At 43.2% G+C, this 115,261-nt stretch overlaps 1 protein-coding gene across 1 annotated transcript; it reads right to left on the reverse strand.

Moving 5' to 3' along the window:
• Positions 1 to 2,115: 2,115 nt before the first annotated feature.
• Positions 2,116 to 72,185, reverse strand: SLC27A2 (solute carrier family 27 member 2). The gene is made up of 10 exons (XM_029575078.1): positions 71,625 to 72,185; positions 51,387 to 51,596; positions 49,295 to 49,453; positions 43,826 to 43,950; positions 37,712 to 37,906; positions 32,427 to 32,517; positions 31,663 to 31,861; positions 22,791 to 22,888; positions 6,860 to 6,990; positions 2,116 to 2,463 (listed from the first exon to the last, which is right to left on the reverse strand). Exons 1-10 carry the CDS (start codon positions 72,100 to 72,102, stop codon positions 2,287 to 2,289), a joined length of 1,863 nt encoding a protein of 620 aa, XP_029430938.1. The 5' UTR covers positions 72,103 to 72,185; the 3' UTR covers positions 2,116 to 2,286.
• Between the last annotated feature and the right edge of the window lie 43,076 nt (positions 72,186 to 115,261).

The raw sequence follows: 115,261 nt of genomic DNA on the forward strand, positions 1-115,261 counted from the left end.
ATACCTGAAGACTGGAGGGTGGCCAATGTAACCCCAATATTTAAAAAGGGCTGCAGGTGTGATCCGGGAAACTATAGACCAGTGAACCTGACTTCAGTGCTGGGAAAATAGTGGAAACAATTCTAAAGATCAAAATCATGGAGCATATAGAAAGACATGGTTTATTGGAACACAGTCAGGGAAGTCTTGCCTCACAAATCAGCTTCATTTTTTTGAAGGGGGTTAATAAACGTGGATAAAGGTGGACTGGTAGATGTAGTGTATTTGGATTTTTAGAAGGCATTTGACAAAGTCCCTCATGAGAGGCTTTTAAGAAAACTAAAAAGTAATGGGATAGGAGGCGATGTCCTTTCGTGGATTACAAACTGGTTAAAAGACAGGAAACAGAGAGAAGGATTAAATTGTCAATTTTCTCAGTGGAAAGGGTAAACAGTGGAGTGCCTCAAGGATCTGTACTTGGACCTGTGCTTTTCAATATATTTATAAATAATCTGGAAAGGAATACAACAAGTGAATTAATCAAATTTGCAGATGATACAAAAGTATTCAGAGTAGTTAAATCATAAAAGGATTGTTATAAATTGCAGAACTGCCTCTCTCCACCTCATGAACACTCCATACTCATGTACACTCACTGGCTCTCTTCCCCCTCATACATGCACACACTCACTGGCTCTCTTTTCATATACATACACACACATCTTTCTCTCACTTGCTCTTCCCCCCTCATACACATGCACACAATCACTGGCTCTCACGTACTCATATGCACACACACTCACTGGCTCTCTTCTTCTCATATACATACACACACACTCTCTCACTTGCTCTCTCCCCCTCATTATACACACTCATTCACTGGCTCTCTCACAAACCAGGCCCCCCTCTTCTGCTGCAAGTGCAAGGGGATGTGCTGGGGCCTTTGTATTCAGCAACTGCTGGGAGGGGAGTGCCAGCACAGTAGGGCCTCTCTTTCAACTGCTGGCCTACCGGAGCCAGGAGCAAATGGGAGCAACAGTGCTGGTGGCCTTGTAGGCCCTTTGTAGTTAGCATTCTGTTGATGGGGTGTCCGGGCCCCATCCCGCTAAGCCTCCTCTTCAGTCCCAGGTGAGAAGGTTGTTGGAGGCGGCCCTATTGAATTTCTTCTTTGGTCACAGGCAAGAGGGGAAGTGTTGGCGACCGCACTTGGCCTTCTCTTAGGCCACGGGTGGGAGGGTTGGTGCCTACGGTCTTTCTGGACCTCCTCTTCTATTCCTATTTTGCAGCTGCAGGGGCCGGGGACACTTTCTGCCGGCGTTGCCTTACAAACACGGGGATTCTAACAATTAGGCAGGGGCCGGGCATGGTGCAAAATTGTAAGGCAGCGCCGGCAGAAAGCGACCTTGGCTCCTGCAGCCCGTAATCTCCTGTGCCTTTATTTTTTAGTTCGTTTAATGGGGGGTTTTTTTTCTTCTTTGGTTCATTTGCCAAATAAAAAAACCCAAAACATTAAATATGAAAAAAAAAAAAGCAAAAAATACCTGAACCAATTAAAATAAAGATAGGCTGGGCCTCCCTGGACTCCTCACTCCTGGGCCAAAAATCTGAGCCAGCTCGGCACAGGGACTCCACTGTTTAAAAGTGCTCGGGGTCCTTACTTATCTCTTCCCCTGTCCTCAATGAAAACGGGCAGGAGGGATGCCTGCTCTCTCCCACCCAGATCCCCCTGCACGTTGAGGCTCAGGTGATGTTACTTTAGCACCTTCCCCTGGTGTGGCCGTCGCCATGTGGATGTGCGGCCACAAGGGATGTTTCCTAGAAGGCAATTTTCAGTTTGAGCCATTCAGAATGAACCGAAAATGCCCTCCTTCATTGCATTTTTTGGCATTTGTTTGAAATGAATGCACATCCCCCAACATTTAACACCTCATCTTGTTCAAGCAGGACCCTACTAGGAGTATAATATGCAGTCTTTTATCCTCGCTGTCAAATCACACCTCTTTATAGGCACAACCACACCTGCTTCTGGGTTTTGTTCTGCTATCCCAGCCACCTCAGGCCAAAAGCATTGTACGGGCCGGTACCTGCATAGAGGCCCTGCCCAGTAGGTTACAGCAGATTAAGTACACAAAACAATTCTTCACTGGGCTGGTTAGGCCTTCTTCTTTAATTCAAAATAAAATTATCTTTGAAAGTGGAATTACAAATACAAATAATTACTGGCATTTACACAAGCTGACTTTGCAGGTACGTTCCTTGAAGATAATGGAATAGCTGGCAGCACTAAAACAGTGATCACAGAAGCTGTCACAGTTTTATATTTTTGTCTTGTATGGCGTTGTAAATGCTCTGAGTCATAGGCACATAAAGCTTTGCTGCTTCATCCAGAAAGTACAGTGCATCTCTGATCACAGCTGGGTCAAACCCCTCCTTCACTAGGGTTATTTTACGCTGCTTGAAAGTAGTAGTAACCTCAATCTCATCCTAAAAAAAAAATCCCAAACAAACACAAGGTTAACACAAATAGGAACACACTGAAATAATACGACATTTAATTGAAGGCTACGCAATTTCAAGCTTAAAATGACCACGAATGTAAACCGCCGATGCAGTAGAAAACTCAGTTGGAGATATAACGTTTTTACAAAAAAAATACCTCAACAACAAAATATCCAAGGACCTATTCCTAAAATGACATATTTTTAATGTTTTTTTTTGCCTTGCTCTGAAGCAGTGTTCAGTTATACAGCATTTAATAGCCAAACACATTCCACTGACAAAATAATGTATGCACTGAGAAGTATTTCCTGGCCAGGGCGTCATTTGTCGAGGTCTGAAGATTTCTACAAGCTAAATTCCAGGGGTTAGGCGGGAGAATGGATGAGAGACTCTGGGCGCTATGAACCATCCTAGGGAAACTGGAGGAGGCTGTCATTAGCATCCCTCAAAGTCCAGCACACACTGGGGGGACACAACCAGTGATGCCTTCTGGCTCCATTTTTTTCTGGCAAAGCTGAGCCAGCCCTTGATTTTGTCCCCTTGTGGGCTTGGAGATGGAGTTCTGATTTCTTCAAGGGCTGATGTTCCATGCTACCATGGGCTGAGCCAGCTATAGTTTTATCCCGCCTGTAAAAATGGAGTCAGCTGGTGGCCCTGCCAGAACTTTCTTCTCACGTAATATATTTGTCAAATTGCTGGGAGCAGACTTTTCCCACTTGCTAATACGGAGTCCTGGAAACATCCCCTGGGCTCCCTTTTAGAATGCAGCACAGGTTAATAAAAGCGCTGTTTCTATTGCTAGGCCCGGCAGCCTGTTTCACTCTGCCCTCATGAGATGGTTTACGCTGTTTATAGAGCAGGGAGGAGCCAGCCCTCGGCTACTGAGGGAGAAAAGAGTGCAGTCTGCCCTACGTGGATATAGCACAGTTCAGGTGGTACAAAACTGAAGGCAACAGAAAACACAATGTGCAGCGAACTAAAAAACTTAAAGGGAATCAACTTAATGAAACAGTAAAACACATACTGTTTGATATGTAATTCTTCTGTGCTTGGCGATAAAGGGGTTAAAAATATTAAGTTGAGATTTGTAATAAAATGTGTTTTACTGTTTCGTTAAATTGATTCCCTTTAATTTTTTTGGTTGGTACAACACAGGTCAACCAGTTAGGTCAGGGTTACACTTTTGTCTTTTATTTCCAACACCTGTTTCCAATCGCTCTTCTAGTCCATTCCAGACTCATCATTACGCGTATTAACACTGGAGGAGTTACACATTATCCTGGAGTAACTGCTCAGGAAGGTGGTTTCACTTATTTATATGCATCTGATATTCTGCTATATACCAGGAATGGCCTCAAGGTGGATTAAAATCAAGATTAAATCAGACGGAAACAGTGACATTGGTTGAAGGTCACTTACAATCACAATTTTCCTTCTTACCTGACCAAAGAATTAGAAGGAAGGGCAGTTGTACAGATAGGGTTAAATAAGGGGATTGTGTGTAGTAGAAGGGTTGAAGGGGTATAACAGTTTGGGGAGGGGAAGACTGTGAGTCGTCTTCCGGGATTTAGTAGTGCCTGTAGTAGGATCAAAGATCTAGAACAATAACGGGTACAAGAGAAGAGAAGCATTAACAGTAAGGCAGGGGCGCGTGGTGCACACACCTGGGAACTCTTCGGATTTGGCCCCCAAATTGCTGGGTCTCTAGGCCAACACTGGAAACCTCCGGGTACAGCAGGGCAGTGCCCGCGTGAGCCTCAGAAGAGGAAACCACCTGGGCCGGTGCAGGCAAGAGAGGTGGTGGGCGGGAAGAAGGAAGAAGAGTTTCATTAGCCCGCGCAGCTGGACGGAGTAGAGGCAGCATGGCCAAAGGAAGAGGAATCCTATCAGCTGTGTGAGGAAACTTCTGTCTTTGGTGGGTTCGGGGCAGGAGAAGGAATGAGCGAGCATGTGTGAGAATGTGTGTTTCAGGAAGAAGGAGAGAGGTAAATGTGAGAGTGCATGCGAGTGTCCATGTGTGTATGGGATCATGAGGAGTGAGTGCGTGTGAGAGAGAGAATGAGCATGTACGTGTGGGAGAGACTGTGAGAGTGAAAATAGGTGTGTATACAAGAGGAGAAAGTCTGTCCATATATTGCCTGCCCTTTTCCCCTGCTAATAGATGAAAATCTCAGGGTGACTTGACATCAAAAGTTCCCAGGTATGCTGGTGCAAACTTAACGAGTACAGAGGGTTTTTTAAAAAATTTTATTTTATAATTCGTTTTATTAGCAGTTGAAAACTATAACAGGAAATTAGCCATCATCATCAGAAAACAAACCATGAATCACAAATTCCCAGATATATATCTTCTTCCTAACACAGGGAATATCACCCGCTTTTGTAATTATTCCCTCCCCCAGCAGCTTCTGCTTGCAACATATAATATACAACAGCAACTAAGTGATCCCACCGCCCCCAGTACTTAACCACCCTCAATACAGAGTTTCGGTTTTTTTTAATTACTTGCTCCAAAGTTCTGGGAATCAAGTCGTTATGACTAAAAGTCTCTGCCGAGGAATTTAGGGGCAGGTCTGGTGGAACCACTATGCCTTAGCCTGGGTTTTTTTTTTAAAGTTAGGTAATCTGGCTCACGGCATAGGGGGTAGCTAGGGGTACGTTGTTCCAAAGTTTGGTTACATAGCAAAGTAAAAGCACAGAGTCTTGTACAAATTAATCAGGCAGAATCCGGAGGAGAGGAGGCAGAAGGGCCAGTTGGGAGGAGCAGAGTCCTTTTGTGGGAGCGTAGGAGAACAGAAGCTGGGGGAGCCGCTCGAGGCCTGTTTGTTTATGCATCCAAAGATGAAGCCAGGGAGGGTTTGAATTTTGTCCTGCTTTCGACTGGGAACCAATGCAGTTGATGGAGGATTGGACTGATGTGCTCAGTTGCTTTGGCCCCTACTAAAATTCTAGCGGCTGCAATTCTGTAAGAGTTGGAGGTGTTTCCGACTGTAAGAAGGGGAGCTGCCCAGGTTGCATAGCCCCTTGGGGACAGAAGAATGACCGAAATATAAGTGTGGGCTGGCAGTGGATGAAAAGCCAGCAGCGCAGCTCTTCTCTTACCATCAGGATTGTTGGGAAAGAGTGGACGGGGTGAAGGAAGAGAGGCGTGTGGGAGCTCAAATACGCCTGCCTGCCCGGGCTCTAAAATACCTGGTTAATGGCTCTGTTTTCACTCCTGGGTTAGATGCTTCATACTTGGAAACTTTTAAACTTCTGCTCACCCTGAGAGAGGCAAGCTTTGGGAGAGAGGAGGGGTATATACGCACACAGGTTCTCTTCTACCCTCTGCACTCCCTCCGATGACTCAGACTGGTGTTGATTAGCAGTGGGGGATGAGGAGGAGATGACGTTTGCCTCCCCCTTCATGCTCCCCCAGCATTCACTTCCCCTTCTTCATGGTCTCCCCAGCATTTATCCCCCTCCTTACCTTCCCAGCATTCACCCTCTTTTGTACCACTCCCCCCCCCCCCCCATTCACTCCTTCTCAGCTCCCCTTATCATTAATCTCCTCTTACACCATACTCTCCCCCAATCGATCACTGCCGCCTGCCCTCTCCCAACATTCATTTCCTCCTGCAGCACCAGCATTCACCCCTCTTCACTTCACCCTCCTTCCAAGCAATTTACCTTCTCTCGCCATTCACAAATTACTTACAGCTTCCCTGACCTGTGCTCTGGGGTATTTCCTTCTGCCTCAGATCGTGGGATCACGGCTCTAGCACCCCTCCTGCCCCCTCCTCCCCAACATCCCAATATGCCGCCTGTTGACACAGAGCCAGGAAGGAAGGGGGGTGAGGATGAAGAGGGCACAGGAGAGCAGAAAACAGTCGCTCTGCTCCCCTCTCTAGCCACCCCCACTCCTCATACCCCGCATGCTGCCTAGAAGCGGGGGCTGTTTTCGGCTGCCTAAGACTTGGAGTTCTGGCCAACGGAGTCAGTACATGAGCTCAGTGTGCCCTGATGCGTCCCCCAGAAACCAGAAGTTTATGCAAATTCCCAGAGTCCCCAAGTATGGTTATTTCAAGAGTAACTAACAGCAGATTGAAAGTATGGGAGTGGAGTTTTGGAAACAGATTCCCATTTAATTCTTGCATAGTATGAGCAAAAGAATTTGTATGTGAAACCTGTATTCATGAAATCAGAACCGCCCTGAAAGCTGGAAGTTTTAGTGTGGGAATGTTAATATGAAAACAAAGAGAAGAATGATCAGCCAGTGACAGGAGTAGCACACAGATCAGAAAACATGTGAAACCTTTTCCATGTCACGCCAGGCCCAGGACGGTAAAAGGTCAGCAGTTCTCTGTTCTGGCAGAAGGGGGAGCTCTGAGAGATTCCTTACCTGGATTCGTATAAAGCGAGGTCTGGCATAATTTGGCAGGAAATTTACAACGTGTTTGTACAGCTTTTCCCCATCAAATTCTTTTCCCTCATTTAGTCGGATGGCTGCCATGCCTATCCTACCTTCATGATCTACAAGAACAATTCATAGGGAAAACAGTAAAATAGCGAAATATATTTTTGCTGAAAAAAAACCAAATGCATTTAATTGTTTAAATAAAATTTCCGGCTTCTGGGTGCCATATTCAGGACAGTATTCACGTCAGCCACCTTTAAAATCTCAATAAAGTCTCTGCCCATTGCAACCCCAGCATCCCGTTTTCTGTTACACCCACAGAAGTCTCCGCATTCTGACATTTTCCCCCTTTCTATTCAGACATAACCTGTCAGCTCAATGTCTTAACTCTCCTTCCAGCGCCCCCCTCCCCCCACTCAACCCTTTTATGGGGCTCTTTGTGAGCCTTTTGGCTTCTGATGTGGAGTAAATCGAGGTGCTGTCTCCTCTGCTTTCTGCCAAATGGTTATGGACCGCTCCAACACCATCAGAATGACCCAAAATGTTCCTCTTCTAATATCACGTTCTCCCCCCCCTGCAATGACTTCAGGAATGTCACGGTAGAAATTCCCGTGCCACCCAGCACTTATGGCAACCCTTCCCTGTGAACAAAGGATTCTGTGCCAGACTTGCCACTAAGACACATTATCCAAAGAACATGGCTCGCACTATTGACCAGAGGCAGAGAAGCACAAAGACCAAGCTACTCCGATCTTCCCTTTTGTGTCACAGTGGAAAGAAGAGGGGGCCATGCGCTTTGAGAGGAGAAGGGCTGGGCAGAGGGTGAAGAATAATGAAGCAATTAATATAACACACAAGAAAGCCCTTCTCCCATACTGCATCTCCTAGGAAAACCTTTAATAAATTAGGCCCACAGAGTGCTACAAAAACAAGTCTGGTAGCTAATAAATGATGCAAGCATTCATCAAGCTTTTTCTTGTTGTACTGCTGCATGCCTGTATTACCTGATTCTCTTTACAGCTTCAGTCTCAAAAGACTAACCCGTCACTACCTGACTCCTAGTGGTCACTACCAGGATATTCTCATTATTTAATGAACAAACACGAGATTGTCACACACAAAGCTCTCACATCCTCTCCAACCCATCAAGAATAAATACAATAATTTTAAAAACGTTAGGATATTGTTTAGCCCGCTTTTCAAATGATGCTCAAGGCAAGCCTGCAAATGGCGTAAGATCTTAAGTATATTTACCCCATTATTCACTCTCATCTTATTGGTTAGAACTGAAAAAAGTTACCTCCTGATGCAGTGAGCTAATGAATTAGGATTAAAAAAAAAAAAGCACACTAACCCAAAAATGTTCACACGAAAATATGCTCTGCGCACATGAAACATGAGTTGTGTGCACAAAATATGTTTAATGCACTGAAAAATCGATTTGTTCCTGAGTACAAGACCCCTGCACCCAGAGGACTATCACTCACATCCTTGAAATAAATGACTGCTCCAGGACCTGACGGGGGTGGGATGGATATTTTAGACCTAATCCTTACTGGAATGCAGGATTTGGTGAAAGAGGTCACTTGGCAATAGTGATCATAACATGATTAAATCTGACCTAATAACTGGAGGGAAGACATTAAGGAAAACTACTGCTCCAGCATTTAACTTTCAAAAGGGAGACTATGATAAAATGAGGAAAATGGTTAGAAAAAGACTAAAAGGAGCAGCTGCAAAGGTTAAGAGTTTACATCAGGCATGGACATTGTTTAAAAATGCCATCTTGGAAGCCCAGACCAGATGTATTCCATGCATTAGAAAGGTGGAAGGAAGGCCAAACAACTGTCGGTATGGTTAAAAGGTGAGGTGAAAGAGGCTAATATAGCCAAAAGAATATCTTTCAAAAAAGGAAAAAGGATCCAAATGAAGAAAATTTAAAAAGCATAAGTACTGGCAAGTTAGATGCAAATTTTTGATAAGGAAGGCAAAACAATTTGTAAAGAAACTTGCCATACAGGCAAAAGCTCATAATAAAAACTTTTTCAAATACATTAGAAGCAGGAAGCCTGTGATGGATTTGGTTGAATCATTAGTATTTGAAGAGTATATTCGGCATATAGCCAATTAAGTTTAGTTACATTCAAGGGGATGGGTAAAGTTATCTGGATAACTTCAGGCAAGTATATTCATTGGGATAACTTGTCCTGCTGAATATTCATGACAAGTTATCCAACTAACTTTAGTCGGATAACTTGTCTGCTTGCCAAACTCATACTTTTGCATCAGCCAATAAAATTATTGTAAAGGTCCTTGGATCATGTTGCCATATAAATAAGAAATCAAAACAAAACAAAACATGAAATACAGAACCAGTTCAAAACAAATTTAAATCAATCAATAATCAATTCTGAAAGAACCAATTTATAGGATTATTATGACAGTACAGCTCCAGTAAATTAGCGATTCTCAGGAAAGCCTTAATTAATAAGGTAACGGAGATTCAGTCTAGATTTTACATACAGTCCTCCCGTTGGGTTACTCTTTATCTTAGCTAAAATTCATAGGGAACTATGTCGTTCTTTCCTACTAAAAGCAGAGAATGCACCAATTAGAGAAAAGCTCATTTACCCTCCTACTGTCCCTTCTATGAGCAGCCCCTTGTACCATGAGGCTGCACCTTCCTCCTTGCCATGTGATCATCCCAGCTGCCTCCCAGTTCTTTGTTAACTCCATGCCACTGGCCCCTGAAGTGAGGAGCAATTTAATTGGTTTAACAGGAAATGTTCTCCTTTACAGCAGGTCCGGTGCCTCCCAGACTACTGAAGCAATTATTCAAAACCAATCTAATGTTACCTCGCTGGTATACAGCCAAGACAGTTCTTGTGGTTTAAACCACCGATTCCGTTTTCCTTGTGCACCAGTGCAGAATTAATACTTCTTTTCTTCTCCTCCCCATTTTCTATTATTTGAGCACATGCACGTGGTGAACGAGTGAAAAACGATAGCAGCTTATACAAAAACTGAGATGTCCCCAGCCCAGGCACTGGCCAGTAACCAGCTACACGGGAGTGTGGATGAATTAGAACAGGTGTCCCCTTGTACTGTTCTCTTGCTTTCGCACTGCCATCCAAAAGAGAACATGTTTTTATAATATGTAGGATCACAATGGGACTTACTCAAGAAGGACTATTCCTTATTCTATGCTTACACACAATATCTTTATTGAACACCTGGGTCTGTTCATGTATCTGAAACGGCACACGCTACTGAGCCTTGTGCCTTCTCCGGTATCTGTGCACCTTCATCACACAGCCTTTAGTGCAAATAAAGTGCAAACATATAACGAATAATGTTTAAACTTGATAAAGAAATGAGACCAACGAATAAGACCAAAAAAGGAAGCAACATATAAGCTCTTGAAGTCCCTAACACTGCAGCCAAGGCATAACCCTTTCAGTCCAATTGGTTTTATATCTGAAAGACTCTTCCTTCCATGTATGTTACGTCCTGAAACAGCTGGCAGGCTTCTTACCCTTTTCTGGATTATAAGCACAAGTTTTGAAATGGAGCTGTTTCTACCCAGCTGAATGACTTTTGGGAATCCACCTCCTGACAACTGTGTTTATCATTAACTTAAAGAGACAAAAACAAGGAGCTCTTAAAGGGATATGCACCTTTAATTTTGGTATCATTTTTCAGGGATTTTAACAAGGGGGTATTTAACACCATTTTACAGTAAGTCAGTTTCCCCAGGCAAACAGAGTAGCACCTGGAGACCGAACAAAAGGGATTCCTACTGAATTGGGCTGTAAGAAAAGGTGTCCAGTATCAGCAACTCTCAGTAAGCTGTTTGGCCAAGCCGTCCCCTGAACGCTGTATTTTCATCCATCTGATTGCTAAGTACCCTCCCTTAACTAGGAAAACATTATTTATTTAATAGAACATTTCTATTTTGCAATATACAATAAAATCGTGCAATGCAGACAGCATTCTACTTTTAGGTGCCAGGTTTGTCGATCTTCTTGCTAGGAATCTTCCTTATACTGTGAAATCAGTGTATACTGTGAATCGCTACCCACTAAGGGTGTGCAGGGCCAAATATTCTTTCTTTCATTTCGTATTCTTGGGGGGGGGGGGGGGGGTTGCCCAAATTTTGTTTCATTGGAGGGGTTTTTTTGTTGTTTTCTTGTCATTTTTTTAATTTCAGGCAATAGTGCACCCTGTTCAAATAATTCACCCTATTGCAAAAAAAAACCAAAACTGCCTACTAAAAATGAAGGAAAAAAAAAAAAATTCATGTTCTTTTCTATCTTTTTTTAAATGACATGAAAAGATATAGACAGTGTCTGCGTCATTTCAGACAAAAGCACATGCTACTACCCACACAGGTTTGCAGAATATAATAAAAAAAATTAACGCTCTAGACTCAGCTGGGAAAAATAACACCCTGTGTATAAATACAGCCCTGGGTCAGCAGAGAAGTAACCAGAGAGGTCTTTGGTCATTTTGCCTTATGACCCAATGTCCTAGACTAGATCTGATACTGTTCTTATAGAAGAGGTAATATACAGTCTGAGGGCAATATTCCAAGGGATTCAGGTGCCTAATCAGAGTCAGGAGCCTAGCTTCCATGTCTGCATGTACATGCATACCAAAGTATCTGTGCACTTTGCCACTGTGCGGCTTATTGAAATTTGCCTCCTCTGTTTTTCCATCTTGTTAGCTTTTTTCCACAGGGTTGTGAATGACTACATGGACAAACAATATGACCTGGTCTCCTGTGCATTCATTAACCTCCGCTATTTATAAGGCGATTCTCAGATCTTCCATCCAAATTGCTCACTGCTACATATCATATTAGGGATGGGCAATTCCTGTCCTGTGAACAGCTCTGGCTTTCAGCATATCCACAATGAACCTTTCAGGCCGGCGCGATAAACCGCGCGTAAAAAACATGTGTCCAAACTGGGTGCCCGTTTTTCAACGTGGGCACAACCACCTCTCCTGGGCACCCAGTGCAACATGCAAATGAGCTACTGCGCTAAAACGGATACGCTAGGGATAAATTGTGCGCTCCTAGCACGTGCTTGGCATTGGGCGCCCAGGAGACGTGGCTGTGTGCGGGTTAGCAAAACAGACGCCCAATTTACGAGCTTCCATTTTATCCCGTGGCAGTGTTATGTTTTGTAGGGTTTGGGTGGACCCTTGGACAATGTGGCAGCTGACCACGCTCACGGGGGGGGGGGGGGAGTCCCGTGAGGGGCCACAGGTCAGGCTCAGCTCCGGCCACACAAACACAGATTATATCTTTTATTAGACAGTTTATGAAGCCACCAGAGGTGGCGGTAGTGAGTAGAAGATGGAGCCCGGCTGGGCTAGTATTCATCAGGGCGCTGGAACAGCGGCTTCTCCGGTAGCATTGCTGTAGGAAGAAGAACTGAGAAAATGAGTACACTGAGATATTCACAGAGTCCCCAGTATGGAGAAGCCCCGAGATAGGGAGAGCTGGCCCTCGAGGAGCGAGTACCAGATCCCTGGGCACAGAGACTCGTTGGCAAGTACTCACGCAGCAGTTCTCCGTGGAAGATGGCACTGGTGCTGGAACGGAGGCAGGCTCTCGAGGAGCGAGTACCTGGTTCCAGGGAAACAGCTCTGAGGAGTAGATGGTAGCAGTACTCACAGATGGTGTGAGTACTACTACCATTTCTGTAGCGAATTCTTCCAAGTAGAAGAGGAGATGGACTCAGGCAGCGAGTCAGGGAACATGGGCCCTTGAGAAGCGAGTACCGGTTCCTGATATTGACCTGAAAGAAGCAGAGAGGCCCCCGAGGAGCGGGTACCTCGTTAACAGCAAAGAGTCCAAATAGAAGTTGGAGGCAGAGTAGCTGGGTACGGAGAGTGAATCCCATCCATAGGAAATCCCTTGCTAACTCAAAGGCTAGCAATAAACAACAGGCTTAAATATCCGGGCAGCGTGATGTCATCATAGGGGGATGTCCCTGAGGTTTGCGCCATAGAGGAAATAAGAATGAGGGCAGCGAGGCACGTGCGCCCAAAGGTACCTGAGAAGCATGGTGGGAGGCAGCGCCCAAGCCGATCTGGGGATGTCAGAGAGGACGGCAGGCAGACGCCGTGGCAGCCAGACATCCACAGGGAGCAGGAGGAGTCGAAGAAAAAGAAAGGTAGGTGGAGAGAAGCTGTCGGGCAGCGACGGTTGCAACAGTACCCCCTTCAAAGGGCAGTCTCCTCTGCGGGTACCAGGTTTTGGTTTCCAAAGATATGAGAGATGGAACTGATGGATCATCTCTTTGTCAAGGATATTTGCCAGAGGCTCCCAAGAATTTTTTTCGGGGCCGAAACCTTCTCATGAATGAAGATATTCCCAAGTCTTGCCTCGTCTTCGGACATCAAGAATGGCTTCTACCTTGTATTCTAGGTCATCTTCTGCATTGATGGGAGATGGTTCCTGAGACTTGGAAGAGAACTCACTGAGAATGAGTGGTTTCAGAAGTGAAACATGAAATGCGTTGTGGATGTTTAATCCAGGTGGTAGCTTCAGACTGTAAGTGATGTTGCCCAGACGTCGGAGGAATGGAAATGGTCCAACGTAGCGGGCAGCAAATCGAGTGGAGGGTAACTTCAGTCTAAGGTGCTTAGTAGAAAGCCAGACTTTGTCTCCAGGTTCAAAGATAGGCGCTTTGGAATGGTGAGCGTCGTAACATCTTTTAGCTCGATCACTCGCTTTGAGTAGCATTTCTTTCATCTGAGTCCATAATTGATGGATATCATCAGCAATGGATTGAGCTGCTGGGGACGTCGCTGAGAGCTTCGGTGGAAGTGGCGGTGGTGGTAAACGTCCATATACCACTTCAAAAGGTGTGGATCCAGTGGATGTTGCTGGATGAGAATTAATGGTGAATTCAGCCCATGGTAACAGTTCGGCCCAGTTATTCTGACGGCAACTCACAGAGGCCCGAATGAACTGTTTCAGGGTCCTATTCATCCGTTTAGTTTGGCCATTTGATTGAGGATGATACACTGATGTATAGTCTAGAGAGATGTCGAAGAGTTTGCACAAGGTCTTCCAGAATTTTGCCGTGAATTGTGATCCTCGGTCCGATACTATGTGCTTCGGTAGGCCGTGAAGGCGAAAGATGTGGGTTATGAAGAGCTTCGCAAGCTCCAAGGCTGAAGGTAAGCTAGGCAGCACCACAAAGTGGGCCATCTTGCTGAAACGGTCGACTGTGACCCAGATGGTATTCATACCTCCAGAGGGGGGAAGATCAACTACAAAGTCAGTAGCGATATGCGTCCAGGGCTGCTCTAGAGCTGGAAGCGGTTGCAGCAATCCCCACGGTTGGCCAGAAGTAGGTTTGTGCTTGGCACAGTTGGCACAAGATGCCACATAGCAGACTGTATCTTCCTTGATAGTTGGCCACCAATAATACTTCTGGAGCTTCAGCAGGGTACAGCGTTGATCAGGATGGCCAGCCAGCTTGGAATCATGAGCCCAATAGAGCACTTTCTTCCTGAGATGTTTAGGCACGATGGTTTTACCAGCGCGTACAGAATGGGTAGCACTCAAGATGACTTTCTTCGGGTCGATTATGTGCTGAGGTTCTTCGGGAACATCCTCCAAGAGAACGTAGCATGACAGGGCATCAGCTCTGGTATTCTTGTCTCTGGGGCGATATTTGAGCACAAAGTCAAAACGGTTAAAAACTAAGGACCATCTGGCTTGTCTATGGTTAAGACGTTGCACATGGCGGAGATACTCTAGATTCTTATGATCCATAAACACGGTAATTTGATGTTGAGTGCCTTCGAGCCAAGGCCGTCATTCCTCGAATGCCAATTTAATAGCCAGGAGCTCTTTATCTTCAATCCCAAAGTTCTTCTCTGCTGGAGAGAAACATCGCGAGAAGAAAGAGCAGGGACGTAATGCTTTGGAGTCTCCGGTTTGGCTCAATACAGTCCCTACACCGACATCAGAGGCGTCGACCTCTATGATGAACGGCTTGTTGGGGTTTGGATGACACAGGCAGGGTTCAGTAGAAAAGGCAATCTTTAAATTCTCGAACGCGGAAATGGCCTCCACAGACCATTTAGAAGCATTGGCCCCCTTCTGGGTCATGGCAGTCAAGGGCACAGTTAAAGAAGAATAATTCTTTATAAAGCTTCTATAATAATTGGTGAACCCCAAAAATCGTCTCAGGGCCTTCAGGCTGGTAGGTTGGGACCAATTTCTAATACTCTCGAGTTTTTGGGGATCCATCTGGAAGCCATCTTTAGACACAATGTAGCCAAGAAAAGGCACGGAGTCTTTATGGAATTCGCACTTGGATAGCTTGGCGTAGAGCCGATGTTCTCGTAGTGTTCATAGTACTTGTTTGATGTCCTCTAGATGGTAGACAAGTCCATGAAAATATCAGGATATCATCTAGGAATACCACAACACTCTTGTACAAAAGGGGCCCGCAAGATGTCGTTCATCATGTTCTGGAACATTGTGGATGCATTGCACAGGCCGAAAGGCATTACTAAGTACTCAAAATGACCATCTCGAGTGTTGAAGGCTGTTTTCCATTCATCGCCCCTGTGAATGCGAATTAAGTTGTAGGCCCCTTCAGGTCAAGTTTCGAAAATATTTTGGCACCTTGAAGCCAGTCGAACAGCTCTGAGATTAAAGGCAGGAGATATCAGTCTTTGATCGTGATCTCATTCAGACCTTGATAGTCGATACAAGGACGCAAGGTACCGTCCTTCTTCCCAACGAAGAAGAAACCTGCGCCGGCTGGAGACTTTGATGGTTGAATGAATCCCTTCTGTAAGTTCTCCTTGATGTATTCAGACATAGCCTTGTTCTCTAAGGCAGAGAGAGGATAGACACATCCTTTAGGAGGTTCAGTGTTAGGTTTCAGCCTTATGGCACAGTCATACGATCTGTGTGGAGGAAGGATGTCAGCAGCTTCTTTGGAGAATATATCACTGAATGATGCTTATTGAGGCGGCAGTCCTGGCATCACTGGAGTCGTAGGCATGCAGAGGACAGGAGACACCTCCTTAAGGCACTTGCCATGACAACCTGGGCCCCAGCGGGAGAGTTCCAAGGTGGCCCAGTCGAATTGAGGCTGGTGCGACTGCAACCAGGGTAACCCTAGAACGATAGGATGCATAGCCTTCTCCAACACAAAGAAGGAAATAGATTCTCTATGGAGGGCTCCGGTGTGAAGGGTTTCCGGTTTGGTACACCAGGTTATGTCACCCGGCAAAGGATCTCCATGGATGGAGGATAAGAGCAGTGGAACTTCCAAGGTCACGAGGGGGATCCTCAAGTGTTCCACTAGGCGTCGAACTATAAAGTTACTTCCTGCCCCTGAATCCACCAGGGCAAGAGTTTGAACTTCGAATGGTCCGCAGATCAGAGTGACTGGGAGAGAGAGCAGAGGAGACGTCATGGTAAGGTCTAAGAACAGTCGTCCCACAGGACTTAGGCCCATCCGTTTTTCGGATGAATTGGGCATGTTGGGACATCGTGACCAGTCTGTCCACAGTACATACACAGGCCATGCCTCTTCCGAAGTCTTCTCTCTTTTGCAGTCAGATGACTGCGACCAAGTTGCATCGGTTCTTCTCCACTGGCAACTGGTATTGCCGGGATTGTCTGGAGTGCAGGTTTAGCACGAACCTCCTTCTGAACTGGTCTGGTGGTAGGCTTGAGCTCTTTTACCTTATCATGGAGCCGGTGGTCAAGTCTAGTAGCCAAAGCCACTAGTTCATCCAGTGAGTCAGGTGTCTCCCGAGCGTCCAGCTCGTCTTTCAAGCGAGTATCCAGACCTCTGAAGAAGAGGGTTTTCAAGCATTTGGAATCCCAGCATAGTTCCACAGCAAGAGTCTTGAACTCTATTGCAAAATCAGCCAGTGGTCGTTTGCCTTGCTTCAGGTCCACCAGGGTAGAACCAGCAACAGTCACTCAAACAGGATCGTCAAAGACGGACTTAAACAAATCCAGAAATCTGTCAATATCCTGCAAAATAGGATTCTTACGTTCCCACAGCGTAGAAGCCCAAGACAAGGCCCATCCATCAAGATAAGATAGAATGTATGTAGTCTTGGCGTAAGCCGTGGGGAAATGAGAAGGCTGTAATGTGAAATGCATGCAGCACTGATTTAGAAAACCTATAGTCCTTTGGATCTCTCCAGAGAAACGAACTGGAGCAGCCAGAGGTACAGTTGTCTTTAAAGTTACTTCAGGTAACTGACTTTCACTCCTGGACGTAGCGCCTTGATCTTTCTGTGAGTGTAGCTGATGATACGCAGAAGTGAGTTTCTCCAATGCGTCCTGTTGTACAGCAATAAGCAGGGCCAGGCCCGGTACGGCCTGCAGGGCATTGAACTGTGCTGGATCCATGGAATTAGCAATCTGTTATGTTTTGTAGGGTCCGGACACACAAACACAGATTATATCTTTTATTAGACAGTTTATGAAGCCACCAGAGATGGCGGTAGTACGTAGAAGATGGAGCCCGGATGGGCTAGTATTCCTCAGGATGTTGGAACAGCGGCTTCTCCGGTAGCAGTGCTGAAGGAAGAAGAACTGAGAAAATGAATACACTGAGATATTCACAGTCCCCAGTATGGAGAAGCCCCGAGATAGGGAGAGCTGACCTTCGAGGAGCGAGTACCAAATCCCTGGGCACAGAGACTCGTTGGCAAGTACTCAGCAGCAGTTCTCCGTGAAAGATGGCACTGGTGCTGGAACGGAGGCAGGCCCTCGAGGAGCGAGTACCTGGTTCCAGGGAAACAGCTCTGAGGAGTAGATGGTAGTAGTACTCACAGATGGTGTCTGTAGCGAATTCTTCCAAGTAGAAGAGGAGATGGACACAGACAGCGAGTCAGGGAACATGGGCCCCCGAGGAGCAGGTACCTCGTTAACAGCAAAGAGTCCAAATAGAAGTTGGAGGCAGAGTAGCTGGATACGGAGAGTGAATTCTATCCGTAGGAAATCCCTTGCTAACTCAAAGGCTAGCAATAAACAACAGGCTTAAATATCCGGGCAGTGTGACATCATCACAGGGGGACGCCTCTGAGGTTCGCACATAGTGGAAATAAGAATGAGGGCCGCGCGGCGTGCGCGCTCTAAGATAACTGAGGAGCATGGCGGGAGGCAGCGCCCAAGCTGGTCCGGGTACGCCGGAGAGGACGGCGGGCAGATGCCGTGGCAGCCAGACGTCCACAGGGAGCAGAAGAAGTTGCAGAAAAAGAAAGGTAGGCGGAGTGAAGCCGTCGGGCAGCAACGGTTGCAACAGGCAGTGAATTTACCATCACACAATAGAACACGGCCTGAAGCCATTTTTTTTTTCAGGATGCTGCTTCCTGTGATTTCTCCTACTTGTATCGCGATGATCCTAGGTAGGAAGTACCAGGGAAAAGCAGTAATCTTTTTGTTTTTAAGTAGACCCCCTTGGCGCGCTGCAAGACTTTATGCCTGCTCTGGGGCATGGGTTAAAATTTTTTTGCATCGCGGGGTAATAGCGAATTGCCTCCTCTACGTGGCATTTACATGTGATGAGCGCTATTAGCTACGCCTTTGCTTGGACGTGCGTATTGCATCGGGGGTTATGGACGTGCGTCCAACCACTCGTTAACCCGCGTGCTAGGCTGGGCGAACTTTATTACATCGCTCTCTTTATTTGAAGTGAATCTGATTTAAAGAAAATAAAAAGAGTTAATCAGCATATTCTGATTGCCTTAATACTGGTCCCGTTTGTACCCACTCTGGACCCAGAGGTGTCCATTTCTACACTGCGAGTTTACAGTACCTAGTTAATCAGCTAATTTAAAGTCACATCCAAATATAGACCCATCTTTTGTTAATTTGTGCTGCATGCTGCGCTCCTGGGCTACCCTTTAACCTTCGCTGCTTAATCTTAGTCTTTAAATTACTCCAAAAGGATTTTGTATTCTCTCTTACTTTCCCCATTACATAATGTGATGATAAATGAACTCTGGCTAAAAGATACAGAAACTGTGAAGAAAAGAGCAGAAGTCCCAGGGATTGGGGTTTGTTCCCCCCCCCCCCCCCCCCCGCTAGCTGGCTGCAGCTGTGTATCAAGGGCTCCCAACAGACCCGAGGGTGGAAGTGAAGGTACGAACACTTCACGTCTCACTCAGCCCAGCTTTGAAAGCTTCCTGGCACTGTATGATAACATTAGACATCAGCAAAGCATTTCAACAAAGCCAGCGTTACTACAATGCTGCTTTGATTCTCATAATGAAACAAAACTGAATCCGAAAATGCAGATTCAGTGCTACCACCAATGCTGTATAAACTTATATACACTGTGAAATTTCGTATCAACTATGCATGTGTGTGAGCCTGTGTGAGGGGACCCCCAGATGTGCCCCGTACTAGAAGAGCTGTCTCAACTCATTACGGCCACAGTGGTCTGGTATGCCACCAACGCAGAGCCATGTGGTCTCAAAAGACCCCTTCCCAGTTAGTGAGGTCAGGGTTTTGACAAAACTCCTGCCTCCAGTGATGCAGGAGGAGTCCGGAGATGTCTGGGTATAGAGAAGCCAGTCTGCAATCTGGGACCTGCGCCCTCCGCAGGGAAGGTCTTTAACGGACGAACTATACCTCCAGAGGGGGGGGGGGGAAGATCAACTACAAAGTCAGTAGCGATATGCGTCCAGGGCTGCTCCAGAGGGGATGCCCAGGTCTTAACTGGATAAAAAGGAGCCTTGGGATGAATACGGCGTAAATGCCCTGGGAGTGTGTGTGTGTGTGTGTGATCAGGAAAAAGACGGGAGGAGAGGTCAAGGGGAGGATACCTCATCAATTGCTGACGAGGTTCTTGCAGAGAAGCATTCTAGAGAGGACTGACCCTCAGTGGGCGTTCTTGGAAAAGGAAAACTGCCCATGGAGGAAAAGACCAGTGAAATTTCTTGTTTAACATAGGGGTGCAGCCCGAAGCTCATCAGATTGCGAAAAGCTGTTGAAAGAAAGGAGGATAGCTGCCCTACAGATCGAATATTGGGGAAGGCCCGGGGAAGGGAGAGCAGACCTGTCTCAGCGAGGGTTAATGCTGGCGAAGGAGAATGAATGTATTGGTTCTATTGTTTAGGGATTTGTTTGTGTGGTGCACTGTTCACTGGTGCATCATTAATTTGGACTTTGTGTTATCCCATCCTCAGTGCCAGCAAAGGAACATTTATTATTCTGAACAATAATCTTGGGATCTGAGTGGTGTTCTCCAGGGTGTGGCTGGACTGATGTGCTGAAGAACCCAGTAAGAAGAAATCCTTAGGGCCTTGAAGTGTTTGATCTTCTCCCACCCTGGGGAGGAATCCTGGGAGGTCGTGGAGTCTGTGCCAGGCCATGAAGCTCCCCATAAGCCCCTGGGCCCAGGATGGGACTGGGGCTGATGCTACATATGTATCAACAGGTGAATTTTCAAAGGAGTTACACATGTAAATGTAGGATACTGTCATCGCATTTTTCAAAATCCATTTACTCATGTTAACACAGACATGTCGGCAGAAAAGGACCAAATGATCCCCCCCCAGTCTGCCCAGCAAGCTTATGCCAGTATCTGCTGCACTGTGCAGGTTCCCCCCATGCTTATCAATTTCCCAGATCATAAAAGCAAGGGCCCTCGGATGCTGTCCGAATCCAATTTTCCCTAACCCTGCCGTGGAAGCAGAGAGCAATGATGGAGCCGCAACAAAATATCAGGCTTAGTGATTAAGAGCAGTAAAAGCCACATCAGCAAGTTACCCCCATGTTTATTTGTTCCCCAAACTGTAAAAGTCGGGACCTTCGTTGGTTGCTGTCTGAATCCAATTCCTCTTTTCCCACTGCCGTGTATTTAACGCGGGTAAAACTTATGGACAACTCAATGACATATATTGTAATAATTTTCAAAAGCCTACTTCATAGCTAAAGTACATTATTTATACACATAAAACCCAGTTTTAAGTGTGTAAATGATTTTGAAAATCAGGTCCATATTGAATTAAATTTCTAAAAAATACACAAACTATGCATCTGGCTTATAAAAGTTGAATCCTATTTTGTGCCTTTCATAAAAATCCTTTCTAAATGACGTCCACTGTGTTTTTACAGAAAAGGGAGAAAGGGAGAGCAGAAGCACAAAGTTATTGCTACACCTGCACGAGGAAGAGCAGTTTCAGGAACAAGTTTATCTATCTCCCTGGAAAGGCTCTCTTTTCAGATTTTGAAGTGCAGACAGCTGCGGAAACCTGCCCCCTCCCTGCTGCACGTTTCATCTGGAGGACAGGCCTAGTGCTTTAACCACCGAGCCACGAGACAGGAGTGGTCCTGGAGTTTAAGACTAAGAGTCGCTGCGAGCCAGCCACTTTCTCTAAGTGACTCCCGGACCCAACCAGACGGGGGCCCAGCAATTTCCTTTTGCTCTTTTGAGCTTCCAGCTCAGTCCAAACCAAGGCTGGGATCAGGTCCATGAACTTGCATTCACAACTACCCAGTCATCCTTCCCCTATTTTATATCCCCTCCCGACTTGGTTTAGTTCAGCCATTGTAGCGATAGTGCTCAACCGGGGGACCATGCGGCAGGGTTTCTTCCTGAACCCTGCAGTCTGGGTCCCTAAAGCCAGCCACTGGGGGTTGTTATGACTGGGATTCCCTCCCTCCGGGCGTTGGAAGCACTTCCTCCACAGAATCCCCAGCCCCTCGGGCTGGACCAGGAAGCAGAATCCTAAAGGCAATGAGGCAGAGGGCTACTAGGCATTTGTCTTAGTTTGACCTTCCGATTAATAAACGTAGGAAAAGTCTCTTTCTCCCTTTCTGGACATAAAAATATACACAAAGACAGACAGGCTAACCTGATCGGAAACGATGCACTCAAACTTTACTGGCCAGTACAGACCCAGAACACAGCCGTGACGGAGGAAATTCTGTCACTGCCCACACTGATGCAAGCGTTGCAGGTAGGTTTTACCCCCAGGCTTTTCACTAATTTTCCAAGCGAAGGTATACATGCAAGTTCACTTTAAAAATGATCCCAGGAAAACTACCTTCGTGCATTTACCCTTACGTCTGCAAATGATTTTCACGAAAAAATTTAATATGTACGCAAACCCTTACTAATCCCTACCCCTGGCATTGCCTCCTCTCAGGCCAAACCAATGTACCTGCACACCGGCACTACACGTGCACGTTTGCTCGTACACAGGGCAGTTTGAACTTTGATCTCCATTTTATTGGCAACCAATGGAGATTATTCAACAATGACAAAACATGATGATCACGAAGGCTACCACCACTGGTTATCAGCTTGCAGCAGCATGCTGAATCAATTGCAATGCATGACACAAATTATTAGGAAGACCTATCAACGGACTACTACAGCAGTCCAGTTGCCCTGCCACCAATGTCTGTAAAACACTTCTAAACATATCTTCCGAAAGGAGTGCTTTCAACGGTTTAAGCATTTTTAGTTTATAAAACGACACCTTTGCCAGATGTCTTATGTGAGCCTTTAGCGTCATTCCTGAATAGACAATAACCCCCAGGTTTCTAACTTCATTTTGAATAGGCAGTAACCCAACACCATAAGATATTTTCATCACCCCCATCCTTTGGGGGCCGCTTACCCACCCATAAAATCTTAGTCTTTCGCAGGTTCAACACAAGGCCATTATTTGCCATCCAGTTGGGAATTTTAGTCAAGCAACTCCAAAAATGGGCAGCTGGTAAGTTTTGCCCCACCCCCCATCACTTGGCAACAAACATTAAACAAAACTGGTGATATGACAATCCTTTTGGCACCCTCCCTAAGGTCATATGTAACTCTGAATTTGATCCTACGGATTTTAACAAGCTCATCTTATTCCCTAGTTTCCAGACTTTATAATGCTTTACTCATACTTGGTACAAGAACGCCATACACATTAACTTCTTGGACAAAATCCATCAATCCCAGAACATCTGCAACTTCTGTCGTAGCTACGTTTTCTCCTTTCCATCTGAAAAACAAAACCCAAGAAAAGGTAGTAAGGCGAGGGGACACAAACTTCTCATTCTGAAATATATCAGCTTTCCAACCATTTTTTGCTTAATCTTAAACGTTTAGTACCGTAACGCAGGTTTATTCCATCAATTTCCATCCCACATATCTACAGGCAAAACAAATGAATGGCCGATGTTTGCAGAACGACTGTCAGGAATTGATATCATTCTGAAGAAGCATTTTCAGTATCATGGCCTTAACTCTTCTGTGTTATACTGGACTGGACCTCTTACACAGAAGGCTCTTGCATAAATGATGACCTGATACTTAGCAAGATTTTTTTGTGCAAATGAGAAAGAGAACTTCTGAGAGATGACACCGACTGCTGCCTGGATTTTAAAACCTGGGGTTTTCAATTTGAGAAACAAATCAGGATAACATGTAAGCTTACTGATGGGGAGGAACTGGGAGGGTTTCATCTCAATGTACAAGGATCTTAATTTCAGCTTCTTATTTTCATTTTTTTTGTGCCAGGAATTTATCAGTGTTTATTGCAACAAAAGCAGTAGAAAATCTCTGGAAAAAAGATTCTTCATATTTCTGGTTAAATTTCAGAATTTATTTTGGCAGACAGAAGTATGAAATGATGCACAGCTTCTGTTAAGTACTGGAGGGAAACGAGGGCTGGGGGTCGTACTGACGTCTAAGGGTGGACGACTTGGTACTGATGGAGAGCAGCCTGGGCCAGTCATCAATTCAGCAAGTATAAGATCAGAATATATTTGTACAGAGACAAAAATTATCAAACCAATAATATAATAATAATAATATCCCCTATATCTGCAGAGTACCAACTGGCAGTGTTGATGCCACGAACTAAAATATAAAACGTATCTCCATTTGTGCATGGATATGTGCGTGTATGGGTGCATGCGTGCTCATTTTAAAATTAATCTGTCAGACTTGGCTGAACTGAGTTTTAATTTGTTTTCCATCAACTCAGCTAGAAATTGCATTTAGACATTTATTCAAATTCCCTACTGAATCTATAGGGTTTTTCTCACAACGGAAAATAAATCTAGATGTCAACTGCATACAGATGAAATTTCAACCCAAAATTTCTGATGATATCTCCCAGAGAAATAACTATTAAATAATATTGGCAAAAGGGTTGAACCCTGCAATACTCCACAAGCTAATGGCCAGGGTTTTGACATACAACCACATATTCTCCCCAATAGGAATGACTCAAACTATTTGATAGCTGTTCCTCCAATACCTCAGTCACTCATTCTCTCCAACAAAATTTTTTTTTTTAAATATAATCAAATACCAAACCAAGATCTAGGACAATTAGTAAGGATGAGCACTTCTGATCTAAATTACATAGTAGGTATTTCATCAGGTCTACCAACATAGTTTCAATGCTATGACTAACTAGAAGCCTAACTCAGGGGTACTCAAACCAGTCCTACGGACACCCCCCATCCCCCCAGCAGTAGGGTTTTCAGGATATCCCTAATGATTATGCATGAGATTTGTTTGCATGTACTACCTCCTGTGTATGCAAATATTTCTCATTCATATTCATTAGGGATATCCTGAAAACTCAACTGCTGGGGGGGGGCATAGGACTGGTTTGAGCACCCTTGGCCTAAATGACAGAGATCCAGGCTGTTGTAATAGACTAAACAATGTTTGTAATTGACTATGCACTATTTGTTTAACCATTTTAACTAAAAATGGAATGTTGAAAAGTGGTCTGTCATTTTCAAATAACTCCTGGTTCAGAAGACTTTTTAAAAAATGGGGCAGATTTCTAAGTACTCCCAGGCTTAAGGCTGGCTGGAATAACGTCTTCACTCCAGGAAGCATTCATAATCTGGGTTTCCCACCCTATCAAATTCTGATTTGGCTTTTTACCAGCTAAGATGGGCATGGATCCAAAGGGATCACAGTACTTTACACTTCATCCTCTCATACTAACTGGAAGCTGTCCATAGTCTTGGAATAAATAACCTTAGTGGATCCAAGTGAATTATTATTCTTTCCTTCCATTTCCATTCAGCCACTATCTGTTCTAGTTATCACATTACAAAGCTTCATTCTTGTGGCAAGAACCTACTTTGGATTTATACTTAGAAAAACTAAGTCTGCTGCCCTTCATAATTTCATCTGTTTGCTGCCCTCTTCAGGGCTGAAAACACTATATCACTGACTCAGTCTGTCTCTCCGGTAGGGCACGATAATCACCCATAAAAGATACCTGATCGACTTTAAATCTGGAGCCAAGGCAGACAATGGTCCTGCAACTTACACTATTGCAGATGGGCAGTATCGGATTAGCGGTACCAACCAGGGGCGGATTGGCCTATTGGGGGATTGGGCATCCCCCGGTGGGCCGGTTGCACTAGTCATGTGGTCTGCCGAGCGCGGCCGTGACAGAGCCGCGCTCGGCAGACCACGTGGTATCTCCTGGGCCGGCCTGGGCGGCAAATCCCCGGGCCGGTCTTCATCAGGAATCTGCCGCTGGTACCAAGGTAATAAAATAAAATGTTAGCATGCTGAAAATTAATGAGTGGGCAGGATTTTCATACACTGTTACTCCTACAACCTTGCCTGTTAAATATTATATAATAATGTTGGTATCTGCCGTATCCCTGTTCCAAAGACTGCCATTGGGCACGGTTATAATGGTTACCTGTCAGATGTGGATCTGAACATATTCCTTGCCAAAAAAAAAAAAAAAAAAGAGTCCTATAATTCATTGTTACTATCAGGACATAAAAACACATTTTATTAAAGAATTTCTCTACATACATGACTTTCTTGTACTGAGAAGCAAAACAAGGCTAAAACATACACAGATGTGCTTTAGAAGCTGGGAAAAAGCTTGCTCTTGTATGGACATGCAAGTTCAAATTTATTATTAAACTGATGAATATTGAATTATTTTATTTATTTTGAATTTACCTACCTTTCCATAAAGCTCAAGGTGGTGTACAGTATCAGACAGAAAATATCAAATAAAACATAATACCAGCAGACCTAACATAAAACATTTATAACTACTAAGCTTGTTCCACAATATACAAAACATCAAATAAATAAAATAAAATCAAACAACCAAATAGATTCTCCTAGGATGCTGAGCTGTGAGATAATAAGCCCCAAACCATAAATGGAATAATATTTAAAAGATGTAAAGCTATGTAAAAATAAAAATGTAACTAAACTGCATCAAAATAGACCTTCATTTCACAAAACCCATCCCGAAATAATCTAGGTACAACTAATAAAAAGCAGGTAATGCTAAAATCCGACAGCTGTTAATCTACCAAAATCAGACAGCAAGCCACTGTAAGTCTCATAGCATTGGGTTTATGTGCTCTTGAAATTCACAATCACTTATTATTTAGGCCGCAATATTTTGTGCTGTTTGTAACTTTTGTAAACTTTATATCAGAAGGCCAATAAATATCGTATTGCAATAATCCAGTTGGCTCAAAACCAGAGCATGCATGCACCTGACAGGTAAGACTTTAACTGACTGGCTAGTCTAACTTTCCGAATTGCCGTTTTAGTTAACACAGGAATATGATCCTCCGTGTTGAGCGCTGCACCTAAATCCACACCCAGATTTTTCACTTATGATTTTAGGGGAATGACAGCACCATCCAGGCATGGTTTAATGCTAAACCTCCGAGCTTCTGATCTGCTAACACACACAATAACAACAATTCTGTATCTATAGCAGCGGCGACAGTTTGGTAGCCACAGAAGCAAAAGGGGTGTACTCATTTTGTTTTTCATCGCTCTCTCTCCTGAGCACCCTTTAAATCATGTTGGAGCCTCTCCCGGGACTGATTTTCAGGCCAGTGATTCTATTCAATGCACTAACAAATCCCATCACGTCAGATCCAGTGGTTTTACCCCTGGCTTTCTGTTTCTAAAGAGCAATGTTTTTTTCATGAAACATGAAGCCAAAATCCCTGGTTTCAACAACACAGATCACTTTCTGCTACTAACAGGTGAACTAAAATAATAGCTGGAAAATACTACAATTTACTTGGGATTCAGTTCATCATGGGAAAATCTGAAAAGCAGCTGTTACAAACACAGGTATTCAGGAATTGTTCAGCAGTTAAAGAAAACATCTAGCATGGGTAGAAAAGTGATATGCTATGCTGCTGAACATCCCCATATCTGGAGTTATTTAGCTAACTTAGTTATAACTTAGTTATATCTAACTAAGTTAGACCTGTTCTATGGCTCTGACTTATCTGATTAACTTAACCAGATAAGTACAAATATCACTACTTATCCTGCTAAATTAGCCGGATAAGGCTCGCTGCCCCAATCTACCCAGTGGATATCCGGCTAACTACTTAGCTGGATAAGTGGCTTATCCTGTGTGGCCAGATATTCAGTGGCTGCCACTTAGCCAGATAACTAGCACTGAATATTGGCTCTATTAAATACAGTACCTACAGAGAAAGGCAGAAAGCAGCAGACAATAGGAAGTCTTCCAGACAACAAACAGTAACATAAATCAGAACATCTGATTGCTAATAACACTTTGGGCATTCTTATTGTTCTAAGAGTTGAATGCCAATATCCACTCTCACTAACAGTAACACACAGCAAATAGAACAGAGCTGACACATGAGGGCGCAATACCAGACCGGGTGCTTACAGATGGGAGAGTGTTTCTGATGTCTTATTGGGGGATCACCTGGCATCAGTGATCACTGGATGGTGTGTTTCAGTAATAGAGTGCAGTAAATAAAAAGGTAAAAGGAAACCGAGGCCACTGTGGTTTTCTGAAGAGGTGGCTGAAAAGGTAAGGGGAAAAAGCTTAGCAATCTCAATAATATCCGGAGAGCTAAGAGAAGCCTGGAAAGGAGTTAGGAGAGTGAAGAGGCAAATGGAAGAAAAAATAGCTAATATGGTAAAATAGGGAGAGAAGACTTTCTTTAGATGTTAACGACAGGAGGAAATGCAAAAAGGGATCGTAAGAGTCAAAGATGAAGGGCGCGGGAAAATGTACAATGAGATGAGGAAAAAGTGGAATTGTTGAACCAATATTTCTGTTCAGTGTTCACAGAGGATGGGCTTGCAGTAAGATTTACAGAAATTGCCACAAATAGGAATGGAAGTGGGATAGGCCTCACACAATTGTCACGCGATATCTCTGATGAGCGGCGGTATATAAAAAACTTTAAATAAATAAATTGTCAGAAGACAAACTAAAAGTAGATAAAGCAATGGGGCCAGACAGGAGACATCTGAGGGTATTAAGGGATCTTAGGGAAATTCTGGAAACTCTAGCCATCTGAGTTTTTCAACATTACTTTGGAGTAAGGAGTGGTTACAAAAGACAGGAGACATGCAGAGGTCATTCCTCGTCACAAAAGCAGAAGAGAGTCTGACCTCAGTAGTGAGTGACGTAATGGAATCGCTGCTGAAACAGCGGATAGCACTGTTTTTGGAATACAGTGGGTTACAGAATCTAAGGCAGCATGGCCTTACTAGAAGGGTAGGTCTTTTAATTTCTTCAATTTCTTTGACTGGGTGAGCAGAGAGTTAGATCAGGACAGAGCACTAGATGTAGAGTCCTTGGATTTCAACAAACCCTTTGACACCATTCCACATAGGTGACTTATTAACAAACCGTGTGTCCTAAGTGACTGAATGGATTACAAAGTGGTTGAGTGGGAGGGGTCAAAGGGTACCGGTGACTGGAGTTCACACTAAGACATGACGACGTGCCGCAGGGATCAGTCTTTGGTCTGCTTCTGTTTAACATGTTTGTCAGTGATACTGCAGAAGAGCTATTGGGAAAGGATTATCTTTTTGCAGATATCATCAAAATCTGCAACAGGGCAGATGCACTGGAAAGTGTGGAAACATAAGGCAGGATCCAGTGAAGCTTGAGGAATGACCAGGCAACTAAGATTTAATGCTTGAAACTGTTGCGTTAGAGGTGGATTCTTGGGCTGAGGCGCAATCTGTGGCAAGGGCCCACGGGTCCCCACCATCAGCAGGTGGAGTGGGCTGAAGCTAGAGGACACTGGAGCTTCACCTATACCAGCCCGCGTTCCCCTCGGGTTGAGCCTTTGGGTGCCAGGGCCAGCAGGACTTAGGTGAGCCTTGAGATAGAACAATGCTAGGAGATAGTTTAGCAGCCAGCAGATGGCATAGCTCTATCCAGGACGGGTTGCCCATTAGTGCGCACTAAGCCAAAAAATGATTTTTCACGAAAATTCGGGGGAAATGCGATCGTTTATTGATTTTACCGATATATGACAAATTAAGAAATATCGTACGATATTTTAATTCGTCATAAAAACAATGCACATACCTAATGAGGACAGACTTAGATCTAAGCAAGTACACACTGGAGGAAAGGAGGGAAAGGGGAGATATGATAGAGGCATTTAAAATAGCTCAAGGTTTTCATGCATAGGAGGTGGGCTTCTTTCTAGGGAAAGGAGGCTCTAGAACGAGAAGTCATGGCTCTTTTGGATTACCGCATCCCAGATGTGTCTCTGCACTTCTTGATGTTGAATCCCAGCCGCCAAGTCTTAGACCACTCTTCAAACTTTCTTAAATCACTTTTCATTCTCTCTACTGCTTCAGGCGTGTCCACTGTGTTGCAGATCTTAGTATCATCCACAAATAGGCAAACTTCACCTTCATTCCTTTCTGCAATGTCGCTCACAAAGACAATGAACCAGAACTGGTCCCAATATCGATCCCTCTGGCACTCCACTTAACACTGTTCACTCTTCTGAGTAGGTTCCATTTACCATTTTATGCTATCTCTTGTCAGTCAACCAGATTGTAATCCACTCCACCACCTTGGCACCAACTCCCAAGCTTCTCATTTTATTCACGAGCCTTCTATATGGGACTGTATCAAAAGCTTTGCTGAAATCCATAAATAGTATTAATTTATTTACCGCGGTGTATGCAAGTTTACTATGCATGAGTGGGCTATGTTATTGCAAACGGGCCCTGTGTGCCTTAAAGAGCAGAAAATCCAGAAATGCTGATGGATCAGTTCTGTATGTTTCAAAGAGTTTTGCTTGTTTTTGCATGCATAGGCCTCTGTCTGCAAAAACATTTTCAGCTTAGCACATCTACTTCACGATACATTAAGCTTTTCTGAAAGCCGTAGTCCTAGCACAAATTGTTCAATATATATTTGAGGAGATAGAAGGGAAACCGTCTGTGGATGACACTAAGATCTGCAAAAGAGTTGACACAACTGAGGGAGCAGACAGTATGAGAAGCAATTTCCAGAAAGCCTAAGGAGTGGTGAATTGTGTGGCAGCTACGTTTCAATATAAAGAAATGAAAAGGTTACGAATCTGGGGTGCAGAAACCTGAGAGCGGAAAACAATGGGGAAAGATACTGATGGCCACTCAACAGGAACGAGTCCTCTTGGGTGATTACATCAGATGATTAAAGGATAGCAAAACAGTGCAAAAAGACGATTTCTAAAGCTGGAGGGATGCAAAGTTACACAGGGAAAAAGAAAGCAAGTGCTTAGCACCTGCAGGATAGTGTCCAGTTCTGGAGGCCAGACCTCCAGAAGATCATAGAATAGAGGTGGTCCAGAGAAGGGCGATCAAAGTGGCACTGGGTCAGCACCAAAAGTCCTGTATTATATATTACTATCGGTCCTTCATCAGGGCAGAAAAACATGTGTTCACATGAAAGAAGGCAATATCACGCTCATCGAGTTACATCGCAAATGGGTTAGGACAGTGATTCTCAAACCTGTCCTATTAATCTCTCAGTCAGTTCCGCTTTCAGGATATCCACAATGAAAATGCATTAGATCCAGTATATGCAAATGTATCTCATACATATTCATTGAGGACATCCTGAAAACAGGACTGGCTGTTGGGTCAATAGGTCAGGTTAAGGAACGGGCACAGGAAGAGTCACACTCTGCTGATAATCTACTATCTGACAAGTCATGGAGGCAGAAAGTTCCCAGCTAGTGATGTGCAAGGAAATACATTTTTATTTTTATTATATTTCAAGTTTTGGTTCTTTTAATATTTTCTTTTCTTTTGCTGAGCCAAAATAAAGCCAAAGGAAATGGTCCCTCCTCCCTGCCAACCACGCTTACCACTTCCATGGGTCTCGGGGAAAGAAAGGTCAGGAGTGAACCTCGATTGCTCCTGCCTCGCCAGCTGTGCCAATTTTGTTATATGGCCGTATGCTGTAGAGTTGGAAAACAAAATGGCACTGGTGCCAGTTTCAACCTGGAGGGGCAGGGCAGCAGCGACCTGGGGGTCAAGTTGGCCCCTTTCTTCATCGGAGACCCCAGCTGAAGGGCACGTGCGGTAGCATTTTGCATCTTTGCATTTTTTTTTTTCCATTGACTTTCTCACAAAAGTCAACCGAAAACACGAATTTCAGGGGTTTTTGTTTTTTAAACAAAACAAGATGCAGGCGTTTCATCTCATTTTTTTTTTCATTTTGTTTAAAACAAATGCACAGCCGCATTCTCAGGTTTTTACCGCTGCCACCCTGACTCGCAAACCGGCGTCCAAATCAAGGCAGAATATCACTCAAGTCTCTGCTGCAATACTGATGTGAAAAGGTGACGCAGGATAATGGCCCAGACCAGCCCCATTTTCCCAGCATCTTTCCTCGTTGCGTCACTGAGTAAAGCTTTCGGTAAAGGGGGCTCTCTGGGTGCTGCTTTCATTAAAAACAAGAGCTAGAGGAACTGCGGAGGATGTGCATAAGCGTGCTACTCAACCAACCGGAAGGTGTCGCCGACTCTATCATGAAAGTAAAGGAAATTGTTGTGGTCAAGCGTTAAGAGATCACCGCTGTTGAAGTACAGATCTCCTTTCTGGAAGACATCTCTCAGCTTCTTCCTTTCGGTCTGTTTCTGGTCCCCCGCATAACCGCTGAATGGAGACAAGTCAGATATTTTGACAACCAACAGTCCTGCTTCACCTACAAAGAAAAACAACTCTCTCTCCATCACTTGCGGTAACAAAGAATACATAAATGTATTTATTTATTTAACTCTTTTCTATACCGATCTTCATGGTTAGAACCATATCAGATCGGTTTACACAGATTTTAAAGATCATATGAATCAGGTTCCATTTCCTGGAGCTGGATTATAATTCCTGATTTACTTAATTTATTTCCATTTTATTTTCATTTTACGTTTTGAGAAACAGAAATGTGAAAGTAAAAACCAAATGGAATAGTTTAAATGAAAATAAATAAGCCAGACTGCTAAACTATCACTTAAATTAAATATTTTTATACAAGAAAACAGTAAATAATAAACAAAGATAAATAAGAGATGCTAGCAAACACCCAACAAGACCATGTTTCAGCAAATTTCTTGTTACTCAATTTTGGCCTGAAGAAGAGAGCATTAGCGCTCAAAAGCTAAGTCAAGAAATGTATCATTGGTCCAATAAAAAGTCATCAACTTATATACTTTTGTTTTTATTTCTGTGCATATCAGTCAGCATATTAGGCCAGGAAAGTGAAATTACAGTACCTTTCTTAACTTTTATGCAGCGTCCATTTGCATCTCGAGCTGGTTCATCTTTCTCTGTATCATATTTAATAAGATGGTACGGTATCATTTTCTGGGGAAAACACAAGTTGTCAGTTAATGGACAATTTTAGAAGTATGAAAGTTTACACAATTCATGAAGGCCATCATTAACAGTTCACTACCAATTTGCTAATAGGAATTTGCCAAACCTGCTTTTAAAGCTACTTATCAACTTTATAGTAACTGCTTCGTCAAGTAGCCCATTCCAAATGCCAACCGCCGTCTTGTGTGAAAATGTCTTCACAAGCCAATATTTTCAACAGTTTCCCTCAAAATCAGTATGCATGCAAGCCCATTAAATCAATTATATCACTGTACGACTGGTCTGAAAGGTTATCTTTTCATAGATTTCATGTGTGTATGTAAATCCTGTCTCTAAAAAGATGGGCTCCTTCCTACAGTGCATACAAGTGAAGTAGGTATTCTTATAATGAAAGGAAACTTGTATTTCCATGAATGTTTTCTTCATTGTTTTCAATTTTCCAATGAATTTTTAATTTACTCAGAGAGGGCTCTTTGTTAAATTATTTTGATAAAATAAACTATTGCTTCTAGTACACCTTGCCACTCAATCTATCCTCAGGCTGTAGCTGCCTTAGTGATGAGTTGCCATAGTACCATGGAGTATTTGGTACTGAAGCAAGAAAAATAAATACTAGTTGTAGCCGAGTTCAGGATAATTATGGGATAACACTGAAACACAACAAAGTCCATATTTGCAGCTTCCCTGACAATTGCCACAGTTTTGTAGCTTTACCAACAACAATCAGTGGGCAATACTTACTACACGTTTTCCCCATAGACATAAAATGGGTGAAAACCCTTAAGTTTACACATTTTGTTTACACATCACTTTTATCCCACACCATCCACTAAAAGTGGTTCAAGGCGGTTAACAATTGGTATACACTCAGTCATAAAGATTCCAAGATACATAATAATAAAACATGCACAATAAAACAAACATAATAAAAAAATTACGCAAAAGCTTCAATAAAATAGCAAATGGATTCAAATTTTAAGTATTTACAAAATCTAAACTGGTCTAGTCAGAATTTGCTTTGCTAGTAAACTGCACAGAATGCATCTGGTCCAATACAAGCCAGGTAGGATCATCCGAAAGCATATGCACTGTGGTTTATTCATGCCTCATCAGGATAATCATATATTAGGTTTTATAAAACTGTATGTTATATCATGCTATAGGAGTGCATATCATGGCATTGGTAGCCCTGAATAGTAGATGATGCAGAGATTTTGGAACATTTTATTCTTGCAAGATAGATTCTGAATTTCTGATATTAAATGGTTTAAAAATAAAGTACCTGAGTACTTAACCAATGTTATTTTATGTCGTTATGTTTATTTTATTGTATTTAATATTATAAGGTGAATTTTCAAAAAAAGTGTATGCAAGTGTGTGCTATTTTAAAAACTGCAACATATGTGCATAAATTGGCTACCGTGAATGTAAAAAAAAAAAAAAGGAGTGTGGGCCAGGGATGTTCGGGGGGGGGGGGGGGGGGGGGGACCAACAATTCCTGTGAATAAGTTGCTATTAATCATATCTAATAGGCAACCGCTCCCAGACATCCCACCTGCATACTCTTCCACCTCTTTCCCATCGCACATTCGCAACTTAGGTGTCCTTATTGATAATCATCTTACCTTTAAACCTTTCATTAAATCCATCATAAAGGAATGCTACTTTAAGCTACAAACCATAAAAAAACTCAGACCACTGCTACACTTCTCTGACTTCCATACTGTACTCCAGTCTATCATTTTGTCTAAACTAGACTACTGTAACGCCCTCTTTCTTGGCATCCCCGCAACACACACCAAGCCGTTACAACTTTTACAAAACGCTGCCGCTAGGATACTAACAAATTCTAAAAAAAGAGACCATATCACTCCCACACTTATCGAACTTCATTGGCTCCCAATACACTCTCGAATTCTTTATAAAGCTCTCTCCATCATACACAAAAGTCTGTTAAACTCCAACCTCAATTGGATCAACCCCCCCCTCCTCCCCCATACCTCGAATAGACCCACCCGCCCAGCCCTCCAAGGAACACTACGAGCCCAATCCATTAAATCTTTCAAACTCTCCTCCACTATAAGCAGAGCTTTCTCTCTCGCCGGCCCCACCATATGGAACTCCCTGCCTCATGATATACGTCTGGAGACATATACACCCACTTTCAAAAAAAAAACTGAAAACCTGGCTCTTCCAGCAAGCCTACCCCATGTCACCCCCCATTACATAATTCTCCCCTGCTTTTTTTCCTTCGATCTATGACCAAGAATAGCCATTATGACTAAGAATATATGACTAAGAATTGCCTTTATGCCCGCTGATTTTGTACTGTGTACTTTGCTATTTATGTTCATAGCTATGTTTATAGTTTTTTTTGTTGTATCTATTTATTGATTTATCGACTATGCGTTGCCTAGTCAGTATTATCCACTCTCCCTGTTTTAGTCTATTTTTCGGTTTCATGTAAGGGCTCCGCCCAAAATTTAATTTTGTATTTATCTGTTATTTTTCTGTTATATGTAAGGGCTCTGCCCAATAGTTTCTTGTTCTTTGTGAACCGATGAGATGTGCAAACGGATATCGGTATAGAAGAGACTTTAAATAAATAAATAAAAATAAATATTTTACAACCTGCTAGTGACGCGCATCTATGAGTGATAATAAACATTTTTAAAGTGAAAAAAATGTCTGGGTGGGGGTTGATTTGGGTGAAATTAGGAGATTTCAGGCTGAAGAGCCAGAAGGGTCTTCTCGAGCTGTCGACGGACTGGGTGAACTGGTAGACTAATTGGTAAAACTGGTAATTTCATTGCCATGCGCATGTTATAAAATCCCCTGACTTGCATATGAAAAAGCAGACTTAGGAGGTGAATGTGTCTAAATAATGCAAGTAAAATCTATTGGCATATCCTTTTAAAATCTGAAGTACAAATACGCGGCTATATCATTTGTGCACACTTACCCCGGCTAAATGTCTGACATCTGGCAAAGCACTACCTTTGCCGCTACTTAGATGGACAAATTTGAGCTTATCCAGATAAATAGTGCTTTTTTTTTTTAGACTTTTCCAGCTACCCTACATACCCAGGCAAGTCCGAAAAGTGCTACTTAGATAGACGAGTAGCGCTTTTCAGATTTATCCAGCTAAATGCCGCTACTTTGCCACATAAATCAGCATTTATCCAGATAAGTGTTGCTACTTTTCCAAATAAGTCTGAACTTGCGCGGCATGCAGTTTTCACATAGGCAAGCAAGTCTGTGCACATATGTACTCGCATTATTATAAACCTGCGTATATCTTTGCACGCAGGTGATAAAATACATTTGCATGTGCCCATATATACATGGCTATGGGTGCACACAAGCAGTTTCGAATGTTATCCTCTATGACTGTAACCCCCTTTCTGAGCACATAAAATTAGTGTATCTTATGCATGTTTGTGAGTTAGGCACCGGTCTCTTTGTGGGTTCACCAAAAATAAAAATGGTCGAGAAGGTAGGTATATCTGCCCTGGCACAGAGGCAATGGTAATATTTATCAAGCTGGCTCAGAAAAACTTCACAAAGCATTTCTATCCCCTCTGTGACCCCCTTCTGACCGCCCTCAGTTTCTTCCGTGGACTGACAGATGCCTCTCTTAAACCCGCACCTTGAGGTAAAGGAGGGCCTTACACAAAAGGCATCTTCGACAAAACAAAACTTTTATTTCTGAGGTTCCCGGCCATCAGGAATGAACAATAGTAACATTCATGGATCAAATCAGGGGCTCACAGGCTCTTACAGTACAAAAAGCAGAGGTGTTTTCAATAACACATCCCACACAGATATTCTTCTCAGTTATGGTCCCATCAGCACTGCTCACCCACTTTCCAAAAAGTGTCCACAAAGCTGTTGTGGTCCATATTCCTCTTAGGTTGCCACCGGACACCACTCAGGAGCCCAGCAATCTTTTACTGGTCTCCCACGCCTTGGCCTTACTGGACTGAGTAGACCAGCTGCCTGAATATCCATTCACTCTACAAATCAAATCCCCGGCAGAAAAATCACACGCCCCCCCAATCACCACCTTAGATTGACCCCAAAGAAGCTTGCCCTTGTGGTTTTCGGTTACATTATCACATAAAGGAATACTCCAAAACCTTTTGATATACCTCTTCTACCAATAACATACAAGGAGATGTTAAGTCACATCCCTGAATATATCTTCTGGGAACAAATTTTAGAGACCAGGACCCACGTCACATGACTGTACCTAGCTTAGAATTTTTCAGATATGAACGTGGAATAAATATTTTAAATTAAATAAATACATACATACTCTTTGTCAATCCATGTTGGCCTTATCCAGATGTCTGGATACATGTCACATCAAACTGATAAACATCTTGAATATAAAACTCTGGATATTATCTTAATATTGGGTGATCCAGATGAAAATTCAGTTTGTAATGAAGGCTGGCAAACTGAACTTGTGTATGAATTACGGTAAAATTAATGAAGAAAGACCATGTTACACACATTGAAAGACTGGTGGCCAGGGCTTACCTAATAGCCTAATGGCACTGCACTGAGATATTAAAAGATTTCTGCACTCTCATGTGAGACTTGGGTTCGATTCCCAGACTCACTTCCTGCTCATTCAGATGGCAGAGGTCGGGAATGTTGCTCATCCCCTCCTGCCCCCCCCCCCCCCCGGACAGAGTCCCACCAGGGACTGAGAGCATTGCTCAGCCCTCCCCCTCCCCTTGGACAGAGTCTCGTCCATTGCACAAAACACCACCTTCTGTCCCATTTAGAGAACGCACAGTGAATTCCACAAGCAGGTGGAGTCTGAGGTCCCGACCGAGGAAAAGTTGCTAACAGTGGCTGTGCTACAGAAGGGGGGAAGATGGGGAGTCCGTAAGGATGGAACAGGAGAAAAGAAAGTGAATAAAGCAGATTGGTTGCCATTTAGGTATTCTATGTATGTCCAGGGGTCTGGATACCTAGGTCTGACTACAATGTGCGTTTTCATAATGAACACACACACAAATGGTGCAGATTCCACTGACCAGTTTGCTATATGGGAGAAAATGCATTCCTCTTGGAATATATGTGTTGTGCATTTTTAGGTAACTATTAAAGGCATCCTAGTTCTGCTCAGTCTGAAGCAGCCTGTGCCATCAGTAAAGAGATTTCTTACTCTGTATAAATAGTTCGCTCTTCCAACTGCACCAACTTCCCGAGTATAGTTATGGAATCCTATATTTCCTTCAGTTGCAGCATAAAATTCATAGATTTTAATGTCCCCAAATCTCTTGAGAAACTCCTTCCAGATATCAGCTCTCAAGCCGTTTCCTAGTGCAATTTTGACACTGTGCTCCCGGTCGTTATCTCTCTGCAACAAGAACAAGAAAAGGCAAAGGGGGAAAAAAAAAGCTGAAAATGATTAAATGACGAGTTAATGCTTAAATTTAATAAAACTTACAAAGTATTATAGAACTTCCAGTGATTCCTAAACCTGTCCTGCTGACTTCCACAGCCAGTAGGGTTTTCAGGATAACTGTGATAATTATGCAAATAATATATTTCTATAGAATACAGATATGGTATATGCAGATTTCTCTCAAGCATATTCATTGTGAATATCCTGAAAACCAGACAGATGACGGGTCATGAAGACAGGTTTGGGACCCACTGTCCTGAGCATGCCAGGATATTCTTTTGTGTATGTATCTGATTTGATAGCTGGCCTTTTCATTTGCTTAAGGTGGGGTACAAAAGCTAAAAAAAACAAAACAAACAACAAAAAAACAACAAAAAACCTGAAATAGGATGTAAAAAGTGAGGACTCATTATAAACTGGAGTTAGGTGACAGATACATAAATCAATCAGAGCTTTTCAAACATAGAAACACCAAATATGTTGGCACATAAGGAACATGAACTGGCCCAGCTAGTCTGCCTACCTTAATTCCTGCTGTGGGCATTTTTACAGCCTAACACCAGGAACCAAGTCTCACTGGAGCTCACATAAGCAGGGTCCTGCAGTCTGGTACTAGAGATCATGTTACGGAGGAATTGAAGCACAAAGTGCACCCAAGACTGGCTCTCTGCAGCAGCCACATCCCACATCACTCAGATATGAATGCACTGTCCCCATGTGTCTGTGTCACAGTCTAACATGCTGTAATTTCATTAAATAAGAAAACAGGACACCTAGAAAACTGCTTTAAATTATTATCCGTTTGTATCTATAATATCTGTTCTCCTTTGGTAAACTCCAGTTCTGTTGAAGTTACCATTCTTAATCCATCTGCCTCTTGAGCCAGTCCTATCTGTTCACAACATAAACAGGAGTGACCTCCCTGCCCTTCCCAAGCAAGTCCTCTCCATTCTCGTGCCCCTTACCACATATAACTGGTACCTCAGATAAATCTCCAACACCAGCACATGGAAATTAACAAGGCCACCGTTTTATTAATCTTCAGCACAAAGTCGTAAATGACGCTAATAGCCATTCTTTACCCTCTCACAAGTTGCCAACTTGCCCCTGTCATAGCATCAGAAAGGCCAGGTGAGTCCTCCATGAAAATGGCCCACTATAGGGACCAGCTAGGTCAATGTCTTCCCTCCTACAGTCTTGGCCTCAGCTGAGTAGGCTAGGCCTGCCTACTTCTGACACAGCTAAAACCAGCACGTGTTCTGTGGGGTCCTGGAGCCTTCCAGTGCTGCACCAGCCCCAGCTGGACAGCGACTGCATGCCCACACCGCTGTTCCCCCCTTCCTCAATGAGCAGACCCAGGTAAGAGATCAGGAGTGAGCATCTGATCATTGCTACATATTATCCATTACTACACCCCAATATCTCCTGTCCCACCAGAGGCATAGGCCACTAATAACCATAGCTCCAGCAGCTCAAGGACAGATTCTGCGGCAAGAGTTAGACATTTTTGTAGCAAATTTTCTCAAAATCTATGGCAATTCTAGGTCATATTTGTGTACATTTACATTAATATACATAAAAAGAGGGTAATTATCAATGGAATGCATAACTCAACACATACATTCATAAGTAGGTGCACTTAAAGTTAAGGAGAAACACAATTTATCATGCATCATCACCTCGAAAGTATGCAGATATGTGTTTTTCTGTGTACACACATTTTTTATAATGCAGGATTCTGCATAATTTATACATCTATTTTGTAAAAGTACATGCATATATTTCATGTGTTAAATGATTGTAACAAATGCACATAATAGCCCTCAGTGTACACACGGAGGCAGGTATTTTAAAAAGTTGGCTGATGTATGCGCATATCTCACTTATGAAAATGATTTGTGTGTATATTTACAAGATCTGTGCCTACTGACCCAGACCTTCACCAGTTCACGCACACCCTCCACCATCCAAAAACTGCAACTTGATTAGCAGGTGTAAAAGCATACACACATATCCTGAGTATGTGAGTACTCTGTTTATAAAATATGTAAATATGCATGTACTTACAAGCTTTGTCATATGGCAGTGCATACTCCTCTTCTGAAAATGTGCTTACTGCACACAAAGTCTACTTATGCATGTATATGCCAGTTTTCACCCCTAAATTTTCTCTCAGGGATACACTCTTTGATCAAGACTGTTTATACAAGAGTCAGTACTACCTGTGGGCCTAATATTCAGTATTAATCTGGCTATGTAAGTTAGCAGGATAAGACGTATCCGAATATGCTGCTACTTATCTGGCTAAGTAGCGCTGAATATCAGCCTCCCTGTGACTTCATGTGTTGTCTTATTACATATTCCTGTCATTTAATCTATGTCGAATGGACGAAATGGCCAATTAAAACAAGATTAGTGGAACATGATAGCTGCCTTAATAAAAGAAAACAGCAAGCATCTTTAGTTGCACATTGTATTTCTCAGGGGCGTACGTTCTCTGATCTCAGATGGACTCTGTTAGAGAAAGCAGTACCGACACAGCAGGGAGGAGGATGAGATTTAATTCCTCAATTAAACAATTTTGAATTTTCACACTGCAGTTGGTTCAAGCACCGGGATTAAATGAAGAACTCGAGTGGCATTCCATTATATGATGTCAGTGCACTGTGATTGGCTGGCCTTGGTTTAAAAGCCTTTCCTGACCTGCCCCTTTTTTTTGGGGGGGGGAAGCTATTCAGAAGGAAGGCTTAAGATGGTTGCCTGCAGATGCATGTTGCTTTTGAGGACGGTCCCTGACGATGACTAGAAACTCAACCAGTGTTGGGTGCTTTTGATTAGTCTTCGAAACTAACTTCTCAAGATAAGTGGATTATATTTGCATATGCAAAAAATATTAAATTAAAAGATTGGACATTTTTACACAATGAGGAATAGCTCGAGGATTATAATACAGAACCAGCACTTCAATACAGAGAGGTGGTTCACTTATCCGATAGTCTTTATAACAACATAACAATGTGGACATGCACGCATCGATATAAAATCTGGCACGCGTGCACGCACATGGATGCACCATGCGCACATTTATGCACACGTTAGAAAATCAGCTGTACATGCGTGCAAAGTTTTACATCAATGTGCGCATGTCCGCGCATGTCCGCGCGAATGCCGTCTCGAGCACGGAAGTGGGGGGGAGGGGATTTTAGTAGATGCACATGGCAACACATTAGGCCTATTTCCCAGTTCCCTCCCAGTTCGCCCCAGTTAAAGAGAGGACCTCCTAAATCCCCTACCTAACTAGCCTCCCTGTTAACCTACTAACCCTGACCCTTAAAACCCCGCTAAATACCATTTTTTAAAATCTGCTTACATGCAGCCCATAGAAGAAGCATCTGTGGGATCCCAGCGTGTGCCAGTGCGAGTAACTGACTGCATGGTGCAGGCCCAGACCTCGCCCATGCCCCGCCCCTTTTTGGCAAACCTTTTCTATCCATGTACCAGGAGTCATGCGCATGGTCGCGGACCTTTTAAAATCCATGCAGCCCGCGTGTGTCCGAGTCACACGCATATCTTTCAGTTTTGCCGTGTACAACCCTTTTAAAATCTGCCTCTTAGTGATTGTTTCAAATTCACAAAAGTGCTTGGGAGGTATTTTTGTTTTTTTAACGAGCTATGTCATGGGACTGCAACAAACAAAAAAAAGTTTCTCTTATGGAAAAACAAAAGAACTTGGTGTCCTATTTTCTAATAAGAGATTCGTGAGTAGTTCAGGAAAATGCAGACGTCATTAAATAGGGTTTTACACTATATAATCGTGGTCGACATGCTAGCCCACATGGCCCAAATGCAGAGCTGTCCTAGAGGGTGGAAGGGGAATCAGGATGATGGCCCAAAGCCCACATTTCGGGGGAGCTGTAGCCCTGTTGTAGTCTTGCTCCTTGCTAACAGCCGCAGAGCTTTGTCACTGTGCAATCTTCCCCCTTCCCATCGTCCCTTCTGACAGCAGGAGGCATAAAAGAGCAGCGCCGTTACCTGCTGGTGTCTCCTCTGCTGTCTTTGTGGCAGAGGAAAATCACCAATGGGGTCAAAGGTGGGGAGAGGAGAAAGCACTAGTAGGGCAGGGAAAGAAAAAAAGCACCAGTGTTGGGTTATCTCCCCCTCCCCCAACAAACACACTGGTACCTTCCTCTATCCATGTCCCATGCCCCCAACTCTGATGCATCTTTCTCTCTCCCCAAGAATTCATCCTCTCCTTACATCCCTCAACATTCATCCCTTATCACCAACCCCACCTAGGGAGCACCAGAGCGCTGCGGGCCTGCTGCTGGCTATTCTCAAAGTTTCCCCAGTTTACCAAAAGGTGGCGCTAGGCAGGCATTTCCAGTGCACGGTTGATTATATTCAGCAGATAAACCTAGTGGACGTTATCCAGATAACTTTATCCAGGTATATTCAGCAGAACGCTTATCCAAGTTATCCAGGTTTCTTCACTAGGATACTTTTCCCATTCGCTTACCTAATACGGACCTCCCCGTGTTATATTCTGAAAAATTGTCTCTCTTTTTTATATTTCTGTCCTCGTACGAGTGGCTGTTCGAATGTGATGTTTTACATAATGTTTTTGCAGCAGATTTCATTTCAAAACATATATTATTTGGAGGGCCACATTTTCAATCTTGGGCAGATGATGACAAAAAAAAAATGTGGGGGCCAATCTTTAGCTGTTGGCCGGCTTGCAAAATTAACAGGATAAACTTATGCAGCTAATTTTCTTGGTATATTCAGTGGTGCAGCAGCAACACTGGATATTCCCAGCTATGTTAAAAGATAGCTGGGTAACTTTATCCGTTTAACTTTAGAACTACTCTATGGCATAACCAGAGTTAGCCAGATAACTTATTGGCTAACAGAAAGCCACCCTGGGACGCCCTCTGAATGGCCCTACATTATCTGACTAAAATTCAAATAGTCATGTGGTTAAAATGTAGCTGGATAAGTGGCAGAAATATTAAAAAGTCAGCATTTAGCAGGACCCCTGTACTTCCAGATTTCTCATGCAGCCGTCTTACTTGGAGAGCTTTGCAGCAGCTTCATTGGCCTTGTCTTCCTAGCATACTGATTTCTTTTTCTCTTGCTTTGCTCAGTCTGATGCATGTCCTGGTAGCTCTGCTGATATTACTGGTGGTGTGGTTTGTTCACTACTGCTATGGTCTCTCTAAGCTATGATGTGGAATCTGTTCAACAATTTCTCTTTTCAATTTTATTTAACCTCTTTATTTTTCTTTTCAACTGAAGCATTTGTTCCCGAGATAAAGTTTCATATCCCCACCTGGCTCTAGACTCAGTTTTGTTGTTTCTTTTTCTTATCTCAGAATGTCTGTTCTACTAAAAGTATGGTGGGTGTTTTTTTGACAACGATGTGTATTTACAATTTTCTGTTTAACAAATGGCATTATGCACTATGAGGCAGATGTACTAAGCTGCAAAGTTTTTCCACAAAAGGGAACTTTGTGCAAAAAGGGAAAACACAAAATGCCCAGGAACACATAGAAATGTAAGCTTAAATGTAAGCATTTTGTCCTATTTTTCAAGCAAAACCCCCTTTTGTGAAAAAAAATCTTTACAAACATGGGTATTGTAATAGCAAACTTTCACGTGTACTCTGTTATGTGCAAAACTTTAGTTAAGTCCCACATTAATAAGTTGCTGCGAGGCAAAATTATGCACCAATGTGGAAAGTTTGATTATTACACCTATAATTTCTGACTGAATAAACAATTTACAAAAAAGTGCACCATACTTATTATATGCCAGTTATTTTCATAAAAAAAAAAAAAAAGCCCATAAGATTTTGCACCGGAATAAAAATACCTTTGGGATATTACATAAGTATCGAAGCACCTCTCCGATGTATTGTATGACAGTCACATTGTATTTCCTGCAGTCATCCCAAAACTGACTGGCTGAAAACTTCTGACGCAAAACACAAGTGGCACCTAATGGTAATAGGAAAAATGTAATTAGGACAGATTAAACCTTCACAAAACCTACTTTGGTAAATTGTATTGGCAAAATCTGCCACTTCTGGTTTACAGGCTTGTAGGATTGTACCATAAATATATGAAAGGGAAATTGTCCCAAAAGACATCAAGCTCAATTCTTAGGGCACAATTGCAATATTCTATGGGAATATTTACATTTTTTTGCAGATCACTAAAAGATAATGTTCCATGCCCCTCCCCCCACCCCAAAAAAAAATCACACAGTACAAGGTGAATTATTTGTTGACTAATGCAGCATTTATATGCTATTTAATTATGTGGGATTATATTTCATGTGCTTATTGATTTGATACCATGTAGATAGACTTGGTAATTATTACTCAGAATATACATGCTTAAAATGTAGGCAGGTTGTGTGCATATATTCCTGGTTTAAATCTACACCAGTTTTACTCAACACAACAGTTGCCTATTGCAGAAACGCTGTTCACCTGACAATAAATGAAATTCAAATATAAAAATAATATTCCATCAAAAGTTGCCCAACGGCTTAATTCATGTAGTTGGGAGCATCAAATGCAGGCTCTGAAGTGTAACTTTGAAAGGACTCTTGTCACGTTCCATTCTTTTCTGCTTTGAAGTGGCGAGATGCTGCATGAGATCAGGATAAATCAGGCGAGGGAGGGGCTCTGAAGAGCCACAACAGTGTAAGAGAATTGTGCCTCCAAAAACTGTATTAATGAAGAGAATTCAAGAAAAAGAAATGTGGGCTCTTATAAACCAGAAAGACTTGAAGTCCTTTCTCCTAGCACTGTATAGATTTACTCTCCTTTCTACTACCCAGATTGAGTCATCTATGCTGCATCTCCCAGGGACCTATTTACCGAAATACATTAACCAGTGCTAAACAGTTTTAACGTGCGTTAATGATAATGCATGTGCTTGTGTCACTATTAACTCAACAAAATCATCATAATGCATGAAAATTCGTAATGAGCTGTCACAGCTGATTAACATTAAAATTGATTTCCAGAAATTACGTTGGAACAGAAAGTTAGAACCTTCTTTCAACTACTCACGAATAAAGGTGGAAACGTTTAATTTAATCATCTTTTTTTTTGCTTCATTTTCTTGACTAATCCAGTATAAGGATCCATGAACTCTTAGCACTATACCATTTGTAATAGCAGTAACAGCCACATCAGCAAGTTACCCCCATGCTTATTTGTTCCCCAGACCATAAATGTCTGGGCCCCTATTGGTTGCTGTCTGAAACCAATTCTCCTTTTCCCTCTGCCGTTGAAGCAGCGAGCAATGTTGGAGTTGCATCAATAGTATGAAGGCTTATTGGTTAAGGGTAGTAACCACCGCACCAGCAAGTTACTCCCATGGACTCTTTCCTTCATTTCACTCCTCTAGTCTTTAGGGATCCACAGTGTTTATCCCACACCCCTTTTAATTCTTTCACTGTTTTTGTCTTCACCACATCCTCTGGAAGAGCATTCTCCATTCTCTCTGTGAAGAAGTATTTCCTGATTTTGGTTCTCAGTCGTCCTCCCTGAAGTTTCATTTCATGGCCCGTAATTCTACTGATTTCCTTCAAATGGAAAAAGGTTTGATGATTGTGCATCATTAACACCTTTCAGGTATCTGAAGGTCTGTATCATCTCTCCCCTGCACCTCTTCTCTTTCAGGGTATCCATATTCAGATCCTTCAGCCTCTCCTCATTAGTCTTCCGATGCTGTCCCCATACCATTTTGGTCAATCTTCTCTGGACCGCCTCCATCCTGTCTCTATCCTTTCTGAGATATGGGCTCCAGTACTGAACGCAGTACTCGAGGAAAGAAGAGAGGAAGCTGGTACTTTTCACTCTGCTTCTTTCCCCAAGGGCCTAGAGCACAGGCCCAACCACAGTCCTGAGTACCTCAGTCTAAAGAAGTGGGACTGACAGGTTTATTTATTTATTTAAAAAATGTCTTTCCCATCCTTCCAAAGTTCAGGTTATTTCCCCCTACAGGTATAAGCCTACACAAGTTGCTCAGTACTCAGGAAACCGTCCCGAGTACTGACCCCGGTTTATAATCACTGACACTGTGTATAGCTATGGTTTGGGGGTCTCTACGACCTGGAACCAGGAGTAAGTCTCTGTGAGAGGGTTGCAATGTTCATCATCACAGTAAGACAACCAGTGCAGTGATGCTATGCCAGTAGCTGTAGGAAAGATACAGAGACTGTCTGTTCCTTGCAGCCTCCCAGTTCGCACACTACAGTGAATTAAAGGCACCTTCCAGCTTTCTCTCTGTATCTGAAATAGTGTGACTGTGTAGTGTATAATTCTTGTGTGGGTGTGAGACTCTTGCATTTAGTTGGACTACTTGTTTTTGTTAGCGTACATAACTCAGCAAGCATCATCAGTTCACTTCCCTTGCTTGTGTGCTGTTCTATTTGTGACAAAAGTAACTGACTGGTCTGCTATGAGTGTGTGTCCATTCTAGGGTGTACAGACATTAAAGCACAAAAGTCTCTAACCTCTACTGAACTTTATGAATACCATCCTGTCACTGGCATCTAAAGGTAAACATGGCAATGGAAGAAGGAAGGCTATTCTTACAGAGAGAAGAATAAATGTTTGATCAATGATTGTCACCCTGCCCTCTCATCAAGTTGCGATGATGATAATGAGAGGAATAGGCTGAGGACCAGGAACCCTCCAACCAACCTCAAAAGGGATTTTTTTTTAAAGAGGGGGGAAACCAGTTAGAGACAGAGGCGGCTCAAGGCAATGTGCCGCCTGAGGTGGGGTCCACATGCCGCCCCCTCCCCCGAATTTAAATAAACTAACCCCCTCTCCTGCCCAAGGCAGGCGTAACTTGCGGGTGTAGGCCGGCTGCCGGCGCGCCATTCCCCGGCCCGGGAGCAGTTTCGGAGGCCTCAGCCACGCTCCCGGAACGCCCCGGGCCAGAACCACGCCCATGGCCCCGCCCCTGGAACGCCCCCGATGACGCGCCAACCGTGACACGCCCCCCCAGGAAAGCCCCGGGACTTACACACGTCCCGGGGCTTGCTCGGCGCACGTAGGGGGTGGAAGGGGCAGCTTTTCGGTGGTTTGGCGCGTACCCCTTTGAAAATCTGCCCCATGTGGTTTTTTCAGTGAAGGGTTTTTTTTTTTTTCCATAGGCACAGAATGAAACAAGGCCTTTTAAATAAGGCCCTGGGACCTCTTCTTCTAAGGTGTTTCTCCTAGTTTATGTATGGAAAAGATGCTTACTACACATATGACACGTGGGCTTCCCAGGAGAAAATAACACTAAGTCTGGGAAGGGTACCCTCCATTCTGGAGTACGCAGAGGCTGCACCTGTGGTCTTTGAGAGAGCAGAATAGTACTCGCGCACTATTTGACTTTACATTCAGACAGAGGGACGGACAGATGGGGTCTCCCTTTAAATGCATTCTGTTACAGCAGTGTTTGCTTTCCCAGTCCTAGCACAGCACATCTAACCAGTCTGGTTTTCAAGATAGTCACAATGAATTGCATAAGAGAAGTTTGCATGCACTGCTTCTTTTTATTATGGCATACTTTACACTTGTAGGTATCTTTTTAGTCCTGTTTTTTTGTCTGCTTTTATGTATTTATTCTGAATATCTGGTTTTATGTGCATTTTTTATTTTGTTGTACACTTCCTAGGGTATCCCACACCTTCAGAAAAGCAATGTATTTATTTATTTATTTATTTATTCATTCATTCATTTTATTTATATTCTGCTCTGTGGCACTTCAAAGCAGATTACATTCAGGTACTGTGGATATTTACATATCTGTAAGCTTAATTAAACATATTTATTACAGATATCCTGAACAACATACCGGTTAGGGAAAATGGAGTGTTACAGAAAGGTCCAATAAAAAAATATTTTCTCCATAAATCAGTTTTGGGTGATGCGGTTCTGGCTCTATGTGGTCCCATTGCTTGGGCCTCTCAGAATATTCCCTGTACCCTGCTTGTTCATTACAGATGCACACAGTGGTTGCTTCTAAATTGTGTCTTTCGGGATTAAAACTGAGTGCACAGCAATAAGCTGGCACTCAGGAAATGTTTCTGAGGCAGTGACTGCTCCTGACCATCAACAGCTCTCCAGATTTTTCATGGCTCCTTTTCTTGTACAAATGTAAATAACCAGCTAAAAAAAATCCAATTATAAAATGCAGTCATGCTACATTCAAATAAACTTCTGCTGGAAAGCTGCATTTAACTTCTCTGCCAATAACAAAAACCTACTTGTAAAAAGTAATTGAAAATAGGAATGGCAGTATAAAAATGCAATCACTGGAAACAGAAACACCTATTTTAAATATTCTCTGCCAAAAATTCTGAGGCAACTTTCAAAAAGCTGCTGAGCAGCTAAAATATGGTGAGAGGCCACAGGGATTGAACCCGCACCCCCAGGTATTCAAAGCCAGGGGATCCTGCAGCGGAGGCTCAGCAAGGAACAACCAAGGTAAACGGAAGTTGGGAGCCCTGCTTCCAGAGGCTTCCCTATTGGACCAGCATTGGATGTGTCCCAAACTGAGGGCTGGATACACGGAGCCCTAGTCTGACAGCCCTCATAGAGTTCGCTCTGTGATTCTACTGTTGCCTGGCCTGTTCCGGTCCCGGTATTCGGCTCCTTCCTGGTGCCTGCTTGGCCTGGCAAGTTCTGGCAGCTGCCCGCACCCAAGGGCCCAGCCCGCGGGGGATCAGCAGTTGCTGCAGGCAGGAGAACCATTAGGTTCAAAGCGCCCGGCCACTCTGAGGTACACCCTTGCCCAAATGCAGAATGGCCCGAGACAGATATCTGTTTTTAAAGCAAATTTTCAGCCATAACATAGAGGTCTAGGCTGTGGTGACAAATTTGTCCAAAATTATTTTAGCCAACTGGCTGCTAAGCAGTTTACTCAAACGTTACCCATTCCTCTCCCAAGGATATACCCAGCTAACTCCTTATGATAGGCGGGTAGATTCTTTAACAAAGGTGCCCCTTCCCTCACCTGACTGCCAGAGGTGTCACCAGAACCCTACCCTAATCCTCCTCCCTCCCATCCGATTGCCTTAGAAAGATTAGTCCCTCTCCCCAACGACTCCCTTCACTCACCCACACCCACCCACACCACCCGAAGAGGCCAGCCGATTAGCCTGGACCCCATCCCATCCACAGTCTGTACTGAAGTGTCCCCCTCTTCACCGGCAGGAGGAATGCAAAGGTCCAGCGCCACGATTCACTGCAGAACGGCGAGGCCTACTGAGACGGTGTAGTTGTTATGGATGTAAACTCTGTAGATACGTTCTGAGGAAACATACCTTGGTTAATACATCCATGGACTCCAATCATAAGGGCAGCACTGTGATACAGTGGAAGAGGAATATAGATAACATCTTCTGAGGTGACACCGCTCACCACAAGTAGACCACATCCAAGAAACAGACGTTTGTGATTTACCACTGCAGCCTTTGGAAGACCTGTGAGAAATACATAAAGCAGCCTGTTCTGCTCACATTGAATATACAGCAAATTAAATGCTCAAGCAGCTGGCCATTTACACCTCTCCCTACAAGCACGATACAGGGTACACAAGTACTGGGTTTGTAGCCTCCTCTGTTGGACTGAGGCTGCGATGGCTGATTAGAGATGGCTGCAGGCTAGGGATAAACCTCAGATGCCACAAATGTAGGTTTGTGCCACAACAGTTCCACTTCTAGCACTTATGATCTAATATTCTATTAAATAGTTTATTGACATCTGTAAACCACCAAGGACACTCCTGATTGGAATGTTGGAATAAAAATCTGGAAGTAAATAAATAGTAGTGACTGAGCATGCTTGGGGTAGGTTTTGATGGACTAGGATGGGGATAGACAGCTTCAGTCTGAGTGCTGCAAGTTGGTCAAGTTTCCAGGATATCCACGATAAATATGCATGATGTAGTTGCATGCAGTGGAGAAGGGTGCATGCAAATGCAACTCATGAACATTCAGTGTGGATATCTTAAAAACCCGACCAGCTTGTGGGACTCAAAGACTGGAGCTGCCTATCCTCAGGCTAGGAGCTTGTCCAAATTGGCATTTTTTAAAACTAGTTTACTTTCACAGTGAGAGCAGAAGTCAGCTGTTTTATTATTTTAAGTTTATTTTATGTTAGCCTTCGATCATGGTTTATTTTATTATTGGTTTTACTACGTATGCCATTGCTTGTTGTGGCAACTATGCATATTGCGAGTTGTAATCATTATGTATATTTTATTGTGAGACGCTCAGAATTTTACATGATGTGGCATATACATGTTTTAAATAAATTAATTAATGTGGGTCAGGTCATAAAAATATCTGATGGCATATCTGCTAAGGAAAAATGTAATATGTAGAACCGTACCAAAGATTGTTTTAAGAAGGGAGGTAGCTCTCAGCTGAGCATTAACAGGGATACCAGCAACAGTTCAGATTTATGCCTCTTTAGTACGCATTCATTTTTCCAAGTTAAATAGGGCAAAATCCAAATTTAAGTTCAGTTTCTTGTTGTATTCCTTGGAAATGTATTTTGGTGCTGTTACCTTTCACACAATTCCCTTATTCTGCCCTGCAGCTATCACAGTTTCTCCTTTTTTGGCAGTTTGCCACCATCTTTTGTTAACTAAATGTTTCTAAAGAATGCTAGTGCTTGTTTCGGAAAGGCAACACTGGAAATTAAACCCTTTCATTTACCCACAGGTCACAAGTTTCCCCACACAGCTCTGCCGATGCGCCTTAGTCCTTGGAAGGACCAGCCCAAGGTGTGAGAGGACAATTCAGTTGCCTTCCCGTGCTACCTTTGGCCTTGGCCAAGATTGCCAACAAGGATTCCAATTACTGCCAAACTGTTCGGCCAATTTTTCTGACGTACCATAGACACCTGTCCATGGGGAAGTGGACTGAGACCAACAAATTATGTCTCCTATACCGTGAAACAGCTTTGAGATGGTCATGACTTTCTCTTACTATTAGCCTGAGTCAGTTAGGAACTTGTGACCTACATATAAAAGACCTTGCAAACCTGTGAAAAGTGGCCACCGCCTTTTTACTATTAGCTGTGGCACTGGAAAACTCTCCCATTCCACACATGTTGCCTTAAAACCACTGTTCAGGTAGTGATGACGCAAGGTTCAGCGCATGCTTGATGCTGCTCATACAAATTCTCAGCGAGCAATACTACCACCAAACCTTTCTACTCCGATTGGTCAAGAACATTTCATTTTCATATTGTGTAAAGTAGGACATGCTCATTGAAAAGAGGTGAGCTCTAAAAGCTGCAATGCCGGGTATTTAACACTAGTGAGGAAAGGAAGACCTCATTCAAACAGGCAAATCCTCCCACAGTTAATACAGATCATTCACATGCTCCAGACAATGCCCTTTTTACCTGTAGTTCCAGAAGTGTAGATATACAGGGCTATGCTGTTGGCTTTAACATTTGATCTGAAAGATTCAGAGATAGGGTCATCTGAAGACACGTCTGTTTTGTCATTTAAGCTCTCAATCCCATCTGTGGGGGACTCTCTGCTTAGATAAAAGATTTTCACGTTTTCTTCTTTCAGGCTCGGCAGCACTTCCTGGACAGCAGCATTCAGACCTTAAATAAAGAAAATTTAATCAGACAAATACTTTTATTTATTGTACTTACAGCCCACTTGATCTGAAATTCAAAGCTGATAACAAGAAATGCATTCATAAAACACATAAAACAAATTAAACACACAAATAAACAAACAATACAATCAAACACCTTTGAAAATGTGTAAAACACAAGTCTTATTTGTTACATGACTGTTTCATATGTTTGACTTGATATGCATCAGAAACCAATGAATGGTGGAAGGAGGAGGCTGGGAACTACAGGCCAGTAAGTCTGACCTCTGTGGTGAACAAATTAATGGAATCGCTGTCATTTTGGATTCCAATGGGTAGTAAGATCAGAGGCAGCATGGCTTTATCAGAAGTAATCCTTGTTAGATGAATGTGATTCATTTATTTGGATGTCCACAGAGTTAGATCAAGGGAGAGCGCTAGATGTAGTGTACTTGGATTTCAGTAAGGTCTTTGATACAGTTCAACACAGGTGACTTGTAAATAAATTGAGCTCCCTCAGTTTGGGCCTTAGAGTGTTTGGGTTAAAAACTGGTTGAGTGTGAGGCGACAAAGGGTAGTGATAAATGGAATTCACTCTGAGGAGAGGGGCATTACTAGCTGTGTGCGTCAGGGATCGGTCCTTGGCCCTGTACTTTTCAACATTTTTGTAAGCAACATTGCAGAAGGATTTTCAGGAACGGTTTCTCTCTTTTTTTTTTTACGATGATACCAGTATCTGCAACCGAGTAGACAGTGGAAAGGTGTGGAAAATAGTGGAACCTCAGACTGGTCTAGGATCTGGCAACTAAGATTTAATGCTAAAAAAATGCAGAGCACTGTAATATTTTGTTGCCGATTGCTGTGATCAAGAAGCTTCAACTTATTTAAAATAGTGCAGCTAGGTTAATTTGTGGTAAGAGTAGAAACGAGTGCTGCTCCATTTTTTTTTTTTTAATTTATTTAGCATTTGTTTATATACCGAGGTATAGCTGACATTGCCTTCACTCCGGTTTACATAATAACAACCAGTTACATTTAAATTCATAACAGTATGACAGAAATTGAATCAAAAACAATAACTTAATAAAATTCAATAAATACAATGAACATTAGATATGACTGTATGCATATCTTGAAGTAGACAGTTGATATCGTAATTGAGAAAAAGGTTTCTGCGAATTGGGGCAAGTTAGAAGGAGGGGGTTGCAGCAAGAAAAGGAATGAGAAGTGGATATGATAAAAGGTTTAAGTTCTGCTGTCAATGGGTGAGCAGTCATTGTATGACTGTGAGTAGCCAATTTTTGAGTTCTTTTTTAATTTATTAGTAATAATTTTAATTTATTATAATTTAATTTATTGATTAGTTTACCTCCATTGGCTACCAGTGATAGAGCAAATGAAGTTTAAAGTACTAACAATTTTTTTTCCACTTTTTGCGGAGTAATGGTTCAAAGTATTTGTATGATAAATTGGAATGGTATGTTCCAGGTCGGGCCTTGCATTCCTCGTAGGGTTTTCAATTGTCTTCAGTGAGATATGGATTTCAGTTGCAGCGTTTTTCTGTAAAGAGTTTATACTAGCGTTGTTCCACAATTAAGGAATATATTACCAATTGCAGTGCAATCAGAACTGAAATATCAAAAATTCCGGAATAAGGCTTTCCTGGTCCCTAGCTCTTGAGCGGGTGGGACTGTAGGGGTAAAGGGTTTAGCAGCGAAGAGGATTGATTGTTTAATGTTGGTTTGTTTTTACATTTTTCTGGATGTAAACCACTGATAGTTTTGCTTTTGATGCAGTCTATACATTTTTAAGTAAAATAAGTTATACATTTAGACTGCAAAATCCCAATGGGAGAGGTACAGTATTGGGGTAAACATCTTCCAAGGATGACAGAAAAGTGGGATCTGATGATCTTAAAGTGACCAAACGGGTGGATAAAGCAAAATGAAACAAACAAAATAGAAAAGAAAAGAAATGGAAAAGAAAAAAAAGAGAAACTGTTAGTCTGGACACCTCCCGTCAAAAAAACAAAAAAATCCCTGCACCTTCTAAATTTAAAAAAGCCCCTCCCCCACCACCACCAGAGGCTGATGGTCAGCCCCCACCTTGCCTATTAATCCATCTGCAGTGGGCCATCATGGAGCAGGTCGCGCCTGCACTGCCAAGGCTGGCTAGCATGAGGCCGGTGTCACTGCTTGGCAGAATTCAAAATGGTACCAATCTCGGGCCAGCCAGCACTATTTTGGAAAATGGCAGTAGCAGGGCAGGAGCGACCGGGGGAACAATTCTGTCCCTGAAGACCCACAGCCGATAGGTTAAGAGGCGCAGTAGAGCTGGCCACAGTTCCCGAGGTGGGGGGGTGGGGGCAAGTGACTGGCTTAAAATGACATTCATTTTCTTTGGCTTTGTTTTTAAAATGAGATGAAACATATCCCCTAACGGTGAGCAAACACTGAGACCCTTCAGGGAGCCATTTTCTCCCGGCAGCTCCCGTGCAGAGGAGGCGGTGACTTTTCTGCAGGTCTCCCGGCCTGCCATGCTTCCTGCTCACGGGCTCTTCCTGGTGACAGCAGCAGCGCAGAACAGGTCCACCTCTTGCGCAACTGCTCTGGCACCGTCAAACCGGCTGCAGCCAGAACTTCAGAGAACGGGGAGAAGGTACTTGCAAGGGTGAAGGCCCAAGCAAAACAACAGGGGGCACAGGCAAACCTGACCCATTTGTGACCTTGTCCCTGGCTTGTAGCATCATGGGATGAACACTGCATTGCGATTTGCTGATAAACATTTCAAAGGTCAATGTTCAGTTTGTCTAACTAAGTTTAGAATTTAGCCGGACAAAGGGCAGGTTTTATGTTTTCCGCCGCTCTGAATGGCTCTGATTTATCTGGCTAACTGTACAGACGGATAAAAGTTAGCTGGATCAGTCTTCCGGCTAACTCCAACATTCATAGTTAGTTGGATACGTTCATCTGGCTAACAAGGACTTTATCCGGTTTTACGCAGTACAGCGCCTGATCATCAGCATTCTGTTGACCACCTGTGTCGATTTATCCAGCTAAAGTTAGCAAGCAAGCTATTGTGAAGTTATATCCAAGTTAAAATATCCAGGTAAAAGCACTGCAATGTGACATTACAAGTCTCCAGAATCAACAGGATTAAAATATTGAAACAAGGGATCACGTGATGCTGCGTGAGTGATCGGACGCATTGCTGATCTCTCCGGGGACCCCCCCCCCTCCGAAATTTAAAGAGCGTTCCTCCGGCTTTACTCGCAGTCTATTTGCCCGAGCAGGCAGGCCAACACTGTCGGGAACGGCATCGGCTCTCAGCGAGCAGTGTTACTCTCGGCATGACGGCGAAAGCTAGTAAGAAGGAGAAGGCAAAGGGGGCCCGATGTCAAAATGGCCGACGCTGCAGATTCGCATCCGATGACTGAGCCCCCTCGATCCTGTGGGTTCCGACATTGCAGCCATGGTTATAGCTGCCCTAGAAGGAAGGTTTGTACAGCTCTCTTCTCAAATAACCGGCGTCAGCTCGCAGCTTTCTGCTATACAATCGCAGTTACAGGCTGCAGAACATCGGATCTCTGAAGCAGACGACAAAATGGAGTCACAAGAGCGGGAGGTACAGGGCCTGAGGGATTCCCAGATGGCGCTACAAAGCAAGCTTGACGACCTGGAAAATAGGTCACGCCGAAACAATTTAAGGCTTATAGGGATCCCAGAATCTGAACTAGGCAATCGGCTGGAAACATGGCTTGCACAGACTCTCTGTACATACAGCGGGCTCATAGACTGGAAAATAGGCCCAGAGTAGTTATATTCAAGGTCCTTAACTTTGCACACAAAGTACAAATCCTGCGGGCTTACCGCCAAGCACCGGAGCTGAACTATGAAGGGACCACAGTGCTTTTGTTCCAGGACTACTCCGCATCAGTGACAGCGCAAAGGAAGACCTTTGCCCCAGCGTGCTCACAGCTCGCGAACCTAAAAATTCGGGCCACGTTGCTTTTTCCGGCCAAGCTTCGCCTCACATACAATGGGCAAACCCATGTTTTCACGGAGGCTTCAGCGGCAAATGCCTTCATCCAAGGGCTACACACGGGATAACTGGACTGACATCGCTCTATCTGTTTTACCACTTATTAGACACCACGTTTTTTTTTTAAACTGAGAGATGCTTCACACAGGTCTTTAAATTATAGATCACTGTTGGGTATGTTTCTTTGATTGTTAGATTTTTCTCTGAGAGGGGGGGGTCCTCACAGCTCTAGGGATCCCGTGCTACTAAATAGGTGCGATGGTGGCCACAAAGCTTGTCCTTTGGTTTATCTGTTGTGGCTTCCTCCATCTTCAGGGGGGATATATAGCGGGGTTTGCACTGAAGGGGACTGGGGTTCATATTCACTTGTTTTTCAAGAATTATGATTACAGATGTAACAAAGTTCTAATCGCCATGAATGTCATTCTTGTGGGTGACAGTCTAAGCTGAGGGACCATCACTCATCTGATATGGAATACCAGAATGTCTGTAGATTCTATCTTTCCATACATACAATGATGGTAAATGTAATATATTGCACATACAATAACCCAGAGCTTTTCACACGATGTGAATATTTAGCGACGCTGCACCACCAAAAATCTTTAGGCAATGACCACCACCCTGTATCGTAAATCTTGTGAACGTAATACCCTGCTGCATTTTTCCAGCTTTCACCCTCACCACCTGTTAAAAAAATCTGCCGATTGGCCAGTTCCTGCGGTTGAAGCGAATCTGCAGTACTATAGGGCAGTTTCAGTTACAAGCAGAACTTTTGGCCAAAAGACTTTTACAACGAGGTTATCCTATTCGATATATTAAGACAGCATGGAAAAGAGCTACAAATGCCCAACGATGCTGGTTATTATTGGATAAACAGAGTGATAACCAATCGCCACTAGTTTGTACGATTCCTTTCTCTGACAGGTCTGGATCCATTGCACGTTCAATTAAACAACATTGGGCTGTTCTTCGCCCCCATAATGCTTTGTTTGAAGAGCATCCTATCATTGCGTACAGCAGAGGACGCAATATTGGAGATATGGTAATGCATTCATTTTTGCAGGAACCAATTGAAGATGTGTTGCCATACGGCACCTGGCCGTGCACTGGTTGCTCAGTTTGTAAGCAAGCCATCATCGGGGAAACCTGGATAAATGCTAAAGGGTATAAACATATAGCACATCATTATACTGATTGTCAGTCCACCCACGTTGTCTATCTCATCGAATGTCCGTGCAGACTTTGTTATGTGGGTAGAACTAAAAGGATGATCCGCACACGCCTCATAGAACATCGGAGCTGTATCACTACGGAAAAATTGACCGCTCCCGTAGTTATGCATTGTAAAGAGTTTCAACATTCTTTTGATTCATTGCGCTGGAGAATCCTAGAAAAAATTTTGAGTCATCCTCACGGAGGAGATATTAACAAAGTCCTCAATAAAAAAGAACAACAGTGGATATTTAGATTAAATACTGTGATCCCAGCAGGGCTTAATGCCTCTATAGAATGGTATACTCTTATATAATGTGGTATACGGTAAATCACGTAGGAAGCTTGACAGATAGGAGGAGCCATATTACGTCATTTTTCCACCATATGGAGGGTTCCGGGAGGCTTCCCCGGAAATGGGTAAAAAACGCTGAAGCGCCATGTTTGAATAGTTCGACAACTGTGTAAGTACTTTTTGAGATACGGTCAGCTCTGATATAACTTTATGTCCACTGAAATCATGGTTGAACTTGTTAGATTAACCAGTAAAATTGATTAATGAATTTTTTCGACGCAGAACTATTACCCTTGATGAAGGACTGGGAGATGGTGATAGCAGTCCGAAACACGGCTCCGTGTCTGGTCAGCACTGTGAACACTATCATGGTTTTGGACTGAAAAAGTGCAACAATTCAAGATAAGTCTAACCATTTAAATGATGGATTACATATATGGAATAATGCCAGTCAGAGTTTGAAATAGTCATTGACTTTATTACTTTTAATTTGCAAAAGAAAACTTTCTTGAAAAAAAATATCTTCAACATCATGACCTATGATTATGCATAAGGCCGAGTTGAATAGGCGAAAGCCCTAACGAGGAAGCCTATTATGAAGGTCATTGCCTAAAGATTTTTGGTGGTGCAGCGTCGCTAAATATTCACATCGTGTGAAAAGCTCTGGGTTATTGTATGTGTATTGATTGTTCCCAACACTTTTCTACAATAACATTAAGTCCCACTCTAGTTATTTTTAAGTAAATGTAATATATTGTACATGGAATGTATGTGGTATAGGCTCAGTCACAAAGCGTTACAAAATTCTGCAAGCCCTACGGAGATATAGAGTGCAAATTGCTATGTTACAGGAAACTAGGCTCACTGACTCAGAACATGAAAAGTTAACTAAACAATGGGTGGGAAAATCTTTTTACGCCTCTGCCAATTCGAGCAAAGCGGGAGTTGCCATTCTTCCCACAAGATGATCCCCTTTCATTTGCATCGCTCCATAGTGGACCCAGAGGGGAGATATTTGTTCTTAGAAATAGAGATCTATGGGAAAAAAATGTTTCTGGGGTATATTTATGCCCCTAACACGTACTCCCAAACCTTCTATGATAAGGTACTGCAGGTCCTTCAAGCAAATTCCCACCTTCCACTTATAGCTGGGGGAGACTTCAATGCAGTAATAGACCCCACTATGGACAGGCAGCCCCCAAAACAAGTCTCCCGTGCAGATTCTATGAGGGGTCTTCCTCTACTTTGCAAACATTTAGATTTGAAGGATGTTTGGAGGCTGCTTCACCCATCTGAGAATAATTATACGCATATCTCATGTGCCCACGGGTCCAATCGCGTTTAGATTACCTGCTAGTAAACCCTAACTATTTCTCCAAAGTCAAAGGTTCTGACTTAGGGCCCTTAGCTATATCCAACCATGCACCTGTCTGGGCAGACTTCACGGGTCTGACTGATGACGGAGGTCATAAACGTTGGAGATTCCTGGCTAAATTGTATTACGATGAAGGTTTTAAAACATATCTAAGAGATAAATGGAAAGAATTTGCCCACTTTAATCAGCAACATTTGGGGAACCTCATCCTATACTGGGATACTGCGACGGCTGTCTTAAGGGGAGAAGTCATAGCTTACATGGCCAGGAAGAATAAAGAACTATCAGCCTGCATTATTCGATTAGAAAGACAATTACAAAAAGCCAAGTACAAATTAAATTCCAACACCACCATCTACTCCATCCAAAGTACACTCCATGAATATATTCAGCAAAAAACACAAAAAAGCCTCCTTTACTATAAACATCGGCTTTTCCAATTTGGCAATAAGGCGAGAAAATTAATGGCCGGTTTGGTGAAATCTTGGGAAGATAGGTCCTATGTTAAAGGTTTACGGGATACAAAGGGCCAATTGAAAATTATAACAAAAGAAATTGACGCAATGTTTACGGATTACTACCATCATCTTTACTCAGCGGATCCGTGTAGCCGTCCCAACATACACACTTATCTTTCCAAATTAAGGCTCACTCATGTACAGGAAGCTGATTTACAATTCTTGAATGCACCGGTGGGGAAACTTGAATTGGAACTGGCAATTAAATCTACCACTTTAGGTAAATCTCCTGGACCTGACGGTCTCACGAACTAGTTTTACAAGATCCTTGCAGATCTGGTTAGCGCCCCCATACAGCGGGCATCTGATACTTTGGTGTCCGAGGACTTTCAGGCCTGGCAGGCAACAGAGCCACAATTGTAGTTCTCCCCAAACCGGGCCGAAATCCTGAATCCCCGGGCTCTTATAGGCCCATTTCTCTTATTAATTGTGACTTGAAGCCACTAGCTAAGGTTATGGCCGATCATTTGCCATCTTTTATCTCTAAACTTATCTTTCCCTCTCAGGTAGGATTTGTTAGCGGACGTCAAGCAGTGACCAATGTACGCAGAGTTTTGGCTTCCATAGCCTTTTCACAAAAGACGAAGCTGAACTCGCTCCTTGTTAGCTTCAACGCCAAAAAGGCCTTTGATAGGGTGAACTGGATTTTTCTATTCAAAACACTACGTCATTATGGTTTTCATGGCCCCTTTGTATCATTTCTTAATACGATCTGCACTAAACCGCAGGCGAATATTTGGCTTAATGGGGAATTATCTCAGGACTTTACATTGTCTCGAGGCACTAGACAAGGGTGCCCCTTGTCTCCCCTTCTTTTTGTACTCTCTTTAGACCCATTACTGCGTACTTTGGCTGGGACCCAGAGTATCGAGGGGATAAAGATGGGTGATGTGTCGTTTAAAACAGCAGCTTTTGCAGATGACCTTTTGTTACACTTGACAAAATCCCACCTACTCTCTTCCTGCTGCCCTCAAATTAATTTCAGAATATGGCCTACATGCGGGTCTCAAATTAAACCTTGACAAATCAGAGGCTATGTTGATTGGGCCTGTAGACTCTATCCCATGGACTGGGGCGTTTCCCTTAAAATGGGCAGCGGATCAGATAAAATATTTGGAGGTCTGGATACCGAAATGTACTGCTGACTTGTATGAAGCTAATGTGCCTAAACTGCAACCAAAAACGGATTCCTCGTTGACTTCCTGGCTACACCTCCCTCTTTCGCTCATTGGACTCCTACATTTATTGAAAATGACTGTGTTACCACGCTGGTTGTATGTCCTCAGGGTCCTCCCCCTTCTTCTAACACAATCTACTATTGCCAAATTTCAAAGAGTGGTGACTAAATTCCTTTGGCGTGGGAAACGACCAAGGCTGGCATTGAATGTTTTGATGCGACCGACATCCATGAGAGGCTTCGGTCTTCCAGATTTGAAAATGTATAACGATGCAATTAACCTGCGGCACACATTGGAGACTGGCTCTTAAATACTATGTTCTTTTCTGATACTACCTTCGAGTCACAATTTCTCCACACTATGCCCTACATGTGCCCTGCGCTTCCCTTTCTGCAAATATCAGCTCGGGACTTTTATTACAGCCACTGAGAAAGACGTGGACTTGGCTCATGAAGAAGGCCTCCTTGCCATCAAACATCTCCCCGTTTCTCTCACTCTGTGGTAACCCAGCTTTTCCTGCGGGTATTGGCTCCTCCAAATTTCGTGCATGGGAGCGGTCCAATCTCACCTGCATAGCTCAACTGACCCACCCGGGTGGGACTTTGCTTGACTTTCCCGGGCTCTGCAACCTATGGTATATGGCATTTCCTCTACTGACTTTTTTCAATATCTTCAAGCATGACATTATATGAGATCGCTTGGGCACTTAAATTTTTCGGACCCCAAGTGGCAGTTTTTGCGACAATGGTTTGACCCTGACAATCCCAAGAAACATACTATTTCTTTTTACTACCGCAACTGGAGACCACCTATAAAAGTTGGTCTCAGGAGGTTGTGTGGCTTAAATGGCAAAATGAGCTTGCTCAACAAATACTTATTGTAGCGTTCAAGTCCGCTTTTACCACTATGGCACAGATAACTAGCACCACACTCCTGAGAGAGACCTGCTATAAAATTTTCTACAGAATGTTCATCTCACAACGTCAAGCATACCGGGCAGGGATCGCGTCCTCTGACGACTGTATAAAATGCTGTTCGGGGGGGGGGGGGGGGGCACATCTGGGCCACTCACTTTGGGGTTGCCAGGTGCTACAAACTTTCTGGAAGAAAGTCTTCCGCTCTGTGACAGATATTCTAGGCTTTACGATACCATATTCACCACTGGTAGCGCTTTTTGGGATATTTCCTCGATCTTTCATAGGAAAAAAAGGGCACATTCTCTGGATTACAAAAGTTTGTTTGTTAGCCTGTAAAGCTATCCTAACGGTCTGGAGGAAACCAGAAGGGCCATCTCTGGCATACTGGCACTCGTCCATACTTCACCTTTTAACGATGGAAACCCTGTCCTGCAATCACTTATCGATCAGGATTAGGAGAGCTCTCAACGCAGTCTGGATGCCATTTATCCTAACCTTACCACAGGATTCTAAAAGTCTATTTCTTAACCGTATAGATACCTGACACGATGCACTCATGGTGATTTTGGCAGATCTTCATTTAAGATCTCTGTTGTTATGATTTCTCTATAGCCCCTTTCAGTGCACGGGGGGGGGGGGAGGGGAAATTATGTTCATAGAAGTTACTGTTGTATGATATGTAACAGATCACATTATGTATCATATGTCATTCTTTGCTTGCTGTGTTCGATGTTTATTGAAAATAAAAATATATTTCACATAAAATATGGAAACAAAATAGTCCCTGTGTTATTAGCAGTAATGCACAACAGACAGCACCTGACCAACGTAAATCAGCCTTTGGCCTGGTTCTTCCCAAGGGCTGTACGAGATAGGTACCACATTCCCTGTTAATGTCTTACCACTATCCTTTGGCCTGGTTCTTCCCAAGGGCTGTACGAGATAGGTACCACATTCCCTGTTAATGTCTTACTACTATGGTAATGAGGGCTTAAATGCAACAGACAAATCATACTCGTTTTCATTTTGCAGATAGTATTATGCTTAGGGAGATTTTTTTTAAGAACAGAATAGGATTTAGAAGTTAGGAAAAGACGACGGAACAGTCTGCACAAAGTTCAGATCCTTCAGTGCATTTGAGTAATAACTTGATCTTAGTAACCTTTAGCCCTCCCAGGTAATCTTATCTTTTACTGGATTATGTTTAACCAGTGGCCTGGATTTTACCTCCCCCCCCCCCCCCCCCTTACCAGAGGTGAATGTGGGTGACAGTACACACAGCTGGAACACTAGATTATAGGTTTTCATAGAGAAGTCAGGACATCTTGCTAATGACACTAAACTGTTGCGTATAAAATGTGGAGCTGCTCCAAATAACCCACCAGAGAGGAGTTTTATAAACAGCAAGTTAAAGCAAATAGAAAGTCGTCAGTTGTAGGAGACGTTTGGTGATTTCCTGGCTGACACTTTCCACCATTGTTTCTTTTGCATTTCACCCACTTTCGGGTCAATTCAATAAAGTCCGCGGGAGATCCGGCACTCTTGAGGCGAGCGCCCGCTCTCCCAATGTGAGCCCAGGCACCTCTCCTGGGCGCACAATTCTTTATTTAAACGAGGGCCCGCGATTCTTTATTTAAATGAGGGCCCGGCAGAAGCGGGTCTGACAGCCGATGCTTAATTTTACCGGCAGCGGTTGTCGAACCCGCTGACAGCCACGGGTTCGGAAAATGGATGCTGGCAAAGTTGAGTGTCCGTTTTTCAACCCGCGGGCAGATTTTTTTTTTTTTTTAAATAAGTTGGGGGTTTTTTTAATTTTTGGGGCCTCCAACTTAATATCGCTATGATATTAAGTCAGAGGGTGTACAGAAAAGCATTATTTTCTGCTTTTCTGTCTACTTGCCCAGTGCCATCTGAAATCAACGCCTGCCTTTGGCAGGCGTTAACTTCTGAGAGTAAAATGTGTGGCTTGGCCGCACATTTTACTTTCTGTATTTTGAGTGACTAACTAATAGGCTCATCAACATGCATTTGCATGTGATGAGCGCTATTAGTTTCGGGAAGGGGGGGGGGTGGTTTAGCCATGCGTTTTCCACGCACTATTACCCCTTACAGTATAAGGGGTAATAATAGCACGTCAAAAACGCGCAGCCAAACAGGGGCTAAACGGTGTGCTCGGCTGAGCACACCGTTCTGTATCGGCCTGTCTATTATTCTGCATTGCTTTACCACCACCATGTGCGAGGTCACTGTTTCACCGCTAAAGCAGCAATTCACTTTAGTTTCGTATTTCTCAGTTACCCCAAAGCCTAGATGTGTTGTACACTACTGATTAGTGCTATGCACGCTCCTGTGAACAGAGTCAAGAATTTTCTCCAGAGAAAAGCAACTCTTCCAATCTCTAGCAGGCAACACTTGTGTGATGCTTGAACCCAGTATGAAGTTATGAAAAGAGGACGTGAGGAAGATTTTAAAACAGTATGGCCATAACAAAAAAAAGAGGAATAGTCTTCATTTACAAAAAAGCACATTATTGAAGAAATGTAATGATGGATTTTCCCATTAACTGATTTGAGTAGTGAGTTCTTGTGGATACGCATGGGTGCAATTCCAGTCTGTGCACAGAAATTGCGACCACAGGTGTGCTCGGGTAGTTTCCAGCTGCTGATGAGCCCGCTTTGTCAGGTAGTCGCCTCTCTTTGACAACATTTTGTTATATGTAATGCTCTCAAGCAAGTTTAATTGTTCAATGTAAACCGATTTGATTTGCATCCAATGCAAGAAGATCGGTATATAAAAAACCAAAAATAAATAAATAAATAATAAACATGAACGTGCAACACGTTGATCATTACACCATCAGCACGCACACTTTACTAGAGCATCTAGTCAGCAGTGATTACTTTCCAACTAGTTGGATCAATTGACCATGCCTTGACAGTAGTCTTAAGAAGGTCATTGTATCATCTGAATGATTGCTCTCACAAGTATTCATCAGTTGTTCATATAACTTTGCTTTTGAAAGTCTGCTGCATGTCATAGGCACTAGACGTGCAGCCCAGGAAAGCTGAACCTAAAGCACATAGCATTCAATGCCAGAGAAGTAGCAGCATTCTAGTACTTCAGTGTTAGTTCAAAAAAGAAAGGAAACTAAGAAATAAGACCAAATGAGAAAACACTGGACTGGATTAAAACTGGTTGAGTGACAGACAATAGAGAATCGTGGTAAATGTAATTTTCTCTGAGGAAAGCAAGGTATTTAGTAGAGTGTCTCAGGAATATGAGAGCAATATTTAAACATTCATTTCAACTTTTCTCAGTCTCTTAAATTGTTTAGTTGCTGCTTCCTGCTCAGCTCCACCTTGTTACTCTGTTGTGTCCTATTGTCCAGTATTCCCAGCTCAGGAAGGCATACTGTGACCACACTGAAGAATTACATGTGCAAGGGGTGGAAAAGAGATACACAGAATGAACCCGCCTCGGGTGACATTCTATTACGGATCTTACAGAAGCCTATGACCTGGAATTATACAAGAGGGTATGAAGTTTAGAACCTGGAATTATACATGAGGATATGAAGTTTAGAACCTGGAATTATACATATCAAGTTTAGAACCTGGAATTATACATGAGGGTGTGAAGTTTTGAACCTGGAATTATACAAGAGGGTATGAAGTTTAGAACCGGGAATTATATAAGAGGGTGTGAAGTTTAGAACTTGGAATAATACATATGACATTTAGAACCTGGAATTATAAAAGAGGATATGAAGTTTTGAACCTGGAATTATACATGAGGGTATGAAGTTTATAACCTGGAATTATACTTGAGGATATGAAGTTTAGAACCTGGAATTATACAAGAGGTTGTGAAGTTTAGAACCTGGAATAAAAAATATGAAGTTTAGAACCTGGAATTATACAAGAGGGTGTGAAGTTTAGAACCTGAAATTATACATGAGGATATGAAGTTTTGAACCTGGAATTATACATGATGGTATGAAGTTTAGAACCTGGAATTATACAAGAGGGTGTGAAGTTTAGAACCTGAAATTATACATATGAAGTTTAGAACCTGAAATTATACAAGAGGGTGTGAGGTTTAGAACCTGGAATAATACATATGAAGTTTTGAACCTGGAATTATACATGAGGGTGTGAAGTTTAGAACCTGGAATTATACAAGAGGGTATGAAGTTTAAAACCTGGTATTATACAAGAGGGTGTGAAGTTTAGAACCTGGAATAATACATGAGGATACGAAGTTTTGAACCTGGAATTATACATGAGGGTATGAAGTTTAGAACCTGGAATTATACAAGAGGGTGTGATGTTTAGAACCTGGAATTATACATATGAAGTTTAGAACCTGAAATTATACATGAGGGTGTGATGTTTAGAACCTGGAATTATACATATGAAGTTTAGAACCTGGAATTATACATGAGGATATGAAGTTTTGAACCTGGAATTATACAAGAGGGTGTGAAGTTTAGAAGAACCTGGAATTATACAAGAGGGTATGAAGTTTAGAACCTGGAATTATACATGAGGATATGAAGTTTTGAACCTGGAATTATACAAGAGGGTGTGAAGTTTAGAATCTGGAATTATACATATGAAGTTTAGAACCTGGAATTATACTTGAGGATATGAAGTTTAGAATGTGGAATTATACAAGAGGGTGTGAGGTTTAGAACCTGGAATTATACAAGGATATGAAGTTTTGAACCTGGAATTATACAAGAGGGTGTGAAGTTTAGAATCTGGAATTATACATATGAAGTTTAGAACCTGGAATTATACTTGAGGATATGAAGTTTAGAAACTGGAATTATACAAGAGGGTGTGATGTTTAGAACCTGGAATTATACATATGAAGTTTAGAACCTGGAATTATACAAGAGGGTGTGAAGTTTAGAACCTGGAATTATACAAGAGGGTGTGACGTTTAGAACCTGGAATTATACAAGAGGGTGTGACGTTTAGAACCTGGAATTATACAAGAGGGTGTGAAGTTTAGAACCTGGAATTATACAAGAGGGTATGACGTTTAGAATCTGGTTCACCTTTCATTGTTTGGAATGCCAGCATGTAGTCGGATGCTCTTCTGCATGTATCTCCTGCGCCCTTTTCACCTAGGCTGCTATGAAGCAATGTCCTTGGGGCATGAAGAGAGAATGCCAGTAACTGAATGGTTAAAGTACTGGCTGTATTGATTTTGGTGCTAGAACAGTTTTAAAGGGATGAAGATGGGCCAGGAAGGAAATAAAATCTACAGTATTCATAGACGACATTTTGTTGATAATTAGTAATCCTGAAAACGCACTCCAAGAAGTAATAAATTGAAGAATTTGCAGGATTAAAGATACACTTTAAAAAACTGGCGGCACTACCCAACTAACTATGCAGCTAAAGAAAACTGGGAAGGACAATTTCCTCCACAGAGGGAAAGAGAATGGATAAAGTAGTTGTGGGTAAATGTTCCTACAGATTTAACAAACTTGAGGTTAAGTTGCACTCCTCTTAGAGAGGTGGCTTGGAATGATCTGCCTCTATCAATGTTTGGTTCACTGTTTGGTTTTATTACATATGAACATACGATGTGCCATGCTGTCAGACCAATGGTCCATCGACCCCAGCATCCTGTCTCCAACAGTGGCCGCTCGAGTTCATTAGGTAGCACCCGAAAGATCTCAAAAAGATTAGAACTATTCTTCGTTGCTCACTTCCAGATATGTGCAAACATTCCCACAGCTACCGGGCTAATAACTATTTATGAACTATTCCTCCAGAAATTTCTCCAAGAAAGCCGCCCTTTCCTGGGTTTTACTTCTAGCAGGAAATCAAGTTTTCATTCCCCAGCTTTGGAAATGCAAATTTGTGATGCAAACACATTGACCATGGATAGCAGGTTAAGAAAAATGCAATATAAATATATTAAATGGGGCAATAATCGATCAGGTCAGAGATTTCAAAATGGGATCATTTCACATACCATAATTCTTAAGTGTGATCATCTCCACGGTTCTTTTGTACAGAATTTTGTAGAAGGTGACAAGCTGATTTTTTTTTTTTTGAAAGGAACACTGCATGCACCATAATAAACTGTTAAAAAGTTGAAATTCCATTTGATAAGAACCTTTTAAGCTTGGAAGAGAAAGTTGAAATGCTACAATGGACAAGTAGCTTTGATTGGGTTAATGAGAAAACCCCGCATTGTGGATTTCATTGCTGACACAATGTTTTGAGATGGGATGTACTGTTGTTTGCCTGAACCAAAACAAGAAAGCAAAGTCCTTTATACTAATGTACTGAAATTACAGACTGGTTGCCCTCAGAGATAAAAGCATTAAAGCAGCAGTGCAGCAGATATTTTGCAATAGGTGAACGGAGAATTAATTGTCAATCAAATGTCCAAAACCGAAATTGTGAAGAAGGTTAATGAAAAGCAATTTGCAGAACCTACAGGAGCAGATCACGGGCATCGGGAATGGCCGGTAGTGCAGAAGGATGTGATTTTGTTGATAAAACAAAATTTAGGAAAAGTTTCACCTGTTCTGTGAAACATATGCGCTTGCAGCCAAAGTAAAAGTGCTGCTCCCAGCTCTAAATATTAACTGTTATCTGTACAGCTGAAAGCAATTGGATTTACCCATAAAAGGATGGGGGTTTTTAAGCAAAAAAATGCAAGCCCTGGGCTTGCACAATCTTGAAATGTATTTTCGCTGCAGGGGCCGCCACAAATATTTTGTCCTTTCTTTTCTATGGGTTTCGTCATCTGTGTCAGAAGCAAGTCACTCATTTGAAACCATGGCCCTCCCGACCAGGTCTCGTTCTGCACACAAGGGGAGGGCGATCTTCAAATTGCCCGCGAATGTCAAGGCCTGTGCCACTTTCTACTCGCAAGCTTTCCCTCTCAAAAACCGCTCGGGTTCTGTGCAATTACTCGGCCCGCGGAGCAGATCTGGGTCCGGGACTTCCCCTGCCGCATCTCTTTGCTGCTGCTATGGATGGCGTGTGAGTAATAAAACAAACAAATCTTAGGACAGTCAGCCGGGTTTAAAGGGTTGGGGCTAACAGGGAGAAAGGTGGGCTACTAAATTAGGAGGGTTTGCAAGTCCTATCCCAGAACTGGGAATGAACTGGGAAAATGGCAAACAGCATCAGCCTGCGTCCCTTATAAAATCCCCCTACTTACACGGCAGAAGCGTCATTTGCGCACGTCAATTTAAAATTGCGTAAACACGTACATGCGTCCAGGCTATTTTATAACATATGTGCACATACGCGGGTATGTTATTAAATGGATCCGTCTCTGGATGCGAGCCGGCAAATGCGCGCACATGCCTGTTTAAAAAAAATTACTGTCCGAGGTTCCCTAGTGGCTAAAGGATAGAAATGAAGCCAAGGGATAACCAGTAGTAACTTTAGGTGTCATGTTTCAAAAGCCCACTTACTCAAGGAAAGTGCACTGGAGTAAATGCTTTTTAAAATCAGGCCCTAAATGTTTTGCTGTGCAGACTAAATGGGCCATTTTGCTCTTTATCTGCTGTCATTTACTATGTTATTATGTAGGATGGGCCATTTAAAAAAACAAAAACAAAAAACAGTTTCTGTGGGTAAATGAGTTTTAACTGTGGAAATGGGTTTTGAAAATCACTCTCTGGCTGTGTAGAACAATTTCACATCAAACCAACTATTCTATTACAAAATACAAATGAGTGTGAAATACCTTTTGGTTTCATACCTGAGCTTCAGAATTAAAAAAAACAACTTTATTTTTGAGTGTCAGTAATGCACTTTTACTCTTTGGGGACATGGATTGCCCAGGGGTGTGTTGGTGAGTGAGTGAGCAAGGCACAAGCACAGCAAGCAGCACAATAGCCTGAAGAAAAGTGGATTAAATATAAGATCTTAATGATTATCCACCAGTAGTTAAATCCCATGGAATGACGCTATTCTGCGTGTTTATACTCTTTCCTGTCCTCTGTGCCTCAGCTAGCTGTGGTCTTTTGCAGGTTCCTTCTTCTCGATTGGTATCTTTAGAGGAGACATGCGTTAGGGCTTTTCCTGTGGCAGGAGCACTGTTATCGAGTGCACGCCTGGAAGGACTCCGTTTTAATGCATGCTTTTAAAAAGAGCCTAAAGAATAATTATTTTTTTTTACATTTTATAGTGCTTCTTCTCATAATGAGCAGATTTGCCATTGGCCTAGAAGCTTTTATAGTGATTCTTTTAACATTCTCATTCTGGCAGCAACGTGCTCGCTCTCTTAAGCTTTGTTTGTTGTGTTCATCTATTTGCTTACATTTTTCTGTTATTTTTCTGATGTTTGTATTTATATTGTTTGGTTTTATATATATATATATATATAATATTGTATATTTTTTTGTAATCCGCCTTGCATTTTAGAGATGAGCGGAATACAAATCTTTTAAACAAGTTCATAAAACAGTGAGCTGCCATGAATGGTTCTTTTTCCCTTCCCGCCTGGCTTACTCTTCTGTCACTGCCTCACTTGTTAACAGCTTCCTTGCATCCTTCTGAGTACTTCTCCATATCCTGTTCTTTTCTTTACCATCCGGATCTTTTTCTCCCCATACCCTGTGCCCTTTCTCCTCTTCTCTCTCCTGTCCTTTCACCTTGCTTGATCTGTCGGGCTCGGTGCCTTTAGCACAGTCAGCGGTGGAACGCACTGTCAGCATCCCTAGAGTCAAAAAGCCTGCTGGGCTCCCAGTTCTATAAAATCCAAGAGGCTGGAGGAGGGGAAGGTGGCACCTGCCAAGTTAGCTCTGCAGAAGAAGGCTCTCTCTCTCACCTTCTATACCGTGAGCTTTCTGTGCCCTGTGCTTTTATAATGAAACATTCTCCGCTTAAATAAGTGGCTACCCAACACAATCATGGCAAAATATCATTGGTTGCAATTTCATGATTCTTTTTCAAGCCCCATTTTTGGTGGAAGTTGCCGATCACAGGGTCAGAGCTGCATAATCCAGTCAGGCTATTATTGTGCCAGTGATTCTTCACAAACCATTTGTCTCTTGTTTGCATTTTTTTTCTTTTTGTTTTTCACATTCTGACCATTGCTGACTTTAAAAACCGCAGTGCCACACAATTTCTCAAATTCAGACAAATCGGACTCTGATTTAGCATAATTTCCCAACACTCTAGCTAAATAACTCAACAAATTCTTACCCTCCCTCTCAGAAAAGAATTCATGTCTACCCTTGGGATGACACTGCCTCCTATAGAAACATAGGTGCCTCTAAAGAAAATGCAATATTTAAGAACATAAGAACATGCCATACTGGGTCAGACCAAGGGTCCATCAAGTCCAGCTTCCTGTTTCCAACAGTGGCCAATCCAGGCCACGAGAACCTGGCAAATACCCAAAAATTAAGTCTATTCCATGTTACTGTTGCTAGTAATAGCAGCGGCTATTTTCTAAGTCAACTTAATTAATAGCAGGTAATGGACTTCTCCTCCAAGAACTTATCCAATCCTTTTTTAAGCACAGCTACACTAACTGCACTAACCACATCCCCTGGCAACAAATTCCAGAGTTTAATTGTGCGTTGAGTAAAAAAGAACTTTCTCCGATTAGTTTTAAATGTGCCCCATGCTAACTTCATGGAGTGCCCCCTAGTCTTTCTATTATCTGAAAGAGTAAATATTTACTGTTCATAAAAAGATATTAATGATTTCAGAATCCAGTTTTTAGTAACTTTGTTGTCCCTTCCCCAATAAAATTTATGAATAAAATACATCTCCCATTATTCCTGGAAGTAATAGAAAAATATATATTTCCTTTCTAAAGGGTAGTTTTATTTCTCCCAGTTTGGACTGATTTCCAACAGTTTCATATTGCCAGTAGGGTCAGTGGACAGGTCATTAACCTCCCCCACCATGTATTGTGCAAGTTCTGTCTCAGCCAAAAGGCCATGAAAGGGACTTTGATTCAGGCTTTACATGTGATCTCGGCCACAGAGAGGCTTACACTCTAATTTTGTACCTAAGGCAACTGAGGGTAAAGTGACTTGCTCAAAGTCACAAGGAGCTACAGCAGGATTTGAACCCTGGCTTCCATGGGTCGTAGCCCACTGCTCTGTTAGTAAATCTGCTTTCCATTCCACTGCCCCTGCTTTTTTGTAATTTTCTCTATTATCTTCCCACATGGCCCTTACCATAGTGCCAAAATAGAGCAGCACGGGGGCTAAAGGATGCTGCTGACACACAGAGGGATGCTTGGAAACCTCATACCAAACTGGAAGTAACCGAAAGGACAACAATGCTCTAAAAACAGCAATGAAATATTTTTTTGGGGGCAAGCAATGCAAAAAAACATATGTTCTAAGAGAAGCGAGGTCATTTTCACAGCTTTTGCGGGGCATGATGCTATGGGGTACGGGCATCTTAACAGCACCCACCACCCTTCTTCAGAGTCCGTCGAGCCTTGACGTAAATTCGCCTGTTGTCTCAAAGGTAAACGCTCACCTGGATCCGCTATAAGAATCTTAGCCCCGCTGCACTTGAAACAGTGCAATAAGGATTTGGATCTGATGTTAATATTCAGACAGGCGGCTGAGCAGCCTAATTTGGCCAAGCCCAGCCAGATCCACACAAAAGCAGGCTCGTTCCCTAGGAAAAGAGCAACGCAGTCCCCTGGCTTCAGCTGGCTATGTCTCTGCAAGGCACGGGCTACTTTGTTGCTTCGCCTGTCCACTTCGGAGTACGAGTACACTTCATCTTTAAAGAGCAGGAACGGCTTGTGGGGCGACTTCTGCACTTGCTGTAGGAATTTCTCCAGGATACTGAAGTAAGGGGTCTTTTTTTCCTGCCTCTTAAGTTTGAATCCGTACAAGAAGACGGTGAGGAAATACCGCAGGTCCTGAAAGAGGTAGGGCCAGAAGGATCGCACCAGCAACGGGAAGCAGAGCAGCCCTGCGAGGGCGGTGGAGAGCAGCGAGTACATGGCCAGCGGTGGAAGTCCCGGACCCAGATCTGCTCCGCGGGCCGAGTAATTGCACAGAACCCGAGCGGGGCGCACAGAGGGCGTGGCATCGGGGGAGGGGCGTGGCAGGGGGAGGGGGCTGGCTCTGGTTCTTAAGGAGGCGGGGTTAGTGCTTTTGGCGCTGCACCGGCTGCTTGCAACAAGTTAATCATTATTCGGGATCAACAATGGCAAATTTAACGTCAACTAGAGCACTACAGGGGTACCCAAGAGCACAGAATTGCTTTATCACTTCCTATTTCATAACCCAGTAAAGTTTGCTCCGTTTTTCGCTTGGCATTTTGCGCAGACCTCCAACTTGATACTTAGCACCAGATGTGCTAGAAAGGTTTGTGCTTAACACATAATCCCTTGGCTATCTCAATAGAGTCGTGTTTTTAGCCACATTCAGGGGAGACATTCCTTGGGGCATGCTTTCTGCAGAATCGGAAAATAACACACGCAAGTTTAATTTCAAATCTATTTGTAGCCTATGGTTAATAGGCGAGTTCCAAACTCCTGTCTAGTTACGGGGTTCTTGAGGGATTTGCTCGATCGTCTGGTCTAATGGGCCAGGCCTGAGATGAAATCTACGCTGGGAAGGGTGGAACAACTCCTGGATGGGCACAGACTGCTAGCAGGGCTTATGGACCCAGAATTCCAGGCCTCCAAGCAACAACTGAGGCAATGCTGATGGTTCCCATAGTGGCTGGTTTATTTCACAGGAAATTCAGAAGGCATAGAATGCACATCTACAGGTTGTTACATTTATTAACTTTTAAATATAGCAGCAGGATGTACTTCTCATAGGACTTCTCTAGCAGAGAATAAAACACCAGGAAATCCACTTTTCAGAATGCTACACAGTGATTACACAATTGGCCCAGAAGTGGATTTGGGGGACACGGGAGGAAGTTGGGGCTGCCGCAGCCAGGGCTGGTGGAAGGATTAGGTGTCCCACTGCTTCCGCCACCCCTGCTCAGATGCCATCTTTAAGTGGCAGATCAACAATGGACTCTCTCTGGTGGCAGGAAGACAGTGACTGTGCCTCCTTCTTCTCAACCGCGTGGAGGAAGTTGTGTCATGCGGGCCCATGCATGCAGGAAGAAGCGGCCCTTGGCCCTGCGTGGCTGGAAGGAGTGGCCCAGACCTCAGAAGGCGGAGCAGCTGTGCCCGTACGGAGCAAGAGGCCCGTGCAAGCAGGACAGAGGAGGTGGCCCAAGGACTTGCGCAGGAGAAGAGTAAGTGTGACAGAGAATGCATATGTGTGCGACAGTATGTGTGCATGTGAAAGTACGTAAGTATATGTGCATATGAGGGAGAGAGGAGAAAAATGTGGGCAAATCCATCCCCATGCGCTCAAATCCATGACAATCTAAGGGTGAATGGAATTCAAAAGTTCCCAGATGTGGAGAGTGGATGGAATTTTTTAATCTGTATTAGGAATGGAGAAGTAGCCTAGAGGTTAGAGCAGTGGACTAAATCCATGGAAGCCAGGATTCAAATCCTGCTATTGCGCCTTGTGATCTTGAGCAAGTCACTTTACCCTCCATTGCCCTGTGGGGATGGGGAAATACCTGAATGTAATCTGCTTTGATGTACACTTTGAAGTGCCAAAAAGTGGAATATTAGAATAAACAAGTTTTAATTATTAGATGTTATAAGAACTTTCCCTACTGGTTCAGACCGAGGGTCCAACAAGCCCAGTATCCTGTGTTGTGGTCCCGGTCGCAAGTCTCCGGCCTAGGGACGCCAGTGACTCCCATGAGGGAGACGCCGCCAAGCCCCGGAACCAGGCCCCTCCCCTTCTAGGCACGCGCGAGGAGGCTCAATTTAAAGGGTTTTTCCCGCCAGACCACGGGCCGCCCACAAGAGTGACGTCAGACGCCGGCAGGTACTTAAGCCCGGCGTCTGATTTTCCAAATCATCTTGCAATGAGGTTCCCTGCTGGGTGTTAGTTGCACTGTGCTGTCTTCCTTGCCTGGATCTATGTTTTGGTTCCTGTTCCTGGTTCCGCCTGGCTCCAGCTCCGGATCCTTGCCTCAGTTCCTGGTCTTGCTTCAACTCTGGATCTTTGCTTCAGTTCCTGATCTCGCTTCAGCTTCAGCTCCAGCTCCAGCTCCGGATTCTTTCCTTCAGTTCCTTGTGTGTCGCTTCAGTTCCAGCTCCAGATCCTTCCTTCAGTTCCTGGTCTCACTTCAGTTCCAGGTCCGGATCTTCTGCTTCCGTTCCAGACTACTCTTGATTGCTTCCCAGATTCCTGACTTCTGCCTGCTTCCGACTCTCTGTGTCTGCCGCCTGCCTTGACCTTGGTCTGTCTTCACTGCTGTCCGCTGTCTTCGCCTAAGTCCCAGTGGCTCGGGTCCTCCCGGGCTTCTCCCGGGGGGGACCTCGGGCTTCCAGGGTGAAGACTTCAGCTCTATGTCCAGCTTGTATCCCCCTCCCGGCCTGCCTCTTCTCAGCGGAGCGTTCACCTTCTTCTGCCACACCACTCCATCAGGCCGGTCCAAGAGTCCACCGCTATGCTCGCAACAGTTTGCAAGGCCATGGACTCGGCAGATCTATCGGGCCTCCAGGCTATTCCCGGAATGGCTCAGCGCTTGCAGCAGCAGCAGCATTGCCTGGATGTACTTGCGGCTACTGTGGAACGTCTGGCGAATCGACTGAATGCCACACCCCCAGAACCTCCCCAGTTGCCTCTACCCGCTCCGGTGGTGAGTGTCAGTACGCCTATTCAACTGCCCGCACCTTCTCGATACTCCAGGGAGGCTAAAACTTGCCGAGGTTTCTTGAACCAATGTTACATCAGGTTCTCCCTTTTGCCCAACCAGTTTCCTAGCGACTCTGTGAAGGTGGCGTACATCTTGTCCTTGCTGGATGGGAAGGCGCTGACTTGGGCATCACCCATGTGGGAACAGAATGACCCTTTGCTAAACAGTCTGCCACAGTTTGTAACCAGCTTTAAACAGGCTTTCGACGAACCTGCACACCTTTCCACATCCACATCAGAGCTACTACAACTACGACAAGGATCCCGCTCTTTGGCGGATTATGCCATTGAATTCCGTACCCTCACCCTAGAAGTAGTGTGGCGAGAGGATAGTGTGCGAGGAGTCTTCTTGGAGGGTCTCTCGGCGCATATCAAGGATGAATTGGCGGCCCGAGATATCCCTGACGATATTAATGGGCTCATCGACTTGGCTGATACGGCAGAGGGCAAAGGAAGGCCGTCCCATCTGGCGCACAGTGGGGCAGATTTTATAAATCTGCGCACATGCGTACTTTTGTTCACGCAATTTCAATAGATACGCATGTAGCCGCGTGTATCCATTAAAATCCGGGGTCGGCGTGCGCAAGGCTGCCCAAAATCGGCAGCCTGCACGCGCCGAGCCGCACAGCCTGCCTCCGTTCCCTCCGAGGCCGCTCCGAAATCGGAGCGGCCTCGGAGGGAACTTTCCTTCACCCTCCCCCCACCTTCCCCTCCCTTCCCCTACCTAACCCACCCCCCCGGCCCTATCTAAACCTCCCCCCTACCTCTATCATGAAAGTTACGCCTGCTCGAAGCAGGCGTAACTTTGCACGCGCCGGGCCAGCTGCCGCGCTCCATGTTCCGGTCCGGGGGCTGGCCCAGGGGCCGCTGTCATGCCCCCGGGCCGGAACCACGCCCCCAGACACGCCGCATCACTCCCGAAACGCCGCGTCACTCCCGGCACGCCCCCCCCCCCGACACGCAAGCCCCGGGCCTTACTCGTGTCCCGGGGCTTGCGCACGCCGCCGAGCCAATGCAAAATAGGCTCGGCGCGTGCAGGGGGGTTTGGGGTAGGTTTTTGGGGGGTACGCGCGTATCTTATGTGCATATCCCTTTGAAAATCTACCCCAGTACCTTTAGCTCCTGTTTTCGTTAGACCCATGACGGCGGGTCGAGCCAAGGAGCAGCACGCTCTGAAGCGTCCGCAGAAGAGCCCATGCAGTTGGGACGCACTCCATTGTCTGCGGAAGAGAGACGACGTCGCCGAACTTTGGGACTATGTCTCTACTGCGGGGCTAAGAGCCACTTCTTAGCCCAATGTGAGGAGCGCCTGGAAAACACCAGAGCCTAGGAGGTTTCAGGGAGCTACTCCTAGGCTGTGCCAACTCTGCTCCTCAATGTACAGTACCTATCACTTTGGAATACCCAGGTGGTTCCTTTGAAACTCTCGCCTTCATTGACTCTGGAAACTTTATTTTGGCTGACCTCGTACAACAGCTACGGATCTCTGTCCTTCCACGTAAAGCATCATTATGAATTACCTCCAATCGAGGATCACTCCTTCCAGGGAATATCTCCGCCTCCACGGTTCCTCTCACACTCTTCACCGGGGTTCTGCATTCGGAGGAAATCTCTTTTTTGATTTTGGAGAAAGCCGTCCACTCCATGGTACTTGGACTACCATGGTTACAGCAACATTCTCCAGTTATCCATTGGGACACTTTGCAGATTGCGGAATGGAGTCCCTTCTGTTTCGCCAATTATCTCAAAGTTCCATGCGCACCATGCCTCTCCCTTTTGCATACTTCCATTTCGCCTCCTGCGCCCTATGCGGATTTTGCAGATGTCTTTTCCAAGAAGAAGGCGGAGATTCTGCCACAACATTGCCCTTTTGACTCTGCAATAGAACTGTTACCAGGGGCCACGCCACCCCCATGGGAGGGTGTATCCCTTATCCCTGCCTGAGACACGAGCTATGGCGGAGTACATAGCTGAAAACCTTGCTAGAGGATTCATCAGACCCTCCAAATCGCCGGCAAGGGCAGGCTTTTTCTTTCTAGGGAAAAAGGATGGCTCCTTAAGACCGTGCATCGACTATAGAGACCTTAAAGCCATTACCAAGCGTGATCGCTACCCCCTTCCGTTGATTCCTGAACTCCTGGACAGATTACAAGGGGCCAAGATATTCATCAAATTGGATCTGCGGGGTGCTTATAATTCCATCTGGAAGACATTCGGGGACCTCCGTGGCTAAAACGAGGGAATATTTTCTGGAGAAATATGTAATATTTAAGTACTTCTGCAAAGTAAGTCTTGGCGGTACCCCAATAACTTTAGGAAACTTTAAAAAAAATGCAAGTTTAAATGCCTTAAGTTATTTTCAATAAATTCCACTTTTCTGTTTAAAGCACCCCGTTCCTGGATCATCATAGCATTAATCTTCTGGATATTTTTCATATATTCTTCCAAAGTTTGAATCCTATTGGTATGAGCCACCAACTGAGAGTTATGATCCTGAGTCAGAGAAACTAATCTTGAAGAGATTGAAGAAACCTTGTTCCCTGTACGTACCCGGATCAGTCCAAACTCCTGGGTTTTGCCCCCCCCCCTTAGCAGATGGAGACAGAAGTTTACAAACAAAACTCCGCCTTATCTAGGCTGGTACCACCTACAGTCTGGCAGTATTCTTCTGTCTCCTAGCAGGTGGAAAGGGTGCAAAACCTACAGTCTGAGCTTAGGCGCTCCCTTTGAGCCCCTTCGCCGGTCCGCTCTAAAGGATTTGACTCTGAAGGGGGCATTTTTGGTGGCTATTGTCTCGGTGAAGCGGATTTCAGAATTACAAGCTCTATCTTGTCAGGAGCCCTTTTTACGAATCTGAGACTCGGAGGTGTCTCTTCGTATGGTTCTTTCCTTTCTTCCTGTTGTGTCCACCTTTCATTTAATTCAGACGGTGGAACTTCCTTCCTTTTCCGAATTGGACAGGGCAGATCCCTTGTATAAAGATTTGGCCAGTTGGATGTTCGACAGACACTGTTGAGTTACTTGGAGGTTACTAACACTTTCCGAGTATCGGACCATCTCTTTGTGCTTTGGAGTGGTCCTCGAGGGAAGACTACTATTATTTATTTATTTTTAATTTTTATATACCGGAATTCCTGTATACAATACAAATCAATCCGGTTTACAATAAACAAGTTACCCTGGTTGGGGCGGTCCGACCTGGGCTTATTACAAGGAACATTGAAAGTAACAATAACATTTAACAAATAACATTTGACATTATTCGTGTTTTGAAACAGTATGTGCTCGCTGACTACTAGTGCTCGCTGGTTGAAGGAGGCTATAAGAACATAAGAAAATGCCATACTGGGTCAGACCAAGGGTCCATCAAGCCCAGCATCCTGTTTCCAACAGTGGCCAATCCAGGCCATGAGAACCTGGCAAGTACCCAAAAACTAAGTCTATTCCATATAACCATTGCTAATGGCAGTGACTATTCTCTAAGTGAACTTAATAGCAGGTAATGGACTTCTCCTCCAAGAACTTATCCAATCCTTTTTTAAACACAGCTATACTAACTGCACTAATCACATCCTCTGGCAACAAATTCCAGAGTTTAATTGTGCGTTGAGTAAAAAAGAACTTTCTCCGATTAGTTTTAAATGTGCCCCATGCTAACTTCATGGAGTGCCCCCTAGTCTTTCTACTATCCGAAAGAGTAAATAACCGATTCACATCTACCCGTTCTAGACCTCTCATGATTTTAAACACCTCTATCATATCCCCCCTCGGTCGTCTCTTCTCCAAGCTGAAAAGTCCTAACCTCTTTAGTCTTTCCTCATAGGAGAGTTGTTCCATTCTCCTTATCATTTTGGTAGCCCTTCTCTGTACCTTCTCCATCGCAATTATATCTTTTTTGAGATGCGGCGACCAGAATTGTACACAGTATTCAAGGTGCGGTCTCACCATGGAGCGATACAGAGGCATTATGACATTTTTCGTTTTATTCACCATTCCTTTTCTAATAATTCCCAACATTCTGTTTGCTTTTTTGACTGCCGCAGCACACTGCACCGACGATTTCAATGTGTTATCCACTATGACACTTAGATCTCTTTCTTGGGTTGTAGCACCTAATATGGAACCCAACATTGTGTAATTATAGCATGGGTTATTTTTCCCTATATGCATCACCTTGCACTTATCCACATCAAATTTCATCTGCCATTTGGATGCCCAATTTTCCAGTCTCACAAGGTCTTCCTGTAATTTATCACAATCTGCTTGTGATTTAACTACTCTGAACAATTTTGTGTCATCTGCAAATTTGATTATCTCACTCGTCGTATTTCTTTCCAGATCATTTATAAATATATTGAACAGTAAGGGTCCCAATACAGATCCCTGAGGCACTCCACTGTCCACTCCCTTCCACTGAGAAAATTGCCCATTTAATCCTACTCTCTGTTTCCTGTCTTTTAGCCAGTTTGCAGTCCACGAAAGGACATCGCCACCTATCCCATGACTTTTTACTTTTCCTAGAAGCCTCTCATGAGGAACTTTGTCAAACGCCTTCTGAAAATCCAAGTATACTATATCTACCGGTTCACCTTTATCCACATGTTTATTAACTCCTTCAAAAAAGTGAAGCAGATTTGTGAGGCAAGACTTGCCCTGGGTAAAGCCATGCTGACTTTGTTCCATTAAACCATGTCTTTCTATATGTTCTGTGATTTTGATGTTTAGAACACTTTCCACTATTTTTCCTGGCACTGAAGTCAGGCTAACCGGTCTGTAGTTTCCCGGATCGCCCCTGGAGCCCTTTTTAAATATTGGGGTTACATTTGCTATCCTCCAGTCTTCAGGTACAATGGATGACTTTAATGATAAGTTACAAATTTTTACTAATAGGTCTGAAATTTCATTTTTTAGTTCCTTCAGAACTCTGGGGTGTATACCATCCGGTCCAGGTGATTTACTACTCTTCAGTTTGTCAATCAGGCCTACCACATCTTCTAGGTTCACAGTGATTTGATTCAGTCCATCTGAATCATTACCCATGAAAACCTTCTCCATTACGGGTACCTCCCCAACATTCTCTTCAGTAAACACCGAAGCAAAGAAATCATTTAATCTTTCCGTGATGGCCTTATCTTCTCTAAGTGCCCCTTTAACCCCTCGATCATCTAACGGTCCAACTGACTCCCTCACAGGCTTTCTGCTTCGGATATATTTTAAAAAGTTTTTACTGTGAGTTTTTGCCTCTACAGCCAACTTCTTTTCAAATTCTCTCTTAGCCTGTCTTATCAATGTCTTACATTTAACTTGCCAATGTTTATGCTTTATCCTATTTTCTTCTGTTGGATCCTTCTCAGATAATTGTCAGATAATTGTTTAGTTCTATCATCACTTTTTAGTTTGAATATTTGATAGGCGTGTGATGTCATTTGAGTGACAGCTCAGTTTGTTTAAACGGACGGAGTAGGTGTCTTTCTGGTCATTTCTTTCTGGTTATTTGCAGATGCTTCCTTAAGCCCCTTGAAGAAGAGCTCGAGGAACTGGAAACACGAAGATATTTTGAGAGCCAATATTCAGTATGGGGTAGATTTTAAAACAGCGCGCCTTCGCGTACTTTTGTTGGCGCATCAGGCGCAAACAAAAGTACGCTGGATTTTAGTAGATACGCGCGTAGCCGCTAAAATTCTGGATCGGCGCGCGCAAGGCTACCGATTTTGTGTAGCCGGCCTGCGCCGAGCCGCGCAGCCTACCTCCGTTCCCTCCGAGGCCGCTCCGATTTCGGAGCGGCCTCGGAGGGAATTCGCTATCGCCCTCCCCTCACCTTCCCCTCCCTTCCTCTACCTAACCCACCCCCCCGGCCCTGTCTAAACCCCCCCCTACCTTTGTTGGGGGATTTACGCCTCCCGGAGGGAGAAGTAAATCCCCGCGGGCCGCTGGCGCGCCTAGACGCAACCCGGGGGCGGTTCCGGAGGGCGCGGCCATGCCCCCGGACCGCCCCTGGCCGAAACCACGCCCCTGGGCCCGCCCCCAAAACGCTGCATCCCGCCCCGAAAACGCCGCACCGATCGGCCCCGCCCCCGACACGCCCCCCTTGAAAAACCCCGGGACTTACGCGAGTCCCGGGGCTCTGCGCGCGCCGGTAGGCCTATTGAACATAGGCGCACCGGCGCGCCGGGCCCTGATCGCGTAAATCCGGGCGGATTTACGCGAGCAGGGCTCTTAAAATCTGAATAAGGCTGAATAAGAAGTGGTTACACAGGTCGATGATGCCTAGTATGAAGGTCAACTAATATATTGGTGTCTGCTTTAACACTGGTGTTATATTGGAGGGGAGGAGGATTACTATGGTTATAGTGTGTTATATAGATGCCATCTATTTCATTTGTAACAGTACTAACTTGAAGAAACTCCAAGGTGAATAAACCAACTGTAACATTAAGGAAGCAGGAATTCACCTTATACAATCGTAGACAAATAAATGACACATTTGAAATGTATATGACCATCATATGAAGAATGTGTATATTCTTGTTCTCATCCACACTTTCTATGAATTCAGTCTTTCTCAGACCCCCGTCAGTTTTATAATCATCAGTCATCAGAAAAATATGTTTAAGAATTACTTCAATGCACTTAAAAACGAACTAAACTTTGAATCTTGTGTTCCAATCGCCACCCAACAGTGCTAGCACCTTTTCAATGTTTCAGTTGTCAAAAGGTGAATGTGTCTGTCAGCATTGACAGCACTTCTGGACTAATTACAGCTGCAATTTTCTTTTTTAAGATGGGGCAACCAGAATTTCATACATTCAGAAGCATTATGATATTCTGTTTTATTTTCCATTCCTTTTCTAGCTATTCCTAGTATCCTATTTGCTTTTATTTGACTGCTGCTGCACATTGAGCTGAGGACTTCAATATATTGCCCTCAATGACTCCAAAATCCGTTTCCTGGGTGGTGACTCCTAATACTAAACCCAGCATTGTGTAACTATAATTTGGATGATTTTTTTCCCAATGTGCATTACTTTGCATTTGTTTACATTAAATTTCACCTGTCATTTAGATGCCTGATCTCCTAGCCCTGCAAGGTCCTTCTGCAGTTCCTAACATCTGCTTGTATTTGAATAATTTTGTATCATCTGCAAATTTGATCACCTTATTTGTTGCTTCTTTTTCCAGATAATTTCTGAATATCTTAAACAGCACCGTTTCCAGTACAGATTCTTAAGACATGCTACCATTTTACCTTTCTCCATTGGGAAAACTATTTAGTCCTATTCTCTGATTCCTGCCTTTTAACCGCATTCCAAACCTCCTACCCCGTGACTTTTTAATTTCCTGAGGAATCTCTCATGGGAGATTTTTGAAAATGCAAATACATGGTATCAGCTGGCTTATCCTAATCCACATGTTTACTAACACTTTCAAAAAAATCCAACAGATTGGTAAGGAGAGAGTTCCGTATTGGCTCTTCCCTAATATCTATAACGACAGTATTTTATTTTTAAGAATAGGTTATACCATTTTGCCTGGCTCTGACATTAGACTCACCAGTCTATAGTTTCCCAGGTCATCCCTGCAGCCCTTTTTAAAAACTTGCATTACATTGGCCTCTCTTCAGTCTTCAGATAATGGAGCTGTTTTTAATGATAGATTACAAATTATTAGTAGCAAATCTGCAATTTCATATTTGAGTTCTTTCAGAACTCTGGGGTAAATGCCATCTGGAACTGGCAATTTTTTAATCTTTAATTTGTCCTGTGACTTCTCCATTTTCACAGTAATTTGCTTCAGTTCCTCTGAATCATCACCATTTATTTTTTATTTAGTCAGTTTTATATACCGGTGTTCGGTTTTTTGGACCTTCACAACTGTTTACAATTGTATAAAATAAAAGAACATGTAGTACAGAATACAAACAACATAATTTAAAATAAAATTGACTTATAAACTATAAAAATTACAATTAAATACTTAATAAAATACAAATAAAATATCTCACTGAAAAACTTAAAACTAATAAAACACACATTAAGCTAAAATAAATTGAAACAAAATAAAATCTAAATCACTGGCTTGAGTCAATGCTATATGCTTGGTTAAAAAGCCATGTTTTTAACCAAGCAGTGGTCATTTTTGAGGGAAGTTTAGTTTTTTCAGGGTTAATTCTATTAGCAATTTCAGTAGTGATATTTATCCATTTATCCATTGCATCTGGACAGTCGACTGTATTAATATTATTTAATTTAATATTAACTTCTTCTTCAAGTTTCTCTATATTAAAAGGAGGGTGAAATTTTAAATCCGAAAAATGTAACGATGGTTGATTTACAAATATCAGGTCCAACCCATATGCCCTGCCTTATGGGTTGCATAATTGGTTAGGAGACAATAACCAAGTGCGCTCATGGCATCATTTAAAATTTGGAAGGTGGGTGAAAAAGGTAGAATGTCCATATGTAGATTAAAATCCCCGAGTATAATAAAAGGTTTTTTTAGATCTAAATTGGTTGTAAAAAATTCAATCAATGGGGAAATATTATGCTCGAGTAGTCCAGGCAGACAATATAGCAAACAAATTTGGAAATTAAGGGGTAGATTTTAAAAGCCCTGTGTGCAAAAAACCTGCCGAATTTACGCGCGCAGGGCACTTGTGCGCCGGCGTGCCTATTTTGCATAGTCCGCCGGCGCGCGCAAAGCCCTGGAACGCGCATAAGTCCCGGGGCTTGCTAAAATGGGTGGTCCAGGGGGCGTGTCTGCGGTCCAGGGGCGTGGCCGAGTGCCCGGACACAGCGGCCTGTGTCGGGGCCTGGCCAGCCGGCACGTGCAAGTTACGCCTGCCAGCGGCAGGTAGGGGGGATTTAGGTAGGGCTGGGGGTGGGTTAGATAGGGGAAGGGAGGGAAAGGTGGGGGGGACAAAAAAAAAAGTTCCTTCCAAGGCCGCTCCGATTTCGGTGCGGCCTCGGATGGAACAGAGGCAGGCTGCACAGCTCGGCGCGCACAGGCTGCCGATTTTGTGCAGCCTTGCGAGCGCCGACCCCGGATTTTAAAAGATACACGCGCATGTGCGCGAACAAAAGTACGCGCACATGCTGTTTTCTAAAATGTACCCCAAAGCATGTCAAAAAGAACTATCTCGTATTGATGCGGTAATTGTACAGAGAGAAGTTTGGTAGCAAACAATTTTTTTATAATCAACATAAGCCCTCCCCCTCTTTTAACCTTTCTAGGTATAGAAAAAACATCATAATTATCATCTGCCAATTGGTTGGTAATAATGTTATCAGTAGATTTTAGCCAAGATTCTATTATGGCTAAAAAATCGAGTTTACTATCTAATAATATATCAGAAACGATGATAGATTTTTTTGTCAATGCTTGGATATTAATTAGAAGAAAAGAAAGAACAAGATAATCTTTGACAACATTTTTAACTGTAATTGGAATAAGAATTCATCTTGAATGAGTATCTCCCCAACATCCTCCTTCATAAAGACTGAAGCAAAGAACTTCTTTAGGTTTTCTGCTATTGCCTTGAAATCCCTTTTCACCCTTAGTCAACTAGTGGTCCAACTGACTCCCTTACATGGTTTTTGCTTCGAATGTACTTGAAAAAGTGCTATCAATAGACCACCTCCAATTCTTTTAAAATTCTTTCCTGGCCTGTTTTATTAATGTTTTACATCTAACTTGCTAGTGCTTATGCTTTTTTCTATTTTCCTCAGTTGGATTAGCTTTCCATTTTCTGAAAGATGTCTTTTCGACTTTAACCGACTCACTTTACCATTTAATCATGCTGGTAGTTGTTTGGCCTTCCTTTAACCTTTTGTATTGCATTGAAAATTGTATTTGGTCCTCCGGTATATTTTTAAACACCGTCCATATCTTATTCAAATTTTAACCCTCATAAGCAATTATGAGGGTTAAAATTTAGCTTTTTTTTCCAAATTTCCTTATTTTGTCATAGTCTTCCTTTTTAATGTAACACCCCTTCTTCACAGGGGGTCTTTTTCAGGTACTGCAGGGTTGTAAAAAATGGACTGCAAAATCTAGATCAGGATTTATCCAGTGGGGAATAGCTTCTGCTATAAGACCCAAGGGGAAATTATACTGTCCAAATAATCTACATAATAGACAATCCACATCCCAAGAGTTGGGTTCTAAAAGAAGGAAAAAAATGTATTTAATATCCAAAAACTGAGTCCAGTAAAAAGCAGAGGAAATCAACAAATGCATTCCAAATACACAAGAGAAGGAAGAAAAAAACTTCTCACAGTGGTTACTTCTTATTTGCATACATTCAATATAAATAAACCTTTTCCTCTCAGGCTCCCACCTAGGCCCTTTTATTCTCTAGGCCCCAGTGATAAAAGGAAAACTTTTCCTTTAATCACACTCCTGGCTGTGGATTTTTCCAGGCAGAATGGTGTTCTGAAAACTGAAGGGTTTACTCCACTCCTCCAGTGAACCAAAACCCATTAGCCCTGATCTCCTCAAAGGCTACTCCAGACTCCTCAGATTCTTCCCTATGACTCATGGAGCCATATTTGATACCACCTCTGAAATCCTGTTCCCTTTGGGGAAAGGTCCCTTCTATACTTCATTCTTTAACTCACACCTCCCTTGGACCCCCATTGCTGGAAAGTTCTCAATACTTCTTAACAGTTCATACTTTAGTGATCTAGCAGGAGGGGGGGTCACATAAAGTTAAATGTTTCTATAATAGTTTTACTTAATGTCCTCCCTCCAGTGACTGACTATGCCAAATTTGGCTGCACTTTGATCACTATTTCTCAGCAGCCCTATCACCATTACCCCTTATCCAGGTCCTGCATTTTACTGAGGACTAGATCTAAAATGGCTCCCTTTCTCATTAGCTCCAGGACCAGCTTCTCCATGAAGCAATCATTTATAGCTTCCAGAAAATTTACCTCCCTCTTTGGTGAGCAAATTAATGGAATTGCTGCTAAAAGAGATGATAGTGCAGTTTCTAGAATCCAATGGATTACAAGGTCTGAGGCAGCATGGTTTTATCAGAGGAAGTTTTTTTCACATGAGTCTGATTAATTTCTTTTATTGGGTGGTCAGAGAGTTGGATCAGAGGAGAGCGCTGGATGTAATGTACTTGGATATCAGTAAGGCCTTTGACATAGTTCTGCATAGGTACCTTGTAAATAAATAGAGCGACCTTGGTGTGGGACCTAAAGTGACTGTGTAAGAAACTGGTTGAGTAGGAGGTGACAAAGGGTATAGGTAAATGGAGTTCATGAGAAGGAGAGAGGTGTTATAAGTGGTGTGTACAGGAGGTGGAAGAGCCTCTTTCAACAGAAAGAAGAATGTAGAATTTGGTGTCATGGGATGAGGTAGACTCAGGAGTAATCTAAGGAAATATTTCTTTAGTGAGAGAGTATTGGATGCATGGAGAGCCTCCCAGGGTTGGTGTTGGTGTTGGAGGCAAGGACAGGATATGAATTCAGGAAAGAATGGGACAAGCATGGGGATCTCTGAGGGAATAGTAGGAATTGTGGAGCTGAGTAGTTGGTGTGGATAGGCAGACTAGATAGGTCATGCAATCGTTTTCTGTTGTCATATTTCTATATATGTCTGTATTCTCATTTATCCTAAATTTCCAATCTTATTTTTTAGATTTCTGTCATTTGCATACAGACAATTTAAAGTATGTTTTTATTCTGTTTTTAACTTTATGTACTGCCTGCTTATTAGCAGTTGATACAGGTAATTTGAAATTCTTCATATATGTGTTCATTACCTAATTTCACCTGGACTACTTCAGTCTTTACCACAATGTCACTGTCAGGATATTCTAACTTCCATGTTATGCAAATATCTTTACAAGATACCTCTGACTGATATATGTGCTCCTGAGTGACTATTGGCTTTCCTCCTTTATAGGTGTTAGCCCCAGCTGCTGGGTTCTTCCCTGGTTAAGGTGGAACCTATCTCATTGGAATAGGTTCTCCCTTCACCAATATGTTCCCAGTTTCTAATATTAACAGGGCTGGTGCTTCCATTAGGCAAACTAGGAGGTTGCGTAGAGAACCAACATTTTGGTGGCAAAAAATCCTACCAGTACAAAGCCCAGAGGGGGAAAGCTGATACTGCCAAAGAAGGGAGTGCTGTGCTGAGCTTCTGCCAATAGATAAGATGGGGGTGGGAAGTGCATGGCCCTCTTAGGGCGCCAAATACTCTTGCACCAGCCCTGAATATTAACTTAGTTTTCCATATAGAGTGGTTGGGAACACTTTCCAAAGTATCAAGAAAATAGTGTTCTCACAATCCTCTTAGTGGCTGTTGATGTAGGCCAGAAGCTAAGAGCTGGAAAGTATACTGAAACACTCCATGCTGGAACCAGGAGCTCAGCAAAACAGGTGCTGACTCTTTGGCTTCTGTCTGCCGACTTCCTCAGAGCCAAAACCTTCTTACTCCTAGAAGTTTCACATTTCATTCATATTCTAAGAGTCTCTAGGCAAGGGGTTTAAGAGCACATGCCTCCTTACAAAGGCATGGAATAGTTAGGAGCACTATAGCCATAGGGTGCCTGTGCCACAGTATTATTTTCCATTGAAATACTACTCATGAAAGAGAAGGAAGGAGACCAAATATCGAAGAGGCAAGCAGAAACAGAAAATAAACCATAGCCACATACATTTGGGAAATCAGTTTATTGCAGTTTTCTTTTCTCTATTTCAGCCTGACTCATCTCTTGGAGTCAAAACAGACTTCAGCTTGGTTTATCAATCACATTTCTCTAGGGCCCAGGCCTCCTCAAACTGCATCTGCCTCCCCTTTGGCAGGAGGAAAGGTGCTTGCCCTTCACTTTGTGGTGATGATGGTGCCCCTGGTGGCAGGTCCTCAGCGGTGACTTCGGGTTTGGGGCTAATTATCAAGGACGGCTTCCACAAAGTCCTTTATAGCTGATCCCTTCCTGAAGTCTCTCCCACGAGATAGGAGTAGAGGATAACCATAAGGCAAGGAGGCTATGGGTCAGCACCACTTGTGAGGGAAGGCCCTCTTACCACTAGGCCCCTGAGACCAAACTTCCCCCATTCTCCACTAGCGTAAGGGTCACCTCCCTGGCAGCCCTTTAACATAACATATTACATTCAGGCAGAAGCTTCTTATGTATTGAAGTTTATTAATTAAACCAAACTCCACAGAAAGAAAAAACACTCAACTTAACAACTATTTACCAGACCTGCCTGATTCATTAATCCCAAAACACCAAGCTTCTCACTCTGAGTTTCTAGTACACGTTCCCCTGCACCACATGTGGGCCAAGTAGGTTTTTCCCCCAGTACATTCTACTTCCCCCAAGCATAACATAGTACTGAAACCTCCCCCACTGCAGGAACGTCTCCTTAGGCCAGCTGCCAGGTCCTAATTACCACATTTCCTCCAGCTGCCTTAATTAAGTAAAACAACTCTTTTCCCTGCTACAAGCTCCCTGGGCTTGTGCAGTCCTCAAACCATTTTATATTCTTCCTTTTTAACTCATACTTCGTTCCAACCCCCACAATAAGCATTTCCCACATTTACATAAGTTTTCCTACCTCAGCTTCTTCAAGGCCACCGGAGCTAATCCCTCTAATTAACCCTCAAGGCACTGCTGAAGATACTTATGCATACCACTTGTCACACAGACATTAAAAGTGAAGGAACCCTGTTAGAGCTGACTTAGCTTTTAGTGGAAAAGGTCTGCCTGGGCACCATCCCTCTGCCTCAGGCTTTGGATCTTACTTGCCTTCCCTCCAGCTCTCCTCTCCCCTTTTGGAAGGCTACTCTCTTTATGTCAGATAGAGTGCCCCTCCCTAGGAAGACACCGCCTCTGTGTTTCCCTGCCCCCAACCCTTCCTGAGGCTGACTACCGGGGCATCTGGGAAATGTAGTTTCCTTCCTGCCGGGTATCTAGGAAAACACCCAGAGCTCTACAGCACAGAGACTCCGCTCTGGCTCAACTCATCACAACTATCAAAATGGTACTGCTTCTTCAGATTTTGATGCACATCCAATCAAATTGTGAGTTGGCAACTGAGGCAGTGATGAGCAAGCCATCAAGAGATAAACACCTGCAAAGGGGTACAGAGATTCAGGAAGAGGGTCAGGTGGACTTCTGGTGGCTCTGGGTAGCCGCCTTGTAGTGTTGGGGAGGGGTGGTAGGATTTAATCTTAGTAGGCTTGTTGTATTGTGGGGAGACCTATTTGTTTTTACTGTGTAGGGGAGAAGAAATTGCTGAAGAGCCAACGAGTTGACTTGTGATAAAGGATGAACACACTAGCCTTTTTCGTATACCGCCTAGCTAAAGCATTTTTCTGCATAGGTGGATATGAATGTATAAACTCATTGCCCCCCCCCTTATTTAATAGTTAGCATATACTTAAATTGTTTTGGAGACACATGGCAACAGCAGATTTTCTGGTGTAATCTCAGGCAGTCACCCTACACCTACAACTCTGCCCCAAAGCACTTCTGAGATTTTGAAAGGTTAATTGCACAAGGATCAATTGCACAAAATGATTTACAGGGCTTGTTCAAGCAGGAACAGGCCTAGAAATGTTTCATCTTTATCCCACTATTTATTTATTTATTTCAATTTTTTATCTTTCGCCTGTGTTAAGATAGTGCTAAGCGAAGTACAACATATAAAATCAATTAAAACAATACATCAAATAAAATCTGTAAAATCAAACAAAAAATAAAACAATATAGTTAAATATATTTCTAATTACATTGCTGCAAATGCATCTTGGAAAAATAAGGTCTTAATATGCCTCTGGAAGATCTTAATATCATCAATCTCTCCCATATAGCTTGGCAGAGTTTTCCTGCAATCTGGGCCATAAATAGAGAAAGCACGATTCCTCGTGCTAGCAAGATGAGCAAGTTTCACAGGGGGTACTGTACGAAAAACTTTCTGACTAGATCATAGATGTTTACCTGGAATATGTTACCCGCTGACGTTTTAAGTATTCAGGTCCATTAAACCTCAACGCCTTAAATAGAACAACTAGAACTTTGAATCGAACCCGCTCCCTTCTTTTAGCACCGGCGAAATATGCTCATCTCAGCATCCGCCTGAAATTAGATGGACAGCAGAATTCAATAATATTTGTAAAACTCTTAATGAAGAATTCGGTATCCCAGTGTTGTGTTTGTGGCATTGTGGACCCTTGGTCGCAATGGAGATGACTCCGCCTATGGGGAGGGGCCCCGTGGGGAACCACTGCGATAGGCTGAACTCAGATAGCAGACACAGTAGGGATAGAGTCTTTATTGTACTGCTGTAGGTAGATAATGAAGCAGGAAGGCAAGGCACTGATCCACGATGTGCCTGTACGTTCAACAGGCTTAGTAGTGTAGTCTCACCCAGATGGTCACGATAGGCGGGAGCTTGCAGTGCGGGTAACGCCACAGCTGGTGGGTGGAGCTGGAGCTGGAGCACCGGATCGTAGAGGTACTCACGGAATGAAGGCGTCTTCCTGATGGTAGAAGGGTGGGACCGAAGGTCCGTGGTGCAGGATATGATGGCTGGTAGGCCCTCGAGGAGTGAGTACCCGATAGTCCGATATCCTGAAATGTAGAAAGAGAGAAAGACCCCCGAGGATCGGTTGTCTAGGTTAGTGAGGACCCCGAAGGGAAGTTGGAAGCGAGAGAACCCCGAGGAGCGGGTGTCTAGAGCTTCTGCTGGAGCGAGGCCCTTGGAGTGATAGCAGCGTCTAAGCGTGCAGCTTAGAGCGGTCAGAGTAGCTAAACCGAAGTCCTTGCTAACTCAAGATGGTAGCGGAAGCGGAGGCTTGTTATACCAGGAGGTACTGACGTCATGCGGTGGGGCTGCCCCCGAAGTTCCCGCCATGACGTGTATTTGAGCATCAGAGAAGTGCGTGCTCGCGCCCTAGGAGGCCACGGGAGTGATCATGGCGGACTGGGACGCCCATGCTCGTTTGGAAACGCCGAAACCCTCGGCACTTGGCACTAGAGGCAGCCATCTTGCCCAAGGAGAGAGATAGAGGAGAAAAAGAGGAAAGGCAGAGCGGTCGCAGCCGTCTGCGACCGACAGACGCAACACCCAGAATAGAGTGAGTTACAATAGTCTACACAGGTTAACACATAAGATTGCAAAATAGTATGAAAATCATCAGGTTCAAGAATATACTTTACATGTCACAATAAACGCAATTTGCAATATCCACCTCGCAGAACCTGCTGTAACTGAGGGTTAAAAGATAATTCAGAATCAAATAAAACTCCATGATTGCATACAGAATCTTTAAAAGGAAGTAATGTATCCAACAATGAGAAGATAGAAAGACTATGATATGCCTGAATAGTTTTATGTCTAGAGAAACATAACTTCTGACTTATTAGAATTCAACATCAGTTGGTTCTTACACCTCCAATGCTTAATTGATTTTATAAATTCTTGGGCTTTAGCTATAATAAGTAATATACTCTCATTAATAGGGAAAAATAGCTGAACATCATCGGCATACATACGGAATTCTACTCCCAGGAAATCTAGAAGACAACACAAGGGTTGCATATAAATGTTAAAAAGTGGGGCCAATAGAACTGACCACTGAGGTACTCCAGATGGCACAGCGTACAAGTCAGCAGTACTTGCTGTGAATAATCAAAAAGTCTCCTTCAGTACTATAGCTCAATTGGCAGGCCCAGCATCGTGAGCCAGGCATAAATATTTAAGATTTGCCATACTGACACCAAAGGTCCATCAAGCACAGTTTCCAACAGTGGCCAATCCAGGTCATCCATGCTGCATATTTCAGGGATAAGAAGTGAATTTCTGCAGCTCCACCTTAATAATGATTTATGGACTTTTCCTCCAGGAACCTGTCTAAACCTTTTTTAAATGCAGCGATATTAATTGCTTGCACCATATCATCTGGCAATGAATTCCAGAGCTTAATTATGCATTGAGTAAAAAAATATTTTCTCTTATTAGTTTTAAATGTATTACCTAATAACTTCATTCTGTGTCCCCTGGTCTTTGTACTCTTTGAAAGACATTTACTCGATCCACTCCACTCATTATTTTATATCATATCTCCCCTCAGCCGCCTCTTCTTCAGGCTGAAGAGTCCTAAACTCTTTAGCCTTTCCTCATAGGGGAATCGTTCCATCCCCTTTATCATTTTGGTTGCCTTTCTCTGTACCATTTGGTTGCCCTTTCTCTGCTATATCTTTTTTGAAATGGGGCATTCTTCTCTTCCTCCCCAGTTTTCTTACTGTGACCCCCACCTTACCCCAGCACTCGTCAGCAGGATGATGTTGCTCTAGACTATCTGCCTGCTTCAGCAGAAGGAGTTCCATGTCCTTTAAGGAGGAGGAGAGTGGATGGGTGCAGTTAGGGACTCAAAGATGCTTTCACAGCAGTGAGTATGACTGATGGGTGGTCACAACCCAAACTACTACCATTGCAGAAAGGCAGGAATTTGTCTTTTCTGGGCCATGCCTGCCCATAAGCATCACTTCCTGTGAGAGGAAATCTTTGCTCTTCTGGGCTGTGTTCATCCCCCACCTCCTCTCCCTGAAGTGAGCAGTTTCAAAATCTCTATGCTGGGCTTTGCTATAGGTTGTTCTTTTCTTTGCCTTCTGCAGTGATTGAAAAAATAGAAGTATTTAACAAACTAGTGCTTCTCCTCTGCTGATTTAACACCCCAAAAGCAAGTCACAGTAGATCAAGTTAGCTACTGGAGCTAATTCCTAGAGATTTGTACTGGGAGTGATGCTGTTTTTAACCTATTTATAAATGACCTAGAAATGGGAATAATGAGTGAGCTGAATACATGTCATCATCTATACATGTTGCTGAATCAAAATTATTCAATCACAAGAGGACTGTGAGAAATTGCAAGAGGACTTTGCAAAAGTGGGAAACTGGACATCCAAATAGCAGGTGGCATTTAATGTGGACAAGTGCAACGTGATGAACAGGGAAAATGACCCCAAATTACAGCTACATGATGTAAGGTTCCCCATTGGCAGTCACCACCCAGGAAAACGTTCTAGGCATTGTCATGGATATGTTGAAATCCTTTGCTCAGTGTGCAGCGGTGGCCAAGAAAGCAAATAGAATGCTAGGAATTATTAGGAATGGAATGGAAAATAGAATATCATAATGCCTCTGTATCGCTCCGTGGTGTGACTGCACCTTGAATAATGTGTGCCGTTCTGGTCACCGCAAGGTTCATATTCAAAAACCTAGGCGCCATTTATCCATCTAAAATTTAATCTTAGCTGGCTACAAAACATCTACCTGGCTCTAGAACATTTTTAGCTGCACAACTTAGCCAAACATGTCTGAGTGGTGGTATTTAGGCGACTACAAAAGAAGGCATTTCGGAGATGTGGCCAAACTGTGGCCTGCTAGATTAAATTTAAGCCACTCATTGTCGCATAGCTGATGACATGTATTCGGCTAAACTTAGGACAGCTATTTGGACGTCTGCAGCAGAAGTCTTTTCAAAATAGGCAACTGACTTTGTCCAAATAGTGGTTTAAGCGGCCTTGCATATATCTCCTCTGGATATCGCCCTTCATAAGCACAGCATGCTACCCATTTTGTGGTGGTGGTGCCAGTGGCAGCAGTGGAAATGGGTAAGGCAGCAGACAGAGGCAGCTGGCAAGAAGCAGATATAAACCACAGTGGGTCTATGGGACCAGAAACAACAATTTTGACTTCTCAGAGAAGCAGGTATTCGCCATATATCGCTTTAAGAAGCAAAGGCTATTGGATCTATGTGACTGGCTAAAAGAGGATCTACAGAATACAACACAGGGAAGCTATGCTTTACCAGTACACATCAAAGTCACCACGCCCTTGGCCTTTTTAGCCACTGGAAGTTTCCAGTCCACTGTAGGTGACCCTAAAGGCATTACTCAGTCTGCTACATCCCACTATAAACATCAGTTTATCACTGCTCTGTGCAGAAATATGAATGACTATAAATTGCTTCTCTAGAGGATCCCCCATTTCAGTGCTTTATCCTTGACTAGGCGTGCTGTGGATCCAGGTTCAAGTCTGGATGGGGAGGAAGATTTCTCTTCTGGTCACCTGGCATTGTCGATCACTACCTCAGTGACCATTTCACACTCTAAATCAGAAGATAGTGCAAAATAAGAGCAAGGAAGCCAGCAAAACAATAAAAGTGGTTAATCAAAAAAGCAAGGAAGCCAAAATCATCATCACAAGGAGAAACCAGGAATCACAAAAGGGTCCATCCATCTGCTGTATAGCACCATGGGGGTACACTCAAAGAAGACACAGAAGTCAGTTATTGGTATTCAAAGAAAATATAGCCTTTACTGTAACATTGAAATCGTCAGTTCAGTGTGCTGCGGCAGTGAAAAAAAGCAAACAGAATGTTAGGAATTATTAGAAAGGGAATGGTGAATAAAACGGAAAATGTCATAATGCCTCTGTATCACTCCATGGTGAGACCGCACCTTGAATACTGTGTACAATTCTGGTCACCGCATCTCAAAAAAGATATAATTGCGATGAAGAAGGTACAGAGAAGGGCTACCAAAATGATAAGGGGAATGGAACAGCTCCCCTATGAGGAAAGACTAAAGAGGTTAGGACTTTTCAGCTTGGAGAAGAGAAGGCTGAGGGGGGGATATGATAGAGGTGTTTAAAATCATGAGAGGTCTAGAACGGGTAGATGTGAATCGGTTATTTACTCTTTCGGATAGTAGAAAGACTAGGGGGCACTCCATGAAGTTAGCATGGGGCACATTGAAAACTAATCGGAGAAAGTTCTTTTTTACTCAACGCACAATTAAACTCTGGAATTTGTTGCCAGAGGATGTGGTTAGTGCAGTTATTATAGCTGTGTTTAAAAAAGGATTGGATAAGTTCTTGGAGGAGAAGTCCATTACCTGCTATTAAGTTCACTTAGAGAATAGCCACTGCCATTAGCAATGGTAACATGGAATAGACTTAGTTTTTGGGTACTTGCCAGGTTCTTATGGCCTGGATTGGCCACTGTTGGAAACAGGATGCTGGGCTTGATGGACCCTTGGTCTGACCCAGTATGGCATTTTCTTATGTTCTTATGTTCTTAAAGAAGAAGATCCAGGACAAAAATAATAATCAACGTACATCCATGATCAATAAAAAACATAACCCAAAACGTTTCTCTGTCCATTCTCCTTCTGTTCACATCCCTTCCTCCTCTTGTGCCTTCATCCTAATTGAAAATATCCTTACCAGTAAGAGTGGGATAACTAGAGTGTAGTTCTAGTTCTGGCATGAAAGAAGAAATATCCCCAAGCAAAATACTAAACTGGGTTCCAAAAAGTCAGATACTGTAACTATAATCAAAACTCTCACAGCTACAAGTCTCTTGAGTTATTAGCTCAAAAGGCTACTTCCTTCTCTTTACCCCATCTGTTAACTGGTCAGATGGGTAAAAAGATCTCTGATCCAAGTCTTTTGGGATACCAGGGGTATGCCCTTCCATCTGGCACTGGTCAGTCAAAATCCAAGAATCTTCTCATTCAGTTCTTCACCAAAATGCTTGAATTGACTTCTGTGAGATCCAGGGGGAATCTCCAGCTCTCCAAACACTCTGCTTTGAGGTCCTGAGGGAATCTCTGTCTCCTTTCTCCTCTTTAGCTCCTAACTCCGTTCATCCACCCACTAAAAAACTGGGCATGCCTCAAAGGTCTTTATACCCCAAAAGAAGCCTGTTCCCCAAAAAAGGTGGGGTGACAGCAATGGGAGGAATCAAAAAATGGCAAAAACCCTCCTACTGTCCCCAGATAGAAAAATCATATAGGGATAATATTAGTGACTTGCACAGCCCTGTCACACTTCCATCAACAAGCCAAGAGAAATCGGAAACAATAAGGGCCTTCTTTGCATATCAGATTTTCCATCCGTGATTGGTGCTATTGATTGCATACATGTAACCGTAAGGCCTCCAAGGTGGCATGAAAGAGCCTATAGAAACAGGAAGAGTTTTCTCTCCATAAATATGCAAGTTGGGCGTGATGCCAGGGGCATTATCTCAGATGTATTAGCTGAATATCCTGGATCCTGTTAGTTATACTTCCATTAAAGCTGTGCTTCTGAAAGTCCGAAAAACTGCTCACAGGTGTATGAGCTTGCCAGCTAAGATGGTTAATCTCTTGCCAGATGAAAGATCTCTAGCTTGTTTGTAGCTTGACCTTGACCACTTTCTATCCCCGGGTGTTTTCTGGATCAGCTGCTGTTAGTGTCTTCACCTTTGATTAGAGTCGATAATATGAAAAACTGCTTACAGGGTTGGGCTGGCTCAGATGTAAGATGGCTGCTAACAGAAACAAAGAGACAAATGTATGCATTGCCTCAGCATAGCACATCACCAGAACTGCATGTGGATTTTCCCTGTGAAAACTTCTTTGCTGTCAGGTAGATTGCCTTCCAGATTTGCTAGTTACCAAGAAGCTACAAGAAAGTGTGATAGACATACATGGTTTGCCATTAAGTTTATTGACTCCCTTCAAACAATAGGTAAAGTGTTGCTGGGCCTTTCTTCATTCATGCATTGCTGTACAGCCTTCTTGCTGCTGCCTTTATTCAGCCTTCAACAAACTGCAAAATAGCCTATTCAAATCTTAACCAAGACATATTACTGGGTAGGAATATATGTGCTTTGAATAATAGCATGTTCACACCTTCATGACCCTTGATTCAAATGACCTAGTTCTCACAAAGTAGCTGTACATGTGGTGCTATAAGGATGGCAAACATCCTGAGGATGCCTGGGCCTGTGTCCAATAACTTTTGTGCCATGGTTCTGTTCAAAGAAACTGCAACAAAAGACAACATTAGCATCTGTCAGGGTGACCTTTTTGGGTACAAGGATCACACTAGCAAGTCCCAGTGTTAATGCTGATGTCTATTCCCAGCTTTATAGTGGCAGAGTTTACAGTTTGTGGAATTTGTCCTAGAACATTAATCTTTCTTTAACAGGCAGAAGCATAACAGATAGTTTCACCTGAATTATCTCCTGTTAGGGATACAGTTACATCTGTGCTTGTACCTAAGTTGGCAATAAGATGTTATGGTTTTGAGGTGTTGGAGTGGATTCTTGGGTACTGCGGTGATGGCCACTCCCATGGGGAGGAGCCCCGTGAGGAACCGCAATACTAGGCTAGACTCAGGACACGCAAACACAGAAGATTTTGTCTTTATTATACAGCTGGATGATACCACCAGAGGTGGCAGTAGTGAGGTGATCCAGTAGCGGCTGTCCAGGGGCCCTCGGCAGAGGAGACCCGTCCCACAATGGTAGATGTTAGCAGCACACGAAAGTAGAGAGACTCCCGGGTGCAGGTTTCCCAGTGCTGAGCTGTAGATGAGACAGACTGACAAAGGTTAGATTACTCACTAAGCTGTATTTTTGGAGATCCCGGCAGGCAGAAGTAGTTGGATTACAGGCACCAAGGCAAGGAGAGCAGGCCCTTGAGGCGCGAGTACCTAGTATCCCAGATAGACACCTGAAAGAAAGCATAGGGCCCCCGAGGAGCGGGTACCCAGGTTAGATGAATGACCCCGAAGGGCAGAGAGAGCTTCCAGCGGCAGCAAGGAAGCAGCAGAGCAGCTTAGACCGGAGGCATTCCAATCCTTGCTAACTCGAATTGTTAGCAAACGAAGGGCAGGCTAAATAACCCGGATTGCATGATGTCACTCGAGGGGGACACCCCCAAGGTTCCCGCCATGACGTGAATAAAGACGTGGGTGGCGTGCATGTGCGTATCCTAGGAGGCCCTCAGGAGAAACATGGTGGATAGCCTTGCCCTTGCTGTTCCGGGGTTGCCGGAGAGAGTGGCATGAAGACGCGGCAGTAGCCATCTTCCCAAGGCTAGAGGAGAGAGCAGGAAGAAAGGTGAGGCACAGAGGTCGAAGCCTTCTGAGACCGGACGCAACATAAGAGATACCCTGGATAGCAAAGAGCTCTGTAAATCATGGTCCAATAACTGATTGTATATGATGTGTGATATGATTACATACTTTGCAAATGATTTTGGAAGAAAGAGTAAACATTTGACGATCTCATTCCATAGAAGGTTGTTTGGGACCATCATATCAATACATTCAGGCAGGAGATGAAAGCAGTAGCAACATACGGCACTGGTAAACAGTCATGTCACAACTTCCTATCACAACTTCCTACACATATCAACATACATCTTATGTGAAGGGAAATCAGTAGCCACATTTTGGCTTGTATTGTAGTTAAACAGTGCCCTTAATAGTCTAGGGCTGGGCTTCTCAATCCAGTTGTTGTGACTCACCAACACAGCAGTCTTTACCAGATATCCACCATGAATAGGTATGATATAGATTACCATGCCCTGCTCCCGCTGTGTGCTGTTCTAAGGGATTTTCCCAATGGATACCCTCCAAATCTGAATGGCTAAGTGTCCTCAGGACAGGGTAGATAACCACTGCAGGAGGGTGTGTAAGAAACCCAAGGTGGTCCTACATAGTTAGCATTATTACAGTACCTTTTTCCTCGTAGCCTCCTTTCTTGCATGGCTATGTATGCTTGACACGCATCCCATCTATAACAGAGAGATCACTAGTTTGTATAGCTAGATGTACATGTTAGTTAGCTTTTATATCACTGTGCTTCTTCATATATATGGCTTATGATTGCTATGAGACCCTGTATGTTTTACATCTTTAGCTCTTCTTCTAATACGACAGCTATTTTAAGACAGAAAGATAGTAAGAGGCACCCCCATAATCACACTTACCATTTGGAGGCTGCACCTGGCTGTTAAGCACCTGTAGGAGTTCCGGATTCTGGTGCCTCAGCACTCAAAATCTTGCCTTTAGGCCCTCCATATCGCGTCATATGTCGCTTTGTTTGTGGGATAGATGATGACGTGTAAGTCATAGTTCAATATGTATGAGTCCTTTGTTTGTTTGACACTGACAATGAACAACACATTTGCCTAAAACTTTCCATGTTTATTCATCAAGCTCGTATCTGCTGGTGTATCACTAAGTCACCAATGGGGTGCTTTTTTCATTGATATTTCTTGACACCCCTGACTATGGCCTACATTTATTTATTTATTTATCGGGTTTTATATACCGTCATTCGAATTCATCATTATAAATCCATCATAACAGTTTACAAATATGAAGGTTACATGTTAAGGGATAAACAGAGTTTCAAAAAGGTTCAAACTGTTGTTAAACATAGGGGAATCAAATGTTAGTAACATAAGACATAAGAAGTAATGGTTAGTGTGTAGCTGGGTTTAAAAAAGGTTTGGATAAGTTCTTGGAGGAGAAGTCCATTACCTGCTATTAATAAAGTTGTCTTAGTCGATAGCCACTGCTATTACTAGCATCAGTAGCATGGGATACTTGGCAGGTTCTTATAGCCTGGATTGGCCACTGTTAGAAACAGAATGTTGGGCTTGATGGACCCTTGGTCTGACCCAGTATGGCATGTTCTTATGTAAATGTTAGTTAATTACAGTTCTGGTTTACGTTTAACTTCGTAGTTATAGTCCATAGTTGAGATAAGTTCATTTATTCATTTAATCTTCAGGTTGAAGTGGAGGGTGAGGTTGTTGTGTTGTTCATTGGGTGAGTTGGTATGCTTTGTTGAACAACCATGTTTTTAGCTACATTTTTAGTTACGTTTTTAGTTTTTAGTTACGTTCAGCTTCTAGGAAACTGCTAGAATTGCCTCTTGTGAGGGAAATTTATTATAAAGATACTAGACTTCAGGCATTGTCATTTAGGGGTGTTACCCTTTGGAATGATTTATCTGATGAATTACGGGATTTATCAGACTTTAAAATATTTTGTTAAGTATGTTAAAGCAGTTTAATTTACTGAAGCATTTTCTTACTAATTTTAATATTTTATTTTTTAATGTTGTTTGTAATAACATTGTTTTATGTTGATTTTGAAATCTGCTTAGCTTAACAATTATTACAGGAGAAAAGAAGTATTTTTATTAAATAAATAAATAAAATATGCCCATTGCTCTTTTGCCCTGGATTCCTGCTGCTTGTTAGGGCTCCTGGGGGGAGCTATGCTACATAGCCTATTGTTGAACATACCCTGTTGCCAACCCTTCAACCCAACTCTGACACTGCTGCTACAGTGCTGCCTGCATCAGTGAAGGTAGCTGATGAGGCCTGATCATGTGTACAATAATTGAGGACATACCATGCACTGTACTATGAGTACCTTGACCATCACATCAGGTCTTCTGCAGCCTATCTACCATGGCAGACACCCACTACAGGGTGTTTGACAGTACCACAGTGGTTAATGCATTGCATCATCATTTTCCTCCAAGCTTACTATCAGGCCAATACAGTACAGTGCGCTCCGGTATTTGGACGCGCATTTTTGACGTGCTAGTTTTACCCCTTATTCAGTAAGGGGTTGGACGCTCTTCGAAAACATGCGTCCAACCCCACCCCCCCCCCCCCCCCGAGACTAATAGCGCCCGCAACATGCAAATGCATGTTGATGGCCCTATTAGTCATTCCCGCGCAATACAGTAAGTAAAATGTGCAGCCAAGCCGCACATTTTACTTTAAGAAATTAGCGCCTACCCAAAGGTAGGCATTAATTTCTGCCAGCGCCAGGGAAGTGCACAGAAAAGCAGTAAAAACTGCTTTTCTGTGCACCCTCTGTCTTAATATCATGGCAATATTAAGTCGGAGGCCCCAAAAGTTAAAAAAGTTAAAAATTAAAAAAATAAATTTTAATTGGGCCCACGGCTCATGGGTTGAAAACCGGACGCTCAATTTTGCCGGCGTCCAGAGTCCGAACCCGTGGCTCTCAGCAGGTTTTATAACCGATGCCGGCAAAATTGAACGTCGGCTGTCAAACTCGCTGACAGCCGCCGCTTCTGTCAAAAAAGAGGTGCTAGGGACGCGCTAGTGTCCCTAGCGCCTCTTTTTACCGCGGGCCCTAATTTAAATAAATTAAGCTACTGAATCGCGTGCCCAGGAGAGTGGCCTGTGCGCGCGCCAGGAGAGCGGGCGCTCGCCTGCTCTCCCGCATGGTTTACTGTACCGGCCCGTAAGTGTGGCAACCTTTTCTGCTATCAGCTACATGTCACATGTCACAGGCAGTCTGTTCTGTGATTACTGCCACCCTTCCACTAACTATATGATCTTGATGGAATAGGCCATACATAAAGGTTATACTTACCGATTAAAGGACCGATGGATAAAGGTCCAGGCCTATGTCCTTGCTGTGAGGCTTCCCTTCCTGTTCCCAGGGGGGAAAATTACCTGACCAAAATTCTTAAGTCAGCCTCAGAAAAGTTAAACTTTCTGCATCGGGAAGCCATTTTGCATAATGTTACAGTCACCTAATAGAGGACCGTGTGTTTCTGACAGCCAATCACACGCAAGATGTCATTAACCAGTTATCTGTATTTTAGATGCCTCTTATATGATAGCCGGTTATAACAATAGCCAATTAAGTAGCACATTTTTATTTCTCATCTGATATAGCCATTTATATTGTGCATATTGATCTTTGCACGGATATCCTTCATCTCCGCTTACATATCCTTTATTCAGAAATAGACAGATAGTTCCTGTTCATACCCCAGATCAGTCCATACTGGGTGTTGCCTCCCTGCCAGCAGATGGAGACAGAGAAGAAAAGCTTTACTGACACTGCTACTTAATATAAAGTGCCACCTGCAGTCCCTCAGTATTTCTCTGTCTCCAGCAGATGGCAGATGTATAAAACCTGCATGGAGTTAAAACAAAAAAAAAGAATGAAGATCTAAAAAGGAGTTTCCTCATAGGGGGTTGTTAGGTCCCTGGTGGAGGCCATCCTCCCTCGTTGAGGTGGATGAGCAGGGCGTTGGTGTCCCTTGATGTGGCTTGTCCCTAAGCACTGAAGGGGTTTCAATTAGCTGGTGGTTCAGTTCCCTCAGTCCCCCGGAGAACCCTCAAGAACCACCAGCTGCTCTGCAGTATTCAGGTAAGTATTCTGTTTCCTTTCTGCCATGATCCCAAGGCGAGCGGTGTGACGTCTATCAAACTATTCAATGACTCTGGTGTATATCGTCTGGCAAGGAGGCACAAAAGTCAGATAGCTTCTCAGGAGTTGGTTCACTGGGCAGAGCAGCACCTGGCAGTTCTGGCAGTGTCTCACATAGCTGAGGTGGACAATGTACAGTCAGATTTTCTCAGTAGGCAAAAGTTGGACCCCAGAGAATGGGAGCTGTCGGAGAAAGCAACGCTTCTCATTCAGCCCTGGTGGGAATCACCTCATGGATTTGATGACGTTGAGGCAAAACACCAAGGCGCCACGGTTTTACATTCACAGGCGTGAATACAGAGCAGAAGGAATCAATGCACTAGTACTTCCGTGACCACTGGGGAATCTTCTTTATGACTTTTCCCCATGGTCAGTTGTGGGGAAAATGATACGACGTATAGAGAGATACCTGGTGCAAAATGATTCTAGTGGTTCCGGAGGGGCCTTGTCAGCCAGGGTTTGTGGACCTAGTACACTTGGCAGTGGTCAGACCTTTAAGGTTCATTCACCTTCCAAGTCTGTACTTTAGAGTCCAGTATTTTCAATCAGGCAGATCACTTCTGTCTCACAGCTTGACGTTTGAGAGGAGACGCTTGAGATGGAAGGATTATTCCTGAGACATCATTGCCACCTTGCTGCAAGCCAGGCAGCCACCCACATCTTTGACCTAAGTTAGGGTGTGGAGGACTTTTGAGGCTTGGTGTATCGAGCAAGATGTTCAGCCTACTCGGGCTTCGGTTTCCCATTGCTTGACCTTTCTGCAAAAAGGTCTAGTGAAGGATCTAGCCTATAATTCCCTTTGGGTACAGATGATGGCTTTAGGCTGTCATCAGGGTAAGGTTCAAGGACTAACCCTGGCCTCCCATCCATTCTTTGAGGGCAAAACACTTGTGGCTGCCAGTGCGGAATGTGTATCCCTCATGGAATCCTAATTTAGTTCTGAGGGTGTTGTGCCATTGCGGAGGATGACTCTAAAGGATTTAACCATGAAGCTGTTTGGTTTTTTTTGTGGCAATTTGTTCAGCCAGAAGAATTTCAGAGCTTCAGGTGTTATCTTGTACAGATCCCTTTTCTTCATTTTACGGAGAATGAGATGTCATTGTGAACTGTGCCTTCATTTCTGCTGAAGGTGGTTTTGGCTTTTCATCTTAGTGAAATTTTTATTTATATTTAGGCATTTTTATATACCGAACATATTGTATACAGTTCATGTTGGTTTACAATAAGACAATGGGCAGTCTTTAACGACATGTCCTAAAATCAAATAAAATATCATAAAATTAAAATAAAATAAAATAACCCTATGAATAATATAACCTAAAATTATACTATAATCAGTTAAAATAATAAAATACATACAATTCTTTCAAAAGCAAACTAGAAAAATAGGGTTAATAAAAATCTTATTAATATCTTCTAATTTCACAGGGGGAGTCATTCAAAATCATACTGTAGTGTTAAAAGCCTGTGTACACAACCATGTTTTTCAGTTGTTTCTTAAAGGACTGGATATTCTCCTCTAAACGTAACTCAAGTGGAAGAGAATTCCACAATTTTGGGCCAGCTATAGAAAGGGCCCTCTCTCTAACTGCATTAAGATGTGCTGATTTAATAGAAGGGACTGAGAGAAGTGCCTTGCCTAAAGACCTTAAATTGCGTGCGGGTGTATGAATATTTATTTATTTATTTAGAATTTTTATATAACCGACATTCCTGTAAAGAATACATATCACACCGGTTTACATTGAAACAAAACTTTCGCTGGGGGGCGATACATTAAACAATGAACATTAGCGTATTATAACATTCAAACATTTGGAAACAAGGAACAATTACAACTGCAAGCAGCTTCAACGCAGAATTAATATAAAAATAACATAAAATAAGAATAAAATAAATATAAATACATTAATACAGGATAAATTAAAACAAGTAGGAAGGTTAAGTAGCTTGGAAGAGGGGACGAGAAGGAGGGAAAGGATGTCAAAAAGATGTAAGGAGGGAGGGAGGGGGCTGTGTAGTGAGTTCGGTGTGCCCAATTAATTGTTGGCCTTAGGCCTTAGACCATGTTCTTAGGCCATAGTCCATGTTATAAGACCCGCGTCAGAGAGAACTTGGGTTTTCAGGGAAAGCTTGACTGAAAAGCCATGTTTTTAAGTCTATGAAGAGTTGCATTCAACCAATCATTGTTATTGCCTTAGATAGCTTTATGGATAAGCATAAATAGTGGAACTTCTCGCCTTTTCCTAATTTGGATGTGAGGTGGGCATAATTGAGGTATCTCAAGGTGACTCATAGTTTCCGGAGATCGGTTCATCTCTTTATGCTTTGGAATAGATCAAGGAATGGGTGCAAAGCATCTAAGACTACTATTGCATGCTGGCTGTAGAACGCAATTGTCTCGGCATACATTTGCAGAGGTCATCCAGTGCCAGAGGGTTAACTTGACTCGGGCACAGGCAACCCCATGGATCAAGTGTCAGCTGGTGGTTTCACCACAGGAAATCTGTTGGGTGGCTACTTGGAAGCCTTTATACACTTTCACCAGACATTACTGATTTGGATGTCTGAGATCTAGACTGCACCAGTCTTGGAGAGTGTATTGCGAGTAGGGCTATCACATTCCCACCCAAAATAGAGGCACATGGGTACATCCCAGGAGTCTGGACTGATCTTGGGTATGAACAGGAAAGAAAAATTGATTCTTACCTGCTAATTTTCATTCCTGGAATACCACAGATCAGTCCAGAAACCCTGCCCATTCAGGAAAGCCCATTTATCATGGCAGTATGAACTGATGCAGAGTATTTTGTTTTGGTTAAATGATGTTCTGCTCAGTGTTGTTTGAATGAATTTTCGATAGAGGCTCTGCCTTGCTCCTCATTGAGGAGGGTTGAAGATCTCAGTTATTGTTATAGTTATTCCCATATTGGCTTGGGTACAGGTCATACTGAGGGACTGCAGGTAAATTAACAGTGTCAATAGCATTTTTCTTCTCTGTCTCCATCTGCTGGCAGGAAGGCAAAACCCAGAAGTCTGGATGGATCTATGGTATTCCAAGTACAAAAATTAGCAGGTAAGAACCAATTTTCTATTATCCATGCAAAAAATTTGCTATATTCAGAGATGTCTGTATATGTAATGTAAGCACATTTCTAACCATTTTCAGCACTGCATGCATATTCATATGGGCGCTCCAACTTTTTTAGGCGACTATATATTTACATGGCTATTCCTATATTATTGTATCTAAATGACTATGTTGTTTTGCCTTTGAAGATATATGCTCTTTTATAACTATTTTTTTTATCTGCCTATATCTACGGTAGTTGGCTTACTGAATATGGACCTCTGCATCTCCACGGAATAAGAAAAGGTACAGAGAAGGAAAACCAAAATGATAAAGGGGATGGAACAATTCCCCTATGAAGAAGGGCTAAAGAGGTTAGGACTCTTCAGCTAGAGAAGAGACGACTGAGGGGAGAAATGAAAGAGGTCTATAAGAATGAGTGGAAAGAAAAGGTAAATGCAAATTGGTTGTTTACTCTCAAGAGGTACAAAGACTAGAGGACATGCAAAGAAGTTACTAGGTAATGCATTTAATGCAAATAGGAGAAATATTTTTTTATTCAACGTATAATTAAAGTCTGGAATTCATTGCTGGAAAATGTGATAAAAACTGTTAGTATAGCTGGGTTTTAAAAAAACATTTGGACAAGTTTTTAAGAAAAAAAGCCCATAAACCATTATTAAGGTGGTCTTGGGGATATCCACTGCTTGTCCTTGGGATAAGCAGCATGGAATCTATTGAACTTAGGAATCCTGCCAGGTACTTGTGACCTGGACTGGATTGCACTGTTGGAAACGATGCTGGGCTTCATGGAACTTGCCATGCTGGGTCAGACCAAAAATTTATGTTCTTATGTGATCAGTGCGGACCTATGAATTGGTGCGATTGCCATGTTAGTCCACTTGAATGCACAGAAATAAAGGTTAACAAATAACAAAAAAATATCAGATGATTCCTTTTCATTAGACTAACTTAATACATTTCTGGACTAGCTTTTGAGAGCTAACGTTCTCTTCTTCAGGACAGAATTCAGATGAGCAAAAGATGACATTATCAGAAAATATTAACTAGCACAACTGCTATAAATTTTATATTTTCTGGTAATGTGCATCTTTTGCTCATTCAAGCTCTGACCTGAAGAAGAGAATTTTAGCACTAAAGCTAGTGAATCTGAGTCTCCATCTTTACCTCTAATAACTCCAGCACAATCCCAATGTACAGAACCATGGAACTAAGCATATAGAGGGCCATTTTCAAAAGCCATTTAGAGAGATAATTCAAAAAGTTATTCTTCTAAATAGAAAATGTGGCATAATCAATCACTTATCTGTTTAACTTATAGCCAGATAAGTAGTTATCCAGCCTTAATTTAGATGAATTAAAAAAGGGGCATTTTGGGGGTGTTCCAGGGAGGGGCAGAGATATCTGCTAACCTAGTTGAATATAGGGTGCATCTGGCTAGATTAGCTGGATAACTTTACACTTGCTTCTTAAATTCATAATATCTAACTTAATTTCATAGAAAAACTTTTAAATGCAATTTTGCTAGATTGCTAGTCTAGTTTATGATGCTATACTATTTATTTTGTAATGCGTGCAGTATTTATGTCATTTGAATTGTCTTAATGACATTCTTGTAAATTGTTTTTATTGTATGTTCCTCACTTTGAATACAATGTGATCAAAGCTTATAAGACATTTTAAATAAATAAATGTGGGGTCTAGACACACGCTTCTTGTTTTGAACATTCTTGGGGCTGCCAAGCATGTGGCACTGTACCCCTTTTAACTGAAAGTCAGTTGTCAAGAAAGAGAGAAAACTGTGGCCCCAGGGCTATAGGAAAAACAAACATACAACACTATCATGTGAAAAATAATGCCTATGCATATGATTTAAAAAAAATCCTATTGCCTATCAGTCCTGCTGCAAGTTGTGTTTGCTATTGCTACCATTCATCCCTCTAGCTGTATTTATGGATTGAAACTTATGATACTATTCTTCTTTAAAACAAAAAAAGAAAAGCTAATTCGCTGGAATCTGGATATTCCAGTGCGTTGGCTGCAGCCCATTGACTTCAGTCAAGCAAAGCAATAAGGGAGAGGCATATAATACCAGGACAGTTGTCGAAAGAAAAGCACTAGAGGTATACAGTAAATGAGATGATGTACGATGAACCTAGAAAGTTCAGATTGATAACGTTTTAATCAAGCACATTTTCAAAATTAAAAATTAAAAACATCCCGCACTCTGGCAGCGCTGGGGTTTCCAATTTGCATTTCCTCAGATATAAAAACAGGAAAAAATGGTCAGCCACTTGGAAGAGAGTCCAACATTTCCCTTGCTTCTTGCACAATTTCCATCACCTGCGGGACACCATTATAGGTTAAGCGAAGCTTGGTTAGTTTCTGTAGTGAGAATATAATACGTTTCTTGAACAACGCTGAACATTTGGGAGCAAATACTTTTCTTTTTAACAAGACTGCAGTTGAGTAGTCCTGAAATATCAAGGTTCAACTCTCTTCATGCCATAACTCACCACATCTTCAATAAGCTTGAAAAATCTCTGATTTATGTGCAAAGTTCAATAGTTTTGCAGTAGCAAATCACAGCTTATTCTTGTTACCATTTGGCACTCTTAATCTGTGTGCTCGTTTGAATTGAACTTTGCCAATAAGATCTTACAGGCCTAATTCTTTTAATAGCCAGTTTTTTAGTAAGTACCGCAGTTTACAGTTAGATACACTCTCGGCAGAGCCCACAAAATGAAATTACTTCTATATGATTTATTTTCAAGATCATCAATGTTACCTTCCAATTGTGTCTGCGCTTAATGGGCTAGATTTTAAAAGCCCTGCGCGCGTAAATCCTCCCGGATTTAAGTGCGCAGGGCACTCGCGCGCCTATTTTGCATAGGCCACCGGCACACGCAAAGCCCCGGGACGCGCGTAAGTCCCAGGGCTTCGTAAAAGGGGTGGGAAGGGGGCGTGTCCGGGGGGCATGTCCGGGGGCGGGCCGGGAGGGCAGTCCCGAATCCCCCAGCACTGCGGCCTGTGCCGGGGGATGCGAGGCGGCGTGCGCAAGTTACGCCTGCTTCAAGAAGGAGTAAATTGCCCAACAAAGGTAGGGGGGGGATTTAGGTAGGGCCGGGGGGTGGGTTAGGTAGGGGAAGGGAGGGGAAGGTGGGGGGGACGCAGGAGGGAACGGAGGCAGGCTGCGCAGCTCAGCGCGCGAAGGCTGCCGATTTTGCGCAGCCTTGCGCGCGCCAACCCCGGATTTTATAAGATACGTATGGCTATGCGCGTATCTTATAAAATCCGGCGTACTTTTATTCGCGCTGGTGTACTTTTTAAAGATCTACCGCAGTCTGCGCAGTTTGAAGGATCTGCATTTAATTTTCCATCACTGTGACCTGGTGTTGCGTATCTAACATTTTTTTAAATCTCATTTAAAGAAGTATTTATATTTTTAATTTTAGTTGAGATCAATTCCAATTTCACCTCTAAGGTGTTGCGAGCATGGGGTGTGGTTGCTTGCTTGAGCCCTTGGATCACAGCACAACCTCAGGGTGAGGCTCCAAGGTAGGCACCGTGAAAGGTGAACGTATCTGGGCACAGGCTGGACTTGGAACATAGCTTGGACTTAGAGCATAGCTTGGATTTGGAACTGTTGCACCCGTCGGTCACAGGCAGCTGCGACCTCTGATGCTCACCTTGTTTTTCCATGCACCAGCGATTCTTGGAAGATTGGCAGTCTCCGCCTGCAAACGCCGTCTTCCCCGGCGACCCCGGGACAGTGTGGGTGATCCTGTCCGCCATCTTGAATCGGGGATTACCTAGGGCATGCGTGCACGCGTCAGGCCCTCTTTTAAACACGTCATGGCGGGAACCTCGAGGGCGTCCCCTCCGCATGACGTCACCCGCCAGTGTATTTAAGCTATTCAGTCTTTGCTTTCTACGAGTTAGCAAGGACTTCCTTCCTGCTGAATTCCACTCCTCTTGGAGACGCTTCGCTGTTCGCTACTCTGAACTTGTTCCTGCACTCTGGGCCTTGAACGCCTTAAGTACCCGTTCCTCGGGGGCCTTGTCGCGTTCTGGCTATCTGCTCCTCAGAGGGCCTTCCTGCCTGGAGAATCCATCTACTCATAATCCTTATCTCCAACTACACCATGATTAACCATCTCCATTATTGTTTACATGTTTGAATTAACAACCTGTCCTTTCTCTTCTTTTTCTGCCAAGTTCCAATCTCCCTGTTATATGTAACTGCATTTTCCGCACCACTGTTTTTAGTTTATGTTTACGATGCACCCCTGTTCTATGTGAACCAGCATGATGGGACTGCGTTCTCGAATGCCGGTATATAAAAACCCAAAATAAATAAATAAATAAATATTGGGACTCAGCCTTGTTCAGCCTTTTGAGTATGCTACTCGTTTACTACCATCTTGCTGATGGAACCTCTGGTGAACCCCGTGCCTCGGGCCACTACCGTGCTCACCTCAGCATACCTGATTCTACACTTCTACACTTCAGAGTGAGTAACCCCTTCTATTCTGCTCTGCTGACCTCCTGCACTTCGCTACCTACATCTGTGTTGATTCTCAGCGTACCCTGCGCTTCAGGCCACTACTGAGAAGTGTTCAGAGGAGGAGTTCCCTGGCGTACCCCGTTCCGTGGGCCACTACCGGGGATATCATCACTGAGTCACATTACTACTCTGGACTGTGTCTTTCTTCCCACTCGGTGGGTACTTCACCTGCGTTCCAGACTAATAAAGTCTCATTACTAACTGTGTCCATCTCAGCTGAGACCTCCCTGTGGGTGGAATCAGCTCTCACAGTGATCCAGGGTCCACAACCACACCAGAACATAACAGGAACATTGCTGTCAGACCTCCACTGAACCTGCATGCACAGAGAGAGACCCAACAATGCAATGCTGGTCTCTAGGGTAGTCCTCTGGCCTCTCGATAGCCCTATCGAACCTGCCGCTTTGGAACGGCGAGTGCGTCAGGGCAGACGAAGGCTGAGGACAGGACATGGCATGACTAGGACAAAAACACTGAAGGCTTGGAACTTGAACGAAGACTTGGAACTTGGATGAAGGATCTGGCGACAAGGAACATGGACGAAGGCTCAGGTTCAGGCTAGAGTTCAGCTTCCCAGGGCACTGCACCTCAGTGTGCCCTACACAGCCCCCCGTGGGCTGGTCGTGGACCACGCTGTCCCGCTATGCGCCCTACACAACCTGCCACAGGTTGGTCGCAGACCATGCGGGGAGCAGGACAGGCTCAGGATTGAGACTCCAATGAGGACAGGAGCCAGGACATGGCTTGGAACGAGGATCATGGCTTGCAATGAGGAACTAAGAGATCCGCTGGCTGGACAAGCTCCATGAGCCCTGGAACTGGGAACATGACTAGGAACTCAAGACTTGACTAGGAAGTTGACTTAGAACCTGGAACTCTAAAAGCATGGATGGACTCCGAGGACATGATCCAGCGAAGATGGAGTTGGAAACAGGCACGACACTGACTCGCCTGGAGGAAGGACAAGGAAGGAACTAGCAGACTGACCTTGAAATGAAGACAGGAACATCAGGAACTTGATCAAAGACTTGGACAAGGTGAAGATTCAGGAGACTTGGTCGAGGCACTGAGAAGAGACCAGGAACATGGAATGAAGAACATGAAGGAGCTCTGATGAGGAACAAGGAGACCAAGAACATGGATCTGGAAGTTGGAACAGGAACAAGAAGACCAGGAACATCCAACGAAGAACATGAAGATGATCAAGACAGGGAAATGACCATGGCAGACTTTACAGGAAGAAAAGACCATGGATGATCATGAACACTCCTGTGAAGGCCCTAAGGAAGTAGCAGAGAAGCCCTTTTATAGGGCTGCAGGACTGATAAAGCAGAACATCATCAGCAAGGGCCATGGGACTTTTCACGCCGTGGGCGCTTTAAATTAAGAAGAGAGGTGCATGGGCGCTTAAGCAGGAGTCAGTGTCAGGGCAGGAGTGGCAGCATTGGTGGCGGATGTGCTGCAAAGATGGCAGTCGGCGGCGGTCCCACTGCAAAGAGCAGACAGGACAGTGCAGCTCCCAGCCGCTAAGATGAAAGTGGCATCGGTACTCCTGCCCACCACAAAGATAACAGTGACGGTAGGAGCAGCAGCGGTAGCATCGGTGGCACTCGGGCTGTGAAGAAGCAAGTGCCAGCAGCATTGGGCCGGTGAGTGAAGCCGCTCATGGGACAGGCCTGCGAGTGAGCGCAACATAAAACATTTACCACAACTGCAGATACTTCAGTAACCAGAGCTTCCATGTTGGTTGAGACACACGAACTGGAAGACCTCTCCACCATTTTAAGCTCAGTCTGTTTCCCAGCCAGCTTCTCCCTTCTTTGGGGTTTTGATGTCATCTCCATGGTTTGTTTGGTGACAAAATTATCCATATGTGCCTGGCACACTTAGGTCATCGATTTATCTTTTCTCATTACTGCACACCACTGATTTAGGGGACAAAATCAGGAGAGGCACCCGGAGCAGGTTCACCACACTGCCTACTCTGTCAAGGTGTCACGTGATCTCTCTATGATACAGACTTTTAAATACTTGAAGGATATGAATGATACACAGGAATCAAGCCTTTAAAAATGGAGAGAATACTGTAGAACTAGGGGTTATAATATGAAGCCCCAGGGGCAAAGACTCAGGAACAGCAATAGGAAATATTTCTTCACAGAAAAAGTGGTAAATATGTGGAATGCCCTCTCGGAAGAAGTGGTGAAGACAAGAATGGTAATCGAATTCAAAAAAGCTTGGGACATAGAAGATCCCTAGTGGCTAAAGAATGGAAACAAAGATAAGGGGTAATATGCATTGGGGGTAACCTGCATGGCACGGCAGTTACTACCCTTAAGAGAAGGCATGGAGGTAATCTGCATAGAGTGACAGTTGTTACTATTAACAAAATAAAAAAGAAATTAATTAAATAAAGTTTAATTTTAAAAAGTATTGCAATTCACTATCCCACAGTGCCATCTACTGCAGGATGAGAATACCATAGGTATTATTTTGAAGAGACCGTTCCCTATTTCTTGTCTCTAGGAAAAATATTTATTGATTAAGGCCCTACATGCATTGAATAAGACTGACTAGATTCAGGGATATCAAAAAAAGGTACATGTTATAATATTCCATATCAGCCCAGTGTGAAGCAGCCATTAATAAGATCTTGAAAAGCAGAGACTACAGTTATCTGTGCCATTATGCAACTCAGGAACTGAGAAGAAGATTGGTCCTTTCTTCAGCTATGTGGTTTAAGTGGTTTTCTTTTTTAGATTGTACAAGCTAAGCTAAACTGGTAGGTTTCCTTTCCAAGCAATATCAGCTTTAAAATTGGAACAAGAGGGTGGTGGTTGGGTTTTTTTTTCAGTATAACATGATTTGTGTAGCTTAGATTGCCCTGTTATTTTAAGAACTGATGCCATCATTTATGATTTACGATGATTATTAAACGTTGTCCAAGTTAAAATTCGATCCCACTCAGCTTAAAGATTGATAACAAATTGCACACTAAAATGGATTGCACCTAAAGCTGCAGTAACCTGGACGAATGCCAGATACAATCAGCTTTCCCTGGAGAATGACACTAGTGTACTTAGTGTATTTGCTAAGCACAGTAATAGGAAATATAGAGTAATATATATGATGCGTGCAACGTATTATATGAAAGTTATATCAAAGCTTATAAAATAATCAGACACCCTTAAAATACTTTCAGTTGAACTTGTTTACTAATTGTATTTTACTCTACAAATAGATAATTCCTGTTTTCTAGAAAAACAAGTGTCGTCATTTCTTTTAATGACCTTCTTTAGGAAATTTGCTTAGATGAAATAAAGTTACACTCAATTCAGAGTAAAGTTCAGTTCAATGACTGAATAGTAATGTCCTCCTTTACCACTGATCCATCAGAACTGCATTCATGCGCCTTGGAGGGTTGCAGAATATCAACCAAAATCTGCAGACATCTACTGTAGGAAACACTTGACAGTGCTTGAAGATCAGTCAAAGGGACACCTATAGTTGCGATAGGTGGAATCTAAAATACAGTAAATAAATAAATAATCTGAGAGCCTTGGTAGCAGTTGGTTTATTAGCAGGCTAACGAGAGAGGGAGAGAGAGTGAAAGCTCCACTACACTACATTCAAGATGCTAAATCCTCTCCTATTTGACTGTAACTCTATCGGTGTCTAAAGTGGCTATCAAGAAGTCTAAGAAATTGTTTTGTCTTTAAATAGCTATCACAAGGCCTGGTATGAAATTACAGCCCAACCACAAGATATGGATGGGGTAAGTGCAAAATATGCTAATGAACACAGGCAGTTTGTAGTGAAGCTGACTACTGTGTGTCTGTTCTCAGAAGGCTTTTTTTTTTTCTCCATTATAATGCAAAAGAGTTGGTTAATAATGACTTCTAATGAAAACTCAAACTGAGTGTCATGGTAATGAGGTAGCAAAACAAGGCACCCCTCACCTTTGTGCTAAGGTCATGAGTAAGGTTATATTCAATATGCAAGAATGTTTGCTTTGGTGGGTTTGGAGAGGGATTATAAAGTTAGTTATCGGAGATTATTTTAGATAAAAGATGTAGGCAAACACAAACAATACAGTCAAACATTAAACTCAAGACCAGACACTAAAGTTTAAAGGGCTTAACATTTGTCTAACTTCCATCAGCAATGGGTGATTATATATTACAAATTATCAATCAGTATTTACACTTTTGATGTAGCACTAAGGCCATAGTTTGCATTTCTGTCTATTACTAGCGGTAAAGGTCTGTTTATTTATGAAAAGAACAAAGTAAAGTCACATGCTGAACTGTCTTTAGCTATACCTGTCTACACACTTATTAATTTATTTACAAATTCTTGTATACCGCCGAAGTAGAACATCCATGCCAGAAATGTACAGAATACAAGAATAATACTAAAATACATACAATAAAACAATAAAATCATCCAAACAAAACAAAAATCATACAAACATAGTTAAATCATAAAGAAAACGCCATTTGAAAATAGCCTTTAGTTCCTTACGAATAGAGTTTGTAGTCTGGCATTGTGCGAAGCTTGAGCCGCAAATCATTGCAGAGTGCAGACCCTGCTACTGAGAAAGCCTGAGGGCGGGTAGACGCCAAGAGTACATTTTTTTATACGAGAGAACCCAAGAAGGCATTTATTTGCAGAACACAAAGACAGAGAGCCCTTCCTTCTGAAGGGCTTTAAAAATTAAAGCGACCATTTTAAACTGAATTTGCCGAATCCTAGCCACTCAATGTCAATTCTGTAACATGGGTATAATTTCCTCCCTGACTTGACAGGCTGTAATTAACTGTGCTGCTGCATTTTGCAATAATTGTAGGGCACATAGCATATATTTAGGTAAGGCCATATATAAAGAGTTACAGAAATCAATGGTAGATAGACTAAATGCTTTTCTGTCCTGTGCTAGCAGCTTCCTTCTGCTCTTTTGGAGCTTTTAATTCAATTGGAACTGCAGCTGCATGAGCCTTCCTGCACATCTACCTGAAATTTTTTCATCCACATAGCCCTGCTAGGGCTTAAATTGTAAGAGAATTTCCCCAGTATTACCCCCTCCTCTCAATGCCACACACACACACTCCTCCTTGACCAAATCATCCTTCTGGAGACAAGGGGGTTCTTTCCTCAATGTAATACAGCACAATGGCAGCACCATGCACAAGTATTTTCAAAACTCACAAGTGGACTGTGCTGATCAATGGAATGTCAGCAGAGCCGGCTGCAGCATTTGAAAATGCTCGCTTGAGGCACCAACATTGGTTGAAAATATTTATCAGAGCTCAGCCTCGGACAGGTCCAGCTGAATTAAAGCCCTGAGCCCAGCCACTGCGGCAAGGCCGGTTCCCCAGCTGAGAGGGGCAGACTGTGATTCTCTATGAAGCCCAGCACTAATTCTCAGTCAGCAGGTGTCGCTGTTGCCCAATGGCTGTGACTCCCTTCTGCAGGGACCGCAAAGGCTGCCTCTTCGAGCCCTGCAATCATCTGGGTAAATAAGGTATTTTACTGGAAGGCTGGGTAAGGGGGAGGAGGTTGTGGTGGTCTGCAATGCCATGGACTGAAAATCAAAAACTGCTCCCCCTTGGTAGCTTCAATAGAGAGGGCAGAGCAGG

The sequence above is a fragment of the Rhinatrema bivittatum genome, chromosome 13 (assembly GCF_901001135.1).
Source record: "Rhinatrema bivittatum chromosome 13, aRhiBiv1.1, whole genome shotgun sequence".
Classification (NCBI taxonomy): domain Eukaryota; kingdom Metazoa; phylum Chordata; class Amphibia; order Gymnophiona; family Rhinatrematidae; genus Rhinatrema; species Rhinatrema bivittatum.

What these genes read in the sequence shown, in the direction of transcription:
- SLC27A2 (XM_029575078.1), bottom strand. Translation starts at nt 72,102, where the DNA reads ATGTACTCGCTGCTCTCCACCGCCCTCGCAGGGCTGCTCTGCTTCCCG. An exon ending in CTACACTTCTGGAACTACAG is followed by an intron (nt 49,454 to 51,386) that starts GTAAAAAGGGCA and finishes TATTTCTCACAG; the next exon opens with GTCTTCCAAAGGCTGCAGTG. An exon ending in CTGCATAAAAGTTAAGAAAG is followed by an intron (nt 31,862 to 32,426) that starts GTACTGTAATTT and finishes TTTTCTTTGTAG; the next exon opens with GTGAAGCAGGACTGTTGGTT.